The sequence below is a fragment of the Crotalus tigris genome, unplaced genomic scaffold (assembly GCF_016545835.1).
Source record: "Crotalus tigris isolate CLP2741 ecotype Arizona unplaced genomic scaffold, ASM1654583v1 scf7180000024361.1375286210:1436186, whole genome shotgun sequence".
In the NCBI taxonomy this organism is placed as follows: Eukaryota; Metazoa; Chordata; class Lepidosauria; order Squamata; family Viperidae; genus Crotalus; species Crotalus tigris.
Genome location: NW_024100529.1, coordinates 1080 through 145258, shown reverse-complemented (window position 1 = coordinate 145258; position 144179 = coordinate 1080). Strand labels below are relative to the sequence as shown.

Here is a 144179-nt window from a genome sequence, read left to right as displayed (position 1 = left end):
CATTTCCCCCCCCCCAAAAAAACCCGAGGTACAGCTAAGTAAGACAGAGTAAGATAAAAGTAGTGGCAATGCAGAAGGCCATTGTTACGCTAAGGAGTTTCATGACATATTTTGATTTCCCCTTCATGTTAAGAAAAGTAATAATAATAATAATAATAATAATAATAATAATAATAATAATAATAGACTAATGACGAATTTGTCAATGCCAATGGTGTTCAAGTGGAACAATTAGAGCACCACTTGAACACCATTGGCATTGACAAATTCGCCATTAGTCAATTGCAAAAGGCAGCCTTACTAGGAACTGCTGCTACTAGGAACTAGGTATCTGTAATACCATCAAACATCCACCTCTGCCTATCCCAGGTCCTTGATAAGGACTCGATAGGTAGACAAAAATGCCAAATCCAGTCTGAACATCTGGCTGACTGTGCGATGATCAATAATAATAATAATAATAATAATAATAATAATAATACCTGACTGACACCTACAATGCTGGTAGCAACCCGTGTGAACCATCAGCGCCAGCCAATTTGAATGTTCAGTTGACTGAGGTTCATGTCTAATGAATAATAAAGTTGGAAGGGACCTTGGAGGTCATCTAGTCCAACCCCTGCTCAGGCAAGAAACCCTATACCATTTCAGACAAATGGCTGTCCAGTCCTTCTTAAAAACTTCCAGTGTTGGAGCATTCACAAGTTCTGGAGGCAAGTTGTTCCACTGATTAATTGTTCTAACTGTCAGGAAATTTCTCCTTAGTTCTAGGTTGCTTCTCTCCTTGGTTAGCCTAGAAATTCAGAGCTCATTCTGAACTAGCTTGCTTGTTGAACCAAGGAGAGAGGGGCAGGGGAATATTCACACAGCTTCAATACTTCTCCCATGTGAAAATATCAGATATTTGATTTCCATCTCAGAGTCCGGTGCTACCCGGTCAATTCAGGTCCTGAGGTCTCCTGACCATAACAGGGCCAGGTGTTGATACTGGAGTTGTTATTTGTTGTTGTTATTGTTAATTGCGAAGTCGTGTCCGACCCATCGCGATCCCATGGACAATGTTCCTCCAGGTCTTCCTGTCCTCTACCATCTTCTGGAGTCCATTCAAATTCACACCTACTGCTTCAGTGACTCCATCCAGCCATCTCATTCTCTGTTGTCCCCTTCTTCTATTGCCCTCAATCTTTCCCAGCATTAGGCTCTTCTCCAGTGAGTCCTTCCTTCTCATTAGGGGGCCAAAGTACTTGAGTTTCAACTTCAGGATCTGGCCTTCTAAAGAGCAGTCGGGGTTGATCTCTTCTAGTACTGACCGGTTTGAACGCCTTGCAGTCCAAGGGACTCGCAGGAGTCTTCTCCAGCACCATAGTTCAAAGGCCTCAATTCTTTGGCGCTCAGCCTTTCTTATGTCCAACTTTCACAGCCATACATTGCAACTGGGAAAACCATGGCCTGGACTATACGCACTTTTGTTGGCAGGGTGATGTCTCTGCTTTTTAGTATGCTGTCTAGATTTGCCATAGCTTTCCTCCCCAGGAGCAAGCGTCTTTTAATTTCTTGGCTGCAGTCCCCATCTGAGGTTATCTTGGAGCCCAGAAAAATAAAATCTGTCACTACCTCCATTTCTTCCCCATCTATTTGCCAGGAATTGAGAGGGCCGGATGCCATGATTTTGGTTTTCTTAATGTTGAGTTTCAAGCCAACTTTTGCACTCTCTTTCTTCACCCGCATCAAGAGGCTCTTTAGTTCCTCTTCACTTTCTGCCATTAGAGTAGTATCATTTGCATATCTTAGGTTGTTGATATTTCTCCCAGCAATCTTAATTCCAACTTTTGATTCATCTAGCCCTGCCTTTCTCATGATGTGCTCTGCATATAAGTTAAATAGGCAGGGCGACAGTATACAGCCTTGCCGGACTTCCAATTTTGAACCAATCAGTGGTTCCGTGTTTGGTTCTCACTGTTGCTTCTTGACCCACATATAGGTTTCTCAAGAGACAAATGAGATGGTCTGGTACTCCCATCTCTTTAAGAACTTGCCACAATTTGTTGTGATCCACACAATCAAAGGCTTTTGCATAGTCAATGAAGCAGAAGTAGGTGTTTTTCTGGAACTCCCTAGCTTTCTCCATGATCCAGCGTATGTTGGCAATTTGATCTCTGCCTCTTCGAAATCCTGCCTCTTCGAAATCCTGCCTGTACTTCTGGTAGTTCCCGATCCACATACTGCTGGAGTCTAGCTTGTAGGATTTGTTGGGCCCTTCAAATATTTGTTGGGCTCTTCAAATAACAACCCCATTGGGGCATCGCAGCTGCCATTATTCAGCAGCTTCTGAAAGCCTGTGAGGAATTTGTGAATTATCTTGCTTGGTCTGTATGCTTTTTATGTGATGCTTTTCAATCTGTTTGCTTGAGCCAAGACTGAAAATCCTTTTATTTATTTGCTGTTTACTGTCTTTGAATAAAAAAATAAAATTCAATCACCTGGACACCTGATCTCGGCCCTGACATTGGCAAAAGATCACTTTTTTAAATCAAACAGGGCAAAGTGCTTTAACTGCAGGTTATTCACTTCTGGATTTTGGCACTGGATGAAAGACAGATGTGCAGGAGTGTCCGACTTTTGGCTTACATGGCGGGCAGCCCTGAGAGAAGAGGAATTTTTTTGGGCCAGATATAAAATATACAATACAGATACAGGTAGTCCTCGGCTTACAACAGTTCTTTCCAAGTTACCACAGCACTAAAAAAATTGACTGATGACCTTTTTTCAAGTTACGATCTTTCCAGCATCCCCATGGCTACGGGATCAAAATTCAGAGGCTTGACAACCGATTCATATTTATGACGGTTGCAATGCCTTGGGGTCACGTGATCCCCTTTTGCGATCTTCTGACAGGCAAAGTCCATGGGGGGAAACCAGATTCACTTAACGACCATGTTTCTAACTTAACAACTGCAGTGGTTCGCTTAACAACTGTGGCAAGAAAGGTCGTAATATGGGGCAAAATTCACTTAACAAATGTCTCGCTTAGCCACAGAAATGTTGGGCTAAACTACGGTTGTAAGACGAGGACTTCCTGCAAAGTACACAAATAAACTATTTTTTTAAAAAAAAAATTATTACAATCTTGTGGGGCTGCATTAGTAGCTCCCCAGCCCGGGGGCCACAAGTTGGACAAGCTTGCTCTAGACCAGGGGTGTCAAACTCGCTGCGTCATGTGATGTGTCGTGATGTATCGCAACTTTGTTTTGCATTGCCGGAGCTGGAGTGGGCGCAGGCTCCGTATGATGCAACTTGACACCCCTGGCAGTTTGACAGCCCTGCTCTAGGCCAACGCTTTGCAACCTTTCCTGCTCGGTGGCCTGGTGGAGGCGGAGCGGGAGAAAGGGATGGTTTTGGGTATGTGCGTGTGCCGTCCTCATGAATGCACATACTCATGCATGCCTTGCCCACCACTTCTGCAGCCTGGTTCTGCAGCCCAGCACTGGGTTGCAGACTGGGTGTTTAGCAGTGGTGGGATTCAAATATCTGAACATCCGGTTCTCTGGGTGGATGCAGGCCTGGGCCTCTGAGGCCTAGAATGGTCTTCTGGAAGTGACATCCATGCACTTCCTGTGGGCTGTTCTAGGCCTGGGAGGCCTAGAACGGACTTCCAGTGGTGGGATTCAGCCAGTTCTCCGAACTCAACAAAATTTAGCTACATTTCTACCGAACTAGTGCGAACCGGCTGAATCCCACCACTGGTGTTGGGGACCCCTGCTCTAGACCCTTTTCTTGGAAGATCCAGTTTCTGACAGAGAAGGGCATTGCCAGAGATCTCATCTGCTCTAAAAGAGAGGCCAGAAACTGGATTTCAAAAGAGCACAAAAGGAAGCGATCCAAACCTGCTCCCAGATTTATTTCTTTATTTATTCAAAACTGCTGGAGGCCCCATCATGGATGTCCCACCATTTTCTCTTCAATCCTCTTTCTTTCTTAACTTTGTTGCTTGTATCTTATGCTTGATATTGTTTGATTTAGTGTCCTACTATGATTTATGTAGTTTGCTTATTTAGTATCCTATGACTATCGCTAAGTGTTGTATCTTATGGTTTATGATGAATATATTTTTACAATGACTAGGATCATGATTTATCACTTATTCCTTTTATGTACACTGAGAGCTTATGCACTGGAGACAAATTCTTTGTGTGTCCAATCACATTTGGCCAATAAAGAATTCTATTCTATTCTATTCTATTCTATTCTATTCTATTCTATTCTATTCTAATTTCTATATTCTATTCTGTTCTTATTTCTATATTCTATTATATTCTATTTCTCTATTCTGTTCTATTCTGTTATTTCTATATTCTATAATCTATTCTATTCTATTCCTATTTCTCTATTCTATTCTATTCTATTCTATTCTATTCTATTCTATTCTATTCTATTCTATTCTATTTTATTCTATTCCATTCCATTCCATTCCATTCCATTCCATTCCTTTTCTCTATTCTATTCTATTCTATTCTATTCTATTCTATTCTATTCTATTCTATTCTATTCTATTCTTTTTTTCTATTCTATTCTATTCTATTCTATTCTATTCTATTCTATTCTATTCTATTCTATTCTATTCTATTCCATTCCATTCCATTTTTTTTTCTATTTTATTCTATTCTATTCTATTCTATTCTATTCTATCCTATCCTATCCTATCCTATCCTATCCTATCCTATCCCATCCCATCCCATCCCATCCCATACCATACCATACCATACCATCCTAGCCAGTCCCTAACCACTAGGAAAATGATTCAGAGTTTACCTGCTCCAAATGGCATAAATTCTTCTCTCTTCATAAAATTCCCATCCTTGTCTAAAAAATGATTTGGATTGAATTCTTCAGGCTTCTCCCATTGCTTGGGATCATGAAGAACTGAATAGACATCCATGAGAATGAAAGTTCCCTGAAGGGAAGACAATTGTCAATGGATGAGTCAACCGCATTTAGTCTTTGGCTAATATTACACTTGTCAACGCTGCTAACATCGGATGTTCTTGCTTTGACAACATATGGAAATGCAGCCATTTTCCTTTACTTTATGTTTTACTCATAGAGTTAGAATTAGATGTTACTGGGGGGGGAGGGGAAGGAATGTGCATGGGAGATTAGTTAGACAAAATAATACTGTATAAGGGTGAGAACCAAGGCTGTTTGTAATAAGAAATGATAAGACATGGCGGGATGAAGAACTGGCGGGAAAGCCAGCATTTCAAACTAATTTGAGAATGTGATGTATGACAGTTAGTTAGAGGAGGGAATTGTGCTTTGATACAATGTGCTTAGGGGAGGGGAAGTCAGATTTTGGCTTGGACTATGTACGTGCCGATGTGTTGCTACTTGAATAAAGATTCTTTAAGGTAAAAAATGCCTTGAAGTTTTTTGAAGAGTTTCATCTGTCGGAACCATGACAACACTAATCTTAGGCGACAATCCAACACTTCTTCTCTGAATTTGGTGCTGCTAGTTCCTTCTCTATAGTCATCAAAACCACCACAGTGTTAACTTGATTTTAGATACTTTTGCACGAAGAAAAGAGAGAATGTATGTGTGACTGGTACACGTAAATTAAAAAGTTCTTTCTTCTTTAGATTTTTAATTTTAGTATGCCTCTAAGACTCTGCATAAACCCAAGAAGTTGCTCTAAGGATTTATGTCATAAAGTGGGACTCTTAGATGCTCATTTCATGTGATGGAACGAAGCCATCTGGATCTCTCTTACCTTTGGAATAAAAAGGCCACATGTGTTTACATTTGTCACTGTTTGCCTGGGAATACTAAACAATAAGACGTATTTTAAACGTAGAATTTCCTGAACCACAGCGTGAGTGTAAGGCAACTTCCACCGATCTTCATAACAGACTGAGTCACAGGAACCCAAAACAGTTTCCATTTCTTTGTAGACTTTATCTGAGTGAAATGTGAGAAAAGGGTATTATTTCTATTTGAGCTCAAATAAACCACTCTGTTGTAGAGGGTGTTAAGGGAGATCCTTTACGACTGCATAATGTTACGACGGTTAGTCCTCAAATTTAGTATTTGACTAATATTACACTAATCTTAGGCGACAATTCAACGCTGCTTCTCTGCCCAAAATTTCTGCTAAGTGAGTCATTTGTAAAGTGAGTTTTGCCCCATTTTGCAATCTTTTTTGCCACAAGTGTTAAGTGAATCACTGCAGTTGTTAAGTCAGTAACTCGGTTGTAAAGTGAATTCGGCTTCCCCATTGACTTTGCTTGTCAGAAGGTCGTAAAAGGGGATCACATGACCCCAGGATCCTGCAACGGTCATAAATATGAGTCAGTTGCCAAAGGTCTGAATTTTGATCACATGACCATGGGGATGCCACAATGGTCATAAGTATGAAAAATGGTCATAGGTCACCTTCTGAGATCCCCTTTACAAGAAGGTTGATCCAGGGACTCACTTTCCATTTAGTGTGTGATTAAAAATAGCATGAAATATTTTCTTTAGGACTTAACATTTTGTAGCTCTACTCTCTCAAAACATCTTTAAGACAACTGTTTTGTTCTCAAAAGAGTAAAATAGAAACCCAGAGGGTCTACAGTAAAGAGGGACAAGGATAATATTCAATGCATTATCTTATGGTAGTTAACACATTTAACTATTACCAAGTTAAATGAACTGAAGACAGCAAATTAACAAAAATGAACAGTACATTCTTTTCTAGAATTCATTTCATTTAGTCAGAAACACGCTGTAACATAATGCATCATCCTCTCAATTTTATCACACACACACATACACACATATAAATAATTGTTATTAAAAAAATTAATGAGTTACAAACAATACAACTGTTGAAAAGGAAGCAAAATAAGGAAAATAATAGTAAGTGGAAAAAAAGAAAAAGTTATAAACTTTCTTTAAACTTTTTCATTTTATTACACTTCAAAAAGAGATAGCAACTCATATCTTGGATTATTATTTAAAATCGGGAGAATAACTTTCTTTTCAGTTATGTGGGATTATATCTTTTGTTGTATTCAGATTTTCATAAACGAAAGCATAAGAAGATAAATCCGATATAATTATTAGATTCAAATCCAATAATTCAATTTCACATTGCAATCCTTAAGAATTCTTTCCGATATTATATTAATATTCAAGTTGAAAGCCACAACATAAGATCAACCACATGAATTTAAAAAAATCTGCAAATTTCTTATATTATCAGCACAAGATTTTTTGATGCCTATCTTTTTAAAAGAATTCTGCAAGGAGTCCAGTTAACCTAGGAAATATTGTCTGATGGATTAGTTCCTTTCCTAATATATCACATTTTTAAAACTCCTGGACTCATCCATTTTCCAGAGGTGATACTTATTTGCTTACCAAACGAGCCCAAGGATTAAAATAACCACAATAAGTTTCATTCCAGGAAAACATAGGTATTCAGATAAAGGCCCAATAGTATAATCAAAAAGCTAGTTGGCTATATTCTCATAACATCAGCAATTTGATATTCTAAGGTCTTTAGCCTCCCAAAACAACATTCTCATTAAATGAGATATTTCCGTGAATTCACACTGGCATCACTCTTAAAATATTTATTAGTCTGGATTCCTGGATTATTGTTGTTTCATATTGTATATTACACCATAGTTCTTTTAACACACCACTGTCAGATGTTTATGCTCCTGTGTTATTACAAGAAGAAAATAAGAAAAAGTCTGTGATAATTTATATTTTAAACAACAAAAAGGACTTGCGGGGTGTGTGTGAAGTTTCCTTCTCCAAGCTTGTGGGTTGGTTTCCGAACATTTCGTTACCCGGCTAGGTAATGTCATCAGTGGAGTTTAGGGGATGTCAGTGTTCTGTTTATAGGGGCTTCAGGTGTGGGTGTGTCAAGTGAGGGTCTTGTGATGGGTCACGTGTGAGTCATCAGTGAGGGGCTAGTGATGGGTCTTGTGATGGAGAGCTTACATCAGGTGAGGGTCCTTGGGAGGTGAAGTGCTGGTTATGGGGGATTGCACGGGATGGTTGAGGGTCAGTGCCGTCCCTGGTGGGCTATGCGGTGGACTTGGATCCTGAGGGATTTATAGGCTGATTGTAGGTCGATGTGTCTGTGAATGGAATTGCTTGTGGGGTGCCAGGTTTTGACAAACTCACGAGCATGGCAGGGGTAGTATGGCCAATGAGTGTTACTCCAATCAAACTGGTGCTGTTTGGTGTTGGTGTAGGTAGAGATTAAGGATTTGGGATCGTGGTGTTTGACTGTTAGAAAAGGACTTTTTATTGAAGCTCTGGGCCTGATTTAAGATCAGCTGGATGATTGTCACCATGTATGACTTTCTTAAATAGTACTGAGAAAAGAAGATGCATTTCCCTCCGTGATCATAAAGAGCCAGGGTGGTACAGTGGTTAGAATGCAGTTACTGCAGGCTACTTTTCTGATGGCCAGCTGCTAGCAGTTTGGCAGTTCGATTCTCAGTGGCTCAAAGTTGACTCAGCCTTCCATCCTCCCAAGGTTGATAAAATGAGGAACCAGATTGTTGGCGGCAATAGGTTGACCCTGTAAACTGCTTAGAGAATGCTGTAGAGCAGTGTGAAGCGATATGTAAGTCTAAATGCTACTGCTATCATCTCATCAAGATCTTCAGAAAAATGGGAGGGGAGATCTCCTAGAATTGGGGATTTCCATGGCAGATGTAACGATGCATCCTTCAGGGTGAAGCTGGGCACAGGGGACATTCGTCTCTATAATGATTTATTCAGTCTTATTTCCTAGATGAGCCAGAACTATCCTATTTTCTCACCTTGGATATCTGGATATACCATCATGAAGAACAAAGCCCATTGCAGAAAACTTGCTGTTGTTTCTGTCCCGGCAAAAAACAATTCCAGAATGCTATGAGCCATGTTTCCATTATCAAAGGTAGAGTTGGGTTCACCGTGTTTCTAACAAAGGGTGAGATTTTAGTTAGAATTATTTATTATTTGGGTACCTTTGAGTTAGTCTTGACTCTTGGTGACTTCTTGACAAGTCCCTGCAGTTTTCTTGGCAAGATTTCAGAAGTGGTTTGCCATTGCCTGCTTCCTAGATCTGAAACAGAACGGCTGGCACAAAATCACCCAGCTGGCTTTGTGTCTGAAGTCGGACTTACCGTTTCCTGGTTTCTAATCTTACATCCTAACCACTACACTGAACTGGCTCTTTTAATTAGAATTTGGTATATGCAAAATCTATTTTTTTTCCGGGAATGGAACATTCCAAGGAAATCTGGAACTTCCCACTTTTTCTTTGGACCTTGCTGGTCCAGATGTTGTGATCCAAAATAAAGTCTAATTTTCTTGAAGCGAGTCTTCTACACTAGAAGTAGTTCATGGTGTTCGAAATGACACAGGATTGTCATTCCAGCAGTGAAACCCATGTGGGACATCAAGAATTACTTCCAGATGAAAGATTAATTTCAGGAAATCACTGAACCAGGTTAGCACGGAAGTGGAGAAGATGTAGAATGTTCTGGAATTCTCCGTAATGTTCCATTCTCAAACAGAATGTGTATTTAACATGTACAGGTCACACTGAAGATTGTCTGATCATTGTGCTACCTTCATTTCACGACATTAAACAGTGTTTTGAACATTTGGTTCTTATCTTTTAATAAATTTACAACAAGAAGCCATGAGACCAAAGTAACTTCAATTGATCATATGCATTAAGACTTTTAATAAAGATTTCCAAACAGATCACCCTTGAATTTGAAAAGTTTCTCGTTCAGAACACCTCCAGTTTAACTCTGACTGAATTATTCTGAAAGGCTCAAAAAAACCCTCTTGACATGCCTGTGTACCCAGTAGGCAGGACTAAAATTTCCAGAAGGATCCTTACCTTTTCTATCTCGAGTAGATACAGATCTAGGATATCCTTTGGCTGGCGCTGGGCCAAACCTTGGCTGTGTTTCTCTGCCTCTTCCTTTATAATTAATAAATCTTTCTTAATCAACTCTTGTATCTTCTGATGAGGTCCCGGGAGATGTTCCATTAGCCACGGAAACAAATCATTGAGCTATGTAGGAAGTAAAAACACACTCCTATCATCTCCCTGATGGGTTAGGTAATACAGGTAGTCCTCGACTTATAACTGTTCATTTAGTGACTGTTCAAAGTTATAACAACACTGAAAAAAAGTGACTTGTGACCATGGTTCACACGTACAACTGCTGCCGCATCCCCGTGATCACATGATCAAAAGTGAAGGGAGTCTGGGAGTTCACCCCGGGCATCATGGTGACACGGATGAAAGAAAATGAAGCTCTGTTTTCCTAGTCTGATTACGCTTCATCTAGAGACCCAAAGAGGTCAGAAAGTCGCCCTGGAGAGGCAACGCGGAGGAAGGGAAACCTTGGGAGTTCGAAGCCAAGGGCGGTTGGCCCAAACGGACTGAGGAAACTCTTCAAAGAGGTGGAAGAACGGCTGTCGGCAACTATGCAGACAGCCCAAGCCACAGACAGCTGGGGAAGAAGTGAAGAACCATAGCAGCGCCACCGAATAGCTGACTGTCAACAACGTGTTTGACCTGGGTGAGATTCTTCTTTATTTCTCTTCCCTATGGACTTTTAAAATATAATTCCCTGAATTGGATAACTTTTAAAAGTTAAAAAAAAAACACGGAAGACTTGGGAAGAAGAGAGTTAAAAGCGGCGAGAAATCTGGAATGGGGGACCAAAATTAAGGAATATAAAAAAATATGCAGAAAAGATTTAAAACTGATTGAAAAGAAAAAAAATGATAATCTGTTGTTGGACAAACAGAATGCAGCTGAAAGGCAGGTTAGTAAAAAAACACTTGGGGGAGCCGAGGGCATCTGGGTGGGGGCAGCGTGGCAACCTTACTCTGCATTGTGGCAGGAGGGTTAACGGCGGGTGCGGGGGACCCAGGAAGAGCTGAGCAAAGCAGGCAGAGGGGAGGCCGGGCAGATTACCGGTGGCATGGAGGCCGATTACAGGCATGATGGGACAGCCATGCACAGCAGAAGTGCTGCCCAAGGCCAGAGGGGAGGCCAGGTAGATTGGATGCGATCGGCCTCTGTACCAGGGCCTAGGACTGGGGCGACGGCGTGTATCCCACAGAGGGCTCTGCGTGCCACCTGTGGCACATGTGCCGTAGGTTCGCCACCATGGTCCTATGTGGTTTCCAAAGCATCTTCCCACTGTAGCCCTACATCCAGTGTTTAGTGGAAAAGGAGGAAAGGCCTCTGAAAAGCAGCTCTGAATCTCTGGCTGACACCTTAACTGGCCTATGACCAGGAACTCTCCATATACTACAGATGACAAATGATGAACTCATAAAATAAGCAAGCAGGAACAATGTAAGTTTGGAGAGCAATGTAAAGCAAACATTGGACATTTTTCCTCCCAAGAATAAATAGTATTAGCTTTACACTTGGAATTTGTCTGAGTCTCTGTGTAAATTAAAAGTTTAGTCTACTTGTCTAGATGTAGAAGCCACTCTAGTACAGCGGTTTTCAGAGTGCCAATAAGAGACTTAGAAAGTTCTAAGGACTCAAGAAGAAAATGATTACTCACCAATAAGAAGACAGAGTCCCCAAATTTTGTATAATTGCTAATGTCTTCTAATATCATCTGGAACTTTGGGTCTTCAGGAGAAAAGCAGTATCCCAAAGTCAAAAGGCAAACCATATTACAGACTGAACTCATGACCAATGGAAAAGGATCAATTGGCTGCCCTGTAAATGAAATTATAATCATCTTAACACCGTTCCAGCTGGGAGGAGCAGGACCTCTTTTTTATTTTTTATGTTTTTAAAATATTTTATTAGATTTTAAAAGGGTGGGGAAGGGATAAGGTTGGTAAGGGTGTTGGATGGGGTTGGGGAGTGAGGTTGGGATAAGAGTAGGGAAAGATACAATAGTGGGGTAACCCCCAACAACAATTCATCGCTTTAGCAAGCAGACTGTTATCTGGGTACAAATGTTAAATAACAGTACTAAAAAGTTATAATCACAAAAAATAATCATAATTATAAAAAATAAAAGTTAGTCAATAAATGTTTATCCTACTAGCTAAACAGTTACTACAATACTGAATAATTATAATCACTAATAATAACAATAGTCATAAAAATAAAGCTTAGTCAATAAATATCGTTCATCTTGTTAGTTTTACAATATTAAATAATCTTAGTTGGAGGAGCAGGACCTCTTGAAGACCGGAGGGAGATGGTTAGAAATATAATATGATTGTTAAAGCAGGGGTCCCCAGCCTCTAGAACAGGGCTTTTCAACCATGTGGTCCATGGGCACCAGGCAGGTGGTACGCGACCATCTTAGAAAAGGGGTAGCGGGGGAGAGGAATGGGCTGAACTGGTGGCAGCACCGCACAAGCCTGAGCGAGAGACGGCTGGAAGCTGCAGGGCTGTCAGGGCTCAGCAGAAGCGCCAGGATCAGTGCCACTTTCCAGCTGATCGGCGCTTCTTCGGGGCTGTCAGGGCTCAGTGGAAGCACCAGGATTAGCGCCAGGCTCCAGCTGGAACTCGGTTCTGATTCTGGTGCTTCTGCTGAGCCCTGAAGAAGCACCAATCAGCTGGAAAGCAGCACTGATCCTGGCGTTTCTGCTGAGCCCAGAAGATGCACCAATCAGCTGGAATGTTGCAGCATCTCCAGGGTCTTGTGATTTACATTCAGATGCTTGGCAACTGATTCATATTTATGACGGTCACAGTGTCCCAGGGTCATGTGAAGTGACCAAAACCTGCTGCAACCACCCAGCAGATGGGGGGGGGGGAATAAAAACCAAACATCCCTCCACCCCACCTTCGCTGCCAATCCTCAACAGAAATGCTCACAACAATGAAAACCTCGGACAGGAGGAAAAGCGCCACCGGGTGGGCAGGCAGATGTCTTGCACAGCTGTGGCTTGGGGGGCACTTTTTTCAGTGCCATTGTAACTTTGAACAGTCACTAAGCGAACTGTTGTAAGTCGAGGACTACCTGTACTTTATCACTTTTTCCCCTTTTTTGGGTCAAGTTTTTGACACCTTGCTAGACAACTGGTGGTACTCGGATATTGTCATATCCTAAAAGTGCTACAATGGGTGAAAAGTTGAAAAGCCCTGCTCTGGAACAGGGAACAGGTACATTTACCACTTGTGGTACATTAACGAGTGGCAGGTGGTATGCAGCCCTGCCTAGCCAAGTGTAGTGGGGGAGGGAAAGAGCCAGCGCAGGCAAGGACTTACTGTGAGAGAGTCTTCTGGAGCTGCAGAGTGGCTGGGGCGAGGCAAAGGCCCTAGGCTCACTTCTGGCTCACTCTCCCCCACGGGAAAAGAGGAGAAGGGGGGTAGAGACAGGAGAGCCTATAAAAGGAGGCAGTTTGGGCAGGAGTGGGAGAGAGAGAAAAAGAAGCAGCCTTGGAAGGTGGTGGAGTCAGCTCTAGCTACAGCAGAGGAGGAGGGTGGGGGGAGGGGAGAGGAGAGATCAAGCTGGCCAAGCAGTCCGGCCATGAGCTGATCTCCAACTTCTTGGCAGCCACCTATGTTGGCAACAAGAAACAGGCAAGAAATGCAGCAGGGGAGAGGTCACCCTCCATGAGAAATGGTAGCATTAGCTGGAGGTGAGGCATGGAGAAGGGAGGGAGATGGAGAGTAGAAGGATTCTTGTGTGCTTTTGTGACTTTGAAGTTCTGGGATTTGTGCAATGAGGGTTTTGTGTTCTTAAGGAGTGTTTGGCAATTTCTATTTGGCTGATGTCTCGTGTTAGCTTCTGTTGTTCTGCTATTGTTAGCTGTAAGTTTTGCTGCAAGGGATTTTGAAGTATTTTTCTCCTGAATGGATTTTGCCTGTAGCATTCCTTTACTTTTGAATGGAAACATTTGGGGAGGCTGCCTTAGCAGGCAGCCAGTACTTACTACATTTTTTTTTTCCTTAAGTGCCGGCTGCACTCCTTAACTTTCCTTTCTAGCCAGTAGCTAATTCTTAAAGGGGAATGTGCCTTTTTAAGCTAGTTCACTCAGCAACTTGTCTTTTCTGTCCCTAGAGCCTTTTTCTTGTTTGATGAATATATGGAAGAGGGATAATATGGGGGGGGTGTTCAAATTCTTCCTTCAGAAGGAGGTGGGCATGAGAAAGAGGGAGGCAGGGAGGGAGGGAAGTCCCGCCTTAGCACTTGGCCACCAGCAGCCCTGCCATTGACTTTGCTTGTCAAAAGATTGCAAAAGGGGATCACATGACCCTGGGACACTGTGACCATCATAAATCACATGACCCTGGGCATGCTGCAATGGTGATAAGTGTGAAAACTGGTCATAAGTCATTTCAGTGCAATTGCAACTTTGAACAGGTTTTTTTTGTTTTGTTTTTTTTGGTCATCAAATTTTTGACACCTTGCTAGGTGGTACTCGAATATTGCCATATCCTAAAAGTGGTATAGTTAGTGAAAAGGTTGAAAAGCCCTGCTCTAGAATGAGGCTCCCCCTTGAAATCCAGGTAGCCCCATTCTTTGGATGCTCCAGAAGGCTTTAAAGATCTACCCTGCTAATTTGGTTGAAATCCTTTACTGAATGACCAATATGTGTTTTGTGTTGCTGTGAGCTGGATCCATATTTCATATTTTTAGTTTGATTGTATCTTTGCCATTTTATTTCACTTTGTGAGCTACCCAAAGTTGATATGGCAACAAGTGATTCCTGCACTGAATGAATGAATGAAAAGGATTAGATTGAAAAACACACACAGAGACAAAACAAACAAAAACAAAAAACCCTGAGTCATGCAATTTCTTCCCAGTCTCCATATTCTCAAAGTACTCCTACCTTTTGTGTGTGCAAAGGTCTCCACCAGCTGATGGGTCACCTGTTCTATTTTACTCTCCATGTCTTTCTTCCCCACTCCCAACGTGCGTAGAGCAGTGAGGGTGAAACGTCTCTGCTGCCTCCAGTTGTGACCGTTTGAAAATGAAACCCCTGAGGAATCAACGTGAGATCCATACTTTAAAAATAGCCCCATAAGCATGACTTATAGTTTCCACGAATAATTGCAGTCTGTGAGGCAGAAGGATGGCAATCTGAAACTTCTTTGCAACCCTTTTGTTGTTCGTTTCCCTTGCATACTATTCACTCAAACAACTTGTCTGGTCTTTCCCATACATACGAAAGAGGGTCTAGGACAGGGGTAGGCAACCTTGGCTCTTTTATGACTCATGGACTTCAACTCCCAGAATTCCTGAGCCAGCCATGCTGAGGGGAAAGGGAGAGGCTTCCATGGTGAGCTATACAGGCTCAGAAATTCTGGGAGTTGAAGTCCATGAGTCATAAAAGAGCCAAGGTTCCCCACCCCTGGTCTAGGACAACTCAGCATGGCCAACTCGCCACAAGATAAGAGCTACCCTAATATCAAATAAATGGTGGAATAGAAACATTAAAGAAAGGATGCCAAAGGAGGAGCAAAGTGAAATGTGAATGACAAAAATTAAAATATTTTTATATGATTGTAAAAATTAAACTGAGTTCTTGAATTGTCCTGTGACAAAATGGCTGCAGCAAGTTGTCCTATTCTATACCCAAGGGTCCTTCCTGTTACGGCCAAAGAGAAGCACAAGAAAACAAGTAGATGTACAGTACATGACAACAACTTAGCCTCTGTAGATTCTGCAAACTATAATCAATAGTTTCAATGAGTTAAGAGTGTTTTTTTTAATGGTACACGTGATTGTCCACTAGCTACGAATCCATCTGGTGGTGATGCTGTCTAACCCATATTTTTCTATCTTATCAAATAATAGATTGTGGTCTACTTTATCAAATGCCTTACTGAAGTCCAAGCAAATTATACCCACAGCATTCCTCTGGTCCATTAATTTTGTCATACTGTCAAAGAATGTAATAAGATTTGTCTGACAGGCTGTGTTTTTGACAAACCCATGTTGGTTTCTGGTTATGACTTTGTTTGCCTGTAGATGTTCGCAGATTGGTTGCTTTGTGTGTTTCAAGAGTTTCCTTGTAAGACTGGAATAAATCTCGCAGCCATTTCTGGAAGTTTTATTCTGATGGGGCCCTTTGACAGATTTCAAGAGGGAAATTTTCATTTCAGGTTTATTAAAGTTAAATTCACATTTCATTAATAAAAAAGATAAATAAATTTGGGGCACTTCTTTAGCCTTGAAGCACACAAAGAGAAGCACACAACTGATTTGTACAAACCTACTGTCTGAACAGAAGCATTTCAGAACCAAAAGACGGGGCTGCTAAGCACAATTTCACATCCTGAAAATAACACCAAACATCCAAAGGCATTTCCCAGTCAAATGCTTCCTTGACCCTCTCCATGCTTGAACTTAATGTGAAGCCCCTGTAGCTTCTGCAAACTATAATCTATAGTTTCAATGAGTTAAAAGTTGTTTTTTTTAATGGTACACATAATCCACAATTTATGATCGGTCACTTAGTGATCATTCAAAGTTGCAAACTACTTGAAAATAGGAACTTACAACCCGGATCCAAAGTTACTATGGTCAGACCCTCCCCTCATGGTCACATGACTCTACTTTGGGCACTTGGAAACAAAGGTGTATTTATGTCCATTTTCAGAGTCCTGTGGTCGTGTGATTCCCTTTTAAGACAGTTTTGCTGAAAACCAGAATTTACTTGTTTTTTGGCAAAACTGCCACCGTGGTGTTTGCATAATGAGCACTGCACAAAACATCATAAAATTGGATCGGTCATATTTTTATAATCATTACAATTTACGACCCTAATGGACAGCCTCCATTATGGTGTAACCCGAGGACGTGTATAGAAAATAGGCAGCAGGATTGTATTTCTTTCTTCTACACCAGCGGTTCTCAACGTTTGTGGGACGGCGACCCCCGTCACACAAACGTTATGCGCATGCGCGGTGCGCATGAGGCGCCCCCCGTGCGCGGCATGCATGCGCGGTGCCGCCCCCGTGCGTGGCGCACATGGGGGGCAGGGGGCCGCGCGTGGCGCGCATGCACGGCGCCCCCATGCGCGGTGCACATGCGCAGTGCCACCCCCGGAGGCGCACTGCCATCCCCATGCGTGGCGCCACCCCCCGGAGGCGCGGCGCTGCCCCCCATGCGTGGCGCACGTGCACGGCACCGCCCCCCGGAGGCGCGGCGTGCCCCCGGAGGGGACAAAATGGCAGATCGCCGCCTTTGGCAACCCCCGAAAAGAGGTCGATCGACCCCAAATGGGGTCGCGACCCATAGGTTGAGAACCGCTGTTCTACACAAAACAAACTCCTGTCCTATTCTACTATCTTCATATTACTACAACTTTAAATAAAAATAGAAATAGCTGTAATCTACAAATTCCTGTATCTATACTCTATTTAACAGAATAACAGAGTTGGACCTTGGAGGTCTTGTAGTCCAACCCCCTGCTCAGGCAGGAGACCCTATAGCATTTCAGACAAATGGTTGTCTGACCTCTTCTTAAAAATCCTCCAGTGCTGGAGCACCCACAACTTCTGGAGGCAAGTTGTTCCACGGATTAATTGTTGTAACAGTTTGGAAATTTTTCTTTAAATTCTAAGTCGCTTCTTTCCTCGGTTAGTTTCCATCCGTTGCTTCTTCTCCTGCCTTCTGGTGCTTTGGAGAACAGGTTGATCCCCTCTTCTTTGTGGCAGCCCCTTCATAGCAATAGCACTTAGACCAGTGGTTCTCAACCTTTCTAATGCTGCGACCCCATAATACAGTTCCCCATGTTGTGGTGACCCCCAAGTGGGTGTAGCCACCAATAAGAGGGAGTAGGACAGCTAGGGAAAAAGGGAAAAAATGGCGGACAGCGTGGTTTGGCGACCCCCGTGAAATGGTCATTCGACCCCAAATGGGGTCCCAACTCACAGGTTGAGAACCACTGACTTAGACTTATCTACCGCTTTACAGCCCTCTCTGAGCAGTTTACAGAGTTAGCCTATTTGTCCCCCCAAAGTCCTCAATTTACTGACCTCAGAATGATGGAAGGCTGAGTCAACCTTGAGCCAGTGAGAATAGGCAATCAGCAGAATTACCTTGCAATATTATATTCTAACTGCTGCTTTACCAGGGCTCTTAGATATTGGAAAACTGTCACTTTCTTTTCATTAAACTAAACATATCCAATTTCTGCAACCATATTTTATATGTTGTAGTCCCCTAATCATCTTTTTTGCTCTTCTCTGCACTCTTTCTAGAGTCTCAACATCTTTTTTACATCTTGGCAACCAAAACTGGATGCAGCATTACAAATGTGGTCTTACCAAGGCCTTGTAAAGTGGTATTAACACTTCACATGGTCTTGATTCTATCCCTCTGTTGATGCAGCCCAACACTGTGTTGGCTTCTTTGGCAGCTGCAGCACATGGCTGGCTCCTATTTAAGTGATTGTCCACTAGGAGTCCACGCTCCTGCTCACAATTACAACTATTGAGCTATACAATACAGTAGAACCTTACTTTTCTCACCATTGAATTTCATTTTGTTAGATAGGGCCCAGTGTTCAAGTCTATCAAGCTCCTTCTGTATCTTAAGCCTAAGGTGACCAACCGTCCTCCTTTAGGGAGGACAGTCCTCCTTTTGTGAGTTCTGTCCTCCCTCAAAAAGTGTCCTCCTACATGTCCTCCTTTTCGATAGTTGAAGACTAATCTGCAGGGCTTTTTTTCCCTCATAGAACGCTCAGATAGCGTTCCGGCACCTTTTTTTGATGGTTTTTTTTTTCAATTTTTGCATGAGCTGTGCTACTCCCGCTATTGGCTTTCGAAAGCCAATAGGAATTGCTGCTGAGCATGCCAAAACACCAGCCTGGCAAACTTTGCACATGTAAGTTGTCTGCAGCAAAGGCGAATTGGCAGGAACTTTGCACCCCTCCCTGCTACCCAACTACGCCATCTCCTAATTAGTCCCAAAGATACCTGGAGGAGACTGGAGTGGCGATGCCACGGTAACTTTCTCTTGATCTTCAGCCCTGCTAGGGCAATAATGGCTGTAGGTGCAAGAGGCACGGGCGGCGGGGCTGCTGCGGGTGGTGGTGTGTGGGGCGGCAGTGGCTGGCTGCCCCCCGTGCTGTGGGAGCTGCGGGGCCTGCTCTACACGGGGCTGCGCAGGGTGGGTGGTGGTGCTGGCGGGGCGGCTGCAGGTGGGGTGTGTCGATGGCGGGCTGACCTTCGGGGCCAGAGCCGGCACAGCTGGTACTTTGGGAGCCGCGGGGCTCCCCGAGCTCTACACGGCGGGGCAGCAATGCTGGCGGGGCGGCTGCGGGCGAGGGTGTGGCATGTAAGCATAATTACAATATAAAATGTTATTGTTACAAATGTTTTTTATTATGCATTTATCATATTATAGTGTATTCTGTATTATTGTTGCAATGAATATTTTATTTTATTTACGATATTTTTTTCTTCAATTTATTTGTGTCCTCCTTTTCACTGTAAAAAAATTGGTCATCTTACTTAAGCCTATCTTCTGGAGTGTTGGCTATTCCTGCTAGCTTGGTGTCATCTGTAAATTTGATGAGTTCCCCATCTATCATTCCCCAACATCATTGATGAAGATGTTAAAGAGTACTGGGCCTAAAACAGAGCCTTGGGGTAGCCCACTGCATACTTCCCTCTATGTAGATGCAGTTCCACTGAGTACCACATGCTGAGTTTGGTTGGTCAGCCAGCTACGAATCCATCTGGTGGTGTTGCTGTCTAATCCACATTTTTCTATCTTATCAAATAATAGATTGTGGTCTACTTTATCAAATGCCTTACTGAAGTCCAAGCAAATTATATCCACAGCATTCCCCTGGTCCACTAATTTTGTCACTCTGTCAAAAACTGTAATAAGATTTGTCTGACATGCTGTGTTTTTGACAAACCCATGTTGGTTTCTGGTTATGACTTGGTTTGCCTCTAGGTGTTCGCTGATTCGTTGCTTTGTGTGTTTCAAGAGTTTCCAGCCATTCTGGAAGTTTTATTTTTATGGTGCACTTTGACAGATTTTAGAGGGAAATTTTCATTTCAGGTCTATTAAAGTTAAATTCACATTTCATTAATAAAAAAGATAAATAAATTTGGGGCACTTCTTTAGCCTTGAAGCACACGAAGAGAACAGCAACTGATTTGTACGAACCTACTGTCTGAACAGAAGCATTTCAGAACCAAAAGACGTGGCTGCTAAGCACAATTTCACATCCTGAAAATAACGCCAAACATCCAAAGGAATTTCCCAGTCAAATGCTTCCTTGACCCTCTCCACGCTTGAACTTAATGTGAGGAATAAATCATATTCACATTTTTGCAGTTAAATGACAATAAAATACCTTGGTTTTCAGAAGAACGTACCTTTACCTTTACTCATTTTTAAAAGAAAACTTGAAAGGGGTCGATCGGCAAAGTCTTGTGAATGGTTGATCACGCTTTCCTTCATCGCATGAAATCCAGAAATGACTACTATCGGTTTACGCCATAACCATATAGTATAAATGTCTCCATATTTCTTCCTCAGCTGACATTTGGGGCAGAAAAAGAGAAAACAGCTGGGACTTTACAGCAGATGAACCTTCATCACCTTTATATTGACAGAAGCTAGAATTACTATCCCAACTCCTCTGTGATCAAAAATGATCTGTTTCTGGAGAGTTTTGGATTAGATGCCAAAGACCACCCAAAGATGCTTTTTTCACGAGGCAACTTGACTTTCTTGTTTTTCTTTGAAGACGTTTCTCTTCTCATCCAAGAAGCTTCTTCAGTACTCACTGAACTGAACCGAACTGGTTGAACTGACGGTCAGAAGAAGCTTCTTGGATGAGAAGCAAAACATCTTCAAGAAAAAACAAAGTCCAGTTGCCTTTTGAAAAAGCACCTTTGGGACAACCGTAGCCTGGATGACTGAGACGCTCCATAGATCATCTGTGAAATTGTTTCAGAAGACTATTGACCACTTGGAAAATCGGACGTTGGGTCAGAAGAAGCCATACTCAGCACAAGAGTTCCGATAGCTTTTTCCATCAAGTGGACCGAGAATCTTGTCTCTTCCCGTTGAATGTCTCTCTGAACTTGAATGCAGCTTCATAGAGCTCCTTCCTGCTTTAGTCCCTCTCCTGGTTTTATCTGTTTTACCCCCATTGCATATATCAACTTCAAAGGGGATGGACAATGCTAGCGCCAAACATCTATAACAGCGGTTCTCAACCTGTGGGTCGGGACCCCATTTGGGGTCGAACGACCATTTCACGGGGGTCGCCAATCAACGCAGTCTGCCATTTTTTCCCCCTTTTCCTTAGCTGTGCTCCTCCCTTTTATTCTATTGGCTTTTGAAAGCCAATAGAATAGACTCCCTTGAATAGAATCTAATTCTATTGGCTTTCAAAAGCCAATAGGGACTGTCCAGGCTGCCTCTGCCCTGCTGAGCCCGCCAAAAGTCCCATTCTGCAAACGGTGCTGCGCCAGTTGAGTAGTCTTCGACTTACGACCGGTTGAGTAGTCCTCGACTTACGATTGGTTGGGGGTCGCGGCATTAAAAAGGTTGAGAACCACTGATCTAAAAGCATGTGGGATATATGAAGGGTTGGGGAGCAGTCCATTTTAGACCAAGCTGCTTTCCTCCTGAATTAAAGGCAGGGAGCCATATCAGTGAGGCTGTGAAGAAACATTCAGTTACAGCTGAAGCAGGGGGCTGGACTAGAAGACCTCCAAGATCCCTTCCAGCTCTATTCTATTCACTTTATGTCACGCTAATTGCAGTACTGTAACTACAGTAATTACAGGAATGGCCTTGTGGTTGAGTGATTAAGATGCACTTAATCCCACTTTGGTGGGAAAGTAACAGCACTCTGTGCCATCATGTTGGCCACAGGAACATAGAAATATCTTCAGACAGAGCTGGGTCAATGGCCTTGAAATGGAGATGAACACTGCCCCTATAGTAGGCAATGAGTAGTGGAGTAACATCTGCAGGGATTTTACCTAATTATACTACTAGTAACAATCTGTTCTCTACCCGTTTATCTGGCTTTTGAAGACTTGTCAGGGCTTGCTATATGTTTGGAACCAAACTCCATTCTGTAACTGAATCGTGCCCTTGGGAAAACAATTATTTGGAGACTTCTCACCATGGAAGTAGCATTATTTCACACATAACAAATAATCAGACGTATCTTATGTATGCAATGAAACAGTAGGTTTTCAGGCACTGCATGTGGAAACTAGTTCTTATCTTCATGAGGCAAATAAGCTCTTGTGCTCAGCTTCTGTGGCGATTTTGAAGGAAACTCTTTGCTCAGTCACTCATGCCCTGGCCATCTCCTGTGTGGACAATTGCAACACACTCTACATGGTGCTATTGTTCTGTAAGGCATCTGGAAGCTTCAACGGGTACAGAATGGGGCCCAAGGAATGGTGCATAGAACACCTCTGCTGTTTGAGCTACATCGGATGCCCGTTTGCCTCTGGGTCCAATTCAAGATGCTGGTTCTGACTTGTAAAGCCCTACATAGCATGGAGCCAGGCTAGCCATGGAACCCTCTTTCCCACGTTACATCAGCCCATCCCACCCAGTCAGGCAGGGAAGGTATGTTGTGGACCCCATCAGTTAAAGTTAAGACTGGTGGGGTCCAGGCAGAGAGCCTTCTCTGCCGTTGGCCCATCTTGCGGAACACCCCTCCCCCCAGAATGAGATAAGATAAGATAAGATAAGATAACTTTTATTGTCGTTTTTTTTTACTGTGGGCACAACAGCACACATCAAAAATGAAGTGTAGTTGCCCGGGGTTCCATTCTCTTACCTTTTTGGAAAGGGGTGAAAACCTGACTCTGCTGACCTTGCTTGGGAAGAACACGCAGTTAACACGCTGAAAGCCCCCTCCCCTTTCACCTTTTAATTACTTTTTAACATTGTTTTTAATCAACCTTCTTCTTCTTCTTTTACGTTTTAACTCTTATATACTGTTTTTATGTTTTCAAATTTTATTGTGCACTGTCTGACAGACAGACAGACAGACAGACAGACAGACAGACAGACAGATAGACAGACAGATTACCTTAGTGAACATATCTATAGACAACTTGGTCCCAGTCTGCCAGAGTCCACCAATGAAAGGAAAAGGAAGAGGACCAGGAGGGTAACGTCTGCTTGACCAGAGAAGCTTTCCAAAATCCAGGATCAGAAAACCCACCAGCAGAGCAGTGAGAACTTCCCAGATCCCTGCCATTCTTCAGCTTTCTCTTCTCTTTTCTGTTGCAAACTGAATCTCTCCTTGGTTCCGCAGCCAATGGTTATTTGCAAAATTACCTTTTTGAGCGTTCCAGAAACCTGGTGTGGATCTTGGAGTTGATCTGTACCAAATCTTTCTATTTCAGAGACAGAAAAACCAGTTATCTATATAAACTAAAGCATTAGCAAACTTACTTAAAAGTACAAAAAAAATGCAAGGTCCCAATCCCTTACCTGAACTTGAGATACCGTATCAATCTAACCAGATAACCCAAGCGGAGACTTCTTGGTCAAGCAGCACTTTATTTGATCAAGTCAAGCAGCTGGGGAGCCAACAATCTGGAATGCTGGCAGAGTTACATCCAAAAGTACCACATCTTAGAAAGTTAGAAGCATTGCTTTATAAACTCTGTTAGCCAATGAAAATCAGACAACAGAGCTATCAATCATAAGAAAGATATCCATCATTCCTGTACACTCCCTTAATCTCTCCTTTAGTATATCGAGTCCATGTACATGTTTCCCACGCTTGCATGAAATTTTTCTGGTGCAAAAGCCAATTACAAAAAGCAAGAAAGCAACAGTGAGATTAAACAATTTCCCTTTGTTCCAGAACCCTTCATTCCCCCCTTTAATTTTGTAACAGAATGCTTTCGGTTACTTGGTGACCAATGACGTATATTCCTTTGTTATTGCGGTGATAATCAGGACCTTGGCTGGCTTATGGTGTTTATCATTACTTATAGAGGATGCTATAACCGTCATCCCTAAGATGGTAGAAATAACTGTGATTTGGATAACAGGAATCAATGATAGCAAAACCAAAAGTCCTCTAAATGTTAAGATAACCAGAACATTTTTCCCTTCGCCAATCACCAGAGATCTTTCCAAACAACTTGTGTCCGTGGCAGCTGTTCAGGTCCATAAGGCAGACAGTTGGGGAATGTTTGCCATGAGAGTTTGAGGTTAGGCCAAATCGGTGGTAATCCACCAAAAAGATACTGAGGTGCTCACCTATAAGAGATATTCACACCTAAATCTCCCCAGGGTTTTTACCAGAAACATCTGTTTTTAAAACAGAGGCTTCCCACTATGGAAGTGGTCAGAATCCACATATTGGGTCTATTGGTGTCTTTTCCCAGTGAGATTTTGACTAGTCAGGGCAGTAAAAATTATTTCATGTGCTTCCCAAGGCCATTGTTCACCCATGCTAGTACCCACACACATATAACAGTTAGTCACATTTAGAGATGAAGCAATTCTTTTGGGCCAAATCAATAAAAAGATTCTTTGATACTGAGGGAATTTCAATTGTGGCTTCCAGTTCATCGTAAAAAGAATGAAAAACTCAAAAATGTTTCCGGGACGGTAGTAGAATAGTGTCAAATTGCACCCATATTTGTGTCTGGTTCAATCGATAGCTGCTCCAAATGATGATGAGAAGTCTGCTGGTCTGGTTATCTCGAAGCACATCGGGTTGCAGGAATCAGCATTGCACTGAGAAGTGCCGACTCCTTTAATCACATTGAATTTTCCTTTGATTGTGTCAGGTTGGGTAGGATGTAGTTTGTATTAAATGAGTAAGCCTGTCTCCATACTTAGTCTGTTTAGCTTGATTATAGTCACTAGGTTTACACGCATCAAAGAAAACTCTGGCACTATCCATAAGTCTCGTGTTATTCTTCTCAAGAGCTACAGTCTGTGCATCCTTCCATATGTCCTGGTTTGAAGTTGTTGGTAGGGCTTTACTGTATTGACAGAAGCATAACAAATGACCCTATCCTCTACTTTGCAAGTGGAATACGTAGTCTTGTTATAAACACAATTCCCTTTTGATCCTTTAATTATTGGGCCCATGGTCTGAAGAAGGTGTGAGGGGAAACAGCAGCAGCAAAGTAAAAAAAAATGTAGCAATACACAGTCTAGAATATTACAAACCCCAAGTTCCGGGTAGTCCAGTCCATTGAAGGGAGGACGGGATGCCATGAGCAGCGTGAGAGTCAACGTTACCTGAGCAATGCCGCCCAGCCCCCAGCCTGCCCAGTTTTAGCAGGCAGCGAGGCGCTCTCCTCACAGCGCCAAGAGGCTGAGCCAGGTGGCATGAATCCAAAAAGAAGTGTGCTGCCGCCCAGCCCTTGGCAGGCAGTGGGGCGCTCTCCTCACAGTGCCGAGAGGTTGAGCCAGGCGGTGCAAAGCTCACCAGCTTTGCACCATGCTGCCTGCTGAAACTGGGCAGGCTGGGGGCTAGGCAGCATTGCACTTCTCATCAGATTCGCGCCACCTGGCTCAGCCTCTTGGCACTGTAAGGAGAGTGCCCCGCTGCCTGCCAACCCCCCCCCCCGAGCCCATCAAGTCGGATATGTGAAATAGGCCAGGGCCATTTGCTGGCCACTTCCAGGCGATGGTGCATTTCTTCATTCCACACAAAGGGTAACACCTCCCCAGCACGCACCCAGGGGGCAGGGCCGACAGGGCAGGGGCTGGTTCCTCGCTGTTTCCAGACGGCCTTGTGGTGCTAAGACTGATTGTGTTTCAGCATAGATAGCCATCACAAAATTGTACATTGGCTCCCTCCCACCTGGCCAGGGCCAAGGCAGCGGGGGCTGTTTCCTCACTGTTTCCAGGATGGCTTCACGGGCCACATGAAACCACTTTACAGGCTGCATCCGGCCCCCAGGCCTTGCGTTTGACATGTCTGGGCTATAGAATACAATAGGCAATAGGCAATAGAATAGGATAGGATAGGATAGGATAGGATAGGATAGGATAGGATAGTTGGAAGGGACCTTGTATGTCATCTAGTCCACCCTTTAGGACAGAGCAAGCTTGAGCAGAGAGCAAGTTAAGGCAGAACCTCCTATGAAAGGAAAAGGAATGACTGAGAAATCATTTTAAAAGCCACATCAGTGACATCCTATATTCATTTTAATCTATTTTAGGATGGCCGGCAACGAGGAACAGCACAGATTTTAAAGGGCCGAGGATGTAAGATAACTCCTATTAGCGCTTCCTGACTGGGTTCTTCTGTGCCTTCTGGCCGCTGCAATTTGAAGGTCCTTAGCAGATTGGTAAAGAAAAGGAAAGATTCCATCCTGGTTAAGATTTCCCCCACACAAACACGAGCCCCTGCAAAGGAAATGTTAGAAAAAACAGACAGGGAAGAATAATATCCATCACAGAGAGGGCAGCCCTGGCATCTATCACGGGCAAAGATACCGAAGACTAAAATAAATTAAAAAATACAAGGTGGACCTGGAGAGAAGGAGCAAAACTCCTCTACATTTTAGGGGTCTTAACTTGCTCTCTGCTCTCTTTTCCTGTGCCAGTTTTGCAAATTTTTGAATTTCCCTTTTTTGTAAATTCCTTTTCTGAGCAATTGTTCCAACTCTCAGGAAATTTCTCCTTAGTTCTAGATTGCTTCTCTCCTTGGTTAGCCTAGAAATTCAGAGCTCATTCTGAACTAGCTTGCTTGTTGAACCAAGGAGAGAGGGGCAGGGGAATATTCACACAGCTTCAATACTTTTCCCACTGTGAAAATCTCAGATATTTGATTTCCATCTCAGAGTCCGGTGCCACCCAGTCGAATTCAGGTCCTGAGGACTCCTGACCATAACGGGTTATTTGTTGGGCCCTTCAAATAACAACCCCATTGGGGCATCGCAGCTGCCATTATTCAGGAGCTTCTGAAAGCCTGTGAGGAATTTGTGAATTATCTTGCTTGGTCTGTATGCCTTTTATGTGATGCTTTTCAATCTGTTTGCTTGAGCCAAGACTGAAAATCCTTTTATTTACTGTACTGTTTGCTGTCTTTGAATAAAAAAATAAAATTCAATCGCCTGGGCACCTGATCACTGCCCTGACATTGGCAAAACATCACTTTTTAAAATCAAACAGGGCAAAATGCAGGCTTTAACTGCAGGTTATTCACTTCTGGATTTTGGCACTGGATGAAAGACAGGTGTGCAGGTGTGTGCAACATTTTGGCTTGCCTGGCGGGCAGCCCAGAAGCAGCATGGGTTCAGCCGGTTCTACGAACTCAACAAAATTTAGCTACTGTTTCTACCGAACTGGTGCGAACCGGCTGAATCCCACCACTGCTATTGGGGACCCCTACTCTAGACCCTTTTCTTGGAAGATCCAGTTTCTGACAGAGAAGGGCATTGCCAGAGATCTCATCTGCTCTAAAAGAGAGGCCAGAAACTGGATTTCAAAAGAGCACAAAAGGAAGCAATCCAAACCTGCTCCCAGATTTATTTCTTTATTTATTTGCCTTCAAAACTGCTGGAGGCCCCATCATGGATGTCCCACCATTTTCTCTTCAATCCTCTTTCTTTCTTAACTTTGTTGCTTGTATCTTATGCTTGATATTGTTTGATTTAGTGTCCTACTATGATTTATGTAGTTTGCTTATTTAATATCCTATGACTATCACTAAGTGTTGTATCTTATGATTTACGATCAATGTATTTTTTATGATGACTAGGATCATGATTTATCACTTATTGCTTTTATGTATACTGAGAGCTTATGCACCTGAGACAAATTTCTTGTGTGTCCAATCTCATTTGGCCAATAAAGAATTCTATTCTATTCTATTCTATTCTATTCTATTCTATTCTATTCTATTCTATTCTATTCTATTCTATTCTATTCTATTCTATTCTACTCTACTCTACTCTACTCTACTCTACTCTACTCTACCCTATCCCATCCCATCCCATCCCATCCTAGTCAGTCCCTAACCACTAGGAAAATGATTCAGAGTTTACCTGCTCCAAATGGCATAAAGTAATCTATCTGATTACTTGCATTCATGATGGTTGCCTCTGATAATACATCTCTGTCCATTTCTATAGGTGAAAGAATGATGTTCCCTCCATACCATCTTTATAGAGGCACAAGGTCATTGGGTGACATCTGATGGCCCATGCTCTTCTTTAGACAAAGACATTCCAATCTGGCTTGTGTCCAGGAAGTCTCCCAATGCCCTTTAGAAACTCCTCCCACTGACCCATTAACATGGGATGACTGACTAGCTAAACTACATTTCCCATAATCCATCTCTTAAGGAGACAGCACTTAACCCAATATATGCCAGATATTCTAACATACAGATACATGCTCTCTAGTTAGGGTTACATATGTTTTTGTTATGAAATCATTTCTATTGAGTTTATCTATCTGGTTTGATTTAAGAAGGCATTTTAACTCAAGATCAGAATAATCCCGGTGAGACTTTTCCTTCTCTCTCTTTGCCTAACTACTCTCCTGTTAAAAGCCATTTGGAATTACTTCCCTGCTTTGAAAGAGCTGCCTTTGATTATCTGGGGAAAAGAGCTTTCCATAACAAAGGAAAAAACATCTTATTGACTATTTTTATTTTTGGTTACTTGGGGGCCCTGGAAAAATCCTTATCATAAAACTTTATTATTATATCTTCTAAGCTGGAGAATATTGTTTTCCTATGTCTTGGACTTATTTTTTTGTAGGGATAAATCTTTGTTGTTTGAAAAAAAAAAAAAAACAGAAACTCTATGAGAAGCCGGAAAAGAGATTCCATAGCTCTTTGACTTTGCTAATCTCATTCTTGGTGTCTGGAAGAGACTTTCATAGTTTACTGAGGACATCTTGTGGAGAAATTTAAAACTGCAACCGTTTCTTGTTTGTATTGGTTCAACAGCTGTTATTGGTGGGGGTGGATACTGACTAAATGTTTTGGAATATAGCCTCCACTAAAAGATAACAGGATTGGATTTAGTTACTACTGCAATGGAGAAACCATATTCACAACTCAACTGTAAACTCATACTGGAAAAAATTTATGAAGCTACTGAGGAAATATGTTCTCAAATAAGAAAGAGAACTGCAGAAATAATAAACAGAAATTCTACTGTGAACTTTCAAACTGACCTTCAGACTCTATTTGATCATTCTACAGACTAAAAAGCAATAGAAGAGGAATTAATTTACATGCAACCTATGGAGGCTTTGGATGACCAAAAAATTATTGTAACTAAACTATCTACAATTGCAAAACTAACAGAAATGGACTTGAAATTACAACTGTTGGAGAATTATGACAACTTTGATAATCAACTATTAATTATAAAATTGGACATGATTGAGTGTTTTATCCAGCAGACAAGAACCAGGCGTCAAAAACAGAGGATGGGAGGTCTTTTATTGACTCAAATGACATTACAAGCAATAATGGGAAACCTATTTGCTGAAATAGAGGCTTTGTTATGAAAACCTTCTTGGCATAAAAAGAAAGCCAGAATAAGACTAAAAAGAGAAATTTAAAATTATATGTAATGGATTAAAAAGGTTTTGAGAAATATGGATTGATTTAAGGACTAAGATTTAGAGTTGAAAATTTGTGATTATTAGAATATATATGTTAAACAGAGTAAGAATGTATTTTTGGAATAATATGTTTATTTGTATGAAAATTATTTTGTAATGGAATGAGAATAAGAATATGAAAGAATTTTTTAGAAATTTGGATTGCTTTAACAACTAATTGAGTGTGTTAAGTTAGTAAGACAATGTTTTGTGTAATAATAGGTGTGTTCTTTTTTTACATGATAATTATTTAAATGAGATTTAAATGCTATCTGAAGAAATAAGAGAGATTTGTGATAAAATCAATGATTTATGAGATTATGAATTAGAATATATCTGGATTAGTATTTTAGAAGGGGTACCCGAAGTGATAATACATTTATTTAAGATTAAATTGGACTATGGTAACTGTAAATTAATAAAGTTCAAAACAGGATTAGGATTTATAGATATGTAATGTAGAAATGGATTATGTTAAATAGGTTATATTATTTGAGGGAAATAGAGAGGGAACATTTAATGTATTTACTTGAGCTATTATATGATTTTGTTTTTGGATGATTGATCACCTAACCACCATGGTGTGTCTTGAGCATTCTGTTGTAAAAGTTTAAAAAACCAATAAAATTTGTTATTAAAAAGAAGAAGAAGAAAAATAACAGCTCTCAAAAGAAACCAGGATGGCTGCATAAAGAACTGTCTGATAAACTGAAAGACAAAAAGGACAAGTATAACAAGTGGAAAGAGGGGCAATAACTAAGGCAGAATATCAGCAAATAGCCCGAGCCTGCAAAGATGAAGTGAGGAAAGCTAAGGCTCAAAATGAACTAAGGCTTGCAACCAAAGTCAAAAATAGCAAAAAACAGAAATGGACATTCTTTCAACATGTAAAAAACAAGAAAAAAGTCAAGGAAATGATTGGCCCATTAATGGGAGAAAGTGGCAAGAAGGTGACAAGCAACAGGGAGAAAGCAGAACAATTTAACTCATTTTTTTGCATCTGTCTTTACACAAAGGGAAAAAACAGTCCAACCTATCGAAAATAGTGCTGTAAAAAACAGAATAGAAACACAAGTTAAGATAGGCAAGAAAATGCTAAGTGAGGACCTGTTCACCCTAGTTGAGTTCAAATCACCAGGACCAGATGGATTATACCCCAAGGTTCTGAAGGAACTGGCAGATGTGATCTCAAAACCACTGAATTATATCTTTCAAAGATCCTGGAGCACTGGGGAACTACCAGAGGACTAGAAAAGAGCTGATGTAGTTCCCATCTTCAAAAAAGGAAAAAAATGGATCCAGGAAATTACAGACTTATAAGCCTGACCTCAATACCTGGGAAAATCCTGGAAAAGATAATTAAGCAACAAATTAGCGAATACCTAGAGACAAACAAAGTCATTACCAAAAGCCAACATGGGTTTGTCAAAAACAGATCATGCCAGACAAATCTTATTGCATTCTTTGACCAGGTGACAAAATTAGTGGACCAGAGAAACGTTGTGGATATAATTTACTTGGACTTTAGTAAGGCATTTGATAAAATGGACCACAACCTACTACTTGATAAGATAGAAAAATGTGGGTTAGACAGTCACACTACCAGATGGATTCGTAGCTGGCTGACCGGCCGTACTTAGCATGTGGTCCTCAATGGAACTGCATCTAAATGGAAGGAAGTGTGTAGTGTGGGGTGCCCCACGGCTCTGTTCTGGGCCTAGTGCTCTTCAACATCTTCATCAATGATTTGGATGAGGGGATTGATGGGGAACTCATCAAATTTGCCTACGATACCAAGCTGGCAGGAATAGCTAACACTCCAGAAGATAAGCTTAAGATACAGAAGGATCTTGATATACTTGAACATTGGGCACTATCTAACAAAATGAAATTCAATGGTGAAAAAAGTAAGGTTCTCCATTCAGACAAGAAAAACCAAATGTACAGGTATAGTATAGGGGGTACCTTGCTCAATAGTAGTAATTGTGAGAGGGATCTTGGAGTCCTAGTGGACAATCACTTAAATATGAGCCAGCGGTGTGCTGCAGCTGCCAAAAAAGTCAACACAGTGCTAGGCTGCATTAACAGAGGGATAGAATCAAGATCACATGAAGTGTTAATACCACTTTACAATGCCATGGTAAGGCCACAATTGGAATACTAAAAAAATATAAGGAACGGTTGCTGGAATTGGATATGTCTGGTTTAATGAAGAGAAGGACGAGGGGGGACATGATAGCAGTATTCCAGTATCTCAGGGGCTGCTCCAAAGAAGAGGGAGTCAAGCTATTCTCCAAAGCACCTGAAGGTAAGATAAGAAGCAACGGATGGAAAACTAATCAAAGAGAGAAGCAACCTAGAACTAAGGAGAAACTTCCTGACAGTTAGAACAATTAATCAGTGGAACAACCTGCCTCCAGAAGTTGTGAATGCTCCAACACTGGAAGACTGAAATGGTATAGGGTTTCCTGCATGAGCAGGGGTTAGACTAGATGACCTCCAAGGTCCCTTCCAACTTTATTATAGATAGGATAGGGATAGATACATAGATAGATAGATAGATAGATAGATAGATAGATAGATAGATAGATAGATAGATACCGTATATTCCGGCGTATTAGGCGACCCGGCGTATAAGACGACCCCCGAGTTCGACGCCGGGTCGCAAGACGATCGACGCCGAGTCGCATATAAGACGACTTTCTAGGCATGCGACTCGGCGTCGATCATCTTATACGCCGGAAATGACGTCATTTCCGGCGTATAAGATGACTTTCTAGGCATGCGACTCGGTGTCGATCATCTTATACGCCGGAAATAACGTCATTTCCGGCGTATAAGATGATCGACACCGAGTCGCATGCCTAGAAAGTCATCTTATACGCCGGAAATAAACGTAGTTTATAACGTTATTTCCGGCGTATAAGATGACTTTCTAGGGCGATGCGTATCGGAAATGACATTTCGATAGGCATGCGACCGACGTCATTTCCGGCGATAAGATGATCGGAAATGACGTCATTTCCGGCGTATAAGATGATCGACACCGAGTCGCATGCCTAGAACGTCATCTTATACGCCGGAAATAATAAATAAATAAATAAATGTTATGACTCGGCGTATAAGACGACCCCCGAGTTCGGAGGCTGTTTCATCGTTCTCAAAAGTCGTCTTATACGCCGGAATATACGGTAGATAGATAGATAGATAGATATAAATAGATGATAGATGATAGATAGATGAAATAGATAGATAGATAGATGATTGATTGATTGATTGATAGATGATAGACAGATAGATGATAGATATAGATAGATGATAGATAAATATAGATAGATGATAGCCAGCTAGATAGATGTTAATAGCTAGATATAGATAAATGATAGATGATACATAGATGAGATAGATAGATATAGATATAGAAAGATAGAAAGATATAGATAATAGATAGGATAAAGATAGATAGATAGATAGATAGATAGATAGATAGATAGATAGATAGATAGATAGCGTGATAGATATCACATCACCCCTCGTCCTTCTCCGTGTGCCCTGTGCAATCTTTGCAAGAGACACGCCAGTCACCAAATTCCTTTTTCCCTTCCTTTGCAGGAAAACCCATGAATCCTTATTTGACCCTAACCCTCGCAGTTTCCAATGTGATTTGTGTCACGGTGTTTGGATATCGTTTTTCCATAGAAGACGAGACTTTTCATATGTTGCTGGAATCCATGGAGATACTTTTCAGAGTTGCTGGCAGTCTCACAGGTAACATGAGTGATCCCTTCTTTCCTTTTTCTTGTTTTTAAGATATAAATATTGTATTAGTTTTCTAATTTTACAATCATGAGTACTTTACAAACAACGTGTTGTCTGGGTCCATTGATAATTCAGTGGTACATGTTAGTCTATTTCCAATACTACACCATCCAGAGCTTGCTCGATCCTCCCTTCTTCCGGTGTATTTTTCCACACTGAGCAAATACAACTAATTTTACTATTAATACATATACAATTAAATATAGATATCTTCATCACATTTTTCTGGTATTATATATAATATCAATAGTGTCAGTTTATAATATCTTTTCTAGCCAGAACATATCTCAATTGCATTTGCACTTAAAATCCATTTGTTCAATCAATATCCTGTTTTTCCCGCTTTTTAAAAATTTTAATTTACCATCAATTATTATTATCTCTATTGCTTATAATTTTCTCATAATAAATTATATTGGGGTAACCAAAAGCTTCCCTTATTCAAACTTTTAGAATTTTCATATTTCCTATCTCATAACAAAGTACGATATTCCAGTTACAAATTCTATCCCTTTACTTATAATAATACTGACATGGTTCCGAAAGAAAGCAGATTTTCAAAGAATTTTGAGGCTTTTTCCTCTAAAAGAATCTTTTATTATTCTGCATAGCTTCGGCACTAACAAAGTTAAGCCAGAAACTGAATCCTCCCTCCCCCAAGCATCTGTAACAAAGCATAACTCACTCCTTCATTTTACAGTCATCAATCACATTCTCCAATTAATGTGAACCGTGAGGTGCCCCTCCCGTTGCAGCTGAGCTGACCTTGGCCACACTGTGCCCAGACATTGTTATGGTTAATTTGCATACTTTCCCACCCCTTAACCTACTGCTATCTGTCTTAACTCTAGAAATGCTACTCGGCTAAATAAAACAGGTTTGCTTCTTCATATATGGCAAGCAAGAACATACGATGCTAGCAGTCTTGACAAATACTTTTATTTCTAACACTTATCTTTTTTCTTAACCATATTCAAACATCTGTTTAATAGTATAATCTCGTCTAATGTCAAAACCTCTATTTTCTTCAGTCTTACTCTAGCTTTCTTCCTTTGCCAAATAATTTTCTAAGTCAGTGCATTTGAATCATCAAGTAATTCTTCTTCTGTTTTTGTACATATTGTTTGGAATGAGGAAGAGAATTTGAAGTATTTTTGGAAGAACGCTCAACCCATTTATATTCATTAAACAGCCTCCATCCTTCTCCTTCAGTTTTTCTTTTCATTTCTTGTTTGTCAATATTCAGCATTTCTCCTAAAAGCTTTATCATCTGTTCAATCAGCTCTTCTTCCTTATCCTCAAATGTGTTCTGAGATCTTGACAAGTAAGATATCTTTTCCATTTCCTGTATTATCACTGCATCTTTTAATTTTTCATTTGTCTGTATCTGTCTGTTAAATCCTTCCTTTAGATCCTCCATCTTTGGATCCGTTTCTTCTAATTTTCCTTCCATTTTCTGGGTTACTAGTTCCTTCTTTGTAGTTGTTGTCTGGATTTGTAAGTTTAGGTAAGATAATTGTTCTTTTATCTCATTTGCATTATTTTTAGTCTCATCATGTAATAAAACAATTGTCTCTTGGATTGATTTCAGCATAGAAAGAATTTCTTTCTGAGATTCATTAACATTATCTTGTTGGTATATCAAGCTGGGGACTTTGGAGACAAGGGTTAAAGATGGTTTTTACCATTTAAGACTAAGTATGGAGCACCCATTTTGTTTTTATATATAGTCTTTATAGTCCAATAGGGTCCCCAACACAGATAAGCAGCCCTACAGTTTTTTTTCCTTTTCCCAGCTGCAATCTGCAAAAGTGAAAGTTTCTAGGAACAACAAAGAGTCTTATCTAAGTCTGGACTTCAAGCCAAGCTTCCTTTAAGCATAATAAATTGTAGTGCCATGACAAGCCTCTTTTAGAGAGTTTCAAATATCTTTTCTTAAAAAAAGATTCCAAATTGATCTTATAGTTTTCTCTATTTTCCCCCAAAGCAATTAATTTGCCACTTTTCTTTTCCTGAGGGAGCGGGGCAAAAACTTCCCTCTCTCATTGTGGAGGATTCTTTGCTTTGGGCATTCTTTTTTCCAGGAAAGTAATATTAAGGGCATAAAAAGAAGATAAAGTCTCACCCAATTCCATCCATGTTGCTCAAAAATTTCTAGTTAGGCTTATCTTCGGTTATCAGCAGCTTGTGACTGGCCACATGAATGTAGCCATTCTTTTCCCCACTGGTTTGGAGGCCTCCTCAGATCCAGGAGAAAGCCCACCACCCCCTCCACAATTAATGAGGGTCCCCTTCTTCATCACCTCTCCAGGGCGACTTTCGACCCTTTTTAGGGTCCCCAGTGGGGCAAAATCGAACATGGAAGATGGGGCTCCAATCCTGCATCTGTCACGCCGCAACGCCTAACCAGAAGTTCCTTTTTTTCCTTTTTCTAAAGACAATCAAAATATTACGGTCACTGAACAGGCCTAGAATGTGGAGGGTCAAAAACCTGCAATGGGTACTAAATACTAGCCAAAAAGCAGGCCTATCCATAAGGAAAAGAGTCCAAAAATCAAAATGGCAGCCATGATGGTGCAATTGAGGACCTGCCTCCATTTTTTATGGGTCACACATGTAGAACAGATGTGAAAGGGACATTCAAGGAAAAACAGAATCCAGTTGCCTTTTGAAAAAGCACCTTTCAAAGACAAGGACAGCCAGATTATTAAGATGAAAAATCCCTGATAATGATACTGTCCGATGTTCCCTTCTAAGGGAAAACATATTCTCTGACTTTAATCTAAATAACAGTTACATCAGACTCTAGACTTAATGTTCTTATGTCTTCCTGCTTTATAATTTTATTTAACAAGGGACCTGGAATTCTGTTTCAGTATTGTGTTCTACTAAAGTAAAAGGTAAAAATGCCTGGACATTCTCAGAAACCCTGAAAAGGAGAATACAATGCTGATATATTGCAAATACAACAGAAAAATGAAAAGATGAAAGCAATAAAAATAAGAAAAAAAAATTAAAGAAAAATTAGAAAAATAAGAAAATAATCAGTATCTATGGCTGCTGCTAGCATATATGGCAGGTTTAAGATGTAAAGCGGAGAGAAGGACATAGACATTCCTTCTATGTAATTACGGTTTTATTAATTAGGAGCATTTTAAAAAAGGAAGCTATTTGTCAGACCTGCTCCAGCTAGATCCCTAGAAAAAAAGATCCTTGAAGAGATAGGAACTTTTGCTGAGGATTAGTGGCTGCCGCAAAAGCAAGGCAAGATCTGAGTATTCCCGTGCAAATGTCACAAGTTTCTCCCTTTCCAGAGCACACACCCCCCCTTGGCCAGTTTCCAAAAGCAATCCGGTTTGATGTTTTAGGAACCGCTTTGAAGTTAGGAGCATCATGAAGACATTTCACATTCTTTCCCAGGCCAGGCATCCTTGGGGCGGCTGGATTAATGAGGTTTGACACCTCTGGTTCCTGTCAGTGCCCATTCCTCCCCCCTTATGTCCTTCTGAACAGCTTCCCCAAATTCCTCTGCCCCCCCCCAATTATGGCATGCTGCCAGCAAGCGTAGCAAAGATGGCAGAGCTGACGCTATTATAGAAAGTTCCCCCTTCCCCACCTCTGCCAACCATCCCAAGTTATCCAGTTTTCATTTTTCTCCACCAAACTCACCTTCTGTTCACTTTAGAAAGGCCCAACAGAGACTCCACTTCCTCAGGGTCTTGCGGAAAAACAGGGTAGAACGATGACTCATGACCTTTTTCTACCAGTCTACTACTGAAAGCGTTCTCACATACTGTATTGTGGTTTGGTATCCTGGCCTGACATCCACAGACAGGAAGTTATTGCAGAGGGTGATGAGCACGTCACAAGACATTGTGGGCTGTCCCCTGACACCACTGGACGACATCGCCAGGGCCTGTTGCCTTGGCAGAGTGAGGAAAATTCTGAGGGATGACTCACACCCTGGTTGGTACCTTTTTACTCTCCTATCATGAGGTAGAAGATACAGAAATACATCCAGCCATACCAACAGGCTGAAGAACAGGTTTTATCCATGGGCTGTCAGGCTTTTGAATGGGACATAACTTTATGCATGACAGACTCGCAAGGCCGGCGTGCTGTGCAATTAGCTCACAGGATGTAATAAGTTAGGGGTTTGTAGTCACTGTGAGTTGTGGGGGGGGCACAGAGGGAGGCTCAGCCAATTTCACTGTATACATGTTATACTTTGATAATAAAGGTTCATTCATTCATTCATGTGGCATGAAGCACGGGACAGGGTATAAAAACCTATGCAAAAATTGAATCAAGTATGGACTCTGGGATTTGCCATTACCAAGAGTTCCACACTTTTGCAAAAGCTTTAATAAAACTTGTTTTGTTTTCCAACACCCTTGGAGTTGAATTTGCATTCCTCACACGTGGTATGAACCACAGCCCAAGGGTTGGGGACCCCTGATCTAGATGTTTTGGAAGACAATTCCACTGCTATAGAATGAATGCTCTTGATAATAGAAAGATACATGACTTTCAAACCAAAACCAGTAAGTATTCTCTTTCTTTATTCTAAAACAGCGGTTCTCAACCTGTGGGTCAGGACCCCATTTGGGGTCGAATGACCATTTCACGGGGGTCGCCAAACAATGCAGTCCACCATTTTTCCCCCCTTTTCCTTAGCTGTGCTACTCCCTTTTATTCTATTGGCTTTTGAAAGCCAATAGAATAGACTCTCTTGAATAGTCTATTGGCGTTCAAAAGCCCATAGGAATTGTCCAGGCTGTCTCTGCCCTGCTGAGCCCACCAAAAGCCCCAGTCTGCAAACGGTGCTGCAAGTTGTCTGCAGCGAAGGCGAGCTATCTGGAAGCTTCCACCCCTCCCTGCTGAGCAACTACTAAAAATGTAAGTAAAAGAGGGCCAGGGGTGGGAGGTGGGAGGCCGGCGGGCGCAGGGAGGGTTGCTGGTGCGCCTGGGGCCCAGCGGGTGCTTTACCTCCCTTGGGCTGGGCCAGCTGGTGGCCCAGCCAGTGGTTGCCCTGCGCCATCGCTGCCGCTTGCCAGCTATGCCTCGGCCAGCACAGGGGGCGGCACCACGCATGCGCAGGGCTCCCAGGCAGGGAAAGTCCTTGACTTACGACCAGCTGGGTAGTCCTTGACTTACAACTGGTTGGGTAGTCCTTGACTTACGACCGGTTGGGTAGTCCTCAACTTACGACCGGTTGGGGTCACGGCATTAAAAAGGTTGAGAACCACTGTTCTAAAATGTTTGTTTCTTTTTAAACATTTATGTAGTATTGGGAGGAACTCTTCCAGCCAGGACTTCTGCAATCAGAGCTTGAAGAACAAATAGAACGAGAAGTCAGCTACTGGAAAGAGAGATTTAATCAAAGAGATCAAACTTGAGTGACAATTCAGCATGAATCCCCGGCTAGCTAGGAAGACTGATCCCCAAGTGTGAGGTTGTATACTTTTTCTTGGTTTTCAAAACTGTCATTTCTGATTCGTGGAGCAGTGTCTATTGATGAGTTAATTTATCAGGTATTGCTGAGGAAAAAGGTTAATCCTTGCGTCAGGAGAGGATCTGATGTGTTTCCATTGGTTATCTATTTGTTATTATTATGTTCTTTTTGTGTCCTTGTTCTAATCCTGTCAGTCTTGATTGTTGATAGCTGGTCTCGCATTCCAGTGGTTAAACTTATTTTAAATGTTTAAGCTGACATTTCGTATCTGGTATGTTATCTGGGGCTGCTTAGCTTGGACCTAAGTCAGACTGATTTTCTTTGCATTGGGTTTTTTTCCCCTGTATTGGCTAATGTATTTAGTTTGATTAAATTATATCCTTTTATTGGGGTGAAGGGGTTTCTCATCAGTAGTAAGTAACAAAACTCTGTTAATATGACTTTCGCATGTTGAACTATGTTCACCTCTTGCAGACAAAGTTTATTCTTAAAATAAACATCTGTTAACACATTTTTAAAGGAGGAAAGGAATAGAACAGAACAGAACAGAACAGAATAGAATAGAATAGAAAATATGGAATGGAATGGAATTACAAATAGAATAGAATAAAATAGAATTACAAATACAATATAGAATAGAATAGAATAGAATGTAGAATAGAATGTAGAATAGAATAGAATAGAATAGAATAGAATAGAATAGAATAGAATAGAATTACAAATAGAATATAGAATAGAATAAAATTACAAATAGAATAGAATTAGAATGGAATGGAATGGAATGGAATAGAATGGAATGGAATTACAAATAGAATATAGAATAGAATAGAATTACAAATACAATATAGAATAGAATAGAATAGAATAGAACAGAACAGAACAGAAAGGAATAGGAATAGAATAGAATAGAACAGAACAGAACATGAATAGGAGTAGACTAGAACAGAACAGAACAGAATAGAAGAATAGAATAGAATAGAATAGAATAGAATAGAATAGAATAGAATAGAATAGAATAGAGCAGAACAGAACAGAACAGAACAGAACAGAAAGGAGTAGGAATAGGAATAGGAATAGGAATAGGAATAGGAATAGAATAGAATAGAATAGAATAGAATAGAATAGAATAGGAGTAGACTACAATAGAACAGAACAGAACAGAATAGAATAGAATAGAATAGGTACTTTGCCACATGGCAGGTGATACACGACTGCTATCCAAGTGTAGCAGGGGAGGGGAATGAGCAGAAGGGAGCTAAGCCTGAGGGAGAGGCAGTTGCAGCTGTAGGACTGCCATGGCTCAGCAGAAGCCCCAGGAGCTGGCAGGGCTCTAGCTGATTGGCTCCAGCAGTGTGGAACTGGAGGTGAACTGAAGAAAAAAAGGGGGGGGGGAGAGGAGAGGCTATAAAAGGAGGTGGTTTGGGCAGAAAAGGGGAAAAAAAGGCAACAGGGAAAGAGAAGGAGAGCTCAGCAGGCAGGGAGGAAAAAGAGACAGGGAAGAAGAAGAAGCTGTTGCTGGAAGAAAAGGTCCCCTGGTTCGTTTTCTCCAGCGCTGATGAAATGAAAAGTCGGCATGTCGGAAAGGAGGTGGGTTTATTTAGTTCTGGATCAGCTGGCAGCTTGATTGGGTTACCAGAAGGACTTTTGTACAGTTTTTACAGTGTTTTGTAAGTCAGAGGCTCCTTTGTGTGCTTTGGTTATTGGAATATTTTAGATTGTATTTTAGCAATGAGTCCAAAGTGTGGACTTCCATAAGTTTAATCCCTTTAAACAAATGTAATTGGTTTTACCCCCTTATCTTGAGTCTGTCTATGGCTTTTAGAAAGTTTCCTTTGAAGATAAAGAGGCTTAATTTTAAAGTTAAAGCTTTTCGCAATTGCAGGTGTCTTTTAGTCTGGGATTGCAACATTGTGACACGCCTGAGAGAAACCCCCCCCCCCGGAGTTTATGTGTTTATTTTGTGAGTCTTTCTTGCTTTGCACTTGATTCCTGTGTCTTTATGGGTACAGGGAAGGGATTGGGGGGGGGCATTTTTACCAGACTGTGGAAGGAGAGCTAAGAAGGGCCGACCATCTAGCTCAGGGGTCTACAAACTTAGCAACTTTAAGACCTGTGGACTTCAACTCCCAGAATTCCTCATCCAGCTATGATGGCTGAGGAATTCTAGGAGCTGAAGTCCACAGGTCTTAAAAGTGCCAAGTTTGAAGACCCCTGAGCTAGCTGCTACTGGTGCATATTAATAAACATGGATAAATTCGTCATACATTTGTCAGTGCAAAGGGAAAGGGATTCAGCAAAGGAACAGCCACCAAAGAAATTAAAACTGGTATTTTTTTCCTTTAGGTTGTAATATTTTATTAGATTATATAATAAAATACAAAAATACAAAAGCAAATAGTAGGACACAATGGGGAGGAAAAAAAATGGGGGGGGGAAATGAGGGGGAGAAGGGAAAATGAACAGACTTCCTCTGTTGCAGTAGAACAGTGGTTTTCAACCTTTTTAATGCCGCAACCCCCAACCGGTCGTAAGTCGAGGACTACTCAACCGGTCATAAGTCGAGGACTAGTCAACTGGTGCAGCACCGTTTGCAGAATGGGACTTTTGGCGGGCTCAGCAGGGCAGAGTCAGCCTGGACAATTCCTATTGGCTTTTGAAAGCCAATAGAATTAGACTCTATTCAAGAGAGTCTATTCTATTGGCTTTCGAAAGCCAATAGAATAAAAGGGAGTAGCACAACTAAGGAAAAGGGGAAAAAATGGTGGACTGCATTGTTTGGCGACCCCCGTGAAATGATTGTTCGACCTCAAATGGGGTCCCGACCCACAGGTTGAGAACCACTGCAGTAGAAGGAAGCAGTAACACTGAACCTCAACTTTTTACTTTTCCATAATATTATAAAATAGCCATTTCTATAACAACAAATGAATCTAATCAGTAAAACCCAAAATCTCCCCCCATTTTTTTTAAACGAGTTTTTGACACCTTGCTAAGCACTGGCAGTACTCAAATATTGTCATGTCCTAAAAGTGGTACAATCTGTGAAAAGGTTGAAAAGCCCTGTACTAAAGAACTGGGCACAATCCCAGTTGCAAAATGGGTTCTCATTTCTAGCCAAGTAACTTTTTCAATAGCGCAAACAGTCTGTCAAAAGTGGCACCCACCTAGATGAATTTACTGTTTGCTTTTCCAGAACAAGTGCTTCCAAAACAAATGTTTATTATTGTGTAACTTTGCAATGATGCAGACTTTGTTCAGCTGAGCTGCAGCAGAAGATCTTTGCCAAAGAAAATGTATCTTTCCAAGATGCCTTGAGAGAGATTGCAGCTGAAGAAGCAGCAGACGGCACTGTGAAGGCCTTGCGGTTCACCAGAAATCCTCCAACCACAGTTTCCATCCATCAAGTGGTCGCTTGAGAAGATTCAGAACAGGATCCTGAAGAGGAGGTGGATAGGCTGCACCAGACAGAGGAGAAGAGGCCTCAAGAGCACAGAGACAAGACACCCAGCATCCCTTCGGTGTTTTGGGTGTGGAGGACGCCACAAGTGCTCTGACTACAGGTTCCACTCCACCATTTGCCAGGCATGTGGTAGGCAAGGCCACATTGCCTCTGTTTGTTTGGGTCACCAGAAGGTCCAGTTACAGGAAGAATTGCTTCAGAAAGGTACCAGGGTCCCCAGCCAACACAGGGTGGGTTTCTGCGCGTCGCGCAGGAGCATTTTCAAAACAGGAATTCATAGGCCACTTAAGAAAAAGCTTCACATTGACATGAAGCTGCAAGGGGTTCCCTTGTCGATGGAGTTGGACACAGGGTCCGCTCTATCGATCATTTCTTTTGACACCTTTAAAAGGATTTGCAGCAGAAGTGACCTACGAGTTAAACTCAGGCCATCGAATTTAATTCTCACTGACTTCCAGAATTCCAGAGTCAGTGTTAAGGGGGAGGCCACGCTCAAGGTGCAGCATAGGACTTTTGAAGGCCTGCTAGATGTGGTGGTAGTTGGGGGTGATTGCACGAGTCTTATTGGACTCAATTGGTTCGAGGCCCTTGGGATTCAAGTGACTGGACTTCACAGTCTGCAAACATCAGGCCTTGCTGAAGTCTGCAAGGAGTTTTCTGATGTGTTTAATTCAGAGCTTGGCTAGTACAAGGGGCCTCCCATTGCCTTACGCTTAGACCCAGCTATCACACCCATCCGGATTAAACCTAGAAGGGTGCCTTTTGCCCTCAAAAGCAAAATTGATGCAGAGCTGGACAAGCTGCTCCAGCAGGGCATCTTAGAACCTGTGGATTCTAGTCCATGGGAAATTCCCTTAGTCACGCCACTGAAGGCCAATGAAGAAGTCTGAATTTGTGCGTACTATAAATGTACACTTAACAAAGCACTGCAACAGCATGCATATCTGGTGCCTGTGGTGAGCCACAAAGGGGAGTGAATCTTTGCAAAGCTTGATTTGGCACAGGCCTACCAACAGTTACCTGTTGATGAGGCAACAGCTGAGGCCCAAACAATTGTGACGTGCCGGGGAGCCTTTAAAGTGAAAAGGCTGCAGTTTGGAGTTAATGTAGCTCCTGGCATCTTCCAAAGTGTGATGGAGCGAATGCTCCATGGTATTCCTGGGGTCTGCCCCTACTTTCATGATGTCCTCATTGCTGGGGAGTCATCTGTAAATCTAGCTGAAAGGCTGAGGGCTGTCTTGCTTTATTTCCGCCAAGCGGGGCTGAAGTTGAAGCAAGATAAATGTAAAATTGGAGTCACTTCCATTGACTTTTTAGGTTTCCGTATTGATGCTGAAGGCATCCATCCTGCTGAATCCAAGCTGCAAGCAATTTAGTAGGCCCCAAGTCCCAAGTCCAAAAGTGAACTCCAGGCTTTTCTGGGACTCTTAAACTTTTATCATGCATTCCTTCCCCACAAGGCTGCAGTGGCTGAGCCGTTACACCGGCTCTTAGATAAACAGGCTCCATGGCAGTGGACAAAAGTCCATGAAAGGAGTTTTTCAGAGGTCAAGACCTTACTCTCTTCAAATGCGGTTTTAGCGCATTTCAATGAGTAATTGCCTGTGTGCATCACATGTGATGCATTCCCTTATGGGGTTGGGGCTGTGCTTAGTCATCTGAAGGCTGATGGGACACAAGTCCCTGTGGCCTACTATTCAAGGACTCTGTCATCTGCAGAGCGTAATTACACACAGATTGACAGAGAAGCCTTGGCCATATAGTGGCTGGCATAAAGAAATTTCATGATTTCTTATATGGCCGCCACTTCACGGTCTACACAGACCATAAGCCTCTGCTGGGGTTCTTTACCACAAACAAACTAACCCCTCAAATAATATCTCCTAGAATGCTGAGATGGTCAATTTTCCTGTCAGCATATGACTACACTTTGATTCACAAACCTGGCAAAGAAATGGGCCATGCAGATTACCTCTACAGCAGATAGAGGCAGATCTTGCTCCTGTTCTTCACATTCTCTCCATTCAGGACTTGCCTGAATCTCTCCTCAATGCTAGGGACGCGTGCTGACATGATGACCTGACACGTGTCCAGGTACTGAGTTTCAAAGCTTCTGGCAAAGGAAGCACGAGCTTTCCACTTTCAAATGGTGCCTTTTATGGGGTAGCAGGGTAGTCATCCCAGCCTCATTGAGGACTAGAGTCTTGCTCTCTCTGCATGAGGGACATCCGGGAATAGTCCAGATCAGCGGTTCTCAACCTATGGGTCGCGACCCCATTTGGGGTCGATCGACCTCTTTTGTGGGGTCGCCAAAGGCGGCGATCTGCCATTTTGTCCCCTCCGGGGGCGCGCCGCGCCTCCCGGGGGGCGGTGCCGCGCACGCGCACCGTGCATGGGGGCGCCACCGCGCCTCCGGGGGCGCCACCGTGCATGCGCGCCGCGCGTGGGGGCGGCGGCGTGCCTCCGGGGTGGCACCGCGCATGCGCGCCGCGCGTGGGGGCGGCGGCGCGCATGCGCGCCGCGTGCGCGGGCCCTGCCCCCATGCGCGCCACACGCAGGGGGCGGCGCCGCGCATGCACGCTGCGCGCGGGGGGGCCGCCCCCATGCGCGCAGCGCCGCGCATGCGCAGAACGTTTGTGTGACGGGGATCGCCGTCACACAAACGTTGAGAACCGCTGGTCCAGATGAAAACGCTTGCGCGCAGCCATCTCTGGTGGCCTGGGCGCGATAAAGAGATCGAGACCCAAGTTCATGGGTGCCAAGTGTGCCAACAGTCCAGGCCTGAAATGCCTCAGGCTCCTGTACATAGGTGGGAGGAGACACTTTCCTTTTGGTCGAGGGTTCATATCGACTACGTTGGGCCCTTTCAGGAGCAATTCTTCCTTCTCCTTGTGGACAGCCATTCCAAGTGGCTAGAGGTTGTGCCTGTCTCCTCCACTACTACTGCTGGGACCATCTAGGTGCTGAGAGGAATCTTCGCTTCTCATGGACTTCCAGATGTCCTTGTCTCAGACAATGGTCCCCAATTTACTTCTTCTGAGTTCCAGGCTTTTCTACAGGCCAACTTGATCCGGCACACTATGTCAGCACCATTTCATCCAGCTTCCAATGGCCAGGCTGAGAGGATGGTGCGCACTACCAAAGATGCTCTCAAGAGAATCACTTATGGCAGCTGGCATCACAGGTTAGCTGATTTCCTTCTTTGCCAATGCACCACACCTTGCACAGCCACTGGGAAGAGACCAGCAGAACTCTGCTGGGGTCGCTGCCTCATCACTAAACTGGACTGCACCCAGACCGGGTGGCTTCTCAGGTGTCACAGCCGTGGGCACCTAGGAGGCTACAGGTGGGCGATCCGGTCTGGGCAAGGAACTATGGACCTGGGCATCTCTGGGTCACAGCAGTGGTATGCAAGTTCTCTGGGCTGCTGCCATACGAAGTGGCCTTGGATGATGGTCGTGTGATCCGACGTCACATTGACCAAGTGCACTGGAGACTTCCCGGCCACACTTCCACTCCTGGCTCTGCTCTTGGGGGGAGGAGGAGGACCACAATCACAATTCTGGACCACAGTCTCCCACCCAAGCGGACCTTCACATGTGTCAGCACATGTTCTAGTTCCAGAAGGGGGTTTTGCCATGGAGGCAGCTCCTGACTCTGACACCTTTGGCACAGACACTGGGTCAATAGGACGTTGTTGTCAATCGACTACTCAGGCCACTCCAGCTGCTGGTCTTGGGCTCAAGGGACAGTGCTCCCAAGAGGGGTCCATTGTGGACTTGGGGAATTCCACCCCACCACTGGACTTGGGGAATTCCACCCCACCAAGGAACTTTGGCTTGGATTTAGCGGATCCAGCCAGTCAGCAGCTGGGTGGGTTGCCTGGGTCTTTGGGGCATCAAAGTCCTGGTCTGCCTAGCCTGACAGGTGAGCTGGCAGGCCAGGCACACACACCAGCTCCAAGAAGGTCACAAAGGGCCAAGGGTCCACCCAAACATCTACAGGACTATGTGAGGTTCCTGTCAAGCAAGTGGGTGGCTTAATAGTTCTTTAGAACTCAGCTCACACTAAAACAAGGAGTATTATATTCCACTGTATTAAACATTGTTGTAATTTGTACATACCAAATGTAAGAATGGGTCTGCCTGTGTGCAGGCATAAATGTGTTTAGCAATAACAACATGCTCAATTGAACACATGTATATGTTGCTGCTATAAACAGTAAGGGTACTTATTGTTTTATCCAGGGGGGAGGGGTGTTATGTCCTGAGCCTGCTGAATTACTCAGCAGGCTCAGGAATGTTGCAGAGAGTCCCGGGCAGACCACGTGGTTGCCCGGGACCAGACTGGCTGTCTCCGGCCTTGCGCATATGTGCGAGGCACGAAACCAGCCTTTCAATGATTGGTTGATGCTGTCCTTGCAAGGAGACTATAAAAGGCCTGCGTGCCATTTTGTTTACTGTTCTGTTGGAGAAATTGAATAAAGAAGACTTGCTTTTTGTTACTCACTTCATCTCAATGCCTTTGACTCAACGAACTGAACAGGTATCTCTGTTGAGACTTCTCCCAAGAAATTTATCGTCTTTCCTTGGGGGGGGGAGAGAGAGAGAGAGCGAGAGAGAGGAAGAGGATGGCAAAAAGACAAGAGAGAGAAACTGCCAATCAGGATGTGAAATCTACGAAGCAACTGTGTAGGGCTAATCCTGTTGCATTAAATTGTAATCATTATGTGAAAGACCCTGCTTTTGGTGGCATTCCCGTCTACGTTTCCCACGGAAACAACAGTTTGATGCAGAATGAACTAAGAGGGGCCCAGAGTCAGGCCTTAGCTTCGGTGGCTAAGGATGCACTTGAAACAGAATACAGAATAACAAAGTTGGAAGAGAAAGTTGGGGCTATTCTAGACCAGGGGTGTCAAACTCAATTACATTGAGGGCCACATCAGCATCATGGTTGCCATTGGGGGGCTGGGTGGGTGTGGTTGGCATGGGCATGGCCTACTCGTTGGGGCGTGGCTGGCATGGGCATGGCCTACTGGGTAGGCATGGGCAGCTCGATGCCACTCACGTCAGGGGCACCTGTGTGGGCCTGGGCAGGACTGGGGCACATCCGAGGGTGGGGAATGGTGGGTGGGACCAGGGCGAGCGCCAGGGCATGGTCCACTGGAGGAGCCTCACTGAGCCTCAGGCTGTGCATGGGGCCCCTGGACAGTGGCATGGACTGCCCAGAGCCCTGGGCAGTGGAGGTCAAGTGCCCAGCCTGGCCCTTGAGCTCTCACGGCACCAGGACCCCACAGCCCTGCCTAGCCTAGCCGCACTTCCCCGAGGGGGTGCCCAGCTGCACTTACCTCCTCCTCAATGCTGCTGCTGCTGTGCTCACTCTCCTTGGCCAGGTTGCTCATGGTGGGTGCAGGAGGACAAAGTGCGTAGGTCAGAGAGGAAGTCCCACTCCCTCCCCATGCAAGGAAACCTGGCTTTGTAACGAAAGCATCCTCAGCAATAGGATGGGAGACCACCAGGGGATAGCAAAAGGGCAACAGGGCTGCTGGTGGCCAAGTGCTAAATCAGGACTTCCTTCAGACCCTCCTTCGCTCTTATTCCAATCTCCTTCGTTCCTTCCTTCCTTCCTTCCTTCCTTCCTTCCTTTCTTCCTTCCTTCCTTCCTTCCCTTCCCTCCCCTCCCTCCCTCCCTCCCTCCCTCCCTTCCTTCCTTCCTTCCTTCCTTCCCTCCTTCCTCCCTCCCTTTCTTTGTTCCTTCCTTTCCTTCCTTCCTTCCTTCCTTCCTTCCTTCCTCCCTCCCTTTCTTCGTTCCTTCCTTTCCTTCCTTCCCTCTCTTTCTTGCCTTGTTTCCTCCCTCCCTCCCCTTCTTCCCTGCCTCCCTCCTTCTCATTTCCATCTCCTTCCTTCCTTCCCTTCCTTCCTTCCTTCCTTCCTTCCTTCCTTCCTTCCTTCCTCCCTCCCTTCTTTCTTCATTCCTTCCTTTCCTTCCTTCCTTCTCTTTCTTGCCTTGTTTCCTCCCTCCCTCCCCTTCTTCCCTGCCTCCCTCCTTCTCATTCCCATCTCCTTCTTTCCTTCCCTTTCTTTTTTCCTGTTTCCCTCCCCTCCTTCCTTCCCTCCTTCTCTCTGTGCCCAGGAAGGGACGAGGAGAGGGGAGAGGTTGGCAGCCCTTCTCTCAAAGAATAAGAGTTGGAAGAGACCGTTGAGGTCTTTAGTCCAAGCTCCTGCTCAAGCAGGGGACATATATATACCATTCCAGACAATGGAATATCCAATCTCTACTTAAAAGCCTCCAGTGATGGAGCATCTACAACTTCTGAAGGCAAACCTTTTCACTGGTTAGTTGTTTTCCCAAGTCCTTAGTTCTAGGCTGGTTTCCATCTCTTATTTGCCTTCTGATGCTTTGGAAAATAGGTTGACCCCTTCTTCTCTGTGGCAGCCGATCAAATATTGGAACACTGCTATCATGTCACCACCCCTAGTCCTTTTCACTAAGCTAGACATACCCACAAACATTTCTCGTATGTTTTAGCCTCCAGCCCTCTAATCATCTATGTTTACCATCCATTTAGACCAGATGGTCCCTGTTATGTCCCGAGCCTTGCAAATGGGCTCGGGGCGTTTGCAGGCAGTCCCGGGCAGGTGCAAGCTGCCCGGGACCAGACAGGCTGTCGCCAGTGCCTGTGCGCATGCATGGGTGCTGGCGCGGGAAAAGTAACACATTGACCCGGGAATTGCCTATATAAGAGGCTGGGAGCTTTTGGGCGTTGCTGAAGCCTTCATCTGTAACCTGAACACAGAATAAAAGAAAACCTGAGAACTACAACTGCTTCTCGTGTCTTGCCTTTCGCGAAGGACTCAACACTGGCGACGAGGATGGGATGCCTTGCACCGATGGAAAAAAAAACGGTGTAAGCTTACCCAAGTGAGTCCTGAGCGATGGAACGGCGTTGACTCGGCAGCTACCCGCCAATCCAGTGCGCATTCGGGGGTAGGCTGGCTGATAGACCCGTCTCCTGAAGATGGCAAAAATTGGAAGGCTTTCGGAATTCGACGTCTCACATCCAGAGAGGTGGGAGTCCTACGTAGCCAGGGTGGAAAACTACCTCAAGGTGAACCAAGTGAGGGAAGATAGCTTGAAGGCTGCCACCCTGCTGTGTGTCTGCGGTCAAGACGCCTTCGAAATCGCGGAGAACCTCGCAGCACCTGTCCCATTAGAGTCTGTCAGCTACGCAGATCTAAAGAAGCTACTGAAGGAGCACTTCCAGCCTAAGATGTCCGTCATCGCATGGCACCACACCTTCAAGCAGAGGGATCAACGATCCGGAGAATTAGCCAAAGAATACATCGCCGCATTAAGAAAGGCCGCCAAGCACTGTGAGTTCAAGGACCTTGAAGAACGACTGAGGGACCGATTCGTGTGCGGGCTAAGGCATCGATGGTTACAACAGAGGCTTTTCGCCAAAGAGGACTTGTCCTTCCAAGATGCCTTGAGAGAAGTCACCGCAGAAGAAGCAGCAGGCGGCGCCATCAAGAACATGTGGCCGATCAGGAACAGTCCAGATGTTGCATCCGTGCACCAAGAAGAAGTCCAAGGGAACTCCGAGGAGCATCCGGATGAGGAAGTCGACCGTCTCCACCCCACGAAGGAAGGGAACCAGAAAGGAAGCTCTTCAGCTCCCCTCAAGTGCATCAGCTGTGGAGGTCGCCACAGGAGAACCGACTGCAAGTTCCGCTCAGCTATCTGCCGGGCATGCGGAAAACAAGGACATATTGCAGCTGTGTGTCTGGGTCAACGAAAGGTACAACCTCAGGAAGAATTACGCCTGAAAGGTACCAGGGTCCCCAGCCAGAATAGGGTGGGGTTTTGCGCTTCGCGAAGGAGCATCCTTAGGACAGGCACACACAAGCCAATTAAGAAAAAGCTGTCACTCAAGGTGAAGCTACAAGGGGTTCCATTAACTATGGAACTAGACACGGGGTCTGCACTTTCAATCATCTCCTTACATACATTTAGGAAGATTTGTTCCGGCAGTGGAACTCAGGCCAAGTTAAGGCCTTCTGACATTGTGCTAACAGACTTTCAGAATTCGAGAGTGTGTGTTAAGGGGGAGGCCACCCTTAACGTTCAGTACAAGAATTTTGAAGGTCCACTAGACCAATTAGTAGTAGGGGGTGAACGAACGAGTCTCATAGGACTCGAGTGGTTTGAGGCCTTGGGGATACACGTCATGGGGCTCAACAGCTTACAAACACTCAATCTGCAGGAAGTCTGCAAAGAATTCGCAGATGTCTTCAGCCCCCAGCTGGGCACATTCAAAGGACCCCCCGTGTCCTTAAAACTAGACCCCACTGTCACTCCTATTAGAATTAAAGCAAGAAGGGTCCCTTTTGCTTTAAAGAGTAAAATTGACACTGAGTTGGACAAACTGATCCAACAAGGAATTCTAGAACCTGTTGACTCCAGTCCTTGGGAGACCCCCATTGTCACGCCTCTAAAGGCAAATGGGGACATTCGCATTTGTGCCGATTACAAATGCACTCTGAATAAGGCATTACAGCAACATGCCTATCCTGTTCCTGTGGTCAGTCATATCCTGGCCTCTCTCAAGGGGGGGGCGTGTTTTTGCAAAGCTTGACCTAGCTCAAGCGTATCAACAGCTGCCTGTTGATGATGCTGCTGCTATAGCTCAGACTATTGTGACCCACAGAGGAGCCTTTAAGGTAAAAAGGCTACAGTTTGGAGTGAATGTCGCTCCTGGGATTTTCCAAAGCGTAATGGAAAACACACTACGAGATATACTGGGGGTTTGCCCCTACTTTGATGATATCTTAATTGCAGGAGACTCCACACACATTCTAGCTGAACGGCTAAGGGCTGTTTTATTAAGATTCAGGAAGACAGGCCTCAAGCTTAAGAAGGACAAATGCAAAATAGGGGTGCCTTCTACTGAATTTTTGGGGTTCAAAATTGATGCTGCTGGGATTCACCCTGCTGAATCCAAACTAACTGCCATTTTAGAAGCACCTAGGCCAAAGTCTAAGGCCGAACTTCAGGCCTTCCTGGGCATCCTGAATTTCTACAATTCCTTCCTTCCACATAAAGCCAGTGTAGCTGAGCCTCTTCACAGGCTACTAGACAAGCAAGCAGTGTGGCAGTGGTCACAAACGCATGAGGCTTGTTTTAACAAAGTCAGGGCCTTGCTCACTTCTAACAGTGTACTTGCACATTTCAACGAGTCCCTTCCTGTGTGCATCGCTTGTGATGCGTCCCCTTACGGGGTAGGAGCTGTCCTGAGCCACCTCAGGTCTGATGGAACTCAGGTTCCTGTTGCATATTACTCCAGAACATTGTCTTCTGCCGAGCGCAACTACGCTCAGATAGACAGGGAGGCTTTAGCTGTGTTGCTGGAATTAAAAAATTCCATGATTTTTTATATGGCAGGCATTTCACGGTCTTCACTGACCATAAGCCTCTGCTGGACTGTTTACCACATGTAAGCAAACTCCCCAAATCATTTCACCTAGAATGCTCAGGTGGTCTATTTTTTTGTCTGCATATAATTTTTCATTATTTCACAAGTTTGGGAAAGAGATGGGCCATGCTGATGGCCTCAGTAGATTGCCCCTGCCAGTAATAGAAGCTGACCCTGCGCCAGCTGTTAACATTCTATCCATCCAAGCCTTGCCAGAGTCCCCTCTGAACGCCAAGGATGTAGCCGCTGAATCGGGCACAGATCACACACTTTCACGTGTCCTTTCTTGGGTTTTGTCTGGTTGGCCTGAGCACTGTCCTAGTCCTGAGTTTCAGAGTTTCTGGTCTAAAAGGAACGAGTTGTCCACCTCTCAGGGTTGTCTGCTTTGGGGAAACAGAGTTGTCATTCCCACTTCAATGAGGACTAGGATCTTAGGTTCCCTCCACGAGGGTCATCCTGGCATTGTTCGAATGAAGGCCCTTGCGCGCAGCCACTTGTGGTGGCCTGGTTTAGACAAGGATATTGAGGCTAAGGTGCATGCATGCCATTTGTGCCAACGCTCTTGCCCAGAGATGCCCCAAGCTCCTGTGCATAGATGGGAGGAAACACAGTCCCCATGGTCTAGGGTGCACATTGACTACGCTGGGCCCTTTCAGGGCCAATTCTTCTTGGTCCTCGTTGACAGCCATTCAAAATGGCTTGAGGTTGTACCTGTCTCATCCACCACCACTGCAAAGACTATTCAGGTACTGAAGGGGATTTTTGCTGCACACGGGCTCCCAGATGTCATTGTGTCTGACAACGGCCCTCAATTTACTTCCTCCGAATTCCAAGCTTTCTTGCAGGCCAACATGATTTGTCATGCCACTTTTGCACCCTTCCACCCATCCACCAATGGTATGGCTGAATGCATGGTTCGCATCACCAAGGACGCCTTGAAGAAACTCACCTATGGGGACTGGCATCACAGGTTGGCTGACTTTCTCCTTTCTTATCGCACCACACCGTCCACTTCTACAGGGAGAAGCCCAGCTGAACTTCGCTGGGGGCGCAAACTGACTACGAAGCTTGACCGGTTGCATCCGGACAGACTGCCTTTATCTACCTCACACCCTAGGGCACCTAGACAACTACTTATGGGTGCCCCGGTTTGGACTCGCAATTACGGGCCTGGTCATACATGGGTCCCCACTTCTATTTCCAGGGTCACAGGTCCTCTATCCTACGAGGTAGCCCTGGACAATGGTCGTGTCCTGCGCCGGCACATCGACCAACTCCGCCCTAGGCGGGATCTTCCAGATGAGACTCCTGGGTCTTTTCCAGGGGGGAGGGGGACCCTTTAGAGCAAAGGGAGGGGCACGAGCTGCTGCCCACCTCCAATGATGGAGCCACAAACGGCCCATTCCAAGATTCCGCGAGTGCCCCAACAGGAATTCTAAGAGCCTATCCAACTACCAGGCATTCATGCCTACTCCAGCCAGGGAGTCACCCTGGGGGTACAATCACTATTCACCTGCACAGCACAGTACTCCAGTCAGGGAGGATACCCGGGAGCATCCCAATAAATCATACCCCGCAAGAGAGCTGGCATATAATCCCCAGAGTTGGCCTGACCTTACACCAAGTCCTACAGGGGGTCAAACATACAAGGAGGTGGTCGAGGAACCAAGTCCCGACCGCAACACCTCTAGCCCAAATCAGGGAGTAACTGAGTTTGGGGAAGGTACAGAAACCCACACGAGCCCAGACACAGAATGGGGTTTAGGGAATGGACAGCCTCCTGACAGGTCTTGGACGGACCTAGGAGGTTCTACAGAGACACCCAGCAGTGGCTATCACTTCAAGGGGCCCGAGGGCCTACAGCTAGGCAGGTCAACCAGGTCACAAAGTGACAGAAGCCCTGGCCTGACGAGCCCGGTGGGCGAGCAAGCAGGCCAGGCATTGGGGCACAGTCCTTGGAAGGCACCAAGGCAAGATAAGGAGAACAGGTTCACGTCTCCCTTCAGTCAGGGAACACCTGTCAGAAACCCAGAGCTGAGAAGGTCACAGAGAGCAAGGAAATCTCCTAAGTACTTAGAGGATTACATAACATTGCTGGCTAAACAAAAGCCAGTAAACAGTAGGAGCACTGGGGAGTAGAACACTGCATCAAGAAATAATTGTATGTTGGTAGTAGTCTTAGCCCGGGGGAAAGGGGTGTTATGTCCCGAGCCTTGCAAACGGGCTCAGGGCGTTTGCAGGCAGTCCCGGGCAGGTGCAAGCTGCCCGGGACCAGACAGGCTGTCGCCAGCGCCTGTGCGCATGCGCGGGTGCTGGCGTGGGAAAAGTAACACATTGACCTGGGAATTGCCTATATAAGAGGCTGGGAGCTTTTGGGCGTTGCTGAAGCCTTCATCTGTAACCTGAACACAGAATAAAAGAAAACCTGAGAACTACAACTGCTTCTCGTGTCTTGCCTTTCGCGAAGGACTCAACAGTCCCCCTGGTTTGGTTTATAGAACAGTGGCCATGAGCAGAGCCTTCTCAGAGACAGCACCCCCATTATAGAACTTTTTCCCAAGGAAAATATAAACAGTGCAACCCTCACCTGTTTAGAGGCAACTCCAAACACACTGTTCAGCCAGCCATATATAGAATAACATTTTATAGTCAAACAGCACTAAGTAAATTACTACTACTATTTTTCTTTCTTAAAATACACACTTTTAATATTGTTTTAAGCAGTGCTAGTGATGCTTTACAATAGCTGTCTTGGAGAGTTTTCTTATAAACCACCCTGGATGGTGGTTTCTCAGAAGTTTCTCAGAAACTTTTAATTCCAAATTAGATATTGATTTAATAAATCAGGCAGAAGAAACAAATGTTTTAATACATAAAATTCCGGCCCTCTCAATTCCTGGCAAATAGATGGGGAAGAAATGGAGGTAGTGACAGATTTTATTTTTCTGGGCTCCAAGATCACCTCAGATGGGGACTGCAGCCAAGAAATTAAAAGATGCTTGCTCCTGGGGAGGAAAGCTATGGCAAATCCAGACAGCATACTAAAAAGCAGAGACATCACCCTGCCAACAAAAGTACATATAGTCAAGGCCATGGTTTTCCCAGTTGCAATGTATGGCTGTGAAAGTTGGACCATAAGAAAGGCTGAGCGCCAAAGAATTGAGGCCTTTGAACTCTGGTGCTGGAGAAGAATCCTGCGAGTCCCTTGGACTGCAAGGTGTTCAAACCAGTCAGTCCTAGAAGAGATCAACCCCGACTGCTCTTTAGAAGCAGATCCTGAAGTTGAAACTCAAGTACTTTGGCCACCTAATGAGAAGGAAGGATTCACTGGAGAAGAGCCTCATGCTGGGAAAGATGGTGGGCAATAGAAGAAGGGGACGACAGAGAATGAGATGGCTGGATGGAGTCACTGAAGCAGTAGGTGTGAACTTAAATGGACTCCAGAAGATGGTCGAGGACAGGAAGACCTGAAGGAACGTTGTCCATGGGGTCGCGATGGGTCGGACACGACTTCGCAATTAACAACAACAACAACAAAATCCCACAGACCTACTGCCTCGTAGGCTCATACTGCAGAGAAAATAAGGCATTGCATTTCTAGCCAGCATAGCCACAGGATGATGGGAACTGTGGTTCATGACACCTAAAATATATTAGTTTGGGTAAGGCTGGATTAAATTATAAAAGAGCAGATGAAGGGAAGTATTTTTGTCTCCGACAAAATAATTGGGGAGTTGACTCGGACTTTTAATTTCAACTCACACCAATTCTTCTTAACTTCCCATTCAATCCAAAGAGTTCTATTATTGCCTGGATTTTAGGGAAGAGAGGAGGCAAGAATAGACCACAAAGCTAATCTGCAAGTTTGCTCTCTTGCCTGCCTGCACACCACCTTCCCGTGTGTGTGTGTGTGTGTGTGTGTGTGTGTGTGTGTGTGTGTATGAGAGACACACACAGAGAGAGATCCCCTTTTTATAAGTTTGCTTACTCTGCAACGCTCCCTGTTCTCCACACTTTCGCTTCCCTTCTCTCTCTCTCTCTCTCTCTCTCTCTCTCTCTCTTTCTCTCTCTCTCTCTTTCTCTCTCTCTTTATCTCTCTCTCTCTCTCTCTTTATCTTTCTCTCTCTCTCTCTCTCTCTCTCTCTCACACACACACACACACACAGAGAGAGAGACAGAGACAGAGAGAGACAGAGGTTAATAAAAAAGAGAAGGAGGGGGGAGAAAGGTGGAAGCTCTCCTTTTTTGTGAAACCTCAGCTTTCTCCTCCTCTTCCTCTCCTGACTCTCTTTCTCTTTGTCTCTGTCTCTCTCTCTCTCTCTCTCTCTCTCTCTCTCTCTCTCTCTCTCTCTCTCTCTCTCACACACACACACACACACACACACACACACACACCCTTCCTGTTTTCTTCTCCTCATCCTTTTCCTCCAGCTGCAGCTGAATGGAGTGGGAAGAAGTTAAAAAAAAAGAGAGAGAAGGCATGGAAGAATGGGGGAAGCTCTCCTTTCTTGTATCACCTCGGCTTCCTCCTCTTCTTCCACATCTCTCCCCCCCTCTCTGTCTCTCTCTCTCCCCCCATCTCTCTCTGTCTCTCTCTGTCTCTCTCTCTCTCTCCCCTGTCTCTCTCTGTCTCTGTCTCTCTCTCTCTCCCCCCGTCTCTCTCTGTCTCTCTGTCTCTCTCTCTCTCTCTCTCCCCTGTCTCTCTCTGTCTCTCTCTCTCTCCCCCCCCGTCTCTCTCTGTCTCTCTGTCTCTCTCTCTCTCCCCCGTCTCTCTCTCTCTCTCCCCCCGTCTCTCTCTCTCTCTCTCTCTCTCCCCCCCCCCGTCTCTCTCTCTCTCTCTCTCTCTCTCTCTCCTCTCTCTCTCTCTCTCTCTCTGTCTCTCTGTCTCTCTCTCTCTCCCCCCGTCTCTCTCTCTCTCTCTCTCTCTCCCCGTCTCTCTCTGTCTCTCTGTCTCTCCCCCCCGTCTCTCTCTGTCTCTCTGTCTCTCTCTCTCTCCCCTGTCTCTCTCTGTCTCTCTCTCTCTCCCCCCCCGTCTCTCTCTGTCTCTCTGTCTCTCTCTCTCTCCCCCCCCGTCTCTCTCTCTCTCTCTCTCTCTCTCTCTCTCTCTCTCTCTCTCTCTCTCTCTGTCTCTCTCTCTGTCTCTCTCTCTCTAGAGAGAGAGAGAGAGAGAGAGAGAGAGAGAGAGAAATCCTTCTTACTTTCTCTTCCTTCTCACCCTTTCTGGCCTGGCAAAGCAGAGGCACATGAGGAGAAGCCCAGCAAAGTGGGGCATGGCCAGGCATGACAGGGTTAAGCTGGGAGGAGCAGGGCGTCTGAGGCAAATAAGCTGCAGCTGCTGCTGCACACCACCAGCCCTTGAGTGCTGGCTGTTTCCTGTGCGTGCACCAGGGCATCCAGCTGGGTTGTGGTGGGGCAGGGCTGGGGCAGCGGGGGCCGGTCCCTTGCCATTACTGGGACAGCCCTGGGCCCTCCTCAGGCCACATCCGGCCCGTGGGCCTTGTGTTTGACATGTCTGCTTTAGTTGAAATGTTCAGGGTTTATATGGGTAACTGGTTTTACTGTCTCTGAAATAGAAAGATTTGGTACAGATCAACTCCAAGATCCAGACCAGTTTTTGGAACGCTCAAAAAGGCAATTTTGCAAATAACGGCAGTTAGGCTAAGAATAAGATTTTACTCATTTATACAAACCCTAAACCTGCATTTGCAGCTCCATTTGCACAAGTGGTGGGCCCAGTGGTGGGATTCAGTCAGTTCGCATCAGTTTGGCAGAACCGGTAGCTAATTTTTTGTTGCCCAGGCCTAGAATAGACTTCCGGAAGCACAAAAAATTATATGAAATCCAAAAAGAGCCGCAAGAATTGGATAAAATTATACATGGAACAGAAATAAAATTAATTAGCAATTTATATAAATACCTGTTGAGATATAAAATGGAAGACGAGGTTGTCAAAGACATAATGATTAGATGGGCAAAAATTTTTGGATATAATATAGAATTGGAGAAATGGGAAAAAATATGGGAAATAAATATAAAATTGACTATGTCGGCAGCATTCAAGGAAAACCAGTTGAAAATGTTTTACAAATGGCATCTTCCACCTGCGAAGCTTGCCAAGATGTTCCAGAATAATTCGGCAACATGTTGGAAATGTAAAAAAGTACATGGAACATATTATCAGCTATGGTGGACATGCCCAGTTGCAAAAAAAGAATACAATACAATTCTACAATAAGAAAATGGATCCAAGAAATAACAGACCAACCTGTAGACTGGAAACCAGAGATCTTTTTGTTGGGTATTTTAAATAGAAAATATAGTAAAGAAATATGGTACTTAATTTTACATATAATAACGGCGGCAAGAATAGCATATGCACAGTGCTGGAAAAATGAGAATATACCATCAGAGGAAGAAGTAATAAGAAAAATCCTGGACTGTGCTGAGATGGACAAATTAACAAAAGAGATAAAAGAAAAGGAAGACACAGAGAATTATATAGTATGGAACAAGGTGTATGTCTGGTTGGAGACTAGAAATAATAGAGGAGAATAAATATGGAAAGGTCAAAAGTGAAAATATGTGTATAATAATGTATAATAATAATATGAATTATCCTTAGTAAGAAGTAGAACATGAAGGAAGAAAAATGTAAATAAGAAATAATGGGGCTATAAGGACAAATATTTAAAGAAGAATAAGGGGGAAATGTAAATATTAGATTACCGTTATGTAATTGCTGTAAAAAAAAAGGAGGAGTATATATTGTGTGTGTATGTGTGTTATGTTTTGCTTTGTTCTGTTTTGTCTTGTTGGTTAAAAATAAAAATTAAAAAAAAAAGACTTCTGGAAGCAGCATCCACACAGAGAACCCGTTGTTCACATATTTGAATCCCACCACTAGGCGGGCCCATGTGCCTGCCCTTTGCCCACATCATTTCACTAGTCCACTTATTTAGTCACTTAGTCAAAGACTGCTCCAAATCAGCTGTATTAGAAATAATTACAAATCAAGGGCATTTAGAATAACATAATGCGGTTTTGCTTCTCTATACTATGCTTGCACAGGAGCCTCCATTAGCCCAAGGTGAGAACTGCATGTACAGAAAGATAAAGAAAATTAATCGGTTAAATTAACATTACAAAAGAAATGTTTGTAAAAACAAAGGGGTGTGGTTTTCGTTTTTACATGTTGCTTCCTGTGTGTGTGGAGGAAATATACTGAGCTTCTTCGGAAACCTGAACAGCTGCCACGGACACAAGTTGGTTTGGAGAGATCTTTGGTGATTGGCGAAGGGAAAAATGTTCTGGTTATCTTAACATTTAGAGGTCTTTTGGTTTTGCTATCTTTGATTCCTGTTATCCAAATCACAGTTACTTCTACCAACTCGGGGATGATGGTCGTAGCATCCTCTGTAAGTAGTGATAAACCTCGTAAGCCAGCCAAGGTCCTGATTATCACCGCAATAACAAAGGAATATACGTCATTGGTCACCAAGTAACCGAAAGCATTCTGTTACAAAATTAAAGGGGGGAATGAAGGGTCCTGGAACAAAGGGAAATTGTTCAATCTCACTGTTGCTTTCTTGCTTTTTGTAATTGGCTTTTGCACCAGGGAAATCTCATGCAAGCGTGGGAAACATGAACATGGACTCGATATACTAAAAGAGAGATTAAGGGAGTGTACAGGAAAGATGGATATCTTTCTTATGATATGATGGCTCTGTTGTTTGATTTTTATTGGCTAACAAAGTTTATAAAGCAATGCTACCAACTTTCTAAAGTGTGGCACTTCTGGATGTAACTCTGCCAGCGTTCCAGATTGTTGGCCCCCCAGCTGCTTGACTTGATCAAATAAAGTGCTGTTTGATCAAGAAGTCTCCACTTGGGTTATCTGGTTGGATTGATACGGTATCTCAAGTTCAGGTAAGGGATTGGGACCCTACATTTTTTTTGAACTTTTAAGTAAGTTTGCTATTGCTTTACTTTATATGGATAACTGGTTTTTCTGTCTCTGAAATAGAAAGATTTGGTACAGATCAACTCCAAGATCCACACCAGGTTTCTGGAACGCTCAAAAAGGCAGTTTTGCAAATAACCATTGGCTGCGGAACCAAGGAGAGATTCAGTTTGCAACAGAAAAGAGAAGAGAAAGCTGAAGAATGGCAGGGATCTGGGAAGTTCTCACTGCTCTGCTGGTGGGTTTTCTGATCCTGGATTTTGGAAAGCTTCTCTGGTCAAGCAGACGTTACCCTCCTGGTCCTCTTCCTTTTCCTTTCATTGGTGGACTCTGGCAGATTGGGACCAAGTTGTCTATAGATATGTTCACTAAGGTAATCTGTCTGTCTGTCTGTCTGTCTGTCAGACAGTGCACAATAAAATTTGAAAACATAAAAACAGTATATAAGAGTTAAAACGTAAAAGAAGAAGAAGAAGGTTGATTAAAAACAATGTTAAAAAGTAATTAAAAGGTGAAAGGGGAGGGGGCTTTCAGCGTGTTAACTGCGTGTTCTTCCCAAGCAAGATCAGCAGAGTCAGGTTTTCACCCCTTTCCAAAAAGGTAAGAGAATGGAACCCCGGGCGACTACACTTCATTTTTGATGTGTGCCGTTGTGCCCACAGTAAAAAAAAACGACAATAAAAATTATCTTATCTTATCTTATCTTATCTCATTCTGGGGGGGGGGGTGTTCCGCAAGATGGGCCAATGGCAGAGAAGGCTCTCTGCCTGGACCCCACCAGTCTTAACTTTAACTGATGGGGTCCACAACATACCTTCCCTGCCTGACTGGGTGGGATGGGCTGATGTAACGTGGGAAAGAGGGTTCCATAGCTAGCCTGGCTCCATGCTATGTAGGGCTTTACAAGTCAGAACCAGCATCTTGAATTGGACCCAGAGGCAAACGGGCATCTGATGTAGCTCAAGCAGCAGAGGTGTTCTATGCACCATTCCTTGGGCCCCATTCTGTACCCGTTGAAGCTTCCAGATGCCTTACAGAACAATAGCACCATGTAGAGTGTGTTGCAATTGTCCACACAGGAGATGGCCAGGGCATGAGTGACTGAGCAAAGAGTTTCCTTCAAAATTGCCACAGAAGCTGAGCACAAGAGCTTATTTGCCTCATGAAGATAAGAACTAGTTTCCACATGCAGTGCCTGAAAACCTACTGTTTCATTGCATACATAAGATACGTCTGATTATTTGTTACGTGTGAAATAATGCTACTTCCATGGTGAGAAATCGCCAAATAATTGTTTTCCCAAGGGCACGATTCAGTTACAGAATGGAGTTTGGTTCCAAACGTATAGCAAGCCCTGACAAGTCTTCAAAAGCCAGATAAATGGGTAGAGAACAGATTGTTACTAGTAGTATAATTAGGTAAAATCCCTGCAGATGTTACTCCACTACTCATTGCCTACTATAGGGGCAGTGTTCATCTCCATTTCAAGGCCATTGAGCCAGTGCTGTCCGAAGATATTTCTATGTTCCTGTGGCCAACATGATGGCACAGAGTGCTGTTACTTTCCCACCAAAGTGGGATTAAGTGGATCTTAATCACTCAACCACCAGGCCATTCCTGTAATTACTGTAGTTACAGTACTGCAATTAGCAGTGAAATAAAGAGAATAGAATAGAGCTGGAAGGGACCTTGGAGGTCTTCTAGTCCAGCCCCCTGCTTCAGCTGTAACTGAATGTTTCTTCACAGCCTCACTGATATGGCCCCCTGCCTTTAATTCAGGAGGAAAGGAGCTTGGTCTAAAATGGACTGCCCCCCCCCGAACCTTCATATATCCCACATGCTTTTAGATCAGTGGTTCTCAACCTTTTTAATGCCGCGACCCCCAACCGATCGTAAGTCGAGGACTACTCAACCAGTCGTAAGTCGAGGACTACTCAACTGGTGCAGCACCGTTTGCAGAATGGGACTTTTGGCGGGCTCAGCAGGGCAGAGACAGCCTGGACAATTCCTATTGGCTTTGGAAAGCCAATAAAATTAGACTCTATTCAAGAGAGTCTATTCTATTGGCTTTCAAAAGCCAATAGAATAAAAGGGAGGAGCACCGCTAAGGAAAAGGGGGGGGGGAAATGGCGGACTGCATTGTTTGGCGACCCCCGTGAAATGGTCGTTCGACCTCAAATGGGGTTCCGACCCACAGGTTGAGAACCACTGTTATAGATGTTTGGCACTAGCATTGTCCATCCCCTTTGAAGTTGATATATGCAATGGGGGTAAAACAGATAAAACCAGGAGAGGGACTAAAGCAGGAAGGAGCTCTATGAAGCTGCATTCAAGTTCAGAGAGACATTCAAAGGGAAGAGACAAGATTCTCGGTCCACTTGGTGGAAAAAGCTATCGGAACTCTTGTGCTGAGTATGGCTTCTTCTGACCCAATGTCCGGTTTTCCAAGTGGTCAATAGTCTTCTGAAACAATTTCACAGATGATCTATGGAGCTTCTCAGTCATCCAGGCCATGGTTGTCCCAAAGGTGCTTTTTCAAAAGGCAGCTGGACTTTGTTTTTTCTTGAAGATGTTTCGCTTCTCATCCAAGAAGCTTCTTCAGTTCTGACCGTCAGTTCAGCCAGTTCAGTGAGTACTGGAGAAGCTTCTTGGATGAGAAGTGAAGCATCTTCAAGGAAAGACAAAGTCCAGTTGCTTTTTGAAAGAACCACTTTGGGACAAATTTCACAGATTCTGCCATTGAGAAATCATCTCAATCAGTGGTTCTCAGCCTGTGGTCCATAGGGGAGCCCTGGGGTCCTTCAACTGTGGGGGGAGGGGCTGCAATGTCATCACAGGGGATCTGTGAAGGCTTGAAGAAATATTATGACTTAAATCTTGAGTGAAGTCTTGGGGATCCGTGGCCATAGTTTGTGAAAAGGTATTTAAAGGGGGTCCATAGTGAAGAAAACCAAAATCATGGCATCCGGCCCTCTCAATTCCTGACAAATAGATGGGGAAGAAATGGAGGTAGTGACAGATTTTATTTTTCTGGGCTCAAAGATCACCTCAGATGGGGACTGCAGCCAAGAAATTAAAAGACACTTGCTCCTGGGGAGGAAAGCTATGGCAAATCTAGACAGCATACTAAAAAGCAGAGACATCACCCTGCCAACAAAAGTGCGTATAGTCCAGGCCATGGTTTTCCCAGTTGCAATGTATGGCTGTGAAAGTTGGACCATAAGAAAGGCTGAGCGCCAAAGAATTGAGGCCTTTGAACTATGGTGCTGGAGAAGACTCCTGCGAGTCCCTTGGACTGCAAGGCGTTCAAACCGGTCAGTCCTAGAAGAGATCAACCCCGACTGCTCTTTAGAAGGCCAGATCCTGAAGTTGAAACTCAAGTACTTTGGCCACCTAATGAGAAGGAAGGACTCACTGGAGAAGAGCCTAATGCTGGGAAAGATTGAGGGCAATAGAAGAAGGGGACGACAAGAATGAGATGGCTGGATGGAGTCACTGAAGCAGTAGGTGTGAATTTAAATGGACTCCAGAAGATGGTAGAGGACAGGAAGACCTGGAGGAACATTGTCCATGGGGTCGCGATGGGTCGGACACGACTTTGCAATTAACAACAACAACAAAGTGAAGAAAAGGTTGATAACCATTGGTCTAGTTCAGGGGTCTTCAAACTTGGCCCTTTTGTGACTTGTGGACTTCAACTCCCAGCATGCTGGCTGAGGAATTCTGGGAATTGAAGTCCACCAGTCATACAAAGGGCCACGTTTGAAGACCCCTGCTCTAGATAATGGCAGGTTAAAATCTTCTGACTGTTGCTTAGCTGGAGCTCATGGCTGTTTCTCTTTTATGCACTCTAGGACCTAAGTGGCTTAGGAAAGCAGAGAAGGGACCCAAACTGTTCGGAGAGGAAATCCCAATTTCTCTGGGACTTTTCTTTGACATGTCTATAGAGATTCTCAGCCATCCTGGTCATAATTGTCCCAAAGAGGCTTTTTCATGAGGCAATTGGACTTTCTTGGGGGGTTTTTTTGAAGACATTTTGCTTCTCATCCAAGAAGCTTCTTCAGACCTTCTGAAGAACTGAAGAAGCTTCTTGGGTGAGAAGCGAAATGTCTTCAAAGAAAAACAAGAAAGTCCAGTTGCCTCGTGAAAAAGCATCTTTGGGTGTTCTTTGCCATCTAATTTAAAATTCTCCAGAAATAGATCATTTTTGACTGCAGAGGAGATGGGATAGTAATTCTAGCTCCTGTCAATATAAAGGTGATGCAGGTTCGTCTGCTATAAAGTCCCAGCTGTTTTCTCTTTTTCTGCCCCAAATGTCAGCTGAGGAAGAAATATGGAGACATTTATACTGTGTGGATGTGGCGTAAACCGATAGTAGTCATTTCTGGATTTCATGCGATGAAGGAAAGCGTGATCAACCATTCGCAAGATTTTGCTGACCGACCCCTTTCAAGTTTTCTTTTTAAAATAGGTAACGGTAAAGGTACATTCTTCTGAAAACCAAGGTATTTTATTGTCATTTCACTGCAGAAATGTGAATATTATTTGTTCCTCACATTAAGTTCAAGCATGGAGCGGGTCAAGGAAGCATTTGACTAGGAAATGCCTTTGGATGTTTGGCGTTATTTTCAGGATGTGAAGTTGTGCTTAGTAGCCCCATCATTTGGTTCTGAAATGCTTCTGTTCAGACAGTAGGTTCGTGCAAATCAGTTGCTGTTCTCTTTGTCTGCTTCAAGGCTAAAGAAGTACCCCAAATTTATTTATCTTTTTTATTAATGAAATGTGAATTTAACTTTAATAAACCTGAAATGAAAATTTCCCTCTTGAAATCTGTCAAAGGGCCCCATCAGAATAGAACTTCCAGAAATGGCTGCGAGATTTATTCCAGTCTTACAAGGAAACTCTTGAAACACACAAAGCAACGAATCTGCGAACATCTACAGGCAAACCAAGTCATAACCAGAAACCAACATGGGTTTGTCAAAAACCCAGCATGTCAGACAAATCTTATTACATTCTTTGACAGAGTGACAAAATTAGTGGACCAGAGGAATGCTGTGGATATAATTTGCTTGGACTTCAGTAAGGCATTTGATAAAGTAGACCACAATCTATTACTTGATAAGATAGAAAAATGTGGGTTAGACAGCATCACCACCAGATGAATGAACTGGCTGACCAACCAGACTCAACGTGAGGTCCTCAATGGAACTGCATCTAAAGACATTAAAGAAATAATGGTAAGTGCTGTCTCACAGTTTAGGGAGGAAATGAAACAACTTTTGGATCAGAATAAATCTGAAACTAAGGAGGAAATGAAGAAAGAGATGAAGGAGCTTTTAGAACAGAATAATGCTATTTTGAGGGATGATATACTTCTAGCTCTATCTGGAATGGCCTCAGTGGTTGTGAAGCTGGACTCCAGAGTAGAGGAAATTGAAGAAACAGTTGAACTTTTGGATTATAAATTTCAAGATATGGAGAAAAAAGTGGAGACTTCACAAGATGATATTCTTATGTTCCAGTATAGACAGATGGAATATGCTTTGAGAATAAGGGGTCTGAAAGAAGATAAAACTCAAGATTTGATGGAAATGGTGATTAATGACTTGGCTGTTATTTTGAATATTGATAAAGAAGAGTTACGTGGGGATGTGGAAAGAATTTATAGAGTTAATTCTTGGATTGCAAAACAGAGGAATTTGCCTAGAGATGTGGTGATATATTTTGCTAAGAAGTCTTTGCGAAATCAGATTCTACAAACTTTTTATAATAAAAGATTTCAGATTGCTGCCCAAGATATTATTATTTTAAAGGAAATTCCACCTAAAATTTTAAGAAGCAGAAAAGATTTTGCTTTTTTAGTAAATGAACTTAAAGCAAGACAAATGCCATTTAGATGGGAGATTCCGATGGGCATTGTTTTGAGCCATGCGGGGACACGTTATAGACTTAATACAGTTGCTAAAGCTAAGGAATTTTATAAAACGGTCCTGGGAGCAGGCTCTCCTTTGCCCATGATGCATAAAGTCTTGAGTGACAAAGAGATGGAACAGAAATCTGAAGGTACAGGGATGATGACTGCTGGACAGGTGGTATGGATGTCTCAACCAGAGGTTAAAGAACAGAGAATGACCCGTGCAGCACATAAACGTAAAGAAAAAGAACAACAGAAAAAAGAAAAAGAAAAAGAAATTGAAGAATCTACTCAGCAAATTGCTTCAGTGCCGGTGGGAGGAGCAAGACCCAAAAGCTCTGCTACATATTCATCAGCAGCAGAATTTGAGCGGATCTTCTCCAGGCTGAAGGCCAAGGGAGATGGCAAAGCTCCTGTCCTGGAATGTTAATGGATTAAACATTCCTCAAAAGAGAAAAAAAATTTACCACTATTTGAAACAACACAACAATGATATTATTTGCTTGCAAGAAACTCATATTACAGCTAAAGATCAAAAATATTTAAATAATCCTCGCTTGGGATCTCATTTTGTATCTCCCGCCCCTGGGAAGAAAGGGGGTGTGGTAATCTATGTTAAACAGAATTTATCTGCTACCTTGTTAGAATCAGATCCTTATGGAAGATATGTTATGCTTGAACTTGGTTTATATGGCAAGAAAATTCTTATTGTGGGGTTGTATGCACCAAACCAGCAACAGGAGCAATTTTATAGGTTACTACATCAGAAAATAACTTTGTTGGACTATAGATCCGTGATTTTAATGGGAGACTGGAATGGTGTCTTAGATATACAAATGGACAAAAAAGGCTCTTCTACCTTTTTTAAACAGGCTAAATTACCTAAAGCCTTTTTTGACATGAAAGAAGATTGGGAATTGAGAGACTATTGGCGTGAACGTAATCAAGAAGAAAAGGATTTTACGTTTTTCTCAGATAGACACCAATCTTTCTCAAGAATTGATTTCTTTTTGATCACAACAGATTTATACAACAGGGTGAAGAATGTAAAAATTTTTTCTAGGACATTGTCCGATCATAGTCCAGTTTGGATGGAACTGTTTGTAGAGAAGGAAGATAGGAGATCCTGGAGGGTGAATGAGAATTTATTTAAACAAGAAAAAAATGTTCATAAATTAAAGGAATGTTTAAAGGAATATTTTACTTTAAATATGAACAAGGGAACATCATTGTCAATGGTCTGGGATGCAAGTAAAGCTTTTATGCGTGGTATTTTGATAAAAATGAATAATTTGCATAGACAGAAACAGATTCAGAAACGGAAAGACTTGGAAGAGGAGATTAAATTAAAAGAGAAACTTTTAATTTCAAATCCCTTAGATGAAAAGATTAAAGGAGCTTTAAAATTGTTAAAAACACAATTTAACATGCTGATGGCTGATCAAGCTGCAACTAATTTGCTATTTATGAAACAAAATACATTTTGTAATGCTAATAAACCAGGGAGATGGTTGGCTTATCAGTTAAGAAAAAAACAGAAACAGAGGAATATAGATAAAATAAATTATAATGGTAAATTGGTTTATCAGAAAGAATTGATTAAGAAATCTTTTTTAGAATACTATCAAAAATTATATAAGGGTACCAATATTCAAATTACAGATATAAATAATTATTTAGGCAAAGTCAACTTTCCTAAATTAACAGAAGATCAGGAAAAAAAGATTAACGGTTTAATTACTAAGGAAGAAATTGTTACAGCTATTAAACAATTGAAATTGGGCAAAGCGCCGGGTACGGATGGGTTGACATCTATTTATTATAAAGCTTTAGTAGAAGAGATGATCCAACCGTTGTGTGAACTGTTTAATAATTTATTACAGGGGTTAGAGATCCCTCCATCCTGGCGTAATGCATTTATATCATTGATTCCAAAAGATAGTCAAGATCTTACTTTGCCTAAAAATTATAGGCCTATATCTCTTTTAAATGTGGATTATAAAATTTTTGCAAAAATTTTAGCTAACAGGCTTATGGGGATCTTGCAGCAGTTTATACATAGGGATCAATCGGGTTTTATAACTGGAAGGTATATGAAGAATAACGTTAGACAAATTATTAATTTATTAGAGTATTTAGAAAAGAATAACCAAGTCTCTGCAGGTGATATTTTTGGATGCTGAAAAAGCCTTTGATCAAGTGAATTGGCAGTTTATGCTGTGTTTAATCAAGGAGATGAATTTTGGACAAAATATATTACAAGTATTATCCAATATATATCAAAAACAGACTGCTCAAATTATTGTAAATGGGGGTTTGTCAGAGGCTTTTGTAATAGAAAAAGGAACAAGACAGGGATGCCCGTTGTCTCCGTTATTGTTTGTTTTAACACTGGAAATTTTGTTGATTAAAATTCGGGAGTCTCAAGAAATAAAAGGAATAGAAATTAATAAAAAAGAATATAAATTAAGAGCCTTTGCAGATGACTTGGTTGTTACTTTGTCTCAACCTGTTTCTTCGGTGGTGAAATTATTACAATTGATTCAACAATATGGACGTGTTTCTGGCTTTAAAATTAATATAATAAGACCAAAATATTAGCTAAAAACATGACTAATGGTGATAAACAGGCTCTAGTTAACTTAACAGACTTTGAAATTGTTGATAAGGTAAAATATTTGGGGGTTACATTATCTGCTTCTAATGTAAAATTGTATAAAAATAATTATGAAAAGCTGTGGATGGAGGTACAGAAGGATTTAAAAAACTGGAATAATTTACAGTTATCCCTTATGGGCAGAATTGCAGTTATTAAAATGAATGTCCTGCCAAAGTTTATTTTTTTGTTCCAAATGTTACCTATCTTAAAGAACGAACGTAATTTAGATGAATGGCAAAAAGGTATTAATAAATTTGTTTGGGCAGGGAAAAAACCAAGGGTGAAACTTAAAATAATGCAAGATTTTCGTGAGAGAGGTGGACTCAAGGTACCAAATATGAAATTGTATTATGATGCTGTAGTATTGACATTGATTAGCGATTGGGTGAATTTAACAAATACAGAAATACTTCATTTGGAAGGCTGGGACCTATTTTTTGGATGGCATGCCTATTTAATATTTAATAAAAAAGTGGATTGGGTTTTTAAGTCTCATATTATAAGAAACTCTTTGCTAAGAGTGTGGAGAAAGTATTATAAAAGTGACTTCAAAATACCATTATGGGCTATACCTCGGCATGCCATAGAAGGTATAAGGAAAGGGGTAAATATGGACAAGGTCTCTTACGTACAGTTATTAAGATGGGATGGCCAAGACTGGCAGTTAAAATCTTTGGAAGAATTAACACATGAAAACTTAACTTATTCATGGTTCCAATATAGACAAATAGTGGATAGATGGAAGATGGATTGTAAAATGGGCTGGCTTAGAGAAGATGGAATTTTTTTAAAACAAGTAAGAGATCAAAGGCCAACCCATATTAAGAGAGTTTATGGGGTTTTAGTGGAATTAGATTCAGAACTTGAACTAGTTAAAGATTGTATGATTAAATGGGCACAGAATATTGGTGAAACGATTTCAATGGATACTTGGGAACTTATTTGGATAAGAAATGTTAAATTCACACAAGCGCAAAATTTAAGAGAGAATTTTTATAAGATGTTTTATAGATGGCACCTTGACCCAAAGAAAATGTCCATTATGTACCCTAATCTACAGCCGAAATGCTGGAGATGTGGATATTTGGATGCTACCTATTACCATATTTGGTGGACGTGTAAGCATATAAAAGCTTTTTGGATTAAGATATGGTGGAATATTCAAAGAATTTTTAAAAGGAGGGTAAAATTTACTCCGCAATTATTTTTACTAGGTATTGTTATTGACTGTGATGCTAAGGAGGTTATATTGATGTTAAATTTGATTACAGCCGCTAGGTTGTTAATAGGACAATATTGGAAGAAGGAATCTTTGCCTACTTTACAAGAATGGTTTCATAAAGTTTCGTATTTGGCAGAAATGGCAAAGATTTCGGCTTTCTTAAAGGAGCAATCTCAAGAAAAATTTTTTGCGGTATGGGAAAAATGGATAAATTTTATACAACATAATTTGGATATGGAAAATATTATTTAGCCTTTTTATAATTTGTAATGATTGTTTTTTCTTTCTTTCTTTCTTCTTTTTCTTTTTTATATATATACATTTTTAATGTATTATTATTCATATTTTTTTTTTTTTTATATATATATATGCTTTATTTTTCGTCTACTTTCTTCTTTCTTCTTTCTCTCTCTCTCTTCTCTTTTTATTTTTTATTTTTTTTTCTTTTTTAGTATATATTATTCATTTTAAAGTTTATGTTATTTATATTATTTCTATATATATTATTACTGTGATTTTTATTATTATTATTAATTATTTTATAAATTGCAAATGTTATTTTTAAAATATTTGTTAAATAATCCTATATTCAGTTCTGGGAAGTCGGGGGGGGGGGTGGGGTGGTTGGGGAGGGGGGGGTGGATTTTTATTTGTAAAACTTTTGAAAAATTTCAATAAAAAAGATAGAAAAATGTGGGTTAGACAGCATCACCACCAGATGAATGAACTGGCTGACCAACCAGACTCAACGTGAGGTCCTCAATGGAACTGCATCTAAATGGGGGGAAGTGTGTAGTGGAGTGCCCCAGGGCTCTGTTCTGGGCCCAGTGCTCTTCAACATCTTCATCAACGATTTGGATGAGGTGATAGGTGGTAAACCCATCTTGTATCTTCTAGCAGGAACATTGGGCCCTATCTAACAAAATGAAATTCAATGGTGAGAAAAGTAAGGTTCTACCATCTAGTATAGGTGGTACCTGGCTCAATAGTAGTAATTGTGAGCAGGTTCTTGGAGTCCTAGTGGACAATCCCTTAAACAGGAGCCAGCCGTGCGCTGCAGCTGCCGAAAAAGCCAACACAGTGCTAGGCTGCATCAACAGAGGGAGAGAATCAAGACCACGCGAAGTATTAATACCACTTTACAAGGCCTTGGTAAGGCCACACTTGGAATGCTGCATCCAGTTTTGGTCACCACGATGTAAAGAAGATGTTGAGACTCTAGAAAGAGTGCAGAGAAGAGCAACAAAGATGATTAGGGGACTACAACATATGAAATATGGTTGCAGAAATTGGGTATGTTTAGTTTAATGAAAACAAAGTGACAGTTTTCCAATATCTAGGAGCCCTGGTAGAGCAGTGGTTAGACTTCCTATTCTCATTGGCTCAAGGTTGACTCAGCCTTCCATCCTTCCAAGGCTGGTAAATTGAGGATTGTTGGGGGGCAAGTATGCTGACTCTGTAAACTACTCAGAGAGGGCTGTAAAGCACTGTGAAGCAGTATATAAGTCTAAGTGCTATTGCTATGAAGGGGCTGCCACAAAGAAGAGGGGGTCAACCTGTTCTCCAAAGCACCAGAAGGCAGGAGAAGAAGCAATGGATGGAAACTAACCGAGGAAGGAAGCGACTTAGAATTTAAAGAGAAATTTCCTGACTGTTAGAACAATTAATCCGTGGAACAACTTGCCTCCAGAAGTTGTGGGTGCTCTAACCCTGGAGGTTTTTAAGAAAAGATTGGACAACCATTTGTCTAAAATGTTTTAGGGTTTCCTGCCTGAGCAGGGGATTGGACTAGATGACCTCCAAGGTCCCTTCCAACTTTGTTATTCTGTTAAATAGAGCATAGATATAGGAATTTATACATTACAGCTATTTCTATTTTTATTTAAAGTTGTAGTAATATGAAGATAGTAGAATAGGGCAGGAGTTTGTTTTGTGTAGAAGAAAAAAATACAATCCTACTGCCTATTTTCTATACATGTCCTCGGGTTACATCATAATGGAGCCTGTCCATTAGGGTTGTAAATTGTAATGATTATAAAAACATGACCGATCCAATTTTACAATGTTTTGTGCAGTGGTCATTATATAAACACCACGGTGGCAGTTTTGCCAAAAAACAGAAGTAAGTTCTAGTTTTCAGCAAAATCATCATAAAAGGCAGTCACATGACCACAGGACTCTGAAAATGGACATAAATGCACCTTTATAGTCAAGTGCCCAAAGCAGAGTCATGTGAGCATGAGGGGAGGGTCTGACCATAGTAACTTTGGATCCGGGTCATAAGTTCCCATTTTCAGGTAGTTTGCAACTTTGAATGATCACTAAGTGACCGATCATAAATTGTGGACTACGTGTACTATTAAAAAAAAAAACTCTTAACACGTTGAAACTATAGATTATAATTTGCAGAAGCTATAGGGGCTAAGTTGTTATCATGTACTGTACATCTACTTGTTTCCTTGTGCTTCTGTTTGGCCATAATGGGAAGGACCCTTGGGTACGGAATAGGACAACTCACTGCAGCCATTTGTCATGGGACAATTCAAGAACTCAATTTAATTCTTTAAAATAATTTTAAAAATATTTTAATTTTTGTCATTCGCCTTTCATTTTGCCCCTCCTTTGGCATCCTTTCTTTAAGGATTCTATTCCACCATTTCTTCGATATTAGGGTAGCTCTTATCCTGTGGTGAGTTGGCCATGGTGAGCTGTCCTAGACCAGGGATAGGCAACGTTGGCTCTTTTATGACTCATGGACTTCAACTCCCAGAATTCCTGGGCCAGCCTGGCTCAGCTTGGAAACCTCTCCCTTTCCCCTCAGCATGGTTGGCTCATGTATTCTGGGAGTTGAAGTCCATGAGTCATAAAAGAGCCAAGGTTGCCTACCGCTGTCCTAGACCCTCTTTGCTATGTATGGGAAAGAGGAGATGAGTCGTTTGAGTGAATAGTGTGCAAGGGAAACGAAGAACAAAAGGGTTGCAAAGAAGTTTCAGATTGCCATCCTTCTGCCTCACAGACTGCAATTATTCGTGGAAAGTATAAGTCATGCTTATGGGGCTATTTTTAAAGTATGGATCTCACGTTGATTCCTCAAGGGTTTCATTTTCAAACGGTCACAACTGGAGGCAGCAGAGACGTTTCACCCTCACTGCTCTACGCACGTTGGGAGTGGGGAAGAAAGACACGGAGAGTAAAATAAAACAGGTGACCCATCGGCTGGTGGAGACCTTTGCACGCACAAAGGGTAGGAGTACTTTGAGGATATGGAGACTGGGAAGAAATTGCACGACTTGGGTTTTTTGTTTTTGTTTTGTTTATGCGTGTGTTTTCCAATCCAATCCTTTTCATCCATTCATTCAATGTAGGCATCACTTGTCGCCATATCAGCTTTGGGTAGCTCACAAAAGGAAATAAAATGGCAAAGATATAATCAAACTAAAAAAATGAAATGTGGATCCAGCTCACGTCAACACAAAACACATATTGGTCATTCAGTAAAGGATTCCAACCAACTTAGCAGGGTAGATCTTTAAAGCCTTCTGGAGCACCCAAAGAATGGGGCTACCTGGATTTCAAGGGGAGCCTCATTCTAGAAAGCAGGTGCAAAGAAGGGTCCAGGTAGATGGTCCTGCTTAACTGAAAAACCCAGAGCATCTCAACCACGCTGGATAGAATTGGCCTGGCAGACAAACCCAGGAGATAGGCAGTTTCTCATCTAACCAATCCCTTGGCCATGTAGCTTATATCCAGCATTCTGAATCATACCTGGAAGCAAATGGATAGTTCAGTTGGCAAACAGAAGTGTCTGTGGGCATCCTGAGACATGTCCAGGACTGAGTGTGCAGCTGAATTGTGGACCAACTGAAACTTCTGGATGGGATTCAAGGGCAACCCCACATAGAACACATTGTACTAATCAGGCTGTGAGATGACCAGAGTATGGATGTCTATCAGAAGGGCCTCCTGTTCTAAGAAAAGGGGTAACCGGAACACCGGTGGAAGCTTTGCAAAGACCTTCCAGGAGACAGCTGCTTCCTGTTCCTTGAGTGTCCTGGGTGTCTGGGAAGAGCCCCCATTTACACCCTATTTTTGCCTAAGGAAGTGCTACCCCATCCAAGGTAAAGGTGGTGTATCTCTAGATCTAAGTGACCCTAATGTCCACAGCCAGGTGGACTTAATATCAGTGAGTTGGAAGTAGTTCCTCCCCATCCAAGCCTGCACAGCCTCCCCAAACTAGGACAAATCTCAACAATCTCATCTGGCCAATACTGTGATACCAAACCCCAAACTCACCCAGATTAGATGTTGCATATAGGGTGGGAGAGTTGAGCTGTGAGATGCTCCACAGGGAAGGGTTCTACTCCTCCAAGCTGGAACGTTGTTAAGATGATTATCTATAATTTCATTTACAGGGCAGCCAATTGACCCTTTACCATTCATCATGAGTTCAGTCTGTAATGCGATTTGCCTTTTGACTTTGGGATACTGTTTTTCTCCTGAAGACCCAAAGTTCCGGATGATATTAGAAGACATTAGCAATTTTACAAAATTTGGGGGCTCTGCCTTCTTATTGGTGAGTAATCATTTTCTTCTTGAGTCCCTTAGAACTTTCTAAGTCTCTTATTGGCACTCTGAAAACAGCTGTACTAGAGTGGCTTCTACATCTAGACAAGTAGACTAAACTTTTAATTTACACAGAGACTCAGACAAATTCCAAGTGTAAAGCTAATACTATTTATTCTTGGGAGGAAAAATGTCCAATGTTTGCTCCACATTGCTCTCCAAACTTACATTGTTCCTGCTTGCTTATTTTATGAGTTCATCATTTGTCATCTGTCGTGTATGGAGAGTTCCTGGTCATAGGCCAGTTAAGGTGTCAGCCAGAGATTCAGAGCTGCTTTTCAGAGGCCTTTCGTCCTTTGCTACTAAACATTGGATGTAGGGTTACAATGGGAAGATGTTTTGGAAACCACGTAGAAATTTCTCTGTTTTGTGACAAGAGAATGGGGGTGGAAGGTTACGGTATTGTACTTAGGTTGAACTTCAAGAAGAGCAGATTGAAGTTCACCTTCTGATGCTATATGGAAGCTCATTGGAGGATTTGAGTTCAGCCTCTGGTTGGTTGGTTAGTGTGGGGGAAAACGGGAGGAGGGACTGCTAGGGATGTTCACTTAAACTCCTGAGGAAAAAAGAGCATAGAAAGACCGGCATAGGAAAATAAAGAAAGAGTTCTAAGAAGACATAAAGCAGAGTTTCAGAAGGAACACTTATTCTCTTATTCTCAGAAAGATATTATGGCCAAAGTCAGAACTGAGGGATTTTGGAGATCCGTTCCAAATTTTGAACAGAAGTTAGAAAAAAGTTTACCAGTGAGAACGCTACCAGCCTATCCTAAATTCTGTGAAGCCTTGACGAAACCGCCCTTCTAGATCAATTAGTGATCTGGGTGGCCCTTAAAGTCTACTTCCAAATTGTAGGAGTTAAACTACTAGGATGTAGGTGTAACTACAACACGAGTCAGTGTGATATGTTACTTTCAAACTCCTTGCCTTCCCAGAGGTTGTTCCTGTTATTTCTGCCATTCAACATTCAAAACAGTACTGCAGGGGTCCCCAACCCCCGGTCTGTGGACCAGTACTGGACCGCAGCATACCAGCAACTGGGCTGAACAAATAAGCAAAGCCCCATCCGCGGGATGCAGGAAGCACACAAAACCATGCCCCCTCCGGTCCGCGGAAAAACCTCGCTCCGTGTAACCGGTCCCTGGTGCCCAAAAGATTGGGGACCTCTGCAGTAATGAATAAAAAAATTAGGATCACGACAAGAACGTTTTTCTGGCATCTTGTAGTTTTCTTGGTTACGCAGCCCAGGTTGAGAAGCCCTAATACAGGTTGTCTTCAACAGAAGACCGTCATTCAGCCCAAAATTTCTGTTGTTAAGCGAGAGAGTTGTTAAATGAGTTTTGCCCCATTTTATGACCTTTCTTGCCCAAGTTGTTAAGTGAATCGCTGCAGTTAAGTTAGTCACACCATTTTTTCCCGCTGACTTTGCTTCTCAGAAGGCTGCAAAAGGGGATCCCCTGACACCCCCTCCCCCGGGAACACTACGACCATCATACAATGCATTCAGAAAGTATTCACTTTTGATCATGTGATCACGGGGATGCTGCAGCAGTTGTACATGTGAACCATGGTCACAAGTCAGTTTTTTCAGTGTTGTTGCAACTTTGAACAGTCACTAAATGAACAGTTATAAGTCGAGGACTACCTGTATTACCTAACCCATCAGGGAGATGATAGGAGTGTGTTTTTACTCCTATGTAGCTCAATGATTTGTTTCCGTGGCTAATGGAACATCTCCCAGGACCTCATCAGAAGATACAAGAGTCCATGGAGAAAGGTTTCTTAATTATAAAGGAAGAGGCAGAGAAACACAGCCAAGATTTGGCCCAGCGTCAGCCAAAGGATTTCCTAGATCTGTATCTACTCGAGATAGAAAAGGTAAATGTTAGAGAATTTTAATTTCTCTATTGGTGAAAAAATAAATCAGAAGCTCTCACAGTTGACTGCATTTAGCTGATTCAAATAACTTTATATTTATATAAAAATATTTACAATACCATTCTTCTTTACAGCAACATAGCTTAATGAAGGCTTCTTACAGAGACAAACCAGAGACAAAACTTGAGACTGGAAATCCAGCTCCTAACTCAATATTCTTTTGCACAGACTCAGTAGCACTTTCTTCACATTGGCTGACTGAGTTACCACATGACTCTTCCTGTTCATGAATATTCCAACACTCCTCCCTTCATGACAGGAAGAGACATCAGACCTATTGACTTAACACATTTTCCATAGTGAACATTACCCAATGGTTTAGTCATCATGTCTGCCAAATTATCCTCAGAAGAACAATGATGTAAACTAATCAATTTTCCTTTTACAGCTTCCCTGACATTACAATACTTAATGTCTACATGTTTACTTCTGTTCTTCACCCTGTCACCAGTTGCCATTTTTATACAGGCAGCATTGTCTTCAAATACCTTTACAGATTCTTTTACATTAATATTTAAATCTTGCAACAACTGTACATACCATGTTACTTCAGAACACAATTCAGATAAAGCAATAAACTCTGCTTCTGCTGTTGAAATAGCAACAGTTGTTTGTTTTCTGGACTTCCATCCAATCAGAGTCCCTCCAAACAATATTATAATCCCAGAATTTGATTTCCTTGTGTTTATGTCATTTGCATAGTCATTATCGACATAACACTTTAATTTCAATTCCTCAGTAATCTGTATTTGAAGACCCAAATTTATAGTTCCCTGTAAATATCCGAGAACCCTTTTTACACCCATCCAATGTAACTTTGTAGGTGCAACAGTAAAACGACTCAAAATGCTTACTGCGCAAGCTATGTCTGGTCTGGGCCACTGTGATAGATATTACAAACTCCCTATTGTCGAGTGATATATCTCTTGATCACAGGTTTCACCTTTGTCCGCACTTAAACTATTATAAAAATCTGCACTCATGGGTGTGGGAGCAGTATTGTAATCTTTCATATTATATTTCTCCAATAACTGCTCAATTTTTCTCCTTTGACTGAGAATATAACCACCTTTTTCATTTTTCTGTATCTCTACACCAAGATAATTTTTTATTTCTCCCAAATTCTTTAATTCAAATTTCTTTCCTAATTTATCAGCAAATTCTTTGACTTGTGATGCATCCTTTGCGATGAATAAAGATCATCCACAAATGATAACAGTAGACAATTCCCTCCTTGTAACTGTCCAATATATATATATAATTATCAGCTTTGCAACTTTTAAATCCAAGATCCTTTAAAGCAGTATCTAAACAGATATTCCAATTTCTGGCTGACTGTTTCAGCCCATAAATAGCCTTGTTTAATTTATATACCATGTTAGGATTTGCAATTTCATATCCTGGTGCTTGGATCATATAAATTTCTTCCTCTAACTCAGCATTGAGGAATGCAGTTGTGATATCAAAGTGCCAGATTTTATGCTTATATGCCGCTGCCAACGCCAATGCTAATCTTATACTCTCACTTTTCACAGGTGGCACAAATACTTCATCGTATTGCACATTCTTTACCATAAATGCTGGCGTATAAGACGACTTACGCGAGCGCTGAAATCGGCGCCAAAGACGGGGGTCGTCTTATACGCCGAGTCGTCTTATACGCCGGAAATACTGGTAGTTTCCGGCGTATAAGACGATGTTCTAGGAATGTGGCCCGGCTATAAAGACGGGGGTCGTCTTATACGCCGGGTCGCCTAATACGGCGGCATATACGGTAATTGTGAAAAACCTTGTGCCACTAACCTGGCCTTATACTGTATATCATTATTTGGCAATACCTTTTTCTTATATACCCACTTACAACCCACAGCTTTGGTTCCCTGTGGCAAAGTCACTGATTTAAATACTTCATGGTCTCCCATGGATTTCATCTCTTTATCCATGGCCTCCTTCCATTTTTCTTGTTCAGCTTTTGGTAATGCCAACACCTCTTTATAACTTCTTGGCTCATACCACACATTGCAAACCTTTACCTTGCTGGCAGAATACCTGTCAGGTGGAATTCCTTTATTACATCGCTCTGACCTACGTGGTATTAACTGCTCCTGTGTCTCAATTCTTTCTGGTTTCATGTCTTGTTCAGCCTCTCCTCCCTGAACATTGACATCTTCTATAATCATTTTTCCTTCATTAGATGAGTTATTGTCACTAAACAGATCACTGTCATTAAGTGAGACATACCCAGAATTTGCATTAATTCTGTCCCAATTTTGTTCTGCAAAATTAGCAGACCTTGAAATTATAATTCTTTTACTTCCATCGCTAAAGCGATATCCTTTTGACCCTGGCTCATAGCCCACAAACCTGAGCTTTCTTGCCTTTTGCTGTCCCTTTCTTCCGATTGCTTTTGGAATATGTACCCATGCAGTACTTCCAAAATTTCTCAAATGTGCCAGTGATGGCTTTCTCCCATATAGAATGGCATATGGAGTATTATTAATGGAGGAACTCCACAGCCTATTAACTATATAATTGGCAGTCAATATGGCTTCTCCCCAATATGACCTGCTCAAACCAGAATCCTCCAATAATGATTCTTTCATTGTTTGCAAAACACTATTCCTTCTTTCAGCTACACCATTCTCTGCTGCTGTGTAAGGATTTGTACGTCTGTGTCTTATCCCCAACTGCCCCAACCATTGTTGGAATTTAGTTGACATAAATTCAGTACCTCTGTCAGTTTGCAACTGACACACTTGTTGTCTGTACCGTCTCTCTACAAAACTTACCCACTGTTTGAATTGTTGTAGCACCTCTGTCTTATCTCTAAGCAAGTAGCAAAACGAATACCTGCTATAATCATCAACAATTACCAGTGCATATTTTGCTCCTCCCAAACTGGCTTGCATAGGTCCCACCAGATCTGCATGGACCAGCTCTAGAACTCTTTTTGTTTGTCTTGTGCTATATTTACTAACTGGGAATGCCTTTGACTTTGATGCTTTGCATACTGCACAGTCCAAATATGTTTTGCATCCCTTCAAATTTAGCCCTTCTGCAAAATCTTGCATTTGCTGCAAAACTTTAAAGCTTGCATGGCCAAGTCTTCTATGTAGAAGATGAACACATGAATCATGCTCTGCAACATTCTTAAATATATGGGAACATTGAACCTTTTGTCCCTGCAATACATATAGATTATCTTCCTTTATGCCTTCTGCACAAATATTCCCATTCCTTTTGATGAGACATTTCCCATTTACAAAAATGACCTCAAAACCTTGTTTGTCTAAATTAGACACACTTAACAAATTATGTTCCATCTCAGGTACACAAAGCACATTGGTAAACTTTGATTCCAAATATGGAATTTTTACATCGCCTCTTCCAATGACTTTTGCTTTCTGGCCATTTGCCAAAGCCACAGCTTCTTGTGCTACTGGAACAAACCTGCAAAATAATTCAGAGTCATTAACAATTGTTTAACTTGCCCCACTATCGATTAGCCACTTGTCTCTGTTGTTGTTATAGCAAACTTTTGCAACACCAAAATGTTCCTTTTGCAAAGCAGTCCTTTTTGGTTGCACAAATGTCCTTTGCTGCAAACAGTTCCTCTGCAAACAGTTCCTTTGCAAATGTGTCTTCGCTCCACAAATGTAGCAATTCTTTCCTTGCAAAGCTCTCTGCTTGCAAATCTCTCTTTTGTTGCAATTTGGTCTGGGTCTGATCTGCTTGTTTCTTCTCCTCTGGAGACTTGTAGTCTGGACCCCCTCCTCAGGAATTTCTCCTCCTCGTGGCTGTTCCTAAAATGGCGTTTTTCTTCTTCATTAAGCAAACATGCCTTTAAAGCCTCAAAATTTAAGTGTTGCTCTTCTTTACACTCAAATATGGCAGAAACTGTGTCTCAGGTTTTATCTAAACTGTTCAACACCAATAAAACCTTCTGGGACTCAGGGAATTTAATCCCATGTTGTTTTAAGTGCAAAAATAAACTTTGCATTTTATTTAAATGCTGTTCCACAGATTCACCTGGTTGCAAACAGGCCCTGTAAAGTTTTCTTGACAATTGTACTATATTGCATGCAGAAACATTCACATGCGCAGCTCTCAACTTCAACCAAATCTCCTTTGCAATCTTTAAATTTGCAACATTTAGAAATTGTGCATCATCTAAATTCAAGATGAGATAAGCCATTGCTTGATCATGGCTTTTCTTATCTGCAGCTGCAAGTACTTGTGGTGGATTTTCAACAATATACCACAGCTCTTTTGCTTTCAGCAAACATTCCATTTTTGCAGCCCACACAATGTAATTTTTCTGGCCCAAACGAGGCACACAGCTTTCTTTAAATTCCATTGCAGCCATTCTGCTAATTCTGCCTTGTTCTTATACTTTCTAAACACAGGCAATTTCTTCCAGCTTTAAATTACAATGCAATCCTTAGTAAGCTCTGGGCCCATAACCTGTTAGAGAATTTTAATTTCTCTATTGGTGAAAAAATAAATCAGAAGCTCTCACAGTTGACTGCATTTAGCTGATTCAAATAACTTTATATTTATATAAAAATATTTACAATACCATTCTTCTTTACAGCAACATAATGAAGGCTTCTTACAGAGACAGACCAGAGACAAAACCTTGAGACTGGAAATCCAGCTCCTAACTCAATACTCTTTTGCACAGACTCAGTAGCACTTACTTCACATTGGCTGACTGAGTTACCACATGACTCTTCCTGTTCATGAATATTCCAACAGTAAAGATCCCTTTGGAAATTTTAGTCATGCCTGCTGGGATACACAGGCATGTCAAGAGGGTTTTTTTTTTTGAGCCTTTGAGAATAATCCAGTCAGAGCTAAACTGGGGGTGTTCTAAACTAGAAACTTTTCAAATTCAAGGGTGATCTGTTTATAAATCTTTATTAAAAGTCTTAACGCATATGATCAATTGAAATTACTTTGGTCTCATGGCTTCTTGTTGTAAATTAATTAAAAGATAAGAACCAAATATTCAAAACACCCAGAAACAGCTGTTTAATGTCATGACATGAGGGTAGCACAACGATCAGACAATCTTCAGTGTGACCTGTGTATGTTAAATACATATTCTGTCTGAGAATGGAACATTACAGAGAATTCCAGAACATTCTACGTCTTCTCCACTTCCACGCTAACCTGCTTCAGTGATTTCCTGAAATTAATCTTTCATCTGGAAGTAATTCTTGGTGTGCCACATGGGTTTCACTGCTGAAATAACAATCCTTTGTCATATTGAACACCATGAGCTACTTCTAGTGTAGAAGACTCACTTCAAGAAAATTAGACTTTATTTTGGATCACAACAGCCAGATCAGTAAGGTTCAGAGAAAAAGTGGAAAGTTCCAGACTAATAATAATAATAATAATAAAGTTGGAAGGGACCTTGGAGGTCATCTAGTTCAACCCTCTGCTCAGGTAGGAAGCCCTATACCATTTCGGACAAAGTGCTGTCCAGTCTCTTCTTAAAAACTTCCAGTGTTGGAGCATTCACCCTTCTGGAGGAAGGTTGTTCCTTCCATTGGTTAATTGTTCTAACTGTCAGGACGTTTCTCCTTAGTTCTAGGTTGCTTCTCTCCTTGATCAGTTTCCATCCATTGCTTCTTGTCCTGCCTTCAGGTGCCTTGGAGAATAGCTTGACTCCCTCTTCTTTGTGGGTGACCAAAACTGGATGCAGTATTCCTTCTTTGAAATGTTCCATTCCTTGAAAAAAAAAAGATTTTGCATGTACCAAATTCTAATTAAAAGAGTCAGATCAGTGCAGTGGTTAAAGTGTAAGATTAGAAACCAGGAAACGGTAAGTCCCACTTTAGACACAAAGCCAGCTGGGTGATTTCGGGCCAGCTGTTCTGTTTCAGATCTAGGAAGCAGGCAATGGCAAACCACTTCTGAAATCTTGCCAAGAAATCTGCAGGGACTTATCAAGAAGTCACCAAGACTAACTCGAAGGTACCCAAGTACCGTATTTTCCGGTGTATAAGACGACTTTCTAAACCCTGAAAATCTTCTCAAAAGTCGGGGGTCATCTTATACGCCGGAATATACGGGTAGCTGTTCTCTGAATTTAAAACCAAACTGTCCCCTAGTGGCCAGCCCTATTTTTTTTTACAGAAATAAGCACTAACAGGACAAAGCATACAAAAATCCCATTTTTCTACATCGCCCATCACTTTATTCTTTCTCAGGAAAAGCAATTAAATAGTAGAAAACAGTAAGCTATATAAATTAAGGACATTACATCTACAAAAAAAAAGAAACATTCGATTTATTTCTTATACCTATAGCAGCAGTCATGAATATATGGAAAAACCTTTTGATTCAGCAAATCACATTGATTAAGAAAGATACTGGTCAAAGGAAAAAGATCAAAATGAAAATTAAGAAAATAGATGATGGGATCTACCAGAGAGAATATTTAAAAAAGAAACATTTATTTGAATATGGTTAAAGAAACAGAAAAGATTCTGAATACATATGTCATTCTAAGAGAGATGAATTCCTTAAATAATACTGTATGCTTTCCCTCCCTTTTATTTTATTTCTTGATATAAGTAATATAATACTGCTGAAATGGCCTAGATCAGTGTTTCTCAACCTTGATAATTTTAAGGCATGTGGACTTCAACTCCCAGAATTCCACAACCAGCATTGCTGGCTGTGGAATTCTGGGAGTTGAGGTCCACATGCCTTAAAATTGTCAAGGTTGAGAAACACTGGCCTAGATGAAGGAAATGTTTTAGATAATTAAATGTGTCTGAATTTAGGGAAATTATAATGTATAAAAAAGAAAAAAATGTTTTGAATAAGACCTAAAGGATTAGATGACTAGGTACATTAAATGGAATATTTAAAGATTAAATATATTTTATCAAAATAATAAGGACTATATTATTTCAAGGTTTGCAAAGAAGACATTTTGGGGAAAAGGGGAAATCAACTAAATGTACTATGTGGATTATAGATTATAGAAACCAATTGTTAATGATTTTTCTTTACAAATGTAAACCTAGCAAACACACTGTTTACCAACTATTAAGTGATTTATGTTTTAAAAAATCAATAAAATTTATGGGGAAAAAATACCAGCTGAGTTCAGGAAGCATTAGGGAAGCAGTGGTGGGCAACAGTCGCTTTCTAGCAGCAAAGGAATGGCGCTCCTATTGTGCTCATCTATAAACAGAAATTCAATATTGTACCGTATTTTTCGGCGTATAAGACGACTTTCTAAACCCTGAAAATCTTCTCAAAAGTTGGGGGCCATCTTATATGCCCAGTCGTCTTATACGCCGGAATATACGGTAATAAATAATTCTAACTAAAATCTCCCCTTTTGTTAGAAACACAGTGAACCCAACTCTACTTTTGATAATGGAAACATGACTCAGAGCATTCTGGAATTGTTTTTTGCCGGGACAGAAACAACAGCAAGTTTTCTGCAATGGGCTTTGTTCCTCATGGTGGTATATCCAGATATCCAAGGTGAGAAAATAAGGTAGTTCTGGCTCATCTAGGAAATAAGACTGAATAAATCATTATAGAGATGAATGTCCCCTGTGCCCAACTTCACCCTGAAAGATCCATCATTACATCTGCCATGGAAATCCCCAATTCTAGATCTCCCCTCCCATTTTTCTAAAGTTCTTGATGAGATGATAGCAGTAGCACTTAGACTTACATACCACTTCACACTGCTCTACAGCATTCTCTAAGCGGTTTACAGGGTCAGCCTATTGCCGCCAACAATCTGTTCCTCATTTTATCAACCTCGGAAGGATGGAAGGCTGAGTCAACCTTGAGCCACTGAGAATCGAACTGCCAAACTGCTGGCAGCTGGCCATCAGCAAAAGTAGCCTGCAGTAACTGCATTCTAACCACTGTGCCACCCCAGCTCTTTATGATTATAGGAGGATCTTATGCATCTTGTTTTCTCAGTACTATTTAAGAAAGTCATACATGGTGACAATCATCCAGCTGATCTTAGATTAGACCTGGAGCTTGAATAAAAAGTCTTTTTCTAACAGTCAAACACCACGATCCCAAATCCTTAATCTCTACCTACACCAACACCAAACAGCACCAGTTTGATTGGAGTAACACTCATTGGCCATACTACCCCTGCCATGCTCGTGAGTTTGTCAAAACCTGGCACCCCACAAGCAATTCCATTCACAGACACATCGATCTACAATCAGCCTATACATCCCTCAGGATCCAAGTCCACCACATAGCCCACCAGGGACGGCACTGACCCTCAACCATCCCATGCAATCCCCCATAACCAGCACTTCACCTCCCAAGGACCCTCACCTGATGTAAGCTCTCCATCACAAGACCCATCACTAGCCCCTCACTGATGACTCACACGTGACCCATCACAAGACCCTCACTTGACACACCCACACCTGAAGCCCTTATAAACAGAACATTGACATCCCCTAAACTCCACTGATGACGTTACCTAGCCTGGTAAGGAAATGTTCGGAAACCAACCCACAAGCTTGGAGAAGGAAACTTCACACACACCCCAAGTGCTTTTTGTTGTTTAAAATATAAATTATCGCAGACTTTTTCTTATTTTCTTCTTGTAATAACACAGGAGCATAAACATCTGACAGTGGTGTGTTAAAAAAACTGTGGTGTAATATACAATATGAAACAACAATAATCCAGGAATCCAGACTAATAAATATTTTAAGAGTGATGCCAGTGTGAATTCACGGAAATATCTCATTTAATGAGAATGTTGTTCTGGGAGGCTAAAGACCTTAGAATATCAAATTGCTGATGTTATGAGAATATAGCCAACTACTTTTTTGATTATACTATTGGGCCTTTATCTGAATATCTATGTTTTCCTGAAATGAAACATATTGTGATTATTTTAATCCTTGGGCTCGTTTGGTAAGCAAATAAGTATCACCTCTGGAAAATGGATGAGTCCAGGAATTTTAAAAATGTGAAATATATTAGGAAAGGAACTAATCCATCAGACAATATTTCCTGGGTTAACTGGACTCCTTGCAGAATTCTTTTAAAAAGATAGGCATCAAAAAATCTTGTGTTGATAATGTAAGAAATTTGCAGGTTTTTAAAATTCATATGGTTGGTCATATTATGTTGTGGATTTCAACTTGAATCTTAATATAATGTCAGAAAGAATTCTTACGGATCGCAATGTGAAATTGAATTATTGGATTTGAGTCTAATAATTATATCGGATTTATCTTCTTATGCTTTCATTTATGGAACTCTGAATACAACAAAAGGTATAATCCCACATAACTGAAAAGAAAGTTATTCTCCTGATTTTAAATAATAATCCAAGATATGAGTTGCTATCTCTTTTTGAAGTGTAATAAAAATGAAAAAGTTATAAAGAAAGTTTATAACTTTTTCTTTTCTTTTTCACTTACTATTATTTTCCTTATTTTGCTTCCTTTTCAACAGTTGTATTGTTTGTATCATTAATTTTTTTAATAACAATTAGTTATATGTGTGTATGTGTGTGTGTGTGATAAAAATGAAAGGATGATGATGCAGGCCAATCTTTAGCTGAAATTACTGAAACATCAGCCCCTGTATCAATTATGCCCTCAAAAGGCTTACCCTGAAAAAAGACTGTCTGACGGGGTCGCTGGGTGGTGATTGGGGTGGTTAGTGCAATTACAACAGGATCTGTGGAACCAAACCTGCCGTCTCCTCGATCCCTATCACGACCCCCTGCAGGGACAAAATAGGGCAAATGGAGTAATTGTGCAGGACTAGTATTACTTGGCAAAGTCTGTGGCATGTTAGTCCATAATTGAATAAAGATGACACCTGTATAGTCAGAATCAATTACTCCAGGTATTACAAAAAATCCCTTTTTTCCCATGCTAGAGCGAGGCAAAATTAATCCAACATATCCAGAAGGGAGAGGTCCAGAAAGTTGTGAAGGAATAATTTGTACTTCTCCTGGAAATTTGAAACATACGTCTTGTTGGATAGTTAAATCTATCCCAGCACTCCCTCTAGTGGCAGCAGGGCTATTGTTAATTGTTGATGGAATTACTGAAGGGTCTCTGTTTGGACCGGGGCCAGAGACCGGCCCGCTTTGAAGTTTCCCGACCTACATTCATTAGCCCAATGAAATCCCTTATTACACTTAGGGCATTTTGTTTTTGGACATCTCCCAGCATTATTTTTAAATGGTCGGGAGGCATACTTTCCTCCCCCAGGATTTCTGCAATCCTGTTTAAAGTGTCCAATTTTACCACAATTATAACATTTCCCCTGAGGTTTTGTAAGAGCTGCAGCTAAGAGATTAGTTTGAAAAGAAACAGTCCCAATATCCTGACATGCTTTTATCATTTCTGCTAAATCTGGTTGAGCTCCCAATCCAATAATGGCCCATTTACATTCAGAGGTGGCATTTTCTTTAGCCAATTTCATAAGCAATTCAGCTTGGGCATCAGGATTATCAATTTGTCGTCTCAAGGCATCTTGCAGACGGTTAATAAAATCTGCATATGGTTCATTTGCCTTTTGATGAATATTTGAAAATGCTTGAGATGGTTTCCCAGTTATAGGAACTTTTCCAAAAGCTTTGTAAGCACATTCAGAGGATATTTGAAGAGTAGCTATAGGCAAAACAATTTGTGCATCCACTGGAGTGTAATCACCAGAGCCATATAACTGCTCTGGGAGGTAAGCACCTCCAGAAGTTGCTGCTCTTAATGCACATTGATGTCTAAACTCACTATCCCATACCACATACTGAGCTGGTGTTAATAACATACGAATTGTTGTTTTCCAATCTTCTGGCACCAAAATATGATTCCTCATTGTTGCTTCTAACATACCTTGCACATATGAACTACCTAACCCAGTATCTCTTATACCCTTACGCAATTCTGTTAAGATTGCATAAGAAAATGGTCGATTTTGGGGCTCCATTCTCATCTACCTGCCCAGTCAAATGTACAGGACAAACTGAGAGCATATCTGCTATTTCCTGCATATCTCCCTCTCCTTTCGCCATTTGATTTTCTAATACATGGCGAATAGAAACATAAGATCTAGAGTTCTTTTGCTCTGAAGGTGTTACATCTATCGTGGAAGATATAGGAGTTGATGGAACTGAAACCTTTTCATGATTAAAACCTGGAGAGGGAGTAGAACTTAATTGTACTGCATCAGCTCCATATTTTTCCACTGCATGGCGACATTGATGCCAACAATGCAAAACATCCACTGAGGCTCGGGGTTCCTGATGAAGGGTGTTACCTATTCTTTCCCAATCCTTAAGTTGGAGTGTCCCCCTTTCAGGATACCAAGGACAGTTTTTTCCTATCTCACTCACCAGCTTCCTAAGCTCCCTTTCAGGCATGGTCATGCCCGATTTGTGTAAGAGAAACTTTAACTCCCTTACATGCTTTTGCTGATGGTGAGATATATCGCAGCCCATACTTACAGTTTGAGAAATCTCGCAGGACGAGAAGACGAGAAGGTGCACCAAGGAGTTTGTTCCAGACGACTGTAAATATGTTGGTTGCTGCTTTCCCTCGGAAGGGGATGTCCCTGTTCAGGCGCCATTTGTAACGATGCTAAGAAAAAGACTCAGGCATGTCTTGAGCAGAGGTTTTGAAGCTGCATGACACAGCTTCACACAGCTTCTCCAACTCTGAGTTTATTGTTTTTTATATACTTTTTACATACATAGGCTTTACCATTAACTGCTGACATTTTACATTTAGAAGTTTAACCTTTAGTTGTTGACATAAAGTAATTGAAAAATTCCTTCATATAAGCAATTATTTTCTAGTAACACATTACCTGTTGAGAGCAGGTAAAACAAATACAGGTAAATTAGAAAAGGAGAAAGAACTGATAAAGACAAGAAGAGATAAAGACAGGAAGAGATAAGGGGGAACTTATTATTTAGGTAGGTAAGATATTAAGTCAAAAGGGGGTGATCTTTTGGCTGCTTCCTTGGGACAAAGGGTATCAAAAGGTTATGAGGTTTGTGGGGGGGAAAGCATGGCAGTTTGCTGCACGTGCAAATTCCTCCACATTCCACCTTTTTCTATTTTATTAATGAAGACATTTCAAGCAGGAGTAGTTAGTGGGTCTTAGCTTAGTATGGAAGATTGCAAGACATCTTATTAAGTAAAGAAAAAAGACATTGAAATAAACAACAACAGCTGATAAGGATAGCAACTATTATAATGAGATATTGAACAATCTTCCCAAGAAGGCCAATGGGAAGCCATGACCATAGAGCACTCCACCAATTTCCTAAGGTATCAATTTTTAAATCTGAAGCCAAGTTATGTAAAACATTAATTTGCTTTTGAATAACGCCAGATTGATCAGAAAGATTGAAATAACACAAAAAACTGAAGCTGGGACACACACATGATGCATTATGTTACAACATCTTTCTGACTAAATGAAATGAATTAATTCTAGAAAATGTACTGTTCATATGGATCTTTTTGTTAATTTGCTGTCTTCAGTTCATTTATCTTGGTAATAGTTAAATGTGTTAACTACCATAAGATAATGCATTGAATATTATCCTTGTCCCTCTTTACTGTAGACCCTCTGGGTTTCTATTTTACTCTTTTGAGAACAAAACAGTTGTCATGCATGAAGGCTTAAAGAAGTTTTGAGAGAATAGAGCTACGAAATGTTAAGTCCTAAAGAAAATATTCCATGCTATTTTTATCACACACAAAATGGAAAGTGAATCCCTGGATCAACCTTCTTGTAAAGCGGATCTCAGAAGGTGACTTATGACCATTTTTCATATTTATGACCATTGTGGCATCCCCATGGTCATGTGATCAAAATTCAGACCTTTGGCAACTGACTCATATTTATGACCGTTGCAGGATCCTGGGGTCATGTGATCCCTTTTTACGACCTTCTGACAAGCAAAGTCAATGGGGAAGCCGGATTCACTTTACAACCAAGTTACTAACTTAACAACTGCAGTGATTCGCTTAATACTTGTGGCAAAAAAGATTGCAAAATGGGGCAAAACTCACTTTACAAATGACTCACTTAGCAGAAATTTTGGGCAGAGAAGCAGCGTTGAATTGTCACCTAAGATTAGTGTAATATTAGTCAAATACTAAATTTGAGGACTAACCGTGGTAACATTATGCAGTCATAAAGGATCTCCCTTAACACCCTCTACAATAGAGTGGTTTATTTGAGCTCAAATACAAATAATACCCTTTTCTCATATTTCACTCAGATAAAGTCTACAAAGAAATGGAAACTGTTTTGGGTTTCTGTGACTCAATCTGTTATGAAGATCGGTGGAAGTTGCCTTTCACTCACGCTGTGGTTCAGGAAATTCTACGTTTAAAATACATCTTATTGTTTAGCGTTCCCAGGCAAACGGTGACAAATGTAAACACATGTGGCCTTTTTATTCCAGAGGTAAGAGAGATCCAGATGGCTTCGTTCCATGTACATAGTCCAAGCCAAAATCTGACTTCCCCTCCCCTAAGCACATCGTATCAAAGCACAATTCCCTCCTCTAACTAACTGTCATACATCACATTCTCCAATTAGTTTGAAATGGTGGCTTTCCCGCCAGTTCTTCATCCCGCCATGTCTTATCATTTCTTATTACAAACAGCCTTGGTTCTCACCCTTATACAGTCTAACTAGTTTTGTCTAACTAATCTCCCATGCACATTCCTTCCCCTCCCCCCCAGTAACATCTAATTCTAACTCTATGAGTAAAACATAAAGTAAAGGAAAATGGCTGCATTTCCATATGTTGTCAAAGCAAGAACATCCGATGTTAGCAGCGTTGACAAGTGTAATATTAGCCAAAGACTAAATGCGGTTGACTCATCCATTGACAATTGTCTTCCCTTCAGGGAACTTTCATTCTCATGGATCTCTATTCAGTTCTTCATGATCCCAAGCAATGGGAGAAGCCTGAAGAATTCAATCCAAATCATTTTTTAGACAAGGATGGGAATTTTATGAAGAGAGAAGAATTTGTGCCATTTGGAGCAGGTAAACTCTGAATCATTTTCCTAGTGGTTAGGGACTGGCTACCATATGGTATGGTATGGTATGGTATGGTATGGTATGGTATGGTATGGTATGGTATGGTATGGGATAGAATAGAATAGAATAGAATAGAATAGAATAGAATAGAATAGAATAGAATAGAATAGAATAGAATAGAATAGAATAGAATAGAATAGAATAGAAAATATGGAATAGAATAGAATAGAATAGAATAGAATAGAATAGAATAGAATAGAATAGAATAGAACAGAGGAATAGAATAGAATAGATTATAGAATATAGAAATAACAGAATAGAGAAATAGAATATAATTATAGAAATAAGAACAGAATAGAATAGAATATAGAAATTAGAATAGAATAGAATAGAATAGAATAGAATAGAATAGAATAGAATAGAATAGAATAGAATAGAATAGAATAGAATAGAATTCTTTATTGGCCAAATGTGATTGGACACACAAGGAATTTGTCTCAGGTGCATAAGCTCTCAGTGTACATAAAAGCAATAAGTGATAAATCATGATCCTAGTCATCATAAAAAATACATTGATCGTAAATCATAAGATACAACACTTAGCGATAGTCATAGGATATTAAATAAGCAAACTACATAAATCATACTAGGACACTAAATAAAACAATATCAAGCGTAAGATACAAGAAACAAAGTTAAGAAAGAAAGAGGATTGAAGAGAAAATGGTGGGACATCCTTGATGAGGCCTCCAGCAATTTTGAAAGCAAATAAATAAATAAATCTGGGAGCAGGTTTGGATCGCTTCCTTTTGTGCTCTTTTGAAATCCAGTTTCTGACCTCTCTTTTAGAGCAGATGAGATCTCTGGCAATGCCCTTCTCTGTCAGAAACTGGATTTTCCAAGAAAAGGGTCTAGAACAGGGGTCCCCAATAGCAGTGGTGGGATTCAGCCGGTTCGCACTAGTTCTGTAGAAACAGTAGCTAAATTTTGTTGAGTTTGGAGAACCGGCTGAATCCCACCACTGGAAGTCCGTTCTAGGCCTCAGAGGCCCAGGCCTGCATCCACCCAAAGAACCGGATGTTCAGATATTTGAATCCCACTACTGCCCAACACCCAGTCTGCGGACCAGTGCTGGGCTGCAGAACTGGGCTGCAGAAGTGGTGGGCGAGGTGTGCATGAGTATGTGCACGACGTGCATTCGTGAGGACGGCACACGCACATACACAAAACCATCCCTTTCCCCCGCTCTGCTTCCACCAGGCCACCAAGCAGGAAAGGTTGCAGAGCAGGGCTGTCAAACTGCCAGGGGTGTCAAGTTGCATCATACGGAGGACGCGCCCATCCCAGCTCCGGCAATGCAAAAAAAAGTCTCAATACGTCGTGACACATCACGTGACATGGCGAGTTTGACACCCCTGGTCTAAAGCAAGCTTGTCCAACTTGTGGCCTCTGGGCTGGGGAGCTACTAATGCAGCCCCACAAAATTGTAATAATTTTTTTAAAAAAAAATAATAGTTTGTTATTTATGTACATTGCAGGAAGTCCTTGTCTTGCAACCGCAGTTGAGCCCAACGTTTCTGTGACTAAGCGAGACATTTGTTAAGTGAATTTTGCCCCATTTTACGACCTTTCTTGCCACCGTTGTTAAGCAAACCACTGCAGTTGTTAAGTTAGTAATATGGTTGTTAAGTGAATCTGGTTTCCCCCCATGGATTTTGCTTGTCAGAAGGTCGCAAAAGGGGATCACTTGACCCCAAGGCACTGCAACCGTCATAAATATGAATCGGTTGTCAAGCCTCTGAATTTTGATCCCATAGCCACGGGAATGCTGGAAAGATCGTAACTTGAAAAAAGGTCATCAGTCAATTTTTTCATTGCCTTTCTAACTTGGAAAGAACTGTTGTAAGTTGAGGACTACCTGTATCTGTATTGTATATTTTATATCTGGCCCTAAAAAATTCCTCTTCTCTCAGGGCTGCCCACCATGTAAGCCAAAAGGTCGGACACTCCTGCACATCTGTCTTTCATCCAGTGCCAAAATCCAGAAGTGAATAACCTGCAGTTAAAGCACTTTGCCCTGTTTGATTTTAAAAAGTGATCTTTTGCCAATGTCAGGGCCGAGATCAGGTGTCCAGGTGATTGAATTTTATTTTTTTATTCAAAGACAGTAAACAGCCAGTAAATAAAAGGATTTTCAGTCTCGGCTCAAGCAAACAGATTGAAAAGCATCACATAAAAGGCATACAGACCCAGCAAGATAATTCACAAATTCCTCACAGGCTTTCAGAAGCTCCTGAATAATAGCATCTGCGATGCCCCAATGGGGTTGTTATTTGAAGGGCCCAACAAATAACAACCCCAGTATCGAAACCTGGCCCCGTTATGGTCAGGAGACCTCAGGACCTGAATTCAACCGGGTGGCACCGGACTCTGAGATGGAAATCAAATATCTGAGATTTTCACAGTGGGAAAAGTGTTGAAGCTGTGTGAATATTCCCCTGCCCCTCTCTCCTTGGTTCAACAAGCAAGCTAGTTCAGAATGAGCTCTGAATTTCTAGGCTAACCAAGGAGAGAAGCAACCTAGAACTAAGGAGAAATTTCCTGACAGTTAGAACAAATAATCAGTGGAACAACTTGCCACCACAACTTGTGAATGCTCCAACACTGGAAGTTTTTAAGATTTGACTGAAATGGTATAGGGTTTCCTGCCTGAGCAGGGGGTTGGATTAGATGACCTCCAAGGTCCCTTCCAACTTTATTATTCATTAGACATGAACCTCAGTCAACTGAACATTCAAATTGGCTGGCGCTGATGGTTCACACGGGTTGCTACCAGCATTGTAGGTGTCAGTCAGGTATTATTATCGATCATCGCACAGTCAGCCAGATGTTCAGACTGGATTTGGCATTTTGTCTACCTATCGAGTCTTTACCCAGGACCTGGGATAGGCAGATGTGGATGTTTGATGGTATTACAGATATGCAGGATGGAAGCAGTTCCTAGTAAGGCCGCCTTTTGCAATTGACTAATGCAATTGTAATCATGGTGTTCAATGCTCCAGTTGTGGATTGCACCCAAGGAGCCTATCACTATTGGTACTACCCTTGCTTGCTTTTGCCACAGTCTTTCTATTTCTATTTGTAGGTCTTTGTATTTTGTTATCTTCTCCAGTTCTTTCTCGTCTATTCTGCTGTCTCCAGGCACTGCCATGTCCACTATCCAGACTTTTTTGTCTTTCTTATCGACAATTGTTAAGTCTGGGGTGTTATGTTGCACGTGCTTGCCTGTTTGAATACTGAAGTCTATTATTATTATTATTATGGATCATCGCACAGTCAGCCAGATGGTCAGACTGGATCTGGCATTTTGTCTACCTATCGAGTCCTTACCCAGGACCTGGGATAGGCAGATGTGGATGTTTGATGGTATTACAGATCTCGTTGCAGGATGGAAGCAGTTCCTAGTAAGGCCATCTTTTGCAATTGACTAATAGCGAATTTGTCAATGCCAATGGTGTTCAAGTGGTGCTCCAGTTGTTTTGAATAATAATAATAATTATTATTATTATTATTGATCATTGCACAGTATTATTATTATTACTTTTCTTAACATGAAGGGGAAATCAAAATATGTCATGAAACTCCTTAGCATAACAATGGCCTTCTTCATTGCCACTACTTTTATCTTACTCTGTCTTACTTAGCTGTACCTCGATTTTTTTTGGGGGGGGAAATGTACAGCATTCTTGGTTGTACTGTGGGATATCTCTCAGCAGCTGCTAGAATAATCTACTAGAGTTAATTCTGGATAAGATCAGAGATTGAAAATGGAGTCACAGTATTATACGGTTTTGTTCCTAACAGGATAGCTGATCCTGGTTGCTAGTGATTGCTTGTCTCGTGTCAGTTAAGCGATGTGGATCTCCAAGGCTCCATTTTGTCCAATCCTAATGACTATAGATAGTCCTTGGCTTACAACAGTCGATTTAGTGACTGCTCAAAGTTACAACGGCACTGAAAAAAGTGACTTATGACCTTGCAGCATCCCCAGGGTTACGTGATCAAAATTCGGATGTTTGGCAACTGACTCACATTTATGTCACAGTGTCCTGGGGTCACGTGATCTCCTATTGTTACTTTCTGACAACAGGCAAGCCAGATTCACTTAAGAACCGTGTCTAACCAGTGCAGTGATTCACAGAACAGCTGTGACAAGAAAGGTCATAAAATGGGGCAAAGCTCCCTTGACAAATGTCTCACTTAGCAACGGAAACTTTGGGCTCAGCAGTGATTGTAAGTCGAGAATTCTCTGTACGTCACTTTATTGTTGATTTACACGTTCTTTTGTTTTGTATGTGCTGTATGTTTCCCTCCCCAAAGATCTGTGCAGGTTGTCCTCGACTTACGACCACTACTGAGCCCAAAATCTCTGTGGCTAAGCAAGACAATTGTTAAGTGAATTTTTCACCCATTTTTTGACCTTTCTTGCCACAGCTGTTAAGTGAATCACCTCAGTCGTTAAGTTAGTCACACAGTTATTAAGTGAATCCAGCTTCCCCCCTTGACTTGGCTTGTCAGAAGGTCACAAAAGGGGATCATGTGGCCCCAAAGGACACTGAGACCATCATAAATATGAGTTAGTTACCAAGCGTGGACTTTTGATTGTGGGGATACTGCAAGGGTCATATATGTGAAAAACAGTGCCGTTGTAACTTCAAACGGTCACTAAATGATCTGTTGTACGTACCCATAACGATTTAATATTCTTACAAGCAACAAACTAACACATTTTGTAATTCCACCTTTTCTATATAAACCTGAATCAGCTCTCATTAGTTGTAAGGTGGAATCACTTGCTCAAAAAAGGAATTTACAAAAAAGGGAAATTCAAAATTTGCAAAACTGGCACAGGAAAAGAGAGCAGAGAGCAAGTTAAGACCCCTAAAATGTAGGGGGGGGGTTGCTCCTTCTCTCCAGGTCCACCTTGTATTTTTTAATTTATTTTAGTCTTCGGTGTCTTTCCCCGTGATAGATGCCAGGGCTGCCCTCTCCGTGATGGATATTATTCTCCCCTTTCTGTTTTTTCTAACATTTCCTTTGCAGGGGCTCGTTTTTGTGTGGGGGAAATCTTAGCCAGGATGGAATCTTTCCTTTTCTTTACCAATCTGCTAAGGACCTTCAAATTGCAGCGGCCAGAAGGCGCGGAAGAACCCAGTCAGGAAGCGCTAATAGGAGTTATCTTACATCCTCGGCCCTTTAAAATCTGTGCTGTTCCTCGTTGCCGGCCATCCTAAAATAAGTTAAAATGACTATAGGATGTCACTGATGTGGCTTTTAAAATGATTTCTCAGTTATTCCTTTTCCTTTTGTAGGAGGTTCTGCCTTAACTTGCTCTCTGCTCAAGCTTGCTCTGTCCTAAAGGGTGGACTAGATGACCTACAAGGACCCTTCCAACTCTCTATTCTATTCTATTCTATTCTATTCTATTCTATTCTATTCTATTGCCTATTGCCGATTCTATTCTATAGCCCGGGGCCCGGATGCGGCCTGCAAAATGGTTTCATGTGGCCCGCGAAGCCATCCTGGAAACAGTGAGGGAATGGCCCCCGCTGCCTTGGCCCTGGCCAGGCTGGAGGGAGCCAAAGTACAATTTTGTGGTGGCCATCTATGCTGAAAGGCATTCAGTCTTAGCTCCACAAGGCCATCTGGAAACAGTGAGGAACCAGCCCCTGCCGCGTTGGCCCCGCCCCCTGGGTGCATGCTGGGGAGGTGTCACCCTTTGTGAGGAATGAAGAAATGCACCATTGCCTGGAAGTGGCCAGCAAATGGCCCTGGCCTATTTCACATATCCGACGATGGGCTCGGCGGGGGGGGGGGGGGTTGGCAGGCAGCGGGGCACTCTCCTTACAGTGCCAAGAGGCTGAGCCAGGTGGCGCGAATCTGATGAGAAATGCAATGCTGCCTAGCCCCCAGCCTGCCCAGTTTCAGCAGGCAGCAAGGTGCAAAGCTGTTGAGCTTTGCACCACCTGGCTCAACCTCTCAGCACTGTGAGGAGAGCGCCCCACTGCCTGCCAAGGGCTGGGCGGCAGCACACTTCTTTTTGGATTCATGCCACCTGGCTCAGCCTCTTGGCGCTGTGAGGAGAGCGCCTCGCTACCTGCCAAAACCGGGCAGGCTGGGGGCTGGGCGGCATTGCGCAGGTAATGTTGACTCTCACACTGCTCATGGCATCCCCTCCCCCAGAGCCCACCAAGCCAGATATGTGAAGTAGGTGAGGGCCATGTGCTGGCCACTTCCAGGCGATGGTCCATTTCTGCATTCCTCACAAAGGGTGACACCTCCCCAGCTGCCTTTCTTGCCTGTCTTTCTCCCTCCCTCGTCTCAAATATTTTCCCACCACTCTGTTCTTAGGAAGGAAGGAAGGAAAGAAGGAAAGGAGAGCGAGGGTCTGAGGGAATTCCTGCCTTCGTTCTGCCCTGCTGCCCTTTTCACCATCCCCTTGCCCCCTCCTCCTGGCCTATCCTGGGGGTCTCCCATCCTATTGCTAAGGAAGCTTTGGATACAAAGCCAGGTCTACCCCCATGGAGAGGGAATGGGTCTCCCTCTGACTTTGCCCTCATACCCATCATGAGCAACCTGGCTAAGGAGAGCAAGCACAGCAGCAGCAGCCTTGAGGACATAAGTGCAGCTGGGTGCCCCCTTGGGGAAGTGGGGCTGGACTTGGTGTCGCAGGTGCTCGAGGGCCAGGCTGGGCATTTGACCTCTGCTGCCCAGAGCTCTGGGCAGCCCGTACCACCATCCAGCCCCCCCCCACATGGCCTGAGAGGAACAGTGAGGCTCCTCCAATGGACCATGCCTTGGCACTTGCCCTGGTCCCACCCCCTTCTTCTGGGAGTTGAAGTCCACAAGTCATGAAGGGGCCATAGTTCCCCCATGCTGGCTCAGGAATTCTGGGAGTTGAAGGGGCCATAGTTCCCCATGCTGGCTCAGGAATTCTGGGATTTGAAGTCCTCGAGTCATAAAAGAGCCAAGGTTGCCTACCCCTGCCTCAGATAAACAGATACACAAATAAACCCTCACGTTGCTCAGATGCACAGGGCACTTGGGGGTTTATCTGTGCAAGGGACCTCCAAGGTCCCTTCCGACGCTATTGTTCTACGTTCTAAGTTGCTCTTGTGCAGCCTGCAGAGCAGAGGTGTCTGGCAGGCTGATGTTGTGGTTGGTATACAATGGCTGGACAGGCTGTGACATCTAGTGGTGAGGCCATTTCATTACAGGCCTCAACTCTGGAAAATTTGCCTTGTCCTGTGTGAAATGATGGAGGGGAGTTGCACGAAGGTTCAAGAATGTCAATGAAAAAGAGAAGAATGTTACTCAGTATTTGCATAATCTGGTTTGTCTTCTATTCAGGTAAAGGTCAGGTTTTGTCTTCTATTCCAGTAAAGGCCCAGGCTGCCTTGCCACCTGTCTCTGACCATTATTGTTCCTGGAGAGTGGGTTCAGGTGAAAAGAGCTGTCACCTATAAGTACCAGTCCTGAGTGGTCCCAACCATGCCAGGTCCTCCTGACCTCAACTGCAGTGAGAGTGAAGGAATCAAAGCGTGAATCCATGGAAAGTCCCATCATTCCCTCTCCAGTGACAAGCTCCACAGCTGGGCGGCCTGAAAATGAAATCTCGACCTGCCTTACCTGTTGAACTGTTTCCAACTAACTAGGAGAAAAACGTCAATGGACTGGACTACCCCGGAACTTGAGTTTGTAATATTCTAGACCAGTGGTTCTCAACCTTTTTAATCCCACGACCCCCAACCGGTCATAAGTCGAGGACTACCCAACTGGTTGTAAGTCGAGGACTACCCAACCAGTCATAAGTCAAGGACTTTCCCTGCCCGGGAGCGCCATGCATGCATGGTGTTGCCGAGACGCCAGCCGAGGCGTAGCTGGCAAACGGCAGAGATGGAGCAGGCCGACCAGGCTGGGCCACCGAGGCGTAGCTGGCAAACGGCAGAGACCAGGAGCAGGCCGACCACGGGCTGGGCCACCAGCTGGCCCAGCCCAAGGGAGGTAAGGCACCCACCAGGCCCCACGTGCGCCAGCAACCCTCCCTGTGCCCGCCAGCCTCCCACCCCTGGCCCTCTTTTACTTACATTTTTAGTAGTTGCTCAGCAGAGAGGGGTGGAAACTTCCAGACAGCTCACCTTCGCTGCAGACAACTTGCAACACCATTTGCAGAATGGGACTTTTGGCGGGCTCAGCAGGGCAGAGACAGCCTGGACAATTCCTATTGGCTTTTGAAAGCCAATAAAATTAGACTCTATTCAAGAGAGTCCATTCTATTGGCTTTCAAAAGCCAATAGAATAAAAGGGAGTAGCACAGCTAAGGAAAAGGGGAAAAAATGGTGGACTGCGTTGTTTGGCAACCCCCGTGAAATGGTCGTTCGACCCCAAATGGGGTCCCGACCCACAGGTTGAGAACCGCTGTTCTAGACTGTGTATTGCTACATTTTTTTTACTTTGTTGCTGCTGTTTCCCCCTACACCTTCTTCAGACCATGGGCCCAATAATTAAAGGAACAAAAGGGAGTTGTGTTTATAACAAGACTACATATTCCACTTGCAAAGTAGAGGATAGGGTCATTTGTTATGCTTCTGTCGATACAGTAAAGCCCTACCAACAACTTCAAACCAAGACATATGGAAGGATGCACAGACTGTACCTCTTGAGAAGAATAACACGAGATTTATAGATAGTGCCAGAGTTTTCTTTGATGCGTGTAAACCTAGTGACTATAATCAAGCTAAACAGACTAAGTATGGAGACAAGCTTACTCATTTAACACAAACTACATCCTACCCAACATGGCACAATCAAAGGAAAATTCAATGTGATTAAAAGAGTCGGCACTTCTCAGTGCAATGTTGATTCCTGCAACCTGATTTGCTTCAAGATAACCAAACCAGCAGATTTCTCAGCGTCATTTGGACCAGCTATCGATTGAACCAGATACAAATATGGGTACAATTTGACACTATTATACCACTGTCCCAGAAACATTTTTGAGTTTTTCATTCTTTTTACGATGAACTGGAAGCCACAATTGAAATTCCCTCAGTATCAAAGAATTTTTTTATTGATCTGGCCCAAAAGAATTGCTTCATCTCTTAATGTAACTAACTGTTATATGTATGTGCGTACTAGCATCGGTGAACAATGGCCTTGGGAAGCACGTGAAATAAATTTTACTGCCCTGACTACCGTATATGCCAGCGTACAAGGCGACCCGGCATACAAGGCGACCCGGCGTATAAGACGACCCCCATCTTTGTTGCCAAGCCGCATTCCTAGAACGTCGTCTTATACGCCGGAAACTACCAGTATTTCCGGCATATAAGATGACTCGGCGCATAAGACGACCCCCGTCTTTGGTGCCAATTTTAGCGCTTGCAGAAGTCGCCTTATACGCCAGCATATACAGTAGTCAAAATCTCACTGAGAAAAGCCACCAATAGACCCAATATGTGTATTCTGACCACTTCCATAGTGGGAAGCCTCTGTTTTAAAAACAGATTTTTCTGGTTAAAAATCTTGGGGAGACTTAGGTCTGAACATCTCTTATAGGTGAGCACCTCAGTATCTTTTTGGTGGATTACCCTCACCAATTTGGCCTAACCTCAAACTCTCATGGCAAACATTCTCCAACTGTCTACCTTATGGACCAATCTAACAGATGCCACCTTCAACTGGACTGTCCCAGATGGACCTACTACATGGCAAGAAGATGGAATGTATAACTTCTAGGACTCTTGTTTATAAATAGAATTGTTAGACTGCAAGCTGTATTAGAAATAATTACAGATCAAGGGTATTTAGAATAACATAATGCTGTTTTGCTTCTCTGTACTATGCTTGGGGGGAACCTCCATTAGCCCGAGGCGAGAAGTACACGTAGAGAAAGATAAAGAAAATTAATTGGTTAAAATAATACTACAAAAGAAAGTTTTGTGAAAACAAAGGGGTATGGCTTTCCTTTTACATGTTGCTGCATTTAGAGGTCTTTTGGTTTTGCCATCTATGATTCCTGTTATCCAAAGAACAGTTGCTTCTACCATCTTAGGGAAGACAGTCATAGCACCTCTGTAAGTAGTGATAAACCTCATAAGCCAGCCAACGTCCTGATTATTACCACAATAACAAAGGAATATACATCATTGGTCACCAAGTAACAGAAAGCATTCTGTTACAAAATTAAAGGGGGGAATGAAGGGTTCTGGAACAAAAGGAAATTGTTTAATCTCACTGTTGCTTTCTTGCTTTTTGTAATCGGCTTTTGCACCAGGGAAATCTCATGCAAACTGAGAAACATGAACCGTATATGCCGGCGTATAAGGCGGCCTGGTGTATAAGATGACCCCCGTCTTTGGCGCCAAGTCGCATTCCTAGAACGTCGTCTTATACGCCGGAAACTACCAGTATTTCTGGCGTATAAGATGACTTGGCGTATAAGACGACCCCCGTCTTTGGCGCCGATTTTAATGCTTGCGGAGGTCGCCTTATACGCCGGCATATACGGTACATGGATGCGATATACTGAAGGAGGGAATAGGGGAGTGTACAGGAATGATTGATGTCTTTCTTAAGATGTAATGGCTCTGTTGTCTGATTTTCATTGGCTAACAAAGTTTATAAAGCAATGCTACCAACTTTCTAAGGTGTGGCACTCTGCCAGCGTTCCAGATTATTGGACACCCAGCTGCTTAATTTAATCAAATAAACTGCTGCTTGATCAAGAAGTCTCCGCTTGGGTTATCTGATTACATTGATATGGTATCCCAAGTTTAAGTAAGGGACTGGGACCTTACAATTCTATCCCTCTGTTAATGCAGCCTAGCACTGTGTTGGCTTTTTTGGCAGCTGCAGCACATGACTGGCTCATATTTGAGTGATTGCCCACTAGGACTCCAAGATCCCTCTCACAGTTACTGCTATAGAGCCAGGTTTTACCTAATCTATACATGTACATTTGATTTTTCAAACGTAAGTGTAAAACCTTACTTTTATCTACATTGAATTTCATTTGGTTAGATTGGGCCCAGTGTTGAAGTCTGTTGAGATTGATCTGGATTTTGAGCTTATCTTCTGGAGTGGTGACTATTCCTGCCAATTTAGTGTCGTCGGCAGATCTGATGAATTCCCATTCTGTTCTCTCATCTAAATCATTTATGTTGAAAATTACTGGGCCTGAAACAGAACTTTGGGGTACCCCACTGCTAACTTCCCTCTGTGTAGATGCAGTTCCAATGAGGATTGGTAAGTCCAAAGCATCATGAAAAGAAAGCAGAATTACAATTGCGGGGGGGGGACATCTCCTAGAAGAGAGCAATAATTAGCATTTTGGGGAAGATTCATCTGGGAGATTACTGCAAATATACTGTTTATATTATTTTTACGAGGCCAATTTGGAAATAAATCTCTGTTTGGTTATCAGTGACAGACACTCGCAGATATAGAACTTTTATTATACACATTATATTGGGTGTGTCTAGTGGTGTGCGGGCGAGCATTATTTCAAACCAATACCACACTGGAAGTCTGCATACCCCAACGCTTTTTTATTATTATTATTATTATTTTTAAAAGTTTTTATTTTCAGTTTTACAATACATTACAATCTTAAAAATACTTCAGATAAAAAATAAAACAAATTGATACACACCACTTTCGGTATTGCCCACCCATTTCCCCCCAAACCGCATCCACCCCCAACCAACTTGCCTCTTTCCCTCTTCTTCCTCTTCCTCACTCTCCACCTCTCCTCAACCTTCCTACTTACTTCTCACCTTCTTCTACCTTCTCACTCCGGATGCGGTTCAGGGGAAATGCCCTAACAATTCCTCTCTCCAAATTGAAACATTAATATTATATACAGTAAAACTATTTCTACTTTATCTGAACTACTTAAACTTCGACCCATCCACCCCCCACCCCCCCCTCCCCACCCCCCTCCCCTCCCCCCGACTTCCCAGAGCAAAGTACAGGAGTATACAAACATATTAAGCATAATCTATTTAAGTTTACTAATTATACAATGAACAAAATCATATTAACCCTTAATTCTCTTCAAACTTTAACATCATAAATTTATAAACAAATTCATTACTCATAAAATAAATGAAACTTTGTAGTTCCATACTTCTTCTGAACATATTCTATCCATCTTATCCACACATTAAAATATCTCTCTTGTGAATGGTCCTTTAAATAAGCAGAAATTTTAGCCATTTCTGATAAATTAGAAATCTTAAATACCCATTCTTCTAAAGAAGGCAGAGTATCCTTCTTCCAATATTGACCCACCAATAATCTTGCTCCTGTTATTAAATTCAACAATAAAATATTTTCTTTAACATTAAAATCCACAAAAATGCCCAAAAGAAACAGTTGGGGAGTAAACTTAATCTTCCTTTTAAAAACCTTTTGAATGTTCCACCAAATCATAATCCAGAAGGCTTTAATATCTTTACAAGTCCACCAAACATGAAAATAGGTTGCATCCAAGCAACCACATCTCCAACATTTAGGTTGCAGTTTCGGGTACATACAGGACAACTTTTTAGGATCCAGATGCCATCTATAAAACATTTTATAAAAATTTTCCCTCAAATTTTGGGCCTGCATAAATTTAGCATTTCTGGTCCAAATCACCTCCCATAAATCCAATGAAATCGGTTCCTGAATATTCTGGGCCCATTTAATCATACAATCTTTTACTAACACTGTTTCTGAATCCAATTTTATTAACTCATTGTAAATTCTTTTAATATGGGCATATTTCTGATCCTTGATCTGGATTACCAAATGTTCATCTACTAAAGTAATTCCCACTTTCTTATCCAAAGTCCCAACGCTTTTTATGGATGGTTCGTCTGAGTTTTCGTAACATTTCACAGTAGATGTAAGGATCTGCCGCAGCTAGATCTCCCAAGAAAGCAGAACTCTTGAAACAGGCATTGTTTCAAAAGGAACTTTTATTGAAAGTTAGTAGAGCAAAGCAAGGTCTGATGATTTCCCGCGCAAATGATTACATTCAGGTCTCCACCCCCCCCCCCCAGTGTCCAACCATCCATTTCAAATCCAGCCAATCCATAGGCACTACAGCTGCTAGACAGACCTGGCATAGTGGCCTAGCGAGGAATTGCACAGATCTCAAAGAAATGAGGATGCAGAGTGCTTCCCCAGATCGCGTCAAGCTTTATATCTTTTGATCCGTCGGCCAAGTGGAAATTGAACGCTTGCACAAGGTTGGTAAAGAAAAGGAACATCTCTGTTTTTGCCAAATTTTCTCCCAAACATGCTCGATGACCTAGGAGAGGAGAGGAAAACAACAAATCAGTACTGGCAGGGAGTGATTAGGGCAGAGGTGGGGAACCATGGGTCCCTTTATGACTGTGAACTTCAACTCCCAGAATTCCTGAGCCAGCATGACCGTCTTAGGAATTCTGGGCTTTGAGGTCCACAGGTAATAAAAGGATTGGGCAACTATGGCCCTTTTACAACCTGTGGACTTCAACTCCCAGAATTCCTGAACCAGCATGACCATCTTAGGAATTCTGGAAGTTGAAGTCCATCATGGCTGGCTGAGGAATTCTGGGAGTTGAAGTCCACAAGTCATAAAAGGGCCATCGTCCCCCACCCCTGATTAGAGTTTACAATGTGATTGACCTGGATTCCCTTGGACACTGTTGTTCGTATCCCTGCCCAGTAAGGGGAATACAGGAAGTCCTGAACTTACAAATATTTGTTCAGTGGCCATTCAAAGTTACAACATCATTGAAAAAAGTGACTTATGATGGGCTTTCATACTTATGATAGTTTGAGGGGTGAAAACAGGAACGGTCAAGGCATATCATTAAAGATTCGATGGAATTTTAACAAGCTGAACGAGCACCTAGAGAAAATGGGATGAATGCTTCTCGACAGATAAAATTGCCTTCCTTGTCGAGGAAATGGTTTGGGTTGAAGGCGAGGGGTGTCTCCCACTCGTTGGCATCATACAAGGCAGAAGCCGTGTTCGGGATAAAGGTGGTGCCCTGTGGAAAAGAAGAGGAACACTTAAGTTTTGCCTTTCTCCCTGAGGGAAGAAAAAAATGGTTATATCTGCTGCCAACGGAGGCTGAAGTGACAAATTTCAATTCATGGCTTTAAAGATCACTCTTCTAAAAAAAATACAAATAGGTTAAGGCTGGGCAATTGAAAAAAAAATTATCCTGAGGGAAAGCGAAATATAATAATAATAATAATAATAATAATAATAATAATAATAATAATAATAATAATAATAATAATAATAATAAAAAAGTTGGAAGGGACCTTGGAGGTCATTGAGTCCAACCGCCTGCTCTATGGAGAGACAGAAGCCGAGCTCAACTCAGAAGAGATCAAACATCCCTTTTTTGTTTGTGTGTGAAGAAAGAAAGGACTTTGTGGCTTTATAATAATAATAATAAAGTTTGGAAGGGACCTTGGAGGTCATCTAGTCCAACCCCCTGCTCAGGCAGGAAACCCTGTACCATTTCAGCCAAATGACTGTCCAGTCTCTTCTTAAAAACTTCCAGTGTTGGAGCATTCACCACTTCTGGAGGCAAGTTGTTCCACTGGTTAATTGTTCTAACTGTCAGGAAGTTTCTCCTTAGTTCTTGGTTGCTTCTCTCCTTGATCAGTTTCCACCCATTGCTTCTTGTCTTGCCTTCAGGTGCTTTGGAGAACAGCTTGACTCCCTCTTCTTTGTGGCAGCCCCTGAGATATTGGAATACTGCTATCATGTCCCCCCTCATCCTTCTCTTCATTAAACTAGACCACAGGTCGGCAACCTGCGGCTCCGGAGCCGCATGCGGCTCTTTGAGCCTTCCCCGGTGGCTCCCAGCCTCCTCTGCAGAGAGAGACAGAGACAGAGAGAGGCAATTGCGCTTCCCTGCTTCTCTCTCTCTCTGTGTGTGTGTGTGTTTTGTGTGTGTGTGTTTTGTGTGTGTGTATGTGTAAAAGAGAGTGCACTCACATTGTTCTCCGAGGAGCTGAAAAGCTTACTGGGCTGAGCTCCTCCCTTTGCTGCGTCTCTGCAGGAAGCAGGAAGGGCAGGAGAGAGCTAGCTAGCCCAGCTAGGCTGACTCAGGAATTCTGGGAGTTGAAGTCCATGAGTCATAAAAGAGATGAGGTTGCTTACCCCTGAGCTTGTTGGACAACAGCTTGAAGCTTGCCAGGTGAGCAGCAGATGGGGGGGAGAAAGAGAGAGAGAGAAAGAGAGAGAGAGGGAGGGGGAGAGAGAGAGGAAAGAGAGAGAAAGAAAGAGAGTGGGGGAAGAGGAGTGGCAGACCAAGGGCAGAGAGGGAGGGAGGGAGAGAGACGAGAGAGAGAGAGCCTTTTGACATCTAAAATGAAGATAACACTGCATATATCCTTTTTTTACCTATGTGTGTATGTAGTTTTATTCTCTTAAAGCATTCTCTTCCTTTTTTCACCATTGAATTTCATTTTGTTAGATAGCGCCCAGTGTTCAAGTCTGTCCAGATCCTCCTGTATCCTAAGTCTGTCTTCTGGAGTGTTGGCTATTCCTGCCAGCTTGGTGTCGTCTGCAAATTTGATGATTTCCCCATCTATCCCCTTGTCCAAATCATTGATGAAGATGTTGAAGAGCACTGGGCCAAGAACAGAGCCCTGGGGCACCCCACTACACACTTCCTTCCATGTAGATGCAGTTCCATTGAGGACCACATGTTGAGTATGGTTGGTCAGCCAGCTACGAATCCATCTGGTAGTGATGCTGTCTAACCCACATTTTTCTATCTTATCAAGTAGTAGGTTGTGATCTACTTTATCAAATGCCTTACTGAAGTCCAAGTAAATTATATCCACAGCATTCCTCTGATCCACTAATTTTGTCACTTGATCAAAGAATGCAATAAGATTTGTCTGGCATGATCTGTTTTTGACAAACCCATGTTGGCTTGTAGTAATGACTTTGTTTGCCTCTAGGTGTTCACTGATTTGATGTTTCGATGTTCGCTGATTCGATGTTTGCATTTCAGCATTAAAAAAGAATAAAAGAATAAGAATAAAATAGAGCCTAACAGGAACTGCCCGAACCGTCATCGTACATTGATGCAGTCACATGACGTCGCAGTTAACAACAGAGTTCTCAGTCCAATTCCCATCATTAACTGACGACTCCCTGTATTTTATGTGCTTCCTCTAGCAATATGGTGAGCAGAAGAAACGAAGGCTCCGGAACACAGAAATTCATTTACCTTTCTAATGTGAAAATTCCGAATCATCGTATCTCTTATGCAGTATCTGGGCATTCCGATCGAGACGATGTTGCTAAAGCGCTGGATTTCATGCACCACCGCATTTGTGTACGGAAGATTCTTGCGATCCTCATAACAGATTGTTTGGCCCGGTGGTAGAAAGCTATCGATTTCCTTTTGAACTTTGGCTGGGGAGAAACAAAGATTTTGCACGTTGACTAGAGTTAGGAGTGAATAAGCATCCAGGTATGGCCTCAGCTGTCCGTGGTCTATTAATGGCAGAAGCTCAGCCCAGGAGGAGCGAATTATCTAGACCAGGGGTGTCCAACCTTGGCATCTTTACATTTTGTGGACTTCAACTCCCAGAATTCCTCTGCCAGCCTTGTGGGCTGAGAAATTCTGGGAGTTGAGGCCTACAAGCCTAAAGTTCCTAGGGGTGTCCAACTGTGGCAATTTGAACTTTAGTGGACTTGAACTCCCAGAATTCCCCCACCAGCCATACTGGCTGAGGAATTCTGGGAGTTGAAGTCCACAAGTCTTAAAGTTGCCAAGGTTGGACACCCCTGAGGGAATCGCTTTTTTTCAAATGTTTCTACCCATCCAATTGGGCCAAGCACAATGGGCATCCTTGGTTTTATGTTTTCGGGTCACAGGCATTAAATGAAGACATATGGTGAACATCAAGCTTTGTATTTGAATAAAATTAAATAAATAAATAAAAACAACTACACTGAGGAGAGCAGGGGTTGGGGTCATTAAGCGAGGTGGCCCACTTAGTAAATGTTGTAGACCGTAATGAACATCCTGCATTATGATTGTAAGTTGAGGACTACCGATAAATAAAGAATTCTTCCAATAATAATTGTCAATTACAACTGAAGATGCTACAAGCAGCTTCAGGCATTGAGTATAGTTGGGCTATAAAGGTCCCTTCTATCTCATCCAACTTGTGATTCTTCTCTCACCTTGAATGTCAGGATAAAGCACCATATACAACAATCCCCAGTAGAGAGTGGTTCCCGATGTCTCTGTTCCCCCCATAAAGAGATCAAAGATGCTCTGAACCATGTTCTTTTCGTCATAGCGAGGTTCGGGGTGGTTCTTCGTCTGCAGAACAAAAATGGAGAAATGAATACTTGAGAAACCTCCTTCCAGTCCTTGCCTGATGGAATCCATGTTAGAATGCATTTTGTATTTCAACAACTACAGAATCATTCAGCCAGTAGATGGCAGTGTTTAGTTTGCATCTATAGTTATAATGTCTATGGCTCTGTTTATTCTGGGGAGAGTTTCCTATTTCTGTTAGAGTTTAAAACAGTTGAGCAGTAAAGCACATGGTGACTGTACTGTTTGTTTGCTCTGCAGTGCTATATATAAACAGACTTTCTGACATTGCCAATTTCAACAGCTGTAATCTTCTCCCTTGAGGGAAGGCAGGGCCAAGAAAGGCAGACATTTGCTCCTAGGGGTCAGAGCCCTGGCATCCTCTACAATGCTGCATTGTCACAATCCTGAGAGAAGACAATACTCAAGGCTACTATACAGCTTGCTGGCTGGGGAATTTTGAGAGTTGAAGTCCACCCGTCTTGAAGTTGTGAGGGTTGGGAAGCCTTTATATGATAAGGCATCTAACAATCACACAAAAAAGAGCACCCACTTACTTTCTCTATTTGAGCCAGGTAAAAATGAATGAAGTCTTGGCCTTTTTCTCCATGGTCTGCTTCTTGGTGCTTCTTGATTTCCTCTCTTATGAATGACCAAACAAAGTCACGCAAGAATAATGCCCTCCTGTGAGGTCCTGGGACATACGGCATAAGCCAGGGAAGCATATTGTACAGCTGGCAGAAGAGAAGAAAAATCACCTGAGATGGCTGGCCGTCTCAATATAATAAAGAAATAGGGATTAAACAGAGGGGAAAAGGAACTGATTTGAGAGCAAAATCCTGGAGAACAATCTTGAGAATGTTCTTGGCAGAAATGATCAAGATTTTGATGTGACGAGAACATTCTACGCTGCTTTCTTTACTCCAGGATAAATTAAATTCGAGTTGTTTTGAACATCTTTGGAGGAAGAGGCGTAAGAGAAAATCTTATTTTTCTAATTCTAAGCCCAGACTTAGATAAGACTCTTTGTTGTTCTTGGAAACTTTCACTTTTGCAGACTGCAGCTGGGAAAAGGAAAAAAAACCTCTTGGCTGCTTATCTGTGTTGGTGACCCTATTGGACTCTAAAGACTACATACAAAAACAAAATGGGTACTCAATACTTAGACTTAAATGGTAAAAAAAAACATTTTTAACAGCTTGATATAACAAGAAAATGTTAAAGAATCTTCGAAAGAAATTCTTTCTATGTTGAAAGTAATCCAAGAGACAATTGTTTTATTTCATGATGAGACTAAAAATAATGCTAATGAGATAAAAGAACAATTTTCTTACCTAAACTTACAAATCCAGACAACAACTACAAAGAAGGAACTAGTAACCCAGAAAATGGAAGGAAAATTAGAAGAAACGGATCCAAAGATGGAGGACCTAAAGGAAGGATTTAACAGACAGATACAGACAATTGAAAAATTAGAAGATGCAGTGATAACACAGTAAATGGAAATGATATATTACTTGTCAAGATCTCAGAACACATTTGAGGATAAGGAAGAAGAGCTGATCGAACGGATGATAAAGCTGTTAGGAGAAGTGCTGAATATTGACAAACAAGAAATGAAAAGAAAAACTGAAGGAGAAGGATGGAAGCTGTTTAATGAATATAAATGGGTTGAGCATTCTTCCAAAAATACTTCAATCAAATTCTCTTCCTCATTCCAAACAATATATACAAAAACAGAGGAAAAATTACTTGATGATTCAAATACACTGACTTGGAAAGTTATTTGGCAAAGGAAGAAAGCTAGAGTAAGACTAAAGAAAATAGAGGCTTTGACATATTAGATGGGATATTATACTATTAAACAGATGTTTGAATATGGTTAAGAAAAAAGATAACTGTTAGAAATAAAAGTATTATTATAATTAAAAGGATAGGATTTGTAAATAGAATATCATATTTTGTTATGAGATGGGAAATATGAAAATTCTAAAAGGATTTGAATAAGTGAAGCTTTTGGCTACCCACATATAATTTATTATGAAAAAATTATAAGCGCTAGAGATGTTGTAAACATTGATGGAAAATTAAAATTTTTAAAAAGCGGGAAAAATAGGATATTGATTGGACAAATGGATTTTAAGTGCAAATGCAATTGAGATACATTCTGGCTAGAAAAGATATTATAAATTGACACTATCGATATTTTATAGAATACCAGAAAAATGTGATGAAGATATTTATATTTAATTGTATATGTATTAATAGTAAAATGAGTTGTATTTGCCCAGTGTGGAAAAATACACCGGAAGAAGGGAGGATCGAGGAAGCCCTGGATGGTGTAGTATTGGAAATAGACTAACATGTACCACTGAATTATCAATGGACCCAGACAACACGTTGTTTATAAAGTACTCATGATTGTAAAATTAGAAAACTAATACAATATTTATATCTTAAAAACAAGAAAAAGGAAAGAAGGGATCACTCACGTGACCCGTGAAACTGCCAGCAACTCTGAAAAGTATCTCCATGGATTCCAGCAGAGTATGAAAAGTCTTGTCTTCTATGGAAAAACGATATCCAAACACCATGACACAAATCACGTTGGAAACCGCAAGGGTTAGGGCCAAATAAGGATTCATGGGTTTTCCTGCAAAGGAAAGGAAAGAGGAATTTGGTGCCTGGCATGTCTCTTGCAAAGATTGCACAGGGCACACGGAGAAGGGCGAGGGGTGACGTGATATCTATCACGTTATCTATCTATCTATCTATCTATCTATCTATCTATCTATCTATCTATCTCTAACCTATCTATTATCTATATCTTTCTATATCTATCTATATCTATCTATCTATAGCTATCTCATCTATGTATGATCTATCATTTATCTATATCTAGCTATTAACTATCTATCTAGCTATCAACTATCATCTATCTATATTTATCTGTCATCTATCTATTTCTATCATCTATCTGTCTATCATCTATCAATCAATCAATCATCTATCTATCTATTTCATCGATCAATCATCTATCATCTATTTATATCTATCTATTATCATCTATCTATCTATCTATCTATCTATCTATCTACCAATCATCTATCTATATCTATCTATCTATCTATCTATCTATCTATCTATCATCTATATCTATCTATCTATCTATCTATCTATCTATCTGTCTATCTCTATCCTATCTATTATCTATATCTTTCTATCTTTCTATATCTATCTATATCTATCTATCTCATCTATCTCATCTATGTATCATCTATCATCTATCTATATCTAGCTATTAACATCTATCTATCTATCTACCTATTTATCTATCTATCAATCATTTATCCTCTCTATTTATTTACTTATTGGCCCATCTTACATTTCCTTGCACAAAACATGAAAAAAAGGATCAAAGCTTTGATTGTATGAGCCACCATCTTGATCTTTTTTGATATTTTGCCTTCCCTTGCAGACACTGGAGAAATGACTTCAGACTATCCTATTTGTCTTAGCTTTTACATTTTGGAAAATTGAAACAAATTTAAAAATACAGGTGTCTGGCATAAATAAATAAATAAATAAATAAACGCACTCGTCTTCGTAGTACCTTCACTTTTCCTGAACTCCTCCACCAAATTCTGTGCTTCCTCTTGGATCTGATACTGCAGAGAGCTCTTCCCCATGCCGAGGACCTTCAGAGTCGCCATTGAAAATCGCCTTTGGTGCTTCCAGGTTCGACCCGTGGAAAGCAGAATCCCTGATGACACAGAACCACAGAATGACAGATGATTGGCCTTACTCCAGTCTTTAGAACTGACAGAACTATCAGAACATTGTGATAGCAATAGCAAGAGCCAGGGGACTTAGACTTATATACCGCTTCACACTGCTTTGCAGCCCTCTCTGAGCGGTTTACAGAGTCAGCCTCTTGCCCCCCAACAATCTTGGTCTTTATTTTTCCAACCTTGGAAGGATGGAAGGCTGAGCCAACCTTGAGTCGGTCAGAATCAAACTGCTGGCAGGGGGCAGATTTAGCCTGCAATGCTGCATTCTAAAGATGGTGCCACCATGGCTGATCACATCTGGAACGTAAGGCTGCCTTTGAAACTTGAAGTCCAATTCTGCCAGGTGGGCAGCATAGGCTTTGGAGTTAGTAAGAAACACTATCATAAAACAGAAAGACTAAACTAGGCTAACTAAAAATGGGAGAAAAGAATTAAGGAAAACAAAGCAAGAAGAAAAGTAGAAAAACATTAGAAACAAAGAAGTAAATAACCAAGAAAAATACTCGGAGGGGGAGGGGAAGAAATAAAGTAAAAAAGGAAACCCCAAAACCCATGCAACGAATCAATTCAAATTTCACAACTGCGTTAACATTCTACTATTTGAAGTGTTGATTTTTGATTAATACAAATTGTTAGCATTTATTTTCTGAACATGTCTCTATTCTGGTTACCTTGCATATTGTCCAAAGTGATTTCTGTAATTTTCTTTTTTAAAGCATGATAGCAATAAATCATCAGTATAATCTCAGGGAAGGATCCTCCAATATAGTTAATCCTTGATTTAAGGCCACAATTGGGAGCAGAATTCGCATTGTTCAGCAGGGTGATTGTTAAGTGAGACCCATCCAGTTTTACAATCTTTTTAATCTTTTTTACAAGCTGAGCCCGGTTGGTGCAGTCGTTAAGAATGCAGCAGTGCAGGCTAATTCTCTGCCCACTGCCAGAAGCTCGATCCAGACTGGCTCAGGCTTGACTTAGCCTTCCATCTTTCTGCGGTCAGTAAAATGAGGAGCTATATCAGTGGTTCTCAACCTGTGGGTCGGGACCCCATTTGGGGTCTAACGACCATTTCACGGGGGTCGCCAAACAACGCAGTCCGCCATTTTTTCCCCTTTTCCTTAGCTGTGCTACTCCCTTTTATTCTATTGGCTTTTGAAAGCCAATAGAATAGACTCTCTTGAATAGAGTCTAATTCTATTGGCTTTCAAAAGCCAATAGGACTTGTCTAGGCTGTCTCTGCCCTGCTGAACCTGCCAAAAGTCCCATTCTGTAAACGGTGCTGCACCAGTTGAGTAGTCCTCGACTTACGACTGGTTGAGTAGTCCTCGACTTACGACCGGTTGGGGGTCGCGGCATTAAAAAGGTTGAGAACCACTGAGCTAGATTGTTGAGAGGGGCAATAGGCTGACTCTAAAACCACTTAGAGCAGCGGTCCCCAATCTTTCCAGCTTGGCAGACTGGCGGGGAAAGGAGGAGAAGAGGGGATGGATCCATGTAAGTGGTGGGCATGCGTGTGTGAGGGTCAATCGCTACCCGAAGAACGTGAGGTTCCAAGAGGGCAAATCAGGAGATTCAAGCGGAGCCTTCCAAGATAAACAGCGCTTTAATTGATCAAGTGAAGTTGCTGGCTGGAACACTCTGAAACGCTGGCAGCTGCGTTCAGAAGTGCCACACCTTGGTCAGTCAAGCATATCCTTATACAGGCAGCAACAGCCAATCACAGAGTTACACATGTCAGTACACATAGTATTAACCAATCACATTCCATTCTTTTCCCGCTCTTTTCCTTGTCTCTGGGTCTGTATAAGTGTTCTTCCTGCCTTCATAAAATGGTGTCCCTACCGCAAGGACAGTTTACAGAAGCAAAATGGCGGCAGTTAGGCTAACAACAAGAATACCTTGTACAAACCCTATACGTGCATTTGCAGCTCCATTTGCACAAGTGGCGGGTCCAGTGGTGGGATTCAGCCAGTTCGCACCACTTCAGCAGAACCGGTAGCTAAGTTTTGCTTGCCCAAGCCCAGAATAGATTTCTGGAAGCAGCATCCACACAGAGAACCGGTTGTTCACTTATTTGAATCCTACCACTAGGCGGGCCCGTGTGCCAGCCCTTTGCCCAAATGGAGCTTTTTGTGCAAGCATGCCCACCCACCACTCACGCAAGTGGAGCTGTGCACACACTTGCCCGCCGCTTCCAAAGCCCGGCACTGGACCACATCGTGAGGGTTGGGGACGCCTGGCTTAGAGAGCTCTGTAAAGCAGTATGAAGCAACGTATAAGACTAAGTGCTATTGCTTTTTGGCTTGGTTGTTAAGTGAATCACTGGAGTTATTAAGTGAATCACAATTTCCCCCATTGACTTTACTTGTCAAGCTGGCTGGGAAAATTGCAAATGATGATAATATGAGCCTGGGATACTGCAACCATCATAAACCTATGAAGTAAAGTGTTAGTGCCGCATTATAATGCCTTGGTAAGACCACACTTGGAATATTACATTCAGTTTTGGTTGCCACAATACAAAAAATATGTTGAGTTCCTGGAAAGTGTGCAGAAGAGCAGCAAACATGATTAGGGGACTGGAGGCTAAAACATATGAAGAACAGTTGCAAGAATTGGGTGTGTCTAGTTTAATGAAAAGAAGGACCAGGGGTGAGATGATAGCAGCGTTCCAATATTTGAGGGGCTGCCACAAAGAAGAGGAGGGTAACCTGTTCTGCAAAGCACCTGAAGGCAGGAGAAGCAATGGATGGAAGCAAACCAAGGAGGGATCCAACCTAGAAATAAAGAGAAATTTCCTAACAATGAGAACAATTAATCAGTGGGATGGCTTTGCCTTCAGAGGTTGTGGGTGCTGCATCACTGGAGGTTTTTAAGAAGAGATTGGACAGCCATCTCTCTAAATTGGTATAGGGGGCTGGACGAGAAGACCTCTAAGATCCCTTCCAACTTGGTTAAATTATATGGAAAGTAAACTTTTAATCCCACTGAAATTAATTCAGCTTAATGAGTGCCATTGCTCTGTTCCTTTATTGGAGGGGAGGGATATGGCCTTTAATCCTTTGCTTTGTTGCTTTATAGCAGTGGGTTCTCAACCATTTTAATGCCGCGACCCCCAACCAGTCATAAGTCGAGGACTACTCAACCGCTCGTAAGTCAAGGACTACTCAACTGGTGCAGCACCGTTTGCAGAATGGGACTTTTGGCGGGCTCAGCAGGGCAGAGACAGCCTGGACAATTCCTATTGGCTTTGAAAGCCAATAGAATTAGACTCTATTCAAGAGAGTCTATTCTATTGGCTTTCAAAAGCCAATAGAATAAAAGGGAGTAGCACAGCTAAGGAAAAGGGGGGGGGAAATGGCGGACTGCGTTGTTTGGCGACCCCGTGAAATGGTCGTTCGACCCCAAATGGGGTCCCAACCCACAGATTGAGAACCACTGCTTTATAGTGTGTTGATACAACATCTTTACTGAATTAAGCATTTTAGATGCCCAAACAGGCCATTTAAATTCTCCAAAACCAAATCGGAACAAACTGAAGCCTAATCCAGCTGAATAAACTGTGTGTGAATGCAACTCCGAGACACAACTAGGGTGTGGAGTTTGGGAAACAAATCTAACCGAATTGGTGATTATTCCTCTTGAGTGGAAGAACCTGCCTCCAGAAGTTGTGAATACTCCAACACTGGAGGTTTTTTAGAAGAGACTGGTCAGCCAGACTGGGTTTCCTGCCTGAGCAGGGGGTTGGACTAGATGACCTCCAAGGTCCCTTCCGGTTCTGTTATTCTTCTATTCTTTTATGACCATGGGATTGCTGCAATGTAAGTGTGGGAACCCTTTTTCAGTGCTGTTGTAACTTCAAGCAGTTGCTAGATGAAGGTTGTAACTACTCAAAGATTATAAGTACACTGAATGCCTTGTGGCCTGTAAGTATGGGAACCTTTTTTTTTTTTAGTGCTGTTGTAACTTCAAGCAGTTGCTAAATGAATGGTTGCAACTACTCAAAGATTATCTGTACACCGAGTGCCTTGTAGACGTGGGAGCCAAACAAATGAACACGTCAAACATTTCGCCATTCAGTTATTTTAAGAAAGTTATTTTTCCTTTATAAAATTGTGAACACTTTTTATTAGCTGTGCTTCTTCATCACTTGAACCAAAAACGTAATTTGTACCAGAACAAAAGCTTTTTCTGCATTCAGCAATGCCAAAATTTACTGATCTGTGTTTTTAGGAATGATGCATTGTCCAAAACTCAAATATTATCTGAAGTTTGTTGCTTGAGCGGGAAGAAATACAGAGCGGGAAGAGTACAGAGAAGAGAAACAAAGATGATTAGGGGACTGGAGGCTAAAACATATAAAGAACAGTTGCAAGAATTGGATATATTTAGTTTAATGAAGAGAAGGACGAGGGGGGACATGATAGCTGTGTTCCAATATCTCAGGGGTTGCCACAAAGAAGAGGGAGGCAAGCTATTCTCCAAAGCGCCTGAAGGCAGGACGAGAAGCAACGGATGGAAACTAATCAAGGAGAGAAGCAACCTAGAACTAAGGAGAAACTTCCTGACAGTTAGAACAATTAACCAGTGGAACAACCTGCCTCCAGAAGTGGTGAATGCTCCAACAGTGGAAGTTTTTAAGAAGAGACTGGACAGCTCTTTGTCCGAAATGGTATAGGGCTTCCTACCTGAGCAGGGGGTTGGACTAGATGACCTCCAAGGTCCCTTCCAACTTTATTATTATTATTAAGAATGATTGTAGGTTCTGTCTTCTATAACTTTCTCACGAAAGCCACTTGTTAAAATTTTAGTGTCAGCATCAGATAACATTTTGTACAATTCACAGGGTCCTTCTCACCTTTCAAAAGGATTAGTATACCAAGTGCACAATATAAAACTGGCAGGTCCTATTTTAAAACAAGATTTCTTCAATAATAGTGAATCTATTCTTGCCTTAATATTTTTATAGTGCTCTGCAATTATTTCATCTGGCCCTAGAACTTTCCAGATTCCATCATAGCAATGGTGTCATCAATTTCCTTCACATTAAATTTGCAGCTACATCTTCTTCCATGGAAGTTCAAACACCTGGAAGATTTATTTAATTTCTCAAAAATATATATGCTCGGTATGTCAATATTTAAGGATGTAAATTCTTACTAAACTAAAGAAGGGAACGTTAATGTCATTCTGATCTTTGTGAATTATCCCCATGAAATAATTATTCTAATTCAACATCATTTTAAAAAAAAGAAGAAGCCAATAATTTTCCAGGGGAGGAAAAGAAATGGCAATTTTCTTATGGATAAAATTGAGAGTTTATTGACGTTAGAGAGAACTCACTTTTTGCATTGCAACTGTAGAAGTAGTCCTCAATTTATGACAATTTGTTTAACAACCGTTTGAAATTACGACAATGCTAAAAAAGGTGACTTATGACTAGTCCTCACACTTATAACAGTCAAAATTCAACTGTACCTGGCATGTATTTATATATTTTTATAACACATTTTTATTGGTTTTCCAGTTTTATATTTGAGTATTTGGAAAGCAACGTGGTGATTGGGTTAGTCAATAATTCAATAACAAAATCTTTAGTACGTATCTCAGGTTACATCATCAAAAATTCCTTCTCTATTTCCCTTAATATTTGCTATATTATATTTAAGCTAGTAAATTTCTAATTATATCAAACTCAGTTGAAACATTTATCAATATGTTTTTGCTTATACATATCCATATCCTGTTTTTAAATTTTACCTAATTTAAATATTTAATTACAAGATTCCAATTTAATCTTTAATATCCATAGTATTTAATTTTCGGGTAATCCAAATTTCCTTTATTTCACTACATAAAAGTTATATTATCTAAAATACACATATTATCTACTTAAATATTTTATTTCATAAACATTTTCTCTTTCTCATCCTAGTACATCACCACAATAATGGAGCATACTTTATTATCGCAAATCCATCATCTGCGTTATCTGGGCTAAACAATAATTCAAAGCTATTTCCTAATAGTTAATTTTCATTACCCTTATGTCGAAATCCTCAATATTAAGCCAATTAATCCCTTGTTTTTTTATTATTTTCCAACAATATTTAAATCTAATAATCAAATTTCCTTTCATCTCAAAATCTCCCATTAGCCCATTAGTTGAAACTTTAGGATCCTCTCTAATAAATCGAAAGACCCCATCTTTTAAATCTAACTCTAGCTTTCTTTTTATGCCAACCAGGCTTTTATATCAATATCAATAAATTTTAGATCATCAGATAGATCTCCATTCTTGTGCATGTTATTTGAATTAAAGGAGACCAACTAACTGTCGATTTTCGAGAGAAACTGGCCCATTTATAATCATTAAGTTGTCACCTTGGTGGCTCAGATCCCCATATGTGTTCTAGTGTAGTTGTCTTCAATTCAATCTGGTCTTCTTCCTCCTCAGATTTCTTCTGGTTTAAGTAGAGAGTCATGTCCAATTTTATAGTTATTGTTTGATTGCCTAAGTTTTTAGTAAGCTGTACTTGTTGATCTTTAATGTCCTCTGTCTTGGTATTGCTTTCTTCCGCTTCTGTTGTTTTTTGAGTTGTAGGTTCTTTAGTTGGAATCAGGATTTGATTGTCTAAATTTTCAGTACGTTGTACTTGTTGATCTTTAAAGTGTCTTGGTGTTAATTTCTTCCACTTCTGTTGTTTTTTGGATTGTAAATTCTTTAGTTGCAATCAGGGTTTCGCTTTGTAGATTTAAGCTGGCACCTTTGTCTTTCAGTCTAGATTTAATTATCTCAGTAGCTTCAAGAATGTTTTCAAGTATAAGTTTATAATTAGCCGAAATTTGTTGCTGGTCCTCCTCCATTTCTGACATGGTTATAGATGGTCCTTTAGTGAAGGCTATTTATTAAACAAGAGTCAGTAAGTGTTCATCTCCACAGTTCCTAAAAACCAATTTCACCGCCCAACTGTTCTCTCAGCTTTTAATCTCTTTTAGATAATGCCAAGGACAGACCTGGGCTATGAGCAGGTCTCTTTGTCAACAATATTCACTTGCTGTACCACGTTTCACCACGAGATGTACCCGATAGTATTTAAAGTCTTTTTCAAATCCTGGGCTAGGTTTTTATCCAATTTAAGTTCTTTTTCATCTTTTTTACAAGTAGATAAAGTAGCAAGTCCCCGTGAGACTAAGAACTTTTTGGGTCCCCAAATATCAAGAAGATGCAAATCCAATTATTTAGTTGTTCTTTTCAAGGCTTTATTTTCCCTAGGTAGTCAGACGCCACCATTTCAGAGGGTGGGAGGAAGACATTCCCTTCCCTCTCTCCTCACAGGGGAAAGAAATTTCAAGAAGCTTTTTACAGGAAAATACTTGGGGTACAAAGAAGGTAAGATCTCACCCAATTCCTTTGCGGTGCTTTCAAAGTGCTTGTTGGTAATTTTGGTCTCGGCTGGTAGCGGCTTAGTGATGGGCCATGTTAACGGCTGATCTTTTCCCCTTCAGTTCGAAGAGTTGCCCTGGATCAAACGGGAGGGCTGCCTCCCTTCCGTGATCACTCGGGAGTCCTCTTCATGCTCATTGCCCCTCCAGGGCAACTTCCGACCCTTTTCAGGGTCCCCTGGCAGGAGAAAACCAGACGGCGGAGAAAGCGATCACTTCACCCATCCACCAGAGCCGCGATTGTAAACCGGAAATCCCCTGGCATGTATTTATGATGATTTGCAGCATCCGGGAGTCACATAATGAACATTTGCGACTTTCCCCGGCAGCTTCTGACAAGCAAAGCCAATAGGGGAAGCTGGATTCACTTAATGACCATGGCAAAACGGTAATAAAATCAGGCATAACTCACTTAACGACCTCCTCGCTTAGCAACAGAGGTTCCAGTCCCAAATGTGGTTGAAAATTGAGGATTAGCTGAACCACAACAGAGGTGACACCAAACAAATAGACATTGTCCTGTCTCCTGTGCCCACATCTGAAAAAAAAGTTGATTGTTCTTACCTTTATTATTCGCCACTGCTTTAAAAAAGGGGAGCAAAGGCCGGCCAGAAAGATCTTCAGAGTGGGTGATGAGACCCTCCTTCACTGCTTGGAAACCTTGTAATACAATCACAGGGTACTTCCCAAACCAAAACGTGAAGATATTCCCGTAGATTTTCGACATCTGTTAGAGAAACCATCACAGGAGGTCTTTAAGATGCTTGTATTTATGATACTTGGCCTAGACTGGTGACTAGGAAGAGGAAGAAGTGGTGGTGGTGGTGGTGGAGGAGGAGGAGGGGGGGAGGGGGAGGAGGAGGAGGAAGAGGAGGAGGAGGAGGAGGAGGACTGTGGAGTTCTTGGTGCTCTCTCAGCTTGGTAAGTTCCTTGTAGACATTTCATTGCCCAACTAGATAACATCATCAGTGATGGGAGGAGGAGAACTGTGGGATCCTTGGTACTCTCTGAGCTTGGTGGTTTTCTTGCAGACCTTTCATTGCCCAACTAGATAACATCATCAGTGCTGGAAGGAGGAGGAGGAGGAGCAGGAGGAGCAGGAGCAGGAGCAGGAGGAACAGGAGGAGGAGGACTGTGAAGTTCTTGGTGCTCTCTGAGCTTGGTAATTTCCTTGCAGACATTTCATTGCCCAGCTAGGTAATATCATCAGTGCTGGGAGGAGGAGGAGGAGGAGGAGGAGGAGGAGGAGGAGGAGGAGGAGACCCCTGCCTGTCATCAGCCGACCCTCCCCTGTGTCTGTGAGGGCAGGCATCTTTCCATCTGGTCAACCACCTCCCCCAATGCCTGAGGGGCCTGGGACAGCATCGTCCTCAGCCCCGGCCTCTCCAAAGCAGGCCAAGGGAGACCTGCCATCCCCGTCAGATGCTCCCAGTTCCAACAGCTCCTCTTCCTCCGAACTGGGCTCCGATGGGGCCATGACAACTTAACAACCGTTGCAGCATCCCCATGGTGATGGGATCAAAATTCGGGCACTTGGCAACTTGCTCCTATTTACGACGGTTGCAGTGCCCCGGGGTCACGTGTTCCCCTTTTGCGACCTTCTGACAAGCAAAGTCAAGAGGGAAGCCAGATTCACTTAACAACCGTGTGACTACCTTAACAACTGCGGTGATTCACTTAACAACGATGGAAATGAGGTTGTAAAATAGGGCAAAAATTCACTTAACAACTGTCTCGCTTAACAACGGAAATTTTGGGGTCAATTGTGGTGGTAGGTTGAGGATTACCTGCACTGGGTCCTAGTTTTAGCCAATCCTTGTTGATTTTAAGCTTTAAAAAAAATATATTTTTCATCTTTTTCTATTCTTGCTTCTATCTTGTTGTGAGCCACCCAGAGTCACACTGATAGTGAAAAGGGCAGCATGTACATTTAATGAAGAAATAAGTCAGGCAGATGTTGAAAGATCTTAAAAATACGGAGGGATGGAGAGGCAAGTTGGGGAAAATATTTGTTTTTATTCATTCATTCATTCATTCTCAACCCCATTACTCTTAGAAGACATAGTGAGCACAAAGAATAGCTCTTACGAGAAAGGAAATTGATTTGACCACCCCCCCCTCTTTGGCCACACAAAAGCCACAATGCCACTTAGCAATAAATGATCTGTGCATCTCTCCAAACAATAATTTGCTCTTTGCTCCGAGTCAATCAGTTGATGAAAGGGATGGACAACTCATACCTCAGTCAAGTGTTCCCGGTTTAGTTGAAGAAATTTGGGGTTCCATAAGCATCCAATGAAAGGCAGAGGCATCGGCCCTGGTGGATAGTGCCTTCTTCGAAACTGCAGCCTCACCATTTGGACAACCAGGAGGCAGAGCAAGAAGGCAATGAAGCTTAGCGCCAGCATTTCTGTGCAGCTTCTCAAAGGAGTGTGCTGGGACTTTGCTTGCAGAATCCCTTTTGTTCTTCTGAGTGTGTTCCCATGGGCGGCATCCTACACAGAGGATTTCAATCTGCCCTCCTTCTTTGGCAAGTCTGCTTCCAGTTCCACCTCTCTGCTTCAGGGCATTTTCATCTTTGGATCACATTTAGAAAATTATGTTACAAGGTTAATGGAAGAAATGATGTGTCTGTCTGGGTGACTTATCTTACACTGGTGTGGCTTATGTGAAAGATTAAGCTGCTTGGCTGTTCAGGTAATCCTTGACTTTCGACCACAATGGTGCCTAAGTGAGTTTTGCCCCAATTTACGACCTTTCTTGCCACAATTCGTTAAGTGAATCACTGCAGTTGTTAAGTTACTAACACGGTTGTTAAGTGAATCAGGATTCCCCACTGACTTGACTTGACAGAAGGTTGCAAAAGGAGATCACATAACCCTGGGACACTGCAACCGTCATAAATATGAGTCAGTTGCCAAGCCTCTGCATGTTTGATCACGTGACTGTGGGGGATGCTGCAATAGTCATACATGTGAAAAACGTTCAGTGCCACTGTAACTTTGAACGGTCACTAAACGAACAGCGGTGAGTCGAGGACCACCTGTATCTACTTCCAAAGGGGCATCTTCCACGCCTTCCTTCCTTCGTTTCTAAATATGTCATCCCATCTTTTGATCAGGAAGAAACTCATACATTTAATTTTGGAACTACAAAGAAAACTTGGTGGCATTGAAAATGAAGAGCTAATAAGTTCCATAAGGAAGGCTGAGCGATGAAGAATTGAGGCTTTTGAACTGTGGTGTTCGAGGAGACTCTTCAGAGTCCCTTGGACTGCAAGGCGATCCAATCACTCGATCCTAAAGGAAGTCCACCCTCACTGTGGCCTCAACGACTCTCTAAGGCAGTGGTTCTCAACCTGTGGGTCGGGACCCCATTTGGGGTCGAATGACCATTTCACGGGGGTCGCCAAACAATGCAGACTGCCATTTTTCCCCCTTTTCCTTAGCTGTGCTACTCTCTTTTATTCTATTGGCTTTTGAAAGCCAATAGAATAGACTCTCTTGAATAGAGTCTAATTCTATTGGTTTTCAAAAGCCAATAGGAATTGTCCAGGCTGTCTCTGCCCTGCTGAGCCCGCCAAAAGTCCCAGTCTGCAAACAGTGCTGCAAGTTGTCTGCAGCGAAGGCGAGCTGTCTGGAAGTTTCCACCCCTCCCTGCTGAGCAACTACTAAAAATATAAGTAAAAGAGGGTCAAGGGTGGGAGGTGGGAGGCCGGTGGGCGCAGGGAGGGTTGCTGGCATGCATGGGGCCCAGCGGGTGCCTTACCTCCCTTGGGCTGGGCCAGCTGGTGGCCCAGCCGGTGGTCAGCCTGCTCTGTCTCTGCCACTTGCCAGCTACGCCTTGGCTGGCGCAGGGGGCGGCACCACGCATGTGCGGCGCTCCCGGGCAGGGAAAGTCCTCGACTTACGACCAGTTGGGTAGTCCTCGACCTACGACCGGTTGGGGGTCGTGGCATTAAAAAGGTTGAGAACCACTGCTCTAACAGAAGGCAAATGACCAGCTGTCTGCAAGAAGTATAAATCCTTCCATTCCTCACCATCCAGTCAGAGCTAAAGAAGCTTCTTGGATGAGAAGCGAAACGTCTTCAAAGAAAAAGCAAGAAAGTCCAGTTGCCTGGTAAAAAAGCATCTTTGAGGCTCAAATACTTTGGCCACCTAATGAGAAGCGAGCACTCCTTGAAAAAGACCCTGATTTAAGATTTAAGGAAAAAGGAGAATGGCAAGAGGACAAGATGGGTAGATAGTGTCATCGACACAAAGAACATGGATTTGGGGGAACTCCGGGAGACAATGGAGGACAAGAGGGACTGGCGTGCAGTGGCCCACGCAGTTGCGAAGAATCAGACACGACTTAGCGACTGAACAACAAACAAACAGGAATAAATCGGTTAAGCATAAAGAACATTAATAAAATCAACAAAAACCTATAATTCCCAGTATTAGTATACTGGTAGTCCTTGACTTACGACAGTTCATTTAGTGACTGTTCAAAGTTATAACGGTACTGAAGAATTATGACCGTTTCACACTTACGACCGTGTTTCACACTTACGACCGTTGCAGCATCCCCCGTGATCACGTGATCAAAATTCAGAGGCTTGGCAACTGACTCATATTTAGGACGGTCGCAATATCCCGAGGTCACGTGATCCCATTTGGCGACCTTCCGACGAGCAAAGTCAATGGGGAAGCCAGACTCACTTAACAATGGTGTGACTAAGGGATTGCAGTGATTCGCTTAACAACTGTAGCAAGAAAGGTTGTAAAATGGGGCAAAGCTCACTTAACAAATGTCTTGCTTTTGGCCTCAACAGTGGTCGTAAGTCGAGGACTGCCTGCATATTGTAGTATATATAATATCGCAAGCATGAAAACGATGGTACGAGGAGGTGAGTTTCTTAAGAAAAGGATTCGACAGGTTGAGGAAAACAATCCAAAAAACCAAAAAAAAAAAAAAAAGCAGATCTTCCTTCTCTTTCCATTTCTGTTTTATGTTTACTGGGTGACATTCCAATATTCAGTTGGCTGAGAATTAAAAATCGCAGCAGCGGCATAATAATAATAATAATAATAATAATAATAATAAGAAGAAGAAGAAGAAGAAGAAGAAGAAGAAGAAGAAGAAGAAGAAGAAGAAGAAGAAGAAGAAGAAGAAGAAGAAGAAGAAGAAGAAGAAGAAGAAGAAGAAGAAGAAGAGAAGAAGAAAGAAGAAGAAGAAGAAGAAGATTGCACAGACTGACTACAAGCAGCGGCATGACAAAGTAGCAACAATGGTGCATTGGAAGATCTGCAAAAAATATCATTTGCCTGTAAGCAAAAACTGGTGGGATCATAAAATAGAGAAAGTCATAGAAAATGATAAAATTAAACTGCTCTGGGACTTCAGAATTCAAACAGACAAGCACCTGCAACATAACACCCCAGACTTAACAATTGTCGATAAGAAAGACAAAAAAGTCTGGATAGTGGACGTGGCAGTGCCTGGAGACAGCAGAATAGAAGAGAAAGAACTGGAGAAGATAACAAAATACAAAGACCTACAAATAGAAATAGAAAGACTGTGGCAAAAGCAAGCAAGGGTAGTACCAATAGTCATAGGCTCCTTGGGTGCAATCCCAAAACAACTGGAGCACCACTTGAACACCATTGGCATTGACAAATTCGCTATTAGTCAATTGCAAAAGGCGGCCTTATTAGGAACTGCTTCCATCCTGCGACGATATCTGTAATACCATCAAACATCCACATCTGCCTATCCCAGGTCCTGGGTAAGGACTCGATAGGTAGACAAAATGCCAAATCCAGCCTGAACATCTGGCTGACTGTGCAATGATCCATAATAACCAGCTGAGAAAAGTGGGAAGGTTGTGGAGCAACAGCGACAATGATTGCAACGAGGCAAGAAGATAATAATAATAATAATGATGATGATGATGATGATGATGATGATGATGATGATGATGATGATGATGATGATGATGATGATGTTGGAAGGGATCTTGGAGGTCATCTAGTCCAACCCCCTGCTCAGGCAGGATACCCTGCCTATACCATTTCAGACAAATATTATAAGAACAAAATGAAAACTTCCTGACAGTGAGAACAATTAATCAGTGGAACAGCTTGCCTCCAGAAGCAGTAAATGCTCCAACACTGGAAGTTTTTAAGAAGAGACTGGACAGCCATTTGTCCGAAATGGTGTAGGGTTTCCTGCCCGAGCAGGGGGTTGGACTAGATGACCTCCAAGGTCCCTTCCAACTTTACTACTATTACTACTAAAAGCAATTTTATTGTCTTTGTAGAGTAGAGAACTAATTTCCCCAGAAGATAGAAATAAAAAAATGAAAGTGATCTTGGTAACTAATGCACAGGTGTCCCGTTTGAGCAGGGGGTTGGACTAGAGGACCTCCAAGGTCCCTTCCAGCTCTATTCTGATAGATTGATTAATAGAGAAATATGCAAGGTTCTTCATTTAGGCAAAAGAAATAAAACGACGGGTTTCCTAGGGTGGCTTGTGAGAAAGTTCTTGTGTAGGTGGATGATCAGCGAAATACATGCCGACAATTTGCTGTTGCTGCAGAAAGGACAAGTCCTATGTTTACATTGCATCATCAGGAATATATTTTCCCAATCATGACAATTAGTGGGAGTAGCTGTGATACACACAGATTAAAAATAAAAACCCAAGGAAAGATTTGATCGCATTGTTGCAGCAGCCACGTGATTTTAATTAAATCAACTCTGTGGACATTCTTGGCAATGGCTTGGACCTACCTTGAATATTTGGGCCATCAAGGATTCAAACAGGAACAGCTTTGGAGAAAAACAACAAGGAGTAAAATAGGACCCTGCCTGCTTCGAAAATGGTGCAGAGACGATGCTTGGAGCTTGCACAGCACCAACACAGCCCCCTCCCCACTCTTCATTAAAGCAATGCCATGTTTTTTCAGCCTTCCATATAAACCTGAAATGTGGATGCCTGAGAAATCAATGTATGAAACTGACTTCTTGCCTGCTGTGACCTGAAGATGCCTGGAGGGATCCATCCTCATGAATGAACTCCATTTCCTTCCTAGTCCACTGCTACGGCAGCCTAAAACCGTCCTTAGATATCCTGGTTTGGGAATAGTTGTTTTCCTTCTTCGCTCCTACTTCAAGACTGGCCATCCCAACAAGGTAACCAGGTGAAGAACCTGGTGGGGATGACCAACTGGGCAAAGGGATCTATCTCGGCTCCAAACTTGGCCTAAGGCTCAGGCAAGCTTGTGTTGTCCCCAACTCAGGGGATGAAGAACACCAGACACAAGGTGCAGGTTTTATTGAAGCGCTTCAACAAAAGGGGCCCCGGCCCTCAGAATGCCAGGACCCAGAACAAAGGATTCAACAAGCTTTTGTACAGTTTTTCAAGGCGGGATGAAGAAGCGTGGTCTAATAGGCATTCTGAAAGTTATTTAAAGCAGGGGTGTCAAACTGTCGGCCCGCGGGCTGGATGAATCATAGCGAAACTGCGTCCATCCCATTGCCGGCAATGGCAAGAAAGTCACGATACGTCACGACACGTCACGTGACGTCGCGAGTTTGACACCCCTGATCTAAAGGGTCTTTTTGGCGCCATCCCTATTTCTAAGTCTTAACTCTTAATCATTTCAAGCTATCTAACAAGTCTTCTGTTGGCTCTAATTCAGTCCTATTCCTAAAAGTTAACTACGGTAATAGGCATCCTGGAAGACAATTAGCAGGTCTTCCACTGAGTCTGCCTTAGTCCTATTCTTTATCTTCACAATATGTCTCCTATGATGTGCCTGACAGTCAACTCCTGTTTTCTACACTGAAAGAGGCCTCACCTGTCCACACTCCCTTTTCCTTTATCTTTGTTATACAGGCCTTGCAGATATACGTCTCCTTCCTGAGTTTGTGCCATAAGTTAATAATAATAATAATAATAGTAGTAGTAAAGTTGGAAGGGACCTTGGAGGTCATCTAGTCCAACCCCCTGCTCGGGCAGGAAACCCTACACCATTTCGGACAAGTGGCTGTCCAGTCTCTTCTTAAAAACTTCCAGTGTTGGAGCATTTACTGCTTCTGGAAGCAAGCTGTTCCACTGATTAATTGTTCTCACTGTCAGGAAGTTTCTCCTTAGTTCTAGGTTGCTTCTCTCCTTGGTTAGTTTCCACCTGTTGCTTCTTGTCCTGCCTTCAGGTGCTTTGGAAAATAGCTTCATTCCCTCTTCTTTATGGCAGCCCCTGAGATATTGGAACACTGCTATCATGTCCCCCCTTGTCCTTCTCTTCGTTAAACTAGACATACCCAATTCTAGCAACCGTTCCTTATATGTTTTAGCCTCCAGTCCTCTAATCATTTTTATTGCTCTTCTTTGCACTCTTTCTAGAGTCTCAACATCTTTTTTACATCGTGGTGACCAAAACTGGATGCAGTATTCCAAGTGTGGCCTTACCAAGGCATTGAAGAGTGGTATTAATACTTCACGTGATCTTGATTCTATCCCTCTGTTAATGCAGCCCAGCACTGGGTTGGCCTTCTTGGCAGCTGCAGCAGAGACAAGTGGACAGAGGCAAATTGGCAGAGACAAGTTGGCAGAGATGAGCCAGTAGAGGCGGGTTGGCTATAGCAAGCCGGCTGTGGCGAGTTGTCCCTTCACGCAGGGAAACTGGAGAGAAGGAAGAAGTAGGGTGAACTCCCCAAATGGGGAAGAGCAGAGAACCCTCTCTAGAACTTACTTGCCTCATTGCATTCATTGTCTCAGGGGCTGCCCCAAAGAAGAGGGCGTCCAGAGCCCCTGAAGACCGGACAAGAAGCAATGGATGGAGAAACTGGTCAAGGAGAGAAGCTGTTGTGTCCTGAGACTGCAAAGGCAGGCTCGGGACATTGCAATGGTCCCGGGCTGTTGCAAGCTGCCCAGGACCAGACTGAGTGGCGCCGGCCTCGCGCGCATGCGCGAGGCGCGGAAGCACGCCAGATTGTTACCTTTTTGCCCGGGGATTCTATTAAAAGGAGACAGAGAGGCCTGCGAGTCACTGAGTTGTGTCGGAGAGAGCTGCTGAGAATAAAAGGCTGTTGGAATTAACAGAATGTGTGCTCTTCTTTCGCCGTTGTCTCGAGGACTCAACAGAAACAACCTGGAACTAAAGAGAAACTTCCTGACAGTGAGAACAATTAACCAGTAGAACCACCTGCCTCCAGAAGCGGTGAATGCTCCAACAAAGTTTTTAAGAAGAGATTGGACAGCCATTTCTCTGAAATGGTATAGCATTTCCTGCCTGAGCAGGGGGGCTGGATTAGATGACCTCCAAGATCCCTTCCAAACTATTATTATTATTATCGATCATCGCACAGTCAGCCAGATGTTCAGACTGGATTTGGCATTTTGTCTACCTATCGAGTCCTTACCCAGGACCTGGGATAGGCAGATGTGGATGTTTGATGGTATTACAGATATCGTCGCAGGATGGAAGCAGTTCCTAGTAAGGCCGCCTTTTGCAATTGACTAATAGCGAATTTGTCAATGCCAATGGTGTTCAAGTGGTGCTCCAGTTGTTTTGGGATTGCACCCAAGGCGCCTATGACTATTGGTACTACCCTTGCTTGCTTTTGCCACAGTCTTTCTATTTCTATTTGTAGGTCTTTGTATTTTGTTATCTTCTCCATTCTTTCTCGTCTATTCTGCTGTCTCTCCAGCACTGCCCATGTCCACTATCCAGACTTTTTTGTTTTCTTTCTTTCGACAATTGTTATTGTGTGGTTTGTTTAGGTTGCAGTGCTTGTCTGTTTGAATTCTGAAGTCCCAGAGCAGTTTAATTTTATCATTTTCTATGACTTTCTCTATTTTATGATCCCACCAGTTTTTGCTTACAGGCCAATGATATTTTTTGCAGATCTTCCAATGCACCATTGTTGCTACTTTGTCATGCCGCTGCTTGTAATCAGTCTGTGCAATCTTCTTGCAACAGCTTACCAAGTGGTCCACTGTTTCTTCAGCTTCTTTGCATAGGCGGCACTTACTGTCTGTTGCTGTCTTCTCAATTTTGACTTTGTATGCATTTGTCCTTAAGGCTTGGTCTTGTGCAGCCAGAATTAGTCCCTCGGTCTCTTTCTTCAATTTTCCTGCTCTTAGCCATTGCCAGATTTTATTATTATCTGCTTTCCCAGCTATTTTTTTCATGTATTGGCCATGTAGTGCTTTGTCTTCCCATGCCGCTATTCTGTTCTTCATTTGGTCTTTCTTGTAGGCCAGTTTGGTCTCTCCAGTAGTTAGTAAGCCTTCCTGATATACTAATTTCAGTGAATCTTCATCATTGTTCTTCAAATATTCTTCCAAAGCCATTTTTTCTTCTTCAACCATCTGATGTACTTGTAGCATTCCTCGCCCACCTCTTTGCCCTTGGTATATAAAGTCTATCATTCACTGCGTGGATGAAGGGCATGATTCATTGTCTTTTTTCTGGTCTGCCTATCCTTGCTTTTTAGTTTCTGCTTGAGGCCAGTCCACTATTCAGCTGTGTACCTAATGACTGGGATTGCCCAGGTGTTGATTGCCTTTATGGTATTTCCTCCATTGAGTTTGGATTTTAAGATCTTCTTTCACTCTCTTGATGTATTCACCTCTAATCTTTTTCTTGACTTCAGTGTGCTTGATGTTGTCAGCTTGAAGGATACCCAAGTATTTGTAGTACTCTTCCTCATCCAGACTCTTAATGTTATTTTCGTGGGGCATCTTGATTCCTTCAGTTTTCACTATTTTTCCTTGTTTGATAGTAAGTGTGGCACATTTGTCCAAGCCAAACTCCATTACAATATCTTGGCTATATATACGGACAGTGTTGAGCAGCGATTCTATTTCAGATGATGTTTTTCCATACAGCTTCAGATCATCCATATAAAGGAGGTGGGATAGTCTGGCAGATGTTTTTGATGTTTGATAGCCATGTCCTGAGTTATTCAGTATTGTTGACAGAGGAAACAGTGCAATAACAAATAGTAATGGTGATAATGAATCTCCTTGAAATATTCCTCTCTTGATATTAACCTCTCCCAGCCTCTCACCATTGATCTGCAACTGTGTCTTCCATTGTGCCATCGATCTTTGCACAAATTTTCTGATGTTTCTACTGACTCCTGTTATTTCTAGGCACTTTATTATCCAATCATGTGGCAGAGAGTCAAATGCCTTTTTGTAGTCAATCCATGCCACATTCAGGTTTGTCTTCCTTCTCTTGCAGTTTTCCAAGATCATTTTGTCTATTAGGAGTTGATCTTTTGTTCCTCTGCTATTGGGGCGGTTTCCTTTCTGCTCAGGTGGAAAGAGATTGTTTTCAACTAGATGCTGTTGCACTGCATCAGCTACTACACCAGTTAGTAATTTGAAAGTTGTTGGTAAGCAGGTAATTGGCCTGTAGTTACCTGGTGTTGCCCCTTTTGCTGGATTTTTCATTATTAGGTAGGTTTTCCCAGTTGTTAGCCACTTTTCAATTTCTCCTCCTTGTAGTATATTGTTGAACTGCTTGGCAATGAGTGGGTGTATAACAGTTAGATGTTTCAACCAAAACCCATGCAGTTCATCTTCACCTGGTGCTGACCAATTTTTGATTTTCTTTGCTCTTTTTTCTACCATTTTTGTTGTTATTACTAGTTCTTTCATTTCAACTTCTGTTTTATTTGCATCCACCTCTTTTAACCAAGCTGCATCCTTGTTGTATTTCTTTGGGTTATCCCATATCTGCTTCCAGAATTGCACTGTTTCTTCCTTGTCAGGTACTGACTGATTCCTTGCAGTTTCTCCATTGATGGATTGGTAGAAATGTTTCTGATTGGATTGAAATTGGAGGTTCTGCCTATAGTTTGCAATTCGAGCTTCATATCTACTGATTTTCCTGGCTATAGCTGTTATTTGTTGCTTTATTATTTCCAGTGCTTCCTTGATCTTCCTTGTTTCTAAGTGGTATTTCTTGATTAGGTATTCTTTGGTCTTCTTGTTCTTCAGCTTCTTTTCTTTCATCTGTTCTAGCTTGCTTGCATGTGATCTTAACTTGCTGATCTTATTTTCTAATCTAACCTTCCATTTTTGTGGTGCACTGTTTGTTTGTTTTTCTTTTTTGTTGATTTTGCATCCCAGGTATTCTGTTATAACTGCAGCTGTGCTGTACATTAGTTGGTTTGTTTCTTGCAGTGAATTGGTGCTTATACTTGATATTGCAGTATTTGCATCTTTTATGCTTGTGCTAGCTGTTTCTTTGGAACAAGCTTCAATGCAGGTAGCCTTATTCTGTTGTTTTTGTGCTGTTCTAGATGCTCAGTTATTCTTTGTTTCAATTCTTTTATTTCTTTAGTTAGAGGGTTTTGTTCTTCCTGAGGAAGAGTGCCTGGTTTCCAAATGAGAACAGTTGTATATCTCTGCTGGATTCCTTCACTGCCAACTCCCCCTGGTTTGCCTCTACATTCTGAATTACTTCTGGTAAGGCTTTGATTTCTTTGCCCTGGGTAAACCTTTGCAGTTCGTCCAATTCTGTTTCTGTGAATATTTTATTTCGTGTTATAAATCGGCGTTGATCTGCTAGTCTCTGTTCTGTTATTTCTGATTCTGGATGTTGTTCTTTCCAGAACTGGTGCATTCGTTTTAGATATCCTCTTCTTGTTGGACTTGATCTGTAGTAACAGATCATTATTTCTTTGTTTTCAATCACTGTGTATCTGCAATGGGTAAACATCTTTTCTTCCAGTACTTCTGCAGCTGCTGGCCCTGGTTGCTCAGCCAACAGTCCTGAGTCCTGTAACCCATTTTTCACCAGATATCCAGGAACTCCGATATCTAGCACGGACCTTGTTAACCCGGGCGACGTCCGAGCCGGTATGGCATTCTGCAATTTACGTCTCACCATATTTTTTATGGGAGAGACACTCTTTGTCTGACTCCTCTGATGAGACCTGTCCAGTATGGTTGAACCTCTGGCATAGCTCTCATCTTCCTCAGAGTACACAAGCCCCACAACCACGTCAAGGTAGTGCCTCACTAGGGGGTTATTATTATTATTATTATTATTATTATTATTATTATTATTGATCATTGCACAGTCAACCAGATGTTCAGACTGGATTTGGCATTTTGTCTACCTATCGAGTCCTTACCCAGGACCTGGGATAGGCAGATGTGGATGTTTGATGGTATTACAGATATCGTCGCAGGATGGAAGCAGTTCCTATTAAGGCCGCCTTTTGCAATTGACTAATAGCGAATTTGTCAATGCCAATGGTGTTCAAGTGGTGCTCCAGTTGTTTTGGGATTGCACCCAAGGAGCCTATCACTATTGGTACTACCCTTGCTTGCTTTTGCCACAGTCTTTCTATTTCTATTTGTAGGTCTTTGTATTTTGTTATCTTCTCCAGCTCTTTCTCTTCTATTCTGCTGTCTCCAGGCACTGCCACATCCACTATCCAGACTTTTTTGTCTTTCTTATCGACAATTGTTAAGTCTGGAGTGTTGTTGTTGTTATTGTTGTTGTTGTTGTTGTTATTATTATTATTATTATTATTATTATTATTATTATTATCTTCCTTGCCTCGTTACAATCATTGTCGCTGTTGCTCCACAACCTTCCCACTTTTCTCAGCTGGTTTTCCACCCTGCTAGTCCGAGTCCCTTGCCAAGAAAGGTAAGATACAAAATCACATCAATCATGTAAATGTTAATTGGTAAAGTATACCGTTTTTTTAAAAAAGGATACTTTTTTTTCTAAGTTGCTTCTGCAAAATCTCTTGCTTCAAGGCCTTGCCTAATCTTCAAGATGGTGCAAGTTACTCTTGCGTATTTTTAATTCCATATTCGGGGCTAATTGCACACAGAAAAAAAACCAGCTGCTGGAGCAATTTATAAGATTGCACAATCGGCTGTGTAAGAGTAAAGTTGCAATTGTGAGATGATACCAGGCCATAGAAGAGAGATAGTACGAAATTTCCACAGCTTTAATTATTACTCATTCATAATGCTACAAATTATTATGCAATAAAAATCTGAACGCTTTTTTTCTTGCAAAAATCTTGCAAAATCTTGCAAAAAGTTGCAAAGAGTCAGAAGCGACTGATGGCACATTTGTTGTTGTTAATTGCGAAGTCGTGTCCGACCCATCGTGACCCCATGGACAACCTTCCTCCAGGCCTTCCTGTCCGCTGCCATCTTCTGGAGTCCATTTAAGCTCACGCCTACTGCTTCAGTGACTCCATCCAGCCACCTCATTCTCTGTCGTCCCCTTCTTCTATTGCTGCCCGCTGCTTCTTCAGCTGCAACCTCTCACAAGGCATCTTGGAATGAAACTTCTTCCATAGCGAAGATCTTTTGTTGCAGCTCCCTGTTCCTTAGGCCACACACAAAACGATCCCACAGCCTCTCCTCCAGGTCCTTGAATTCACAAGGCCTGGCCGCTTGTCTTAAGGCAACAATAAAGTCTGCGGCAGACTCACCCAGCTTCTGGTCCTTCTGCTCGAACGCGTGCCTCCAAGCGATTACAGAAAGTTTAGGCTGGAAATGAACTTTAAGCATTTTCTTCAAGTCAGCATAAGTTACTGACTCCAAAAGCATAGGGGCCACTAGATTCTCTGCTATGTCAAATGTTTCCTGTCCACAGACACATAGCAGAGTTGCCACTTTAAGGCCGTCTTCCCTTATCTGATTGACCCTGAAATAGTTTTCCACCCGAGCCACGTACGAGTTCCAGCGCTCCGGGTGGGACACATCAAAATCAGATAACCAGCCAATCTTAGACATCTTATGTCTTACAGTCTCGTTAATGCCTTGGGCTGCAAGCCATGTCTTGGGGGAAGGGGTCCATTTGCTGAGCTCACCTCCAACGATGCTGTACTGGCAGGCTGAGTCACTGTGCTGGACGCCGACTTCCCAGACTTCAGGACCTTCTGTGAGTCCTAAATTCTTTGGTAGATCTTCCTCTTGCCTGTAGCGATCCCACCTTCATCGCCAGTTTTATGTTTGCAGGGTTGAGGCATTAAGCAGAGACGCATTGTGTAAACAAGCTTCTTTTATTACTCTCTTCTTACTACCAATAACAACCAAAATGGCGCGCAGGCATTTTATAATGTCCCAGACCCGGACAATGTCAACCAATGATTGCAGAAGCTGTTTCCTGCCTTGCGCATGCCAGTCTGGTCCCGGGCAGCTTTGGGTCTGCCAAGGAATCTTTGCAACATTTCTGAGCCTGCTGAATGCTTCAGCAGGCTCAGGATATAACATTATGCAACTCAGATATAATCTCACATATAAGCACAGGTCTCACCCTGAAACTCAAGGTTGGAAATCTATCCTAGCTGATATGCTGGTTCTGAGGTTTTTCTTGATAAAAAAATACAGGAAACCAGAAGTTGCCTTCAAGAGTTACGTGTTTATAAAGCTGAACAAAGACGGGCCTCTCTACAGCAGTGGTTCTCAACCTTTTTAATGCCGTGACCCCCAACCGCTCGTAAGTCGAGGACTACTCAACCACTCGTAAGTCGAGGACTACTCAACTGGTGCAGCACCATTTGCAAAATGGGACTTTTGCCGGGCTCAGCAGGGCAGAGACAGCCTGGACAATTCCTATTGGCTTTTGAAAGCCAATAGAATTAGACTCTATTCAAGAGAGTCTACTCTATTGGCTTTCAAAAGCCACTAGAATAAAAGGGAGTAGCACAGCTAAGGAAAAGGGGGGGAAAAATGGCAGACTGCGTTGTTTGGCGACCCCCGTGAAATGGTCGTTCGACCCCAAATGGGGTCCCGACCCACAGGTGGAGAACCACTGCTCTAAAGAGAGAGAAAAGCTCCAAATATCGAAAAAGCCTTATTCTTATACCAACTTTGATTACATAAGCAATTCACCCAGCAAAGCTGACACACATAGGATAGAGACTTCACCCTTTAAGGCTGGCACACTGTAGATAAAAAGGAAGAAAGCAGAAGTAGCTAATATGTTCCCTTTTGGGTGGTTGGGATGTTTCCCCAAGGCACCATATGTTCCTGGGTGGGTTAGGACATTGGGTGTTTTCCTTGCTGTCCTTTCATGACCTTGCATTCATGGTTCTGCAAGTTGCCAGAGAAAGCAGGGCCATCTGCATGTATTCACAATTTCTACTGTCCCCTAAGTCCGGGTCAACATAGCAAAGCATATTTAGCAGGTAATTGTTGCTTAGGAGCACTTAAGAAATCAATTCAGAAAAGCCAACATTGCACAAAGCCAGCACGCAGATTGTCAACAGCTTTGGTTTTGGAAAGCCAAGGGAAATCATCAAAACAATTAAAAAACGAAAATTAGAATATTTCGGACATGTGATGCGACACCCAGAAAAATATGGCCTGCTCCATTTAATCCTCCAGGGAAAGATTGAAGGCAAATGAGGTCCAGGCAGAAGAAGAGCATTGTGGCTTCAAAATCTAAGGGACTGGTTTGGATAAAACTCAGCAGCACTTTTTCGTGCGGCTGCTGATAAAAACAGGATCGCCAACATGATTGCCAACGGCCGATAATGGATATGGCACTAGAACAGGGGTAGGCAACCTTGGCTCTTTTATGACTCGTGGACTTCAACTCCCAGAATTCCTGAGCCAGCATTGCTGCTGGCTCAGGAATTCTGGGAGTTGAAGTCCACGAGTCATAAAAGAGCCAAGGTTGCCTACCCCTGCACTAGAAGAAGAAGAAGACAGTTCATTGCAACATCCCCGTGGTCAGACCTTTGGCAACAGGCTCCTATTTATGATGGTCGCAGTGTCCCCTGGGGTCACATGATCCCCTTTTGTGACCTTCTGACAAGCAACATCAACGCAGGAACCCGGATTCACTTAACAATTGTGTTACTAACTTAACAAGTGTGGCAAGGAAGGTAGCAAACTGAGGCAAAACTCATTTCACAAACGTCTCAGGAATGGAAATTTGGGACTCAGCTGTGGTCATAAATTGAGGACTACCTGTATATTCGTTTTTTTATTACAAAAGCTTCCCCAAATATAAAAAAAAATGACCTAGAGCTGAGGGTTTCATCTTCGTTTGCTCTTAGAGAACTCGCCACGTTAAGCAGAATAACAGAATAACCAAGTTGGAATTTGAATATTGATTTGTTTATAAAGGTTGAATGTAAAAGTAATTAAGATATATATGAGCTAAACTATCTATTGATAAATGTAACAAACATGTTTTTACTTAGCTGCTATAATAAGAACTGTACTAGCTTAAATATGAGATAGTAGACATTAAGAGAAAAAGAGAGGAAGTATTCGATGTTGAAACAAGAGAAATTTTGGTTACTAAATTTAAGACAAATTAATAGAAAATAAGAATGTTATACTGTATTATTAATTAGATGGTGTAAGATGGTGAGAAATAGAATATATTCAAATAAATAAGACGTGTATCCTGAATATTAGGCTTTGTGATGAATTGTGATAAAGGGAATTGTGATAAACTTGGAAATTATACATATTAAACGTTAAATTTAAAATTAATGGGAAACTAAAAATGGGAAAAAAACTAATTAGGACATTGATTGTAAAGACTGAATGTTAAAATAACCAGGATATTTATAAGCTAAAAATTATTGATAAATGTAAGAATGTTATTTTTATTTAATTGATATTATAAGAATTGCATTAGTTTAAACATGAGACAGTAAATACTAAGGGGAAAAGAGAGGAAATATTTAATGTGGTAGTTTGAGACTGGCACTAAAAGATACTTGTATGTCATTGAATTATCGATTAACTCAGCCGCCACGTTACTTTTTAAATACTTAAATGTAAAATTAGAAAATCAATAAAACATTAAAAAAAAAACAAAGTACATGACACAGGAAATACAAAGCCTCAAACAGGAACAGGAAACAACCTCAAAAGCCCCAGAAGGCATAAAAATCCACCACTCCCAGCTACATCTAGTCAGTTTTTCCCACGGCCATCTTTCTATCTGGCTCTGCTCGTCAATAAACTGCAACCTTCTTTGTAAAGCAGTCTCCGTTTTGTTTATTCCCGGCTTGGACTGGACCCTGATGAAGATTTTTCTTTCAACAGCATAAACTAGCCATTTCTATAACAACAACTTAATCTAATCAGTAAAAACCAAAATTCCGCGCCCCCCCCCCTTTTTTTTCAGTCATCAAGTTTTTGACACTTTGCTAAGCACTGGTGGTACTTGAATATTGTCATGTTCTAAAAGTGGTATGATCTGTGAAAAGGTTGAAAAACCCTGGACTAGAAGACACACACACACCCAAGATCCCTTTATGTTCTACCTCCTTCCTCACTGGTCAGTTCCAGTTAGGGTTAATGGGAGAGCTAAAGCACGCCTGTTGTCTCATACTGGTGGGGCCCCATGGAGTCATGCTTTCTCTGCTCCTGTTCAACATTTACATGAAACCATTGGTGAGGTCATCTATCAGTCACTAGTATGGTGCCATCAGTTTGCTGCTGATATAAAACCTGGCCCTATATGGTAGGCATAGCATTACAAAAAACAAAAACAAAATAAGATTGTGTATGTATATACAGGATTCATGCACGTTTCTGAGACGATATCTACCCGGGAGTAGGTTGAAGGGCATTCATTAAGCCTAGCAAAAGCCTCTCAGTTGCCCACTTCTGTATGAAAGTCTGGGTAAAGGATAATTTAAGAAAAGGAGTGTCCACGAAGTTCTAGAAAAGTTTAAACTTTAGAAAAGTTTCAAAAGCAGTGTGTGGTGACATCTAGTGGTAGAGGTGGTTATTACATCAGGAGGTTCTCAAGTTTGGATTTAAACCAGTGGTTCTCAACCTTTTTAATGCCGCAACCCCCAACCGGTCGTAAGTCGAGGACTACTCAACCGGTCATAAGTTGAGGACTACTCAACTGGTGCAGCACCGTTTGCAGAATGGGACTTTTGGCGGGCTCAGCAGGGCAGAGACAGCCTGGACAATTCCTATTGGCTTTTGAAAGCCAATAGAATTAAGACTCTATTCAAGAGAGTCTATTCTATTGGCTTTCAAAAGCCAATAGAATAAAAGGAAGTAGCACAGCTAAGGAAAAGGGGGGAAAAAATGGCGGACTGCGTTGTTTGGCGACCCCCGTGAAATGGTCGTTCGACCCCAAATGGGGTCCCAACCCACAGGTTGAGAACCACTGATTTAAACAAACAAGATAGGATAACAGAATAAAAGAGTTGGAAGGGACCTTGGAGGTCTTCTAGTCCAACCCCCTGCTCACACAGAAGACCTTATGCCATTTCGGACAAGTGACTGTCACGAAAACAGGGAAATATGTACTCGGAAAAAGTCTGGCCCAACTCATCAGAAAGGCTTTGAACTAAAATTGAAAGGGAAGGGTGACCAATCTCTACAATCTCTAGAACCCCAAACCAGTCACAAATCCCAAGAAAACAAATCAAACAAAGAGGTAGGGAGTGATGAGAAAAAAAGAAAAAAATCAAACAACAATCAGGAGATCCAGGAAACATACCCATGGACAGACATAAAAGCCTTAAATGTTTATACACAAATGCTCAAAGCTTGGGGACCAAACAGGGCAAACTAGAAGCAATAGTTCACGAGGGTGGGTATGACAGAGTTGGCAATTACAAAAACCTGGTGCGATGAAACTGATGACTGGAATGGATTGATGGATGGATACAAATTGTTCAAAAGAAACAGAACTACAAAAAGAGGAGGGGGAGTTGCACTATATATATATAAGAAAATACTACATATCCTCAGAAATGCACGTGATCAAAGATAAAGACCTTCCAGAATCTATATGGGTCAATAAAAAAGGGAAAAAAGTGACATTGCCATAGGGATATATTACAGGTCACCCAACCAATCAGAAGAAATAGATGGACTCTTTGCCAACCAGTTAACAAATGTATGTAGGAAGCATAGCACAGTAGTAAGGGGAGACTTCAACTACCCAAATATCAGCTGGGAGACAAACTTTGCAGCGAGCGGGTGATCAAACAGATTCCTAACCAACCTAGCTGACAACTTTGTCATCCAAAAGGTGGAGGAGGGAACTAGATGTAAAACTATACTGGACTTAATTCTTACTAATAGAGAAGAAGGAGTTGAAGTTGCCAGAACCTTGGGGGAAAGTGACCACATCAGACTGGAATTCAAACACAAGCAATAGAAAATAATTCAACCAATGTCTTAAACTTCAAAAGAACTGATTTTAACAAACTCAGAGAACCTAGAAAAGATTCCATGGATGAAAATCCTAAAAGGAAAACAACTCAAGAAGCATGGGAAACTCTGAAAAATGCTATCGTAAAAGCCCAGTCCAGCACAATTCCAGTGAAAAAGAAAAACAAGAAAGTCAAGAAGAAACCAGCATGGCTGCACAAAGATCTCTCAGACAAATTGAAAGACAAAAAGGACAAGTACAAAAAATGGAAAGAGGGACGCATAACTGATTATCAGCATCCAGCCAGAATATGCAAAGACGAAATCAGGAAAGCAAAGGCTCAAAATGAACAAAGACTTGCAACAGAACTCAAGGATAATTTTTAAAAAGTTTTTTTTTCAACATATTAATAACAAGAAAAAAGTCAAGGAAACTGTAGGTGCACTAAAGAGAGAAGATGGCAAGGAAGTAACAAGCAATAGGGAGAAAGCAGAGCTGCTTAACTCATTCTTTGCATCAGTCTTCACACAAAAAGAAATTATAGCGCAACATACCAAAAGAAATACTGCAAAAGACAAACTAAAACCAAAATTAAAATAAGCATGAAAATGGTAAGAGAATACCTATTCGACCTCGACAAATATAAATCACCAGGACCCGAAAGATTACATCCTTGAGTTCTGAAGGAGATGTTATCTCAGAACCATTGCACCATATCTTTCAAAAATCCTGGAACACCAGTAAAGTACCTGAGGATTGGAAAAGGGTTGATGTGATTCCCCTCTTCAAGAAAAGGAAAAAACAGACCCAGGAAACAACAGATCAATCAGTCTAACATCAATACCAGGGAAGATCCTGGAAAAGATAATAAAAAAATAGATCTGCAAACAACTAGAAGCAAACAAAGTTATAACTCAGTGGTGGCGAACTTATGGCACGGGTGCCAGAGGCGGCACTCGGAGCCCTCTCTGTGGGCACGCCCGCCGTCGCCCCACTCCTAGGCCTTCAACTGGGTTTTATAAAACCTTTTTGCTTTAGGCCTCCGTCGCCGTGTGCCAACAAAAAAAAAGGTTCAATCAATCAGTCAATTTCAACTCCTCGCGGGGAAAAAAAAAGATCTCGCAAAGTTGGAATTGATTGATTGAACTTTTTAGTCCCCCCAAGTCGGCCGTGACTACCGCAGCCACACCCACCCAATTGGCCACACTCACCCAATGGGCCACATCCAGCCAATGGGTCACACCCACCCGGCACCCAACGATGCATAAGTGGGTTTTGGGTTGCCGTTTGGGCACTCGGTCTCTAAAAGGTTCGCCATCACTGTTATAACTGGTAAGCCAGCACAGGTTTGTTAAAAACAGATCATGCCAAACCAATCTTATTTCATTCTTTGATAAAGTAACTAAACTAGTAGACCAGCAAAACAGTGTGGACATAGTATACTTAGATTTCAGTAAGGCATTCGACAAAGTAGACCACAATCTACTGTTTGGTAAGCTAGAAGAAGGTGGAATACACAACATCACCACAAGATGGATTTGTAGCTGACTGACAAAACATACTCAGTGAGTAGTCCTCAATGATACTACATCCACATGGAGAGAAGTAAGCAGTGGTGTACCACAAGCTTCTGTCTTAGGGAAAGTACTCTTCAATATCTTCATCAATGACTTAGATGAAGGAATAGAAGGGGAACTCATCAAATTTGCAGATGACACTAAACTGGCAGGAATAGTCGACACCCCAGAAGACAAGTTCAGGATTCAAACAGATCTTGACAAACTGGAACAATGGGCCCTTTCCAATAAAATGAGTTTTAATGCAGAGAGTTTTTCATTTAGGCAGGAAAAATCAAAGATATCACTACAGATTAGGTGAGACCTGGCTCAAAAACAGTAATTGTGACAGAGACCTTGGAGTCCTAGTGGACGATTACTTGACTATGAGTCAGCCGTGCGCAGCAGCAGCCAAAAAAGCTAATACAATCCTGGGTGGCATAAACAGAGGCATAGAATCAAGATCACGCGAAGTATTAGTACCGCTTTGTAAAACCCTAGTGAGACCATACCTGGAATACTGCAGCCAATTTTGGTCACCATACTGCAAAAAAGTTGTTGAGAGCTTGGAAAAAGTTCAGAGAAGAGTAACTAAGATGATCCAAGGCCTGGAAACCAAAACATACGAAGAACGGCTGCGGGACTTGGGTTTGGCTAGTCTAAAGAAAAGAGGAAATAGGGGAGACACGATAGCAATATTCCAGTATTTGAGAGGCTGCCACAAAGAAGAGGGGGTCAAATTATTTTCAAAAGTACTAGAGGGCAAGACAAGAAACAATGGTTGGAAACTGACCAAAGAGAGAAGCAATCTAGAATTAAGGAGAAAGTTCCTAACAGTGAGGACATTTAATCAATGGAACAACTTGCCACCAGAAATCGTGGTGCTCCATCACTGGAGGTTTTTAAGAAGAGACTGGACACTTACTTGTCTCAGATGGTATAGGTTCTCCTGCTTGAGTGGGGGGCTCGACTAGAAGACCTCCAAGGTCCCTTCCAGTTTTCTTCCACTCTACTCTACTCTACTCTACTCTACTCTACTCTACTCTACTCTACTCTACTCTATATCTCTTCTGAAAAACCTGCAATGATGGAACACTCAAAACCTCTGGAGGCAACTTCTGATCCGCTGATTAATTCAATAGAATACAGCTGGAAGGGACCTTGGAGGTCCAGCCCCCTGCTCAAGCAAGAGAACCTATACAATCTCAGACAAGTGACTGTCCAGTCTCTTCTTAACCTTGAGTGATGGAGCACCCACAAGTTCTGGAGGCAGGTTGTTCCACTGATTAATTGTTCTCACTGTTAGGAAATTTCTCCTTAGTTCTAGATTGCTTCTCCCCTTGATCTGTTTCCATCATTGTTTCTTGCCCTGCCCTCTGGTGCTTTGGAGAATAGGTTGACCTCCTCTTCTTTGTGGCAGCCCCTTTAGAACTGGAAGATGTAGCCCTTCAAATCTTGGAAAACTGCTATCATGTCACCCCAGTCCTGCTTTTCACTAGATGAGACAAACCTAGTCCCTGCCACCATTCTTCATATGTTTTAGCCTCCAGTCCCCTGATCATCTTTGTTGCTCTTCTCTGCACTCTTTACAGAGTCTCTACATCTTTTTAATAATACAGTGTCCAAAACTGGATGCAATATTTTAAGTGTGGCCTTACCAAGGCATTGTAAAGTGGTATTTGTTGCGTCCTTGGCGGGAAAACAGACACGAGAAGCAGCTGGAGTTCTCAGTTTCTTTTATTCAGCGTTCATCTTACAGGAAGATGGCTTCAGCCTCGCCCAAACGCCTCGCAGCCTCTTATATAGGCAACTCCCGGGTAAATGGGTTACTTTTCCCGCGCCAGCACCCGCGCATGCGTACGGCGCTGGCGACAGCCTGTCTGGTCCCGGGCAGCTTTGCACCTGCCCGGACTGCCTGCAAACGCCCGAGCCGTTTGCAAAGGCTCGGGACATAACACCCCTTTCCCCCGGGCTAAAACTACTACCAACATACAACATTTATTTTATATGACATTTTGCTCCCCAGTGCTCCCACTGTTTACTGGCCTTTGCCTTGCCATCAATGTTATGTAGTCTTCTAGGTACTTGGGAGATTTCTTTGCTCTCTGTGACCTTCTTAGCTCTGGGTTACTGGCATAAGTCCCCTGACTGGAGGGAGGCGTGAGCCTGTTCTCTCTATTGTGTCCTGGTGTCTTCCAAGGACTGTGCCCCGATGCCTGGCCTGCTTGCTTGCCCACCGGGCTCGTCAGGACAGGGCTTCTGTTACTTTGTGACCTGGTTGACCTACCTAGCTGTAGACCCTCAGGCCCCTTGAAGTGATAGCAGCTGCTGGGCGTCTCTGTAGAACCTCCTAGGTCAGTCCAAGACCTGTCAGGAGGCTGTCCATTCCCTGAACCCCATTCTGTGTTCGGGCTCGTGTGGGTTTCGGTACTTTCCCAAAACTCAGGTGTTCCCTGATTTGTGCTAGGGTTGTTGTAGTCGGGACTTGGTTCCTCGACTAACTCTGTGTATGTTTGACCCCCTGTAGGATTTGGGGTAAGGTCAGGCCCACCTTGGGAATTGTGTGCCAGTTCTCTTGCGGGGAATGATTTGTTGGGATGCCCCCGGGTATCCTCCGTTGCTGGAGTGCTGTGTGATGTGTGTGGAAGTGAGTATGCCCCCGGGGTGACTCCCTGGCTGGAGTAGGCGTGAGTGCCTGTTGTGTGGGTAAGCTCCCATGACTTTCTTTTCGGAGCAATTGCAGACCTTGGGACGAGGCCGTTTGTGGCTCCCTCAGTGAGAGATGGGTCAGTATCTCGTGCCTTGCCCTTTGCTCCAAAGGTCCCCCTCCACCCTGGAAAAGACCCAGGGTCTCAGCAGAAAAGTCTCGCCTAGAGCGAAGTTGGTCCGCGTGCTGACGCAGACACGACCGTTGTCCAGGGCAACCTCGTAGGAGAGAGGACCTGTGATCCTGGCCACAGAAGCGGGGACCCATGTATGACTCAGGCCGTAATTGCGAGCCCAAAAACCGGGGCACCCACAAGTAATTGTCTAGGTGCCCGAGGATGTGAGGTAGATGAAGGCAGTCTGTCCGGATGCACCCGGTCAAGTTTTGTAGTAAGTTTACGCCCCCAGCGAAGTTCAGCTGGGCTTCTCCCTGTAGAAGTGGACGGTGTGGTGCGGTAAGAAAGGAGAAAGTCAGCCAACCTGTGATGCCAGTCCCCATAGGTGAGTCTTTTCAAGGCGTCCTTTGTGATGCGGACCATGCGTTCAGCCATCCCGTTGGTGGACGGGTGGAAGGGTGCAGACGTGGCATGACGAATCTTGTTTTGGCCTTTAAGAAAGCTTGGAATTCGGAGGAGGGTTAATTGAGGGCCGTTGTCGGACACAATGACATTCTTGGCAGCCCGTGTGCAGCAAAAATCCCCTCATTACCTGAATAGTCTTTGTCAGTGGTGGTGGATATACAGGCACACCTCAAGCATTTTGAATGCTGTCACAGGACCAAGAAGAAACTGGCCCTGAAGTGCCCAGCATAGTCCAATTTGGACCCTAGACCATGGGACTGTGTTTCCTCCCATCTATGAACACAGGGCTTGGGCATCTCTGGGCGAGATCGTTGGCACAGGTGGCATGTGTGTCCTTAGCTCAATTATTTATCTAAACCAGGCCACCACAAGTGGCTTCGTGCAAGAGCCTTCATACGAACAATTCCAGGATGACCCTCG

At 42.3% G+C, this 144179-nt stretch overlaps 3 protein-coding genes across 6 annotated transcripts in view; 1 reads left to right on the top strand and 2 right to left on the bottom strand.

Moving 5' to 3' along the window:
- The window catches only part of LOC120300885 (cytochrome P450 2C39-like), a 25480-nt gene extending 1748 nt beyond the window's left edge, over positions 1-23732 (bottom strand). Inside the window, exons 1-9 of the mRNA XM_039327421.1 lie at positions 23457-23732; positions 23050-23359; positions 20354-20516; positions 14842-14991; positions 11598-11758; positions 9902-10078; positions 8826-8967; positions 5768-5955; positions 4810-4951 (exon numbers count right to left, since the gene is read on the bottom strand). Coding sequence (XP_039183355.1) covers positions 4810-4951; positions 5768-5955; positions 8826-8967; positions 9902-10078; positions 11598-11758; positions 14842-14991; positions 20354-20516; positions 23050-23220 — 1294 coding nt within the window. The 5' untranslated portion in view covers positions 23221-23359; positions 23457-23732. The remainder of the gene's footprint in view (positions 1-4809; positions 4952-5767; positions 5956-8825; positions 8968-9901; positions 10079-11597; positions 11759-14841; positions 14992-20353; positions 20517-23049; positions 23360-23456) is intronic.
- Positions 23733-40368: 16636 nt separating this feature from the next.
- LOC120300875 (cytochrome P450 2J2-like) lies at positions 40369-98031 on the top strand. 4 transcript variants are annotated; one of them, XM_039327407.1, is made up of 8 exons: positions 59972-60106; positions 72627-72775; positions 73944-74104; positions 75855-76031; positions 83465-83606; positions 89371-89558; positions 90008-90149; positions 97584-98031. In XM_039327407.1, exons 3-8 carry the CDS (start codon positions 73973-73975, stop codon positions 97667-97669), a joined length of 867 nt encoding a protein of 288 aa, XP_039183341.1. In that variant the 5' UTR covers positions 59972-60106; positions 72627-72775; positions 73944-73972; the 3' UTR covers positions 97670-98031. The 4 variants fall into 4 exon arrangements, with proteins under 4 accessions (XP_039183339.1, XP_039183341.1, XP_039183340.1 ...); XM_039327406.1 differs by having other exon boundaries at positions 97554-98031; XM_039327404.1 differs by lacking the exon at positions 97584-98031 and adding an exon at positions 95247-95688.
- Positions 98032-102697: 4666 nt separating this feature from the next.
- Positions 102698-121235, bottom strand: LOC120300874 (cytochrome P450 2J2-like). Its single transcript, XM_039327403.1, has 9 exons — positions 121023-121235; positions 119347-119509; positions 111159-111308; positions 110038-110198; positions 108103-108279; positions 107407-107548; positions 106442-106629; positions 104089-104230; positions 102698-103503 (listed from the first exon to the last, which is right to left on the bottom strand). Exons 1-9 carry the CDS (start codon positions 121188-121190, stop codon positions 103325-103327), a joined length of 1470 nt encoding a protein of 489 aa, XP_039183337.1. The 5' UTR covers positions 121191-121235; the 3' UTR covers positions 102698-103324.
- Between the last annotated feature and the right edge of the window lie 22944 nt (positions 121236-144179).

Bases quoted from the DNA above. Each gene is read 5' to 3' on its own strand.
- LOC120300874 (XM_039327403.1), bottom strand. From the start codon at position 121,190: ATGCTGGCGCTAAGCTTCATTGCCTTCTTGCTCTGCCTCCTGGTTGTC. The intron at 111,309-119,346 runs GTAAGAACAATC...CTGTGTCATCAG, and splicing joins AGCAGTGGCGAATAATAAAG to GGATTCTGCTTTCCACGGGT. The intron at 106,630-107,406 runs GTGAGAGAAGAA...GTTTCTCCCCAG, and splicing joins GCTTTATCCTGACATTCAAG to CCAAAGTTCAAAAGGAAATC.
- LOC120300875 (XM_039327405.1), top strand. From the start codon at position 73,973: ATGAGTTCAGTCTGTAATGCGATTTGCCTTTTGACTTTGGGATACTGT. The intron at 76,032-83,464 runs GTAAATGTTAGA...CCCTTTTGTTAG, and splicing joins ATCTACTCGAGATAGAAAAG to AAACACAGTGAACCCAACTC. The intron at 83,607-89,370 runs GTGAGAAAATAA...TATTTCACTCAG, and splicing joins GGTATATCCAGATATCCAAG to ATAAAGTCTACAAAGAAATG.